Source organism: Fringilla coelebs (assembly GCF_963513975.1).
Source record: "Fringilla coelebs genome assembly, chromosome: 9".
Lineage (NCBI taxonomy): Eukaryota > Metazoa > Chordata > Aves > Passeriformes > Fringillidae > Fringilla > Fringilla coelebs.
In genome coordinates this window covers 24,731,137-24,873,932 of record NC_140067.1, presented here as the reverse complement: position 1 = coordinate 24,873,932, position 142,796 = coordinate 24,731,137, and the positions used below count along the sequence as shown (strand labels likewise).

The following is a 142,796-nucleotide window of genomic DNA, read 5'->3' as shown; positions in this document are numbered from 1 at the left end:
TAGAATTTTAATTATTTTTTAAATTTTTTGTCCTCTTCACTTAGAGACCAGGAACCAGAAGAGAGAAGGAAGAATGATTTCATAATAGTTTGTCTGAGAAAAAAAATACATTGAGAGAAGGATGTGCTGTTCCCCATCACATTAAATCTGTTTGCTCATCCTCAGTAACTACAAAATTTACTGGGGCAACTGGAAGTCAGGTAAATCATCTTGAGTGACTAATAAAATTTTTATTTATTTGCCTCTAGCCCCATTTTCACAGGAAGATCCATCCTTTAAAAAAGAAGCTACATTACTCATGAACAGCACCTGAATGGGTAGGCAACATGGGAGGTTATGATTAAGGTTCTTTATTACTAAAGGGCCATAAATGCACACACTTTGACAGAGCAATCCATCATTGCCTGACTTGCACAAAGCCAACCCCACCTTCCAGTTCACAGCCAGGCTCAATTCTCCTCAAATCAAGTTCTTCTTACTCCACTGGTGATGTTTAATCAAAAATAATGACTGCGCACTTTGAGTCCCATATCAAGCCCCTTCCTCATTTCCCATCCCTGCTTCTCATAACCCTCACAGGGCACAGACTCCAAGGTGATAAGTGCATTTACTTGTAAAACAAGTTCATGCAAGTCAAATTTTCTGCAAATTTTGCTTTGTAATTTTATTGAGCTAATTTTCACCAATCTAAAATCTATCTAAAAGATTGAAAATGTGAAAATTTGGACTTGGAGCCTCTCCTTTTTTTTTTTTTTTTTTTTTTTCCAGACAATACTTTTCCAGTTCTATCATCAGGTCTATTTTTAAAGGAGGAATATGGGGACCATTCCCAGGGGAAAGGGAGAGCTGCTTTGTGTTTATTGCTTTTTAGGTAAGAGCTGGAGCGTGTCTCCAAATCCAGTATTAAAAGTTATTATAAACATCTTCCAAGTTTTGATCTTCATAATGTAAAATACTCATCTACAGACTAGGATAAAACCTCTTTTAGGCTTCTTGCTTAGTATTTAAACAAGAACATATATTTAGTACTTAAGTAAGAATATTATAAGAAAAATAACTTTTTTTTAATTTAGAATAGACTATAACAGAGATCTTGCAATGAATGAAAGTTAAGTTTGAGGGAAATACAGACCTACTGAGACAAGGAACTGTATGTCAAGCAATAAACAGCTTAAGCCCTACTTCACAATGATATCAGAAATCAGAAGAGGTGCAATGAAACCAATTTTAAAATAAATAAATAAGTACATAAATTATAACAGGGGAACACAATAGGAAAAATCCATGGCAGGGCAGTGCTGAGGTTCCCCTGCCTGAGTGCAGCATTAAGAAAAGCAATGTGGGAAAATTCATTTACTCGCAAATTATTTTTTTCTCTTTTGTAAAAAAATCATTTATGATCTCCTTAAAATGTCCCTGCATGTCTAACCAAAATCTTAATCTTCCATCCCTAAGCACAAAGGCATAGGATCATGGAATGATTTGGATCTTCTTGTTCCACCCCCCTGCACTGTCTGCAGACACAAGGATGGAATTGTTCTGTTCAGATGTTGTGGGCCAGTGCTGAGGAAACTCCTTTGGACTCAAGCTGGGCCCTGGACTTTTCCTGATCTCTAACAAAAGCGTCTTTAAGGTGAAGTTTATTTTGCTCTGTGACATTACACATCTCCAGTGGCCTCAGGATGAGTAAGGAGAGGACGTGTGGAGCTGCATTCACCCAGAGCTGGAATCCCCTTTTGCCCCCACCCCGCCAGAGCAAACAGGAGCTCATTTCCATCTCCTTTGTGTCCTGGGAAGCAAGGAAACCTCTCAGCTTGAGCCCATGGAAGTTTTCAGACAAATCAGACTTTTGTTGGAATGTAATGCTTTGGAGAAAAGCCAAGTTCAACTAAAGTGTCCTTGGGAAGTGTTTCTCAGGTCTAGCAAGGAATGTGTTGGTCAAAAAACAGCTGAGGCTTTCCCCCTCCCCTCCATCTGCCAGAGAGAGCAAAGATTTAACCTCTCTTGGGCCAGTGCTTGTGATGAGCTTTTGTGACACTTCAATTCTCCAGGTATGTACATTAACTCCCAATAAATCACCTTTGTGGGGTCACTCTTTCCCCATCAATTCCTTTGTTTCATTTAAAAACCCCACAACTTTAAGTTTCTATTTCTCTTCCATCATAAAATAGGAATATTTTTGTAGGATGACAGATCTTCTGCTTACCAGTAGTCCTGGAGCAGAGTTCTTTGGCCCAGTTGGCAGGGAGAGCATCACCTGGGCAGTGTATTCCCAGGGCCACGATGCTATAAAAGGAAACAAAATGCCAAAATATGATTGCGCCACTTGGATCATATTTCTTCAATTATCATAGAAAAAAAAGATGTTTAACATGGTATGTATAAGCTGTTTGGGGTTTGAAAGCCTAAGGAAAATTAAGATATTTAATGCTGCCCTCAAATGAACTGGGACAAGGAGAAAGGTTTTAAAATTCCCCCATATGCAAAGTGGAACCATTGTCAAGCACAAAAAGTCATGCTAGAGCACAGCGAAACTGCCTCTGGGAAGCAACCCAAATTAATTTAAATTGAGTAGGGAAAACCCTACTTATTTGTTTGTTCTGACTCTGATGTCAGCCTGTGAAGGCGTGTGAAGATAGAGACACCAACCCGTTCATACTTTCGAGCCCTACGTGGCGCATCTGACGCACTCCAGGAGGGGCAGGATGTGAGGGTAGCAGGCTCTGCTATGGCACCACGGCTTCCTCCTCCCCTCCTTCCCAGAGCCTGGTGCAGAACAGAGCCCTGGAATGCTGGGGGGGATGCAGCCAATCATGGGCCCAGCTCTGAAGTCACCAAGCAGAGCCTGGTCACAGAGTGGTCCCTGCACAGGGAGCGGGGCAGTCTGTGGTCTGACAGGAAAGGGAGACTCGGGCTGCCTGTGGGGTCAGAAAAGATCTCAGAGTTATGAGACCCTTGGGAATATTAACCAAACCCAGCCCTTTGTGTGATGCCATGGTTCCTGGGGTTCCCACCACAGGGCAGGGGGTGCTGGGAACAGCACAGTGGGATGGTCACCTCAGCACATCCCAAGTGTGAGGAAACCCCTGCCACCATCTGTGCACCTCTCAAAGGACACCCCTACAGGGCACCAAGTTGAGCACATCACCCAGGGGTTCATGAACAACAGGACAGTAGGGGAGAAGCACAGATAAGAGCCCTGCAGGTGCCTAAAGTCAGCAGGGCTGACTTCGGGTGTCCTGGCAGCAAGACTGGCAGTCCCACTGCTATGGAGCTTTAAATTGAGTTATTTGGGGTTTGACTACTGCTCCAAGAGCCTGGACAAAGGAGGCACCTCCTAGATGAGGGCAGAAGAGCTCCCTGCTCCCTCCTGCCATTTGCAGTGTTTTCTCACTCCCCTCACCTCTAGCAGGGCACTCTGCAGCCACAAAGACCTGGAGATGTTTCCTGGAAAGGCTGTGCTGATCACACACACATTTTAGTGGCCAGCATTCTGCCACTGAAGATGCAAAGGCATTGCTTGGCTCAGTGCCTTTGGAAGAGCTCCATGAGGTCATTTGGTTGAGGTCAAGACCCATCACCACAGTGTGGGGATGAACCCCAGAACTCTGGGGTGGGGATATTCTAGAAGAAGGATATGGGAAAGGGCATTGCATTGAGAACTGCTCCACAACTGCAGGAGAAACATCTCAGCAGCCTTTCCATAAGGGTCTCAAGCATCAGCCCTGTGTCATCAATTCTTCCACCTCTTCCATGAATGCAGTGCTCCATTAATTATCATTGTTCATATTCTCATGGTGCCCAGAGGCCTCCATGGACAGCAGCTCTTGTGGTCCAGAAACAAAAAGTAGCAACACAGACCTTCATGTGAAGGGCTTCCTTTTCAGAAAGACACAACTCAGCAGAGAAACAAAGCATCCAAAGTGTGGTGGCTTCCTTGTATAGGAAAAAAAAAATATCACAAGGAGGCAGAGTTGAATATGAAGCAAAAGAAGAAGAGGAACAGGAGTGATGAAGAGAAAGCATAGGAAGAAGAAAAAAAAGGAGACGCTGAGAGCAAAGGAAGGAGGGCGATGGAGGAAGGGGAAGGCTCAGGAAAGAGATAAACAGCAGAGGCATTTGAGAGTGGGCAAACAGCCACTGAGCAGGAACGGTCAGCAGTGGACATCACACCACATCCACACTGCCATCTGGGCAAGGTCATCAGGAAAGGGGGCAGAAAGGGCTGACAGATGTGACGTGGACATTCAACTGTCCCCCAGGAGCTCCAGCTGTCCCAAGGACAGCCCCCTTGGGCCGGCTCACCCGGCGCATCTGCAGGGCCACTGTGGAGCTTCCCGCCCTCGCTTCACCGCCTCCGCTTTCCAGCTCTTTCTTGCTATTTTCTTTTCCTTTCCCTTTTACGGAAAAGCCCTTGGTTCTGGTGGCTGTCCCAAAGAGATTTGTCTGTCAGAGCCAGCACGGCTCCTTTTGACAAATCCCAGGAATTTCTTCCCCCTGAGGAAGGAGGCAAATCCACGGCCCACCTCCTGTCTGATCCTTCTCCGGCTGATTTGCAAAGACAACTGAGCTGTGACTCAGAAGACAAAAAAAGAGCCTTTTCTCCCCAGTGTAGTCAGTGGACAGAACTGTGCACCTACAGAGGATGATTCAGACCAACTTGGATGTGCAAAACCTTGCAATTTTTGGAAAACTTTCTGAAATCGTCTGAAATCGTAAAGCTCCCTATGGCTGTCTAAATCATCTATGACTTACACTAAAGCAGAGGGAGAAATATGGACCGGGGCACTTGGTAGTGATAGAATACGATGAAAATTTCATGGCTCCTCCTTACATTACATCAAATTATATCAAAGCTGGACTTCTATGAGCTTTTTGGGTCCCTTCCAACTCAGGATATTCTGCGATTCTATGACTCTACATAATGTGGAATTGTAACTTTCCTGGCTTTTAGAGAGATTTGAATGTATAAAATAACCAAAAAAAAGATAAAAGTTATGAAGGCAGAAACTGTTTATGTGCTCTCATGCAGGGAGAAAGTACCCAGAGTGAAATCCTTTATGGTGTGAATAAAGAAGAAGAGCATAATCACCTCAATGCAAGCCAGAAGTACTGAGAGAATCCCAATAAAGAGAAATCACCCCAGTTTGCAGCCAAAACGCTACAAGAGCGAGGTTAGGAGGACCTTGTGAAAGGCTTAAAGAGCCAGGAGTTGTATCACATTGCTTGGAAAGCTTCTCGCAGCCCCATCCCTCTTTGTCCAGCTCCGAAGGAGTGGCGTAACACCACTCTTGTTCCAGCACTTTGGAACAGCACCAATGATTTCTTTTGTTGCTTTTTTTTTTTTAATTCCTGGGCTCTGACATCGCCTGGCGCTGGTTGGTGAAGAAGTGTGAGTTCCTGGGAAAGGCAGGGATGCAGACGGATGGGTTTTCCATGTGCTGTTCTGCTCGTGGTGACGTGGTGCTAGCGCAGCACACCCAGACCCGGCTCGCACTCCACACAAGGATTTTCCTTCCACCCAAGAAAATGAAAGCCTGTAGTGACCCCAGCTGATTGTAGCTGCCTGGCAAAATGTGATTTATCTGCTTTACCTTTACCCATTACCACCCCACCTGAAGTACTCTAAATGAGGAGTGCAGTAACGCTATGTATCATGGAGAGTATGGACATGTTATAAACTCTGTTTAAATCCAAACAAAGGACTGCTAACAACGCCACCTGAAAGGTTTCTGAGAGCAGTGGATTATGTGTATAATGTAATTACACATGTAAATGTCATCCATTGCTCCTGACCTGTTTTGAGTCAATGGATTACGTACATCAATAGCCGGAATTAAGAGAAGCTTCACCTTCACGACTGATTTCTCTGCCTGCTGTGAATCATCAACCCCAAATCTTTCTTTGACCAGAAGCAGACAGCAGGGCTGTCCAGCAGACAGTTTAGGTGTGCGTAAGCAAGTTTAGCACAATGAGGCAGGTCTGGATCCAAAGCCTGAAGCCTGTTCAAACATTCTTTCTCTCATTCCTGACGGAAAACCTTATTTCACTGGTATTAGTGCAGCATCTGTGTGTTCATCTCACAGGCTGAAATGAAATAATCTATAACTGCTTCTCCATGAGCTTAAATCCCTAAAGGAAATACCAAGGACTGGCTAACTTTTGAAACTGATGATAGAGGAGAAAAATGCCTTTCAAGATCATCAGGAGAAGTCATTAGAGACCTGAGGTAATTTACTCCCAGGCACCAGGACGCGTGTGCAGTTCTCCAGGTTCCTTGCCTTCATGAGCACTGTCTACATGAAGAAATGCTCTCGGGACAGAACAATCCTGCAGGGCAAAGTTTTGGCTACAGAATTAATTTTCCTAATCAGTTTTGCCTTGCATGCCTGGCTGGAATATGACAAAAAACTCCAATTGTCCCCTGAGGAGACCCAATATCGATGTTGGCTGCTGGCCAACCTGCAGAGGTAGACAAAGATCTGTGTGGAAGACAAGTACCATGGACAAAGTCAGGCCAGGACCTGAGACACTAGGATATATAGGTTAGATTAGATTAGATTAGATTAGATTAGATTAGATTAGATTAGATTAACTCAATTGGTCAGACCATGGTGTTGATAACACCAAGGTTTTGAAGTAGATCTGTGCAGACATTCATTGAAGAGTTGGACTTGATGATCCTTGTGGGTCCTTTCCAACTCAGAATATTTGTGATAATAAATTCAGTGGGAAATGTGCCATTCTGTGATTATATGTTATATATTGTATTCTTGGAAGAGAGTTGGAGGGAGAAACTGGCTTCTAGGAAAACTCAATCTGGAAGGGACCTCAGGAAGTCCCTGGTCCAACCTGTAGCTCAAAGCAGGTCACCTCTGGGGCCAGCCCAGAGCTTCACCCATGACGCAGACATGAGCAGGTGGCATTTGGAAGGTGACTGGTACTGGAGTAGTCACTGCTTCTCCTGACCCAGCTTGAGGCCTATTCAGCTGACCTGATGCAATTCTAAAACAAAAGGCTGACATTTTCCACACAACTTGTAAAGCTGCACAACATTTTGGTGTAATGGCAAAGCCCAAAGCATGTAATAACCAGTTGGATTAGTGGAAGAAGAGCCATTCATTGATTAGTAACAATAAATAAATGTAAGGCAGTATGGTCACCTTTATGCTATAGGCCTGAGCTGAGGGCACAAGAAAAGCCCTGCACATAAGAATTGCTGCCATAGATAGAGGACCAACAAATTTAAGCGTCTGCAGCCTCAGCTACTCTGGCCTCCTAAAAGCTTTTCCCAAGGCAGTGACCTGAGCACTGACACCAGCAGCACACCAGTGCCATGCAGGGCTTTCCTTCTGCAAGGACACTTCTCTGCCTCTGTCCAAACAGCCCCTCCTTGGATGAGAGCAGCCCCAAGACTATATTCCAAGGAAATTCCATTTATGCCATCATGTTATTGCAGAACCTACATTAGCTCATACAAAACTTTCATAAATCCATGTTTTTAAGGGCTTAGCATCTTCACAAAAGTATTGTTCGTGCTGGTAGGCTATAAAACGGTGCAATAACCTGCTAAGGGAAATTTCAGAAAATTTCTCATCTGAGTCATTTCCATCAAGGGCATGAAATAGAGAAAACCTTTGAAACAAATTACTGGTTCCTGAGTTGGAGAAATGACCAACCTCACCTCACCTCACCACACACACAACGCACACACCCACCAATGAAGTAAGATCTTTCACATCACTTGCTTTTGTTTCTCCGTTGTTGTCTACACTACTGATTCATTCCTGTTGCATGGCCGAGAAGAAAACCTGTCACACTGTCATGGTTTAACATAGCTTGGTTTTTAGTTAAAGAGAAAATCCATCAATTAGGAAGTGATTCTCTGTGAGGGCTACTAACAGCTTCCTCCGGATCCAACAGAACCAATCAGCTGGCTGGTTCTGAATACTGACACATGGTTAAACCACTTAAGAAAGCTGAACACACCTCTGTGAAGAGATATGTAAGAATGAACAAACCCTGGAAAGCTCTCTCTTGCTTCCAGCCTTTGAACAGGTAACTGGGCGCTGGCCGGGCCAGCCCCGCATGGCCTGTGCGGCCTGGTGGGGCTGGGCCGGGCTCTGCTGTGGTGCTGGCCCCTTCCCAGAGAGCCTGCCAGGCCCTGTCCTGGGGAACAGCTGGGACCCCTTCCCAGAGAGCCTGCCAGGCCCTGTCCTGGGGAACAGCTGGGACTCCTTCCCAGAGAGCCTGCCAGGCCCTGTCCTGGGGAACAGCTGGGACCCCTTCCCAGAGAGCCTGCTGGGCCCTGTCCTGGGAGAATAGCTGGGTCCCCTTCCCAGAGAGCCTGCCAGGCCCTGTCCTGGGGAACAGCTGGGACCCCTTCCCAGAGAGCCTGCCGGGCCCGGTCCTGGGGGAACAGCTGGGACCCCTTCCCACAGAGCCTGCCAGGCCCAGTTCTGGGGGAACAGCTGGAACCCCTTCCCAGAGAGACTGCCAGGCCCTGTCCTGGTGGAGAGGCTGGGACCCCTTCCCGGAGAGACTGCCAGGCCCTGTCCTGGTGGAACAGCTGGGACCCCTTCCCAGAGAGCCTGCCGGGCCCGGTCCTGGGGGAACAGCTGGGACCCCTTCCCACAGAGCCTGCCAGGCCCAGTTCTGGTGGAGAGGCTGGGACCAGAGAGCCTGCTTTGCCCTGTCCTGGGGGAACAGCTGGGACCCCTTCCCGGAGAGCCTGCTTTGCCCTGTCCTGGTGGAGAGGCTACGGCCCCTTCCCAGAGAGCCTGCTTTGACCTGTCCTGGTGGAGAGGCTGGGACCCCTTCCCGGAGAGCCTGCCAGGCCCTGTCCTGAGGGAACAGCTGGGACCCCTTCCCAGAGAGACTGCCAGGCCCTGTCCTGGTGGAGAGGCTAGGGCCCCTTCCCACAGAGCCTGCCGGGCCCTGTCCTGGAACCCCTTCCAGCCTGCTGGTCCTTTTTTTTCCAGCAGCATCACCAGGCCATGCCACCTGAGGCCATCCCAATGCCAGGAGCAACCATGTCACCGGGAGCAGCTCCAGGAGTGGCCCCACGGCCGGCGCGGGAGGCGGCCCCGAGGCTGGGAGCGGCCACATGGCCTGGACTTGTTGGCCAAATTTGGCGCAGCCGGGGCAGCGCCGCGTGGCTGTGGCTATCTCGGCATGGCTCACAATGAATTTTGTTTGCTCAGCTGCTTTTAGCCAGACAAGCTGCAGACAGAAGGACAAAAGCAGTGGCAGCAGCTTTTCTTTTTTTTGGCACACTACACAAGGAGAAAGCATGGGGTGGTGCTGGCAGCCAGCACAACTCGCACAGTGTCGGTGCAGACCATGGCGAGTGATTTCCCTGATGCAGAGCCTGGATGAGGTCAACCTTTCAGCAGAACTCTATAAAAACTGTTTCAGTTGATAAAGCTTGAGAACAAATGAACCTATGAACACCAGTTCGCTCCTGAATCAGGAGAAAGGAAAGGGTAAAGACACCTAAAGAAAACGACACTGGGACACTATGTTGTGATGACTGTTGTCTGTAAATAATTCTAATGGGTGCACCGGCATTTGGTCAGTACTAGACCCACTACACACACATGGCACATCAACAACAGCTCTTCAAATTTGCAGGGGATTCCAACATTTTTGGCATGGGTTTGTTGCAATTCAAAGAAAAATAGGCTTTCCAGAGTTCTCATAGGGTAGAAATTCTCTAAAAAGAGCTTTCATAAATGCCAGCATCAGGAATAATGAAATAAGTGCAGCTGGGATGGATTTCAGCAGCTGCTGATGGATTTCATCATCTTCTTGCTTTGGTCATGTACCAGTGATGCAGCTCTACACTCTCTCATAACAAGACTTGTTACAAAAAAAATGACTCAATTTAAATTCCTATTCACACTCATGTGCTCACTCACAAATCACAGAATCTCAGACTGGCTTGAGTTGGAATTACCTTAAAGCTCTTCTAGTTCTACCCTCTGCCATGGGCAGGAATATCAGGTTGCTCCAAGCCTTTTTCAACCCAGCCATGAACACTTCCAGGGATGGGGCAGCCACAGCTTCTCAATTAATTAATTAACTAACTAATTCAATTTTCTGTACCTGAGGAGCTAATAAATATGTGCCTAGAAGTATATGAAAGCATATGAATCATCTGTCCAAGGGCCACATACTCAAAAACTGTAGGAACTAAAACCAAATATTTATTCCCTCTAGAGAGGGAAGGCAACAAAGCACAGAAAATTCTTTAATCCTTTAATCTGTTCAGTGCTCAAGCACCTCCTTCGTAGCCAGGCTTCATTTCAATACAGTGGAAATCAAGTGTTGCTTCCTGAGAAGGAGCTCAGCAAAGCCATGGACCAATATCTTGTGCTCTCCTCAGGTTTTGGTGTTTACCAGGTGGCTCACATAGCAGGTATGTAAACATGGATTAATCCATTAGACGAGAATGTATACAAAGAAATGAGTCTATGTCACTAATTTCCCCTTAAACTTGGCATGTAAATGTCACCATGGTCACAGCAAAAATGTCCAGGGATCTGCCCAGGCCTGCAGAATATCAACAACATCATATAATGAGATCAGAGTTAAACTCTGCTTTTTAGAATAAACACTTTTAAAATTTTTTTTCATGTGTAAGCAAAGTTTCTTAGGCTTCTTCACTTCTATAAACATTTGTGGCAGCTCTAAATACTCTCACCTGGCAATTTCTGATTCAGTAGCACCACTTACAAGAGAACATTCATCCAAATACCATCTTGATTATTTGACAGGGTTAATAGCCTGGTGAGAAGCTGAAGACACAGTAGCTGAAGCTGAAGCAGTAGCTGGAGCTGAAGCTCCCCCAGTACAATGAGAAAGCAGAAATTCAAGTGTCACAATGTGCTTGTAGGTCTAAAGAGAGAAGGAAATCTCTGCCTTGAGACATTTTCTCTGTTCAAAATTGAAAGCAAGTTCTTACAAAAATAGGAAGTCTGATCTGGGGATGTGGAAGTTCATGGCAGCCTGGTCTACACTGAGGTCCAGACTGAGGAGGGAGCACACAGAGCTGGGAGCAGGAACAGTGTGCAAAGAAGGGGACTGGGACACGTGGCCCAGGCATGCTGGGGTGCTGTCAGGAAAGCCACAGCTCAGTGGACTGGGTCAAGGGCAGCAAGAAGAGTTTCTAAACCTACATGGGCAGTATAGCTGGACAAGGAAAATGTGTCTGAGTGGGGCAGAGAATTTAGTGACTGTTGATGCAGGTGGGAATGAGGGACTCTGTCTACTTTGCATCACTGCTCACCAGGAAGGTCCCCAGGCTCCAGAGCTTAGAGATGGGGTTCAAGGAGCAGGGGATTCCCTAGTGCTGGAAGGGAATTGACTCAGGGTCTCTAAAGGAACCGTCTCCCATAAAGCCCTTGGGATCTGATGATTGGCATCCAGTGGTGACCAGAGCGTTGGCTGGTGTCCTTGCAAGACCTGTCCATCACCTCTGAGAGGTCATGGAGATCAGGGAAGAGCCCAGGGGATGGACAAGGCAAATATTGTTCCCAGGGTCTGTTTCCTGCAAAAAGATAAAGGAGGGTGGGGAAAGTAAATCATATCATGGAGTCCCAGAATGGTTTGGGTTGGAAGGGACCTTAAAAAACTCATGCAGTTCTACCCCTGCCATGGGCAGGGACACCTCCCACCATCCCAGGTTGCTCCAAGCCCCATCCAGCCTGGCCTTGGACACTGCCAGGGATCCAGGGGCAGCCACAGCTTCTCTGGGCACCCTGTGCCAGGGCCTGCCCACCCTCACAGGGAACAATTCCTCACAGGGAACAATTCCTTCCACATATTGAACCTAAATTTCCCCTCAGTCTATTTGAACACATTCAAAGATTCAAACAGACCTGAAACTTCTCCCACTATTTCACAATTTTCTTAAGCAATGACAGCCCTGTAAAAAGTTGCAATGAGAAGAATGAATTTTACTTTAATTTCATTGCCTTCAGCAATTGCGTGTTATGTTGCAATTCATTTCACTCTGTAATGCTTCCTGTTACAGTAGCTGGTGTAAATCAACCCCCTTTTGTTTATAACATGCATAAAAACATTCTTCATACATAATAATTCCCCAAGCAGCATTGAAAACAGGTGGATTTCATTTAATCCCTTGACCAGTCACTGACGACAATTAAACTGGCCATAAAAAAAGTAAATAAAAATACTTTGGCCATCCATGGTTTAAGGAATCTGTTTTCTTTTACATCCTGCCTGGGGCAAGGGGAAAAATATTTAATTCAAGTGATTTTCCTTTAAGGCTTTAGCAAGGACAATGGGAATTATGCAATGCAGTCCATGAATGTGCAGCCTCCTTAATACAAACAGAGCAGAGTTTTGAAAAGAAACATAGAGGGGAAAAGGAGTGTTGTCTCAAGAAGGAATAGTTCCTATAATTCCTACTGCCTGGCACAGAGAGGGGAGTCACATCCATAAAGCAGATCCTCTTCTCACCTCAACTCCCAACCATCTGTGAGCTCACCGGGACCTGGCTGGAATTGTCTTTGGGAGTTGCTTGCTATTGCTGGTCAAACACAGAACATGTTAGTGTAGTTTTAGTTTTGTTGGAATCTATTCACTCTGCCTAAGAGACAAGCAGAGTAACAGTGCATTTGAGGCCCAGACCTCAGATGGGTTTGAGGCTCCCCAGGCTGAGCAGGATTATCAGCTCAGGAATTGATTAGGTTTGGGCATGACAGTGGCCATTTGGACACAAGGGCTGACCCTCACTGCTCATTCCAGGCAGGAGGAAGGTACAATGTGCTCCCAGGGCCAGTTCCATCCATGGAGGCTTTCAAGACCTGGCTGCTGCCAGCCCTGAGTGAGCTGGTCTGACCCAGAGCTGACCTGCTTCAAGGGAGGTTGGACAGGGACCTCCTGAGGTCACCTCCAGGCCAAGAGATCCTGTGACCCCATGGCACAGACAGGGTACCCGTGTGCATCCATCACTCAGCCCTCACAGTGTGTCACCAATCCTTGACACAACTGACTTCCTGCACTTGTGCAAAGCCATTTCCCTGCAGGATATATGATCCAGGAGCAGGATCCTCGGGCTGACCACACCAGCAGCTTCCTCACACTTACACAACCGGTGACTTACGAGGAGTTACGCACCGTCCATCCTTTCAGCTTCCACGAATGAAACACCGGTTTTCATGGATTTACAGCCCTTTCCCATGACCAAATGTGGTCACTGGTTGGATGTGTTCATCTCTGCTGCAATACCCAGTGCTGGTCACACAGTTATTAATGGTCTGTTAATTGTGCATCCATTTTCTGTGCAATTGAGGGAAAAAATAGCGTATAAAGGTCAGATCCTGCTTTTCAGCTCTGATCCAAACAGTGACCCACATTTCCATTGTTATAACTAGCTTTGTACATGAACAGGATCTGGGAAATCCTTAAAGCCCATGGAGAAAAAAAGATGCTGAAACTGCAATCCAAAAAGTTCCTCTGGTCTCTAAGAGTAGAAGGAGCAGCCCCATGTTGACCATTTCCAAAGGTCCCATGGCAGGGACATTGCCTGGTCTCAACATGTCCAACAATAACTTCCAGGTTGCTCTGCTCCTTTAGCCCTCATGATTTGCTGACAGACATTGGCTTTGCAATAGCTAAATCCATGGAGAGAAAAGTAAATATTTTGGTTCAATGCTTGAGGAATCCTCATTTTCTGCACACAATGCTAAACTCTGGCACCTGTATGTAGATCCCTGACAGCAGCATAAGAGGGAAAGAATTGCAGTCACTGGATTCCTGCAGCAATATCTGTGTGGAAAGTTCATATGATCCATCTCAGCAGCAAACAGCAGAGGCATTTTTGACCAACAAAAGCAAAAGCCTGAAGAAATCTGCCCCAAAGAGTGACATGAGTGTCTGAGACATCAGGTTGGCTCCAGCAGGTGTTGGAAAAGTGTTTGCACTCGCTGAGCTCCCTCACCTGCTGCAGACACATTTTGTGAAGGGCTGCCCACACTACCCCCACAAGTATTGTGGGGGCCCAGAAATTCTTGCATCCTTTTTCTTTGCTAGGAAAAGCTCCCTTGAGTGAGGTTGTAGGCTCAGAACAGACAGACCAGAAGAACTTGATGAAACTTGATTCCAGCTCCACCACGGCTCACGAGCTCTCATATCAAGCCCACATGGGGTTGTTATCAAGCTCAAGTTACTCAGGAGAACAAGCTATTCACTGAACTGGTTTGTATCACACCCCTCACTTTGCCTTTCCACTCAGATCCTTTATAGAACGTGCTGGAAGTGTTTCCTTGTTGATGAACTCACTGTTCTGAACCCAGCAATTGCACTTATTTGGCTTTTCTGAGACTTTGATAAGATGGAATGATTTCATAAACTCCAACTCTCTCCCTTCATATGACTTAGTAAGGTCAGTGGATAAGGTTGTTCCTAGAGGCATTAAAGGCTCTCCTTCCCTAATATCTGCATTTCAATCAAGTTATTCATATCAAGTGTTGAACTTGCACAGCAAGTTCTACACACCAGTAAGAGTGCAATAAACCCTTTCCTCTAGCTCTGTCCTGAACCAGAGCAGTCAGTGTAGGGAAATGCAAGTGATTTGGATCTTTTGAGCAGTTTTTGTTCCTGTTTGTTGGTGCTTGACAAATACATTAATGTTTGACCAAGGCTGTGTCACTTAAATTTTTCTAATACTTGATATAGAAAGAATCAGAATAGGCTGGTTTTATTATGAAGATTTTCTCTGTTTCTTAATGCAAGTTAGGGCCAGTTTTTAAATATCCACCACTGTGGATCTGGATATAAAGGAGCCAACCAGCCCTCTGAAAGGAAATTGCTAGATGACCAAGAGGGTTTGAAGTCCCCCAGCCCTCCCCCTGTGTCATATACCATTTGTCATTGCACAGAGTTAACATATTCTCTTCATCCAGCAGGTTATGGGAAGCAACAGCAAATATCTGCCCATTTCCTGTGTCTGGGACTGTGGGACAGGCAAGGGAAAGCTTCCCCAAATCACCCAGCTGATGCAAATTTTAGTGGGATTTTAGAAGAAGAGCGGAAGCTCCATTCATCATCCCTGCTCTCTTAAAATAGGAGTTAAAGGTAGTATTTTTATTATTCGGGGAAATATAAACAGTTCCTGGACAGACTGGATGCATGAGAGCAGTGACCAGGAAAAAGGGGAAGCCCTGAGTTTCCTGGAGAGTTTTTTTTTAGCCAGCCAAGGGCTGCTGCAAGATGCCTGAACCTTGCACACACTGCCAGTGCATGATCACTGCTCCACCAAGCCCTGCTCTGTGCCTGCACAGCCACAGGGGCCCTTCCCGGCCTGCCTGGGTGTTCCAAGCTTTCCTGACTCCCAGTGAGGAGAGAAAACGGCTGTTTTCATTCAGCCTTCAACCTGCTGTGTGGGGAGAGGGGTCAGGAGTGTGGGGGCTGTCAGGCTTAGCTGCCCATGGTGAGGCAGAGGGAACAGCACTGACACCAACACCAACCAGCCTGGAGAGGGGAGACAGGGGGCTCACTGGGGGCTGCAGCTCCTCCCTGGGACAGGGACAGGACCCAGGGAATGGCTGCAGCTTGGACAGGGAGGTTTAGGTTGGATCTCAGAGAAAGGTTCTTCCTCAGAGGGTGCTGGGGCACTGCCCAGGCTCCCCAAGGAATGGGCACAGCCCCAAGGCTGCCAGAGCTCCAGGAGCATTTGGACAATGCTCCCAGGGATGCACAAGGTGGGATTGTTGGGGCGTCTGGTCAGGGTCAGGAGCTGGACCCATGATCCTGATGGGTCCCTTCCCTCTCAGGATATTCTGCGATTCCACGACTGTGAATCTGACTTACATATGGTCCATGGCACAATATCCATATCTAACAAACAGAGGCCTCCAGGAGGGCATTCTAGATGGATCCTGGCAGAAAAAGCCACAGAGTAACATGGGACATTGGGAGACTTACCTGGAGAGCTGTTTTTGACACAAATCCCCAGATCAACCTCCTACAGGACCCTTAAAGTTGAAATTATCACATATTTCCTGGAAAAGTGAACACCAAGACATGTTACAAAAGTTATTTGGTGGGTGAGACTTCCCAGGAAAATCTCCTTTACCTTGTGTTTGAGAGATCACCAAGGTAAAGCATGTCCCAAGACAAGCCTGCTGGATACCTCTGGCATGGCTCAGCTGGAGCGGCACTGACCCTATGGCCCAGCTGGCCACAGCAGGAGCTGCTGTGCTGAGACCCTGGATGCACCCTGGAAATTTTCCATGTTTCAGAGAATCGTCCCCCGAAGGCTGACGCAGCTGAAGTGGTGCTTTTTGTGCATCAATCAACATGAAGCCTTTGGCACTGGCTCAGTGGAAGTTACCAAGAGGAGATGAGCTGATCCCCTTCCTCTCCCACCGGGAACGGGAATCTCCGAACTGCTCATCCCCTTGTACGGGCAGCACAGGAACAGCCCTTGCTGGGAACGTGAAGTTCCACCCTTTTCTCCCTAATTTGCAAACGCTTTTCACAGGAGAAAAATTCTTGCATATGACTGTCACCTGAAAACCACATGCAAGATGCTGATGTCACAATCCTTGAGTGGAACCCCAGACTCCTGGAAGTTTGCTGTAAATACCACGGTGGGGGCATGGATACACCTTGGATGACGTGTTGTCAAGGAGAAGGGGAAAACCACTGTCTGCAAGTGGGGGATAATTGTTGGGAGCTGCTGCAGTTCATGCAAATCTTTTCCAATAAGAAGATCCCTTTATAAGAAAGGTCTTTAAAAACCTTCACTGAGGCTGAACTCTGAAACAAAAATGATGCTGTGTGGTGTTTGGGCTGCTGCCCTCTTGATAACTTCAGATTAAAAACTAGATTGAGAACTTTTCAAAATCAAGATGTGATCTGAGGGCTGGAGCCCCTCTGCTCTGGAGCCAGGCTGGAGAACTGGGGTTGTCCAGTGTGAAGAAGAGAAGACTCCAGGGAGACCCTCATGACAGGATAAGGGGGAATGTCTTCCCACTGCCAGAGGGCAGGGTTAGATAGGGAAGGAATTGCTCCCTGTGAGGGTGGGCAGGCCCTGGCACAGGGTGCCCAGAGAAGTGTGGCTGTCCCTGGATCCCTGGCAGTGTCCAAGGCCAGGCAGGATGGGGCTTGGAGCAGCCTGGGCTAGTGGAAGGTGTCCCTGCCCATGGCAGGGGGTGGCACTGGATGAGTTTTTAGATCTTTCCAACTCAAACTAGTCTGGATTCTATGATATGTTGAATCATTGTGGGTTTTTAGAGGTTTTTTGGCTGTGATCTCTGACAAGTAGGATTTTAACCTCCAATCTGAGCATGGAGCACACTCAAATAAACACACATCAACAAGTGACCATTCATTAAACACATTAATGAAGAGTTGGGCTCAAAAATTAACAGCCAAATATGGATTTCAACCATCAACAGCTCCCTGTTTCTGACACTACAGTGCCTGGGGAAGGAAGTTAGTAAACAAATGAATGATCTTTGGGTTCCCTCTTCAGTTTGAAACAGTTTGAAATAGGGAGCTTGAAGGCAAAGTTAGAGAGTATGAACCAGCCAAAGCAAAGGAGCATTTCCATCTTTATGAAGCACAATATGGAAAGGAATTTAACTCTGGAATGGGACCATTGCACTGCCAGTCTTCCACAACAAGAGCAGCACAGGTTTTTACACCTCCTGGACCAGACAGGAGGAGGAAAGGTTCCTTTTCATGACTTTTACTTTCCAAACCCACCAGCAATCTGGGTTGACTGCTTTTATCACTTTACATCTGAAACAGCCTCAGCTCCTCAAGCAGGTGCTCTTACAGTTCAAACCTATTTCTACTAATTTTTACCCTCCCAGAGAAGAGAAAAAACTTCTCTTTTTGGTGCTTCTATAACCAGCAGCTACCAATTAATTTATCTTTCATTGCAATTATTTGCAGAGCAAGGATTTTTATGCACATAGGTCTAGTTGACTATTAGTAATTATTAAAAAAGAATCTTTTCAATTCAGTCCTTCATTGTAAATGTCAAACATGAAAGCATGGACACATATGGAAAAACCCAACTATTTATCATAAAAGTATTTGCAGACCCAGACTGCTCTGAGTGGAATTCATGGTCAATAATTTTCCTTAATGAGACTGAGCAGCTGAAGTCCTGAACTCCTTTGCACAGTGTTGGTTTGGGGGTAGAATGATCAGGTGCAGGGACCACACTCACCCTTGAGATTTACCCTGCAACTCCCATCCTCCAGCTGCAGACACCAGCATCTCCCATTGTGCTTGGAGGAGATACCATAAATATCAGGAGGATGACTCAATTTCTCAGTGGCCAGAGCAATGGAACCCTTCAGACCTGTCTAATTATGTGATTTGATTCACATACTCCATGAGCTGTGTGTGCTGAGGGAAAGACTCCAGTGCTTCTGAGACATCCAGCTGTTAATCCAGACAGGATTGTCCAGCTGTCTCAAGGGCACCTCCTCAGCCCTGCATTGTTCAACCTGTCCCAGATTTACACTGTGACTCAAAGTGGCTTCTGAGATGCTGAAAAGGCAAATGGGGAAAGGTCAAAAGATCCCATCCCTGAGTGGTCCTTCCTGGCTCAGCCTGGAAAAGCCTCAAATCCACAAGATCATCTGGGGAAAGCATGGAAAAGGCTTGTGGAACATGAAACACCTGTCACACCTACATGGCCACACACCTTCCAAATCCATACAAAGCTCTCTGCACTGTCACACCTTCATTGTCAAAATCCATACAAAGCTCCCTGCACCAAAATTTCAGGGGCTGTCTGATCCATGGTCTTGCAAAGCCACAGATGGGAACAAGACCACACAATTATTTTCAGGCACCACCATGAGCTCTCTTCTGGCAGCTGGATACTCTGACTGGCCCAGTTCTGGCTCTCTTCTGAGAATTGGGTGCTGTAACCTGTCCAGGTCTGGCTCTCTTCTGAGAATTGGGTGCTGTAACCTGTCCAGGTCTGGCTCTCTTCTGAGAATTGGATGCTCTAACCTGTCAAGGTCTGGCTCTCTTCTGAGAATTGGATGCTCTAACCTGTCCAGGTCTGGCTCTCTTCTGAGAACTGGGTGCTCTAACCTGTCCAGGTCTGGCTCTCTTCTGAGAACTGGGTGCTCTAACCTGTCCAGTTCTGGCTCTCTTCTGAGAATTGGATGCTCTAACCTGTCCAGTTCTGGCTCTCTTCTGAGAACTGGGTGCTCTAACCTGTCCAGTTCTGGCTCTCTTCTGAGAACTGGGTGCTCTAACCTGTCCAGGTCTGGCTCTCTTCTGAGAACTGGGTGCTCTAACCTGTCCAGGTCTGGCTCTCTTCTGAGAATTGGATGCTCTAACCTGTCCAGTTCTGGCTCTCTTCTGAGATTTAAACACCCAGCTGGTAAGACTGGAAGGCAGGATGGTTCCCAGCCTCCCAGTCATCGCCAAGACAGCTTTCCCAAAACCTGCTCTGGTCACTGGGATTCCCAGTGGCTCCCAAGGGCAGGTAACCAGGTTATATACCAAAACCCTGGCTACTTTAGCCATGAGTCCCTCAGAACTGACATATTTTCCTGAATTCTTTTGGATATGAGGAGCTCAACATCATGTCTCCTCCATTATGGATGCCTTTGGTTGGGATCATCCTGGATGCTTTCCTTCTTTCTTCAGCTGCAGTCTTCAAAAATTTTCTAGCTTTTCTTCCAAATCTGAAAATGAACACATCAATTCTGAAGATCTAGATCAAAGGGTTTGTTTCCACAGCTGCCCTGTGCTGAATGAATGTGCAGAATCAGAGAGGAGGGAGCTGCATGCCCTGCGATAGGAAATCTGTGTTGAACAGCTCTGCAGAATCCAAGAAGCAGCTGGGAACAGCCCAACTTGTATTTCTGATGGATAAGAAAGAAGAGAAAACAGGATGTGGTTTCTTCTCAAATCAACTCAGAAGATACAAACTTTTTAAAACACAACCCAGAACTCTGACACTAAGGAAAACATGCAAAGCCCCAGGAAATCTAAAGAAAACCCCAAAGAAACAATCAGACAAAAGATTAACTTTTTTCTTAATTAAACAATTGATTAGAAAGCTGTGTGTAACATTCCTGCTGTATCTAACTATGCCTGACTCACAGGCACTAAAATTTATGGAGCATTAAGATCTGCCTGCCCTCAGAAAAGTGAAAGAGAGAGATTTGCTTCACTGTTCATCATGTATTTGAATAAAAAATACATATATGAAATAATTCTAGGTGCCAGCAGGTGCTAAAATGCTCCTTAATATGACCTCTAATCTGTCATGGGAAAGCAGCAAACCAATGTGAACTATAACCTCCTTTATTTACCTGCCACCTTTCCTTCTGTAACTCAGGGCAGGGTTAAGCTTCTCACCTGTATTTATTTAACAAGCTGGATGGATGCAAATCTGACCAAAAAGTGATGTAAGCCAGGTCAAAAAATATTTGTACTGATAGATGATCTTACATTTTACACCCACAACCATAACTTCAATCCAGTACAGCTAAACCATGCCAAAAGCCAACATCAAAACCCAATTTTGCAGCCTGGGCAGTGCTGTATTTCTACTTTTCTCCTCCTGGGATTTTAGAGAGTTCTGGAAACAAGTAATTATAAAATTATGTAGAAATTAAAGTCTTATTCCACTTCAAAGTGACAATAAGAAAACAGCAGAGAGAAAAATTACAGGTCATCTCCTTCTAGAAATCTTCCATCACATGTAACAGTTTTAGGATTGTCTTGTTGCAAAATAGAAGTTTGGGTCTTTTCTTAATGAAACCACCTTTTTCTACCATAGTGCTGGCATATTCTGTTTCCTGAGAGTGATTCTACCAATTAAAACAAGGGGTAAAATAAAGGGGGATAGAGGAGCAAGAAAGATGCTGAAACTGGCCCAAGGAACATGAGAAATTTCCAATTATTTAATATAATTGGAAGAGGATTTTTTTTTAAATCCACAATTTCTCCTTAAATATTTCCAGCTAGCCTAATAATAACTTCAGACAAATAAATCAGCTTCCTCTCCTATAAAAATCTGAGGTCAAGCACCATTTGTCATTTTATATTTCCCTGACATCCCTACCTTTACACAGAAAAGTTCAGACAAAAGAAAAATGAAAGTTCATGAAATATGCAGCACACAGAAGGAGGAAATTATTTTGCAATGCTCATCAAATTAAGTACCTTAATATCATATGCAGAAGAGGAAATTTGGGAGCTGGAAATGCACTTTAGTGTTTCAAACTGTTATACTTTAGGTTTCTGTTTTACTTGGGGGATTGTACCCCCCCTCCCCCTAGCTGAAGGTAGAAGTTATGGAGTCTGCTTTATTTGTGGTTTTGGGTTAATTTTAAAGCGAGTACTTAAATATAATTATGGACCAAAACAAGCTGGTGCAAGAGCAGCTGATTTGGGTAGATCCAGAAATAGATTTTACTTTTATTTTCTATAGCTGCCAGGCAGAGGAATACAACCCACTCAACATGACTTTAAAAAAAACACACAAAGGAAAAGAAAAAAAAACAAAAAGCTTCAAACTGTTCAGGCTGCCTCAATGTGATCTAGAGCAGGACTATGGAAACAAGCTGTTCTCCTTGTACAGGTGCAGAAGCTTTGGGGTCTGAGAACACAGGAAAACCTGTCCAAACCCTATAAAAAATACAATCACTATAGAAACCCAAGCTGTACCAACCTTACAAAGTTCAGATTTACTGATTTGGTGGTAATATGGTGGCTTTGCTTCCCAGCTACCAGGGGAACACATAGTTTGCAGAGTCACATGAGACAGTCCCTGCATCCCTGTCAGATTGAAAAAGGACCTGCCTCACTCCCACAGCCCCACAAAAAGCACCTGAAACTTCATATTTTTCCCCATAAAAACTCATTCCATTTTTATTTCTAGCCTGTGATTGCAGGCTCCACCTACAGCACACATCCAGGGAGCTACCAGAGGTGTGATCCACACACTGGGAATGCAGAGCCACAGAATGGGACAGAGCTGGGGGCATGAGCTGCATGTGGGGCTTCCCACAGGAACATCATCCCAGACTGGTGGAGGGACACTCTCCACTGGCCACAGCTGGCATGAGGAAGGGTCAGAGCAGCAGGAAATCATTAATTAGTTTTTAATTCATTATTAATAATTAATAATTAATTTATGTGTCTGCACTTTAAACCATTAAACACAAAGCACCTTGGGCTAGCTGTGTGCCTTGAGCAGCGTTTCCTGCTGAGAAAGTTAATTAAAAAGCAACTTAAGTGGTAGGGAGAAGAGAGAGTTCATTTAAACCACCACAGAGTCACCCTGAGCCCACAGAAGAGGAAGGGCTCAGAGTCAGATGTTGAGCCTGACTCGGAGTTCCAGCCCACATGTGAAATGAGAAAAGTCTGTCTCCCTGTTTCCCAGGCACATGGGCAATGCATTCTCAGCATCTCCCTGGATATTCAACATGTGCCTTCCCTACTGTCCCTTTCCCCTTTTTTCCTGCACTTTCAAACAGAACCATCCCAAGCCAGCTGCTCCCCTGAATGTCCCCTGGCCAGAGAGGCAAAAAGCACAGGGCTTCCACCAGTCTGGAATTAAAAGCACTGAGCTCCTCGCCTGGAGGAGCCCCACAGACAGGGAGAGGGATTCCTGCAGGGAGAAAGAGGAGAGGTTCAAGCCCTGGTCAAAACAGATGTTTTTGTTCCAGTGAGCCAAGTTTAGTTATTCCAGGCTGCCTTAAATCAATAGAAGTACAGCTCTGTAACCACTGCCTGAGAGAGGCTTTGCAGAGACCTCAGATCAACTCCCCGGCAGCAGAAGCGGCACCTGGAGATACCAAACACGTGGAAGAAATGTACTCAGCAAATGATGTGGGTGTGAGTGAGCTCCCCAAACTTTACCAGTGCCAAAGTTCACCAGTTTGGTCAGCCAGGCTCCATCCCTGGGCTGGAGATGAGGGATGGATGTGCTCCCAGGTGAGTCACCCCACACACTAACAGATGTTCGTGATGTGTGGTACCAGCCCCGTTTAGACAAGACTCTCAGATGGCTAAATATAGACTAAATTCATTCTCTCCAACCATGATCTCACCCCAAACCTGTGAAGTCTTGCCCCTCTTAGGGCTGCAGTAGATGTGCTGTACAGATATTGGCATTCCAGCATCACTGAATAGCCTGTTCAAAATCCAGGGTTAATTCCATTTGGGCCACATGCTGGTTACCAGAGGTGGATTAATCATCCTCAAGACTTCTGAGGCAAATACCAAATGCACAAGCATGCACAAGCTGTGGTTGATTTCCAGAAATATTGGCCATCTTAATGACTCCAGATTAAGATCTCTAGGATGCATAAAATTTACTCAATTCTGCAACTATCACATCTGTTAAAATCACCTAAATATACAAACTGGGCTACACAGGACCCACCATCACCTTCCTCTGATTAGAAAGCTGCTGGAAAAGCAGATCCTTTTCAAGACCTAGGCTGGTTGAATGATTTCCTTTCAATTCCTGGTCCAGTCAACAGTGATAAGGGTTCAGCATTCTCATCACTGTCTCAGCAATCAAAGTATCCTATTTTGAATCCAACTGTAAATGGTTAATTTCAGTGAAGTGCTCTAAAGCCCAGCACAGGGCTCCGAAGGTCCACAACTGAGCATCCCCTTCAAAATGAAAAAGAAGAGGAACAACTTGGAGTGGGAGCACATTTTATTATTTCCTAGTCTATATTTGAAAATAATGTATTTTCCAAAGGGCTCAAGGTTGGCATGGGAGAGAAGGGCTGAGTTTCTAATCTCATGGACACTTAGAGGTGCAAGTGGATGAGGAGCTACAGCTCAGCCAGGCACTCCTGTGGTACCCACTGCTTGAGGAGGTGTGAGGGAACACTTCACTTCATTATGAAATTGAGTTTCTTCAGTGCAATGGATTTAACAGAAGACACCAGAGCTTGTTTTTTGTTTTTGCTGCTGCCTGCTTTAGAGGAGGCCTCCCAGGAGATGAAAGCAAGTCTGCAGTGAGAAGTGACAGAGTTTCTTCTTTCAGTTCCTTTGGGACCCACTGCCAAGTTTCATGACTGTGGTAGGAAATGCTGCTGAGGAGAGTGGTGCCTGTTGAGCACACTGAGCCTGTTCTGCACGCTGACACAAGATGAGGGTGGTTTTCCCCTGTTAAAGGCTGATTCCCAGCAGTGAGGGGATGAACTGCAGCACCACACGCAGAAAACCAGGATTAAAGTTTTTCTTGCATGTCTTACACCTATCCCTTCCCTCCTGAGCTATCCAGCAGGATTTTTGGATGTGAGGACACCTGCGTCACCGGGAAGCAGCAGCTGAGAGCTGAGCCAGGCCATGACACCGAGAAAGGCAGAGGCATGTATGGGATCCAGGATGGATCCCGCTGGGCATTGCAAGGAGAGCACTGGCAGCTCCTGCCCCTCCCTGGGTGCAGCTGGGGCAAAAACACAGCTCCACATGGAGATCAAAGCCGTTGCAGTTGGTTTTGTCTGTATTTAGCACATCAGCTCCCAAAGTGCTGCTGACTCAGGTGCTCAGCCCGTGCCAGCTTGAATCTGCCCAGTGGCCAAGGCTGAGATTTCACATCTGAGCATGTACAAAGCTCTGGCTGGTAACTGAGAAATTGTGTCACTGAACAGACAGCAAAGTCATGTTCTAACTTTGCTCTGAATAATTTACTATATGTGTTAATTGTGTAAAATTAATTGCTAGCACCTGGATCATCACAATCGATGTTGGGATCATCAGCTAAGAGCTGTGTTGTATTTCACAGCCTTTCACTGCTTCCCTCTCCAGGGAAAGAAAGGAAATTAAAGTATGATACAAAGAGCCAAAAAAGAGAAATTATCCATGGCCAGAAAAACTCTATTCCAGCACTGTTTGGGAGGAAAGTCAGCTGAGGAAAGTCAGCTTGTCTTGGGTCCACTTTGACAATAAGAATAAGCAGTCACAGGAAGGTGCTGCTCTTCCAAACTTCAGGGTTAGTCCAACTTTCCCAACTCTGTTCTTTGCTCAAATTACAGCCCTGCTGAAACCAAAGCACACTTGTGTCAATACTTCCATCTGTACCTCTTCAAAGTAATTTATTTCCTTCTCCCTTTCCCTTTATTTTTCCACAGACTCAGGCTCCAAGAGACACACTTTTGTTTCTGACTTTACTCAGCTCCCTTTCCTTTTCAGCTTTTTTTTTCCCTTAAAAGAATGCATTCAGACTTAAAAATGGATTTTCTAGGATGAGTTTTAGAAAGCCCAGCCTCTCTGCTAAGGGCTAGAGGCTGCCAGCTTTAGAGGAAGTTTCTCCTACTCATTTTGCCCGCAGACACTCACGTGTGACTCCATGACCGAAGCACTCTCAGCCAGAGGAATCCAGGGGAGAGCCCCTATTTTATCACCTCCCTTGTCAACACAACCAACCCAGCACATCATGGGTGAGCTGTAGGGTGGAACTGGCCATCCCCAGATGCTTCCCTCCCAGAACTGCTGCAGTCACAGGGTTCCTGCACAGGCAGCACTGCACGTACAACATTCCTGTTCTGCCTTCCCCAGATGGTTCCTGTTCTGCCTTAGCCAAACCCCACACCAAAGGAATGACAACTTTCTCCTAGGTACATTTCCCCTTAAGAGAACAGTTTTATGCTAAGCTGAAGGTGCTCACATCTACAAAGCTCACCTGAGCACCCAGGTATTTGCTAATTCCCCCAACGCAGATGGGCCCCCAGGCTGGGGGCTCTGAAGTTCACTGCCTCTTCTGTTCTCACAAAGATCCTTAGGGCTTGCCTGGGGTGGGGGAGTCACAGAACCAGAAAATCATTAAGGTTGGAAAAGCCCTCCAGGTCATCGAGTCCAAGCTGTGCCTGACCCCCACCTTGTCACCAGCCCAGACCACTGAGTGCCACATCCAGGTCTTCCTGGGACACCTACAGGGATGGGGACACTCCAACACCTCCCTGGGCAGCCCCTGTCAAGGCCTGACCATCCTTTCCATGAAAAATTTCCCCCCAGTGTCCAACCTGACTGTCACCTGGCACAGTTTGAAGCCCTTTCCTCTCATCCTGTGTCTTTTTCCCTGGGAGATCCCAACCCCCATTTGGCTGCACCCTCCTGTCAGGGAGTTGTGCAGCATGAATTCTCCATGAACTCCATACCCATGAATTCCCACGATTTGGTTCTAGCGTTCAAAAAACTCATTATGCACTTTAAAATTAAAAAAAAAAAATGCATTTAGAAGCCAGGGAGTTTATGCTATTGCATCCATAATCATAGGGAAATGTCCTATTGTAGGGCCTGTGGTTGCTAATAAAAGGGTTTCTGATGAGGGGCAAGAACAGATGAAATAAAATACCCAAGATGGATGGAATCTGCCAAATTTTTATGCATGGAAGAGAGCAAGGAGCTGGCAAGAGCTGCCCTGGTTGGAAGAGAGGAAAGACGCCCAAGGAAAGGGAATGGTGCTTATTCCCTCAGCGGCGCTCAGCTCCAAGGAGTCCCGACGTGCTCCCTCCCACGACCCCAAGCCATGATCAGTTTGACCCAAATAATTTGACAGATGCTGTTCCAACCTATTCATAAAAACCTCAGAGATACCACACCCTCAGAGCCGTGCTTTGCTTCCATCAGAGACCGGCACTGGAGTTTCCTATTGGAAATTAAACCCACAGCTTCTCGCTCTGTTGCCTGTGGCCAGGAAGGAACAGCTCATTCCCTTAATCCCTCCCAGAGACCTTTCCCAGCTAGAGGATGTGCTTCTTTTCTCCAGGATCTAGAAGCCTGTCCCCCATAAAACACAACTTAAACTACAGAGTGAAATCTATAAAATATAGTGTAGAGAAACAGAACTGTAGTTACAGGACTCAGGATCTCTCATATCCATTGAAAACATTCTTGGTTCAAAGAACTGTAAAGCCTGGGCATAAACTCATCTGTTTTTCCATTTTTCTTTGGTGATCAAAGTTCTCCAGACGTTGCTCATTCTTGCCAACTTCCTCTCCACTATAACTGAGCCAGAGCTCGTTAGGATCCCCCAGCCACCACATCCTGAGCACCCCAAACACAAAGGGCCTTTTCCACCAGCCAACTCCCGGGAATCTGCCCAGGAGCCACTTTGGGAGCAACGCAGGAAATCAGCCAGCTGTGCCAGGGAAGGGGTTTGACAGTGCCACAACCGGGCTTCATAATCCTTCTTTCACTCCAGCCATTCCCCAGAAAACCAGGAATGTTTGGATCTCAATCAATTTACAACCCTGGGATCAAACTCAAACTGGGCCTGGAGCTTCATGGCTGAGCCTAAATGGCAGCCTAGGGCCATGGGCAGGGGTGAGGGAGCCCCAGCTGAGGCCACCCCACATTCCCTGTGAACACATTTATTAGTTCTTAAATTTACTTTTTAAAGGCATTTCCATCCCTCTCAGTATCTGGGGTTTATTAACTTAAATACCCATCTGCATTATTTATCACAGCACCTATAAAATCTTTCTTTTCCTGAAAATATCAGCTGCACCCACAAACATACTTTTAATTTTATTTGGTCTGTCTATTAAAATTCATAAATGCTGATAAGCCTAAATCATAAAATAGCAAAGAACTGCACTTCAACTGAGACAAAACTCCCAGGAGACAAAATGTTTCCATTTAAGAAATGTTTAAAAAAAGAGCACCAGGAACAGCAAAATTAATAATATGCTTTGCTGTAGGATTATTTACTGTGCCTTAGTCTCACAGGCATTTTTACCAGATGACTTGCCTTCAAAGCCTGAACTCACCCTGTGCTACTAATGGGCTCATAAAAGTTCAAGGCAGCAGGTTCATAATCAATAAAACCAAGCTGCCTTTGAAGCCCTGCAGGAGCATGTCTTCCTTATCCCCCACCTGCTCATGTCCCGGGCTGGAGGCTGCCATCCTGAGCATCCTGCTGGAACAGGTACTCCAAAAACTCCTCTTGATAAATGGTTTAAATTGAGAGCTGCAGCTCAGGGCAGGAACCTCAGTAAGTCCCATGTGTGCAGTGGATTTCCCTGGAGGAAACATCCAAAGCCATGATCAGGGTTGTTCTCCTTGACTACAGAGGCACAAAGGGACACCCATGGAAACTTCACAGCTGGTGGGACATCCTGAATGAGAAGGAGGCCCTGGTGGGCCCCACTGGGGTGTTTCTGAACACCCCACAGCTGGCTCAGGCTGCTGGGTGTTTGGACTGCTCCCCTTTTCCTGAGGAGCTTGTCCAAACACCCTCTTTCCCATGGCCCTCTGCACCCCTGAGACTCCTCCTGCTCCTGGATGGATGAGGCTCCAGCCACAGCAAAGGTGCAGGACCAAAGTGACTGAGACAAGAGAAATGTGCTGAGCTGCACTGGAACAGACCCTGGCAGCTCTTCCTATGCCCAGACAAAGGGCAATTTCATAGAAAAATAACTAAAAAAACCACCAAAAAACCCCAAAATAAAGCAATGTAAAAAATTAAACAAGGCAGCTTTGCAGAAGAGTGTGAGGTCAATCACACTTGTAACTAAGTTTTCTACATTTACCTTTGTGTTTCTTGTGGCTTCCTGGTTTTGTTACACCTCCTGGACCAGACAGGGCAGGGGGATGCATCCTTTTGGATGTGCAGCACAAGGACAGACTTTGGAGGATGTAAATAGATGTCTGAGCTGGGCTTTGGTGTTTCTGAAGCTCCTCTGAAATAACAGGAGGGGGAAAAAGGCATCTGTCACCTCATTTAGGTCATAAAAGGCTCTTTTCTGGAAAGCGATGGCAGAAGAGTGGAGCAGGTTTGTGTATCAGTATCAGTTTCTTCACTTCCACATATCATAGATGTTTTATACATTGCCCTATTTTGGCCCATTTCCAGTGCTGCCCTGAGCCTACACAGTTCTTCCTGATCAGCCTGAACCAACCAGGAAACCCCATTCAGAAATACCCATCCCCTGCCAGGGTTCAGCATTTCCCATGTTCAGTGGCCAAACATCATCCCACCCAGGTGCTCCAGCAACAAGAGACCCAGGAAAATGCAAATAAGGCCATCAAGAAAGATATTTTGGCTTCAGATCATGTTCTGGGTGAAGTTTGTCATTTAAATCTATCTCATTTCTTCCCCTTTTATGTGCAGAAATTTGGCAATGATTAACGTGCAGTCATTTGTACAGCAGATAGGAAGCACACACAGAGGAGATGCTTTTAGCAATGAAAATGAGACAGAGGCAGAAGAGAAGGTATCCATAAGGGAAAAAAGAAACATCTCAGTGGTTATTTTCAGGGTTGAGATGGTTCCATGCCAGCCCAAGCGGGCACAGGGTGCGGGCAATTCACGAGAAACATTCAGCATGAGAAACAAAGCCTGCACTGTGACTGCTGTGCCCCACTGACAGCACTGGTACCCCCCTGTGCCCAGCACACCATCACCCCCAGGAAGGCACCTTCCTTGGGATCCCTGCGGCCACCCCTGGCTTTGGGAAGGTGGGAATGGGCAGGACAGACGGACGTGCCGTGGTGCCCTGGGCTGAGTGCCCGCGGGTTTCTCCACATGGGGCAGTGGCTGTTCCCTCAAGCCACAGGCTGGACTCTGAGGGGACAGCTGGGAAAACGTTCTGTCATCTGCAGCTCTGCCCCAGGCAGGAATAGCCCACATTCCAGAATACCAAGTGGGTAAGGAAAAACCACATTTTCTCATTCTTAGCAGGGAAAGTGTATTTTCCAAACAGCCTGTTCCCCCTGGCACTCGAGGCTCAGACTGAATAATTCCTGGGATGGTTTACCTCATCCCACCCAGATGGTTTTGACCTCAGGTTGCCTGCAGGACACAGCAGCACCGAGGCAAGCAGACAAACCAGCAGCTGCCATGCATTAACCAGTCTAGAGACCTGGAAAAGCTGGCAACGGGGTGGGAAGTTTTCTACTTTATTTTTTGTTAACTTCTCTGTAGGGCCATTCACACTCTGCCAAGTAGAACAAGCTGGTCAGAGGAGACAGAAATTTCAAGCCAGTTTCCTAGAAATCAGGTGAAGGTGGATCCTTTTTGTACAGTGAATATAGAAGTGCTGTAGACAACTTTTGAGGGAAAAAAAATGCCTCTGACTGCACCAGCCCCATAAGGCTTTGGAGAGAACCTGGGAAGGTGTATTTTTCCACAGACACTACCCAGTTCTGGTTGTCATGTTCCACCTGCCCCCTCTTCTTTCTTCTTGCCCACTCTTCAGAAACCATCATCTTTGCCTCATCTCCTGCCTTTCCCTCACTGAGGACACACCAGCTCTTGGACTGTCTCATATCTACCCCCGGGCAGCCTGAACACACATCCATGAAACCAAGAAAACCAGCCTTGCAACAGGCCAGGAAGCTTCAGAAATCCCTGTTTCTAGATGATTCTAGAATCTGTAGCAAAAGAGGGGCTTGCTGCTTTGGTCTGCATTTGCTCCTCCTTGTGCCTATGGAACAGATTTCCAGGACCAGCTCCAGGGAGGTACTGGAAGTCCACCTGGGCAGGAAATGTGGATGGAGGAAGATCCACGTGTCTCACAGGCCTGTGTAGAAGGTAACTGTGCCCCAGACTCCAGCTGACTCCTCCCTGCATCAATGCTCCTGCTCCCAAATAAACAGGAAAGCACACACAAATACTTTCTGTTTGGAGCTTTCCCTGCTTTCCCTCCTTGCTCCAAAGTGTCTCTGCAGAATCTGGGATCCATTCCCTTGGAAGGCAGGGAGCCTTTGGCTTAGAGCCTCCCAACACTCTGACTGTCAAACACCAGAATGCCAATCATGAATCACTCTGGATGAGGCAAAGCAATCTTGCATAAATGAAGAAAGTCCAGAGCGAGAGCTAGCGTGAGTAGAGAGTAAACTTCCTCGCTGAGCAGCTTGCCACACTCTAGAAAGAAAACCTTTGAAAAAGCAGCAGAATGATCCTATTTCCTGTTGATTTACTCTCTCCAGCCACAGAAGAAATGATGGTGACACAGACCACTCTGGTTTGCAAAGCAGCTCTAGGGAATGGCGTGGCTGGATCATGTCACCAACAGAGGCGTCTCACACATGCATTCAGTCACATACAACTGTGGCAACACCAATTCATCGTGTCACCATTTCACACCTTTCTCTTTCCTCCTCACAGATGATTGAATTACTGCATTTCCTTTGAATCCCAAGCAGGGTGCATTGCTTGCACACCTCTCAGCAAGCCCTGCAGAAGATCCCCTCTCCAGGGCAGCATTGTGTGAGGAGGGAAAGTCTCTTTCCAAAGCTCACTGAGTGCCAGGGCACAGCCAGCCCCCCCACAGCAGGTGCCAAAACCAGACCATGAGCTCAGGGTGAGGGGTTTTCCTCTCAGACCAGGACTTGTGAGGAGCAGGGCTGGGGCAAGCCTGTCCTGCTCCCCGGGTGCTGCCTGTGCAGTGCCTGGGAGCCTCTCCCTGCCTCTGCTGAGTTCCCAGCCACACGTTCAGCTTCTAATTTGGGAAAGGAAAAACCCAGTCTGGCCCAGCACCACCCTGGAAATCCAGCCCACCTATCTGTAAACACCGCCAAAGCTGGTGTTTACAGCTTCCCTCAGAGCAGGTCAGCGGGTTCTCCCCGGCCCTGCATGGGATGTGCACCCACAGGGATGCCAAAACACTCACTGAGCTCTGCACACTGCGTTTCTGCACCTCACTAAACCTGCCCTGAGGCTGTGGATTTCCTCCTTCTCCCATCAGCAGACCAGAGGAGAAACCATCCAAATCTCCTGGGATGTCTTCTACAACCCAGCCACCCAACAGAATCCCTCCCAACAAAGCCACATGAAGCCCTACTGATGAAGTGATTGAATAAAGCTACACAGAGAAAATTTTCTAGCACCACTTCAAGAGGAAAACACCTTCCCTTGTTATTTCAGTACTGCACAACCACAGCTGGAAGCACACAGATTGCAGGCCACAGGCATTGCCAGCTAGCTGAAAAAAAAAACCATTTAATATGAAAACCTTAAAATTTAAAACTGAAAAATTAACAAAAAATTATTTTAGGGGTGAAAATGTCATCAACATTTTGCTAAAACCATTCGAAATTTCAGTTTGGAAAATGCAACTGGCCCTTTGGAGATACTTCTCTTTAAGGCTTTAATCACTCTGCAAAATATTCATCACTGTCATCTTCACTTTTCATCTTTCATGTTTTCACTTTTTTCTTTTTCACTTCACTTTCCTTTCTGCAGCAAGTTAAGGCATAAACACAAGACACAGTGTTCCCCTCCAGCCAGAGAACCTAGAAAGGGCTTTCTCATTCAAATCTTTGGTCCAACCCACTGAGTGAAGTTCTGCCTCAGACCATGTTTTATCATCCATACACCAAATGAGAACTGGCCCTGGACCAGAGAACAGGAATGGGGATAAGACCCCACCTCACTTCCTGCAACATCTGAGCTTTGTTGGGATCATGGTGGAGCTCAGCCTCACATTCCTGAGCTCTTATGGGGACAGAAATGACAAGGTCTGTCTGTGCTGGAGTTTTCCAGATGTTCCCAACTCCTGCAGAGCTTTTCCCCCTCTGTCCCCACGCTGGTCCTTGTGACCAGCCCTACAAGGGTCATTTCCCACCTCACCTTGCCCAGAGTCCCTTTTCACTGTGTTGGGAGGCTTTCTTCAGTCCCTGGCATCAATCAGACCCTTTTTACTTTGAGAGAGGAGACCCAGGGAGGAGAAGGGCTCCCAGGCACAGCTCACCATTTCTGACCATAGTTCTGACTGTTTTCTGGGCTCCTCAGTGCCTCTGGCAGAAAATCTTTGTAATTAAGTGTTAAAAGTTTGATGAGGAAACCTTTCCTCACACTGGAGGCTTTACCAGCCTCCTTTTGACAATGCACAAAAGTCACAAAATAAAAAGCTTTGGAATTTTCCAGCATTTCTTTTTCCTTTAAAGCTTAAAAAAGAGCTTTTCAGGGAATTAAAAAAAAAAAAAAAAAACCACACCAAATTCAGTCCCCAGACATGGAAAACACAGCTGAAGGAAAAATTTTTACAACTTTCCCCTCCCCTGAGCAGCTGGTGCCAATGGCATTTTTGAAGAAGCACAGAAGATCAAAGAGATATTAATGAGATTCAAAAAAATATGGGGTGCTGGAACACAGAAGCTCAGCCTTAGGTTGTTTCTGTTTATCATATTTAGGCCACTGAAGAGAACACTTCCTTCAGCCTCTGACACCTCTGCTATCCTTCAGCTAAAATCTTCCTACAAATTTGGAGGTCCAACGAAAATTCGTCAATCTGCACATGTAAATAACTGGGATGTGTTTAAAATTTCCCAGTAGAAAAGCAACTTATCAAAAGCAGTCTTTTCACCAAAATGTGTGAGTCTTGGAAACAAAAAAACCCCAAAGAGCTCTAAGTTAGTGTTAGTTAGTATTCATGGTCAAAATAGCTTCCCCACAGGGTTATTGCTCCTACTACCAGCTGGCTTCCAGGTATTCTCCTGGCTGACTAATCCAAGTTGGCTGTAGGAGCTGTTCCAAAATGTTTCAATAATTAAACATTTTGTGAAGCAAGAATTTATACTTTCTGTAGAAATTGTAAATGTAAGGACTTTAATTGTCCATGGAACCAAAGGCCCACTCACCCAGCTTTTCTTTAATCCTTCTCCCCCAGCACAAGCAGAGCCACAATAAAAGCAGGAATGACTCAAAATCTAGAGTACATGCTTAGGACACAGATTTGACATTCAAACCTACAGAACACAGGAAAACTCCAAAAACGTTTATTGCATGCTTAGATGGAAGATGAAATTTTTCTCATGCAAATATTTGCAAGAGATTGGGCACAAGGAAGCCTCCCTGCTACATTTTTATGACCTTTTATTTAGAAAGGCTCAGTCACGTCCTGCATCTGAAATCCAACACACAGTACTGAAAAGCCTGAGAGAACAAAACCTGGGTGTTCCCACCCTCAGGTCAGAGCTCAAATTGCTAATTAGCACCGTGGCAGTGCTCAGGGATTCTCCCCATACTGCAGCCCTTTCTGGAGGGATAAATTACCCCATAGGAGTGGCAGCTTCTTTAAGGTCCTTATTTTACTGTGAAATATCTTGTGCCTTTATTTGTGTACTGACTGCAAATTGGGCTGTAATTAATAGCCAGGCAAATATTTGGGTTCAGTGAAATGCAATGAGCTCCCAGCCCCATCGGTGGGTGTGGGAGAGGTGACTTAAGTGACATATAAGAGCTGGCATAAAAGACTGAGAATAGGAAAGAATATGAGAAATGAATTCTGAGAATGGACTAACTCATTAGAAAGGAACAAATTATCAGCTCTGCAATGCTCTCCATAATTCCCCAAAATGAGCAAAATGCTGCCATCAAATAAAATCATGAGAATTGTGGTGTGGTTTGGGGAGGAACAGAGAGGAAAGGAGGCCTTTTGCTTGGGTGTCTGTGGCCAAAGATGCTCCCAAGCCAAGATCTGTCCTGAATTTTAAATCTCCAGGTTTTAGATGTAAAGGGAACATCCCCAGATGAGGGGGAGTGGATCCAGAGAAATTCACAGGAAGGAGAAGGGCACCAGGCTGAACAGGAGTGGCTCCTGCAGGAAATTAGGGAAAAATATACAGAAAAATTCCATCTGGCTCTTCCGCTGATGAAATCAGGAAGCAGCTTGAGTGGAAGTTTTTACAAGAAGCCAAATGTAACACTGAGTTACCTTCAGGTGTTGTTTGCTTGTTCAGATTTTCTCTTTTTTTGAAGCAAAACAGAAACTTTAATGAATATATGGAAAAGAAAGTTTGGAAAGAAAAGGTGCACCCAAACACCTTTTAAAACTGAAAATTCAGAGTTTCTTATGAGCAGATATTTTACTTCTGTTTTACAAAGGTGGAGAACTGGGAACAGAAGCACAAGAGGCATTTTAAGATTTTCCTGAATCCAAAGTGACAAGACAGAGGAATTAAGACAACTAAGTACAAACTGGAAAAGTCCACTGAAATAAATTTGTCCTGTGGAAGGTCTTACATTATATTTAGCCTCAAAATATCCACCTGAAAGCAGCAATTCTGCCCCTGACTTACTGACTTAATTCCGTCCACTTTAGTGCTGCATTTCCAAAGCAGCAGTTCACCCCAATGGAACTCAAAAGTTCTTCAGGGAAAACTCCTGAAAGCAACTTCTCTTTTGCAAAACGACCTGCCCAAGATTTAATCTTTCCCTGAACAATTACTTCTGTTTGATGAGGAAAAAAACCCTCATAAAATTGTTATAATTGGTGTCAGCTTAAACCACACACGAACTAAGAAATTAAAGAACATCTCTATTAATACTGCTTTTGTAATCAGTGTCTGTCTCCCAAAATGAACTGCAAGCACCTAAAAATAGCCACAAAAAAACCTTTGGGGCAATATTACCTCTGAAGAATAAACAGCTCCAGAATTTTATTCAGCACACAAAATTCCAATCCCCTCCTCTTCACAGGCAAGGAGCCAATAAAAAATAGATTTATAATTAAAATCCCTGGAATTTGTGCAGTCAAGTTCTTTATTAACATTATAATTTTTAGATGTTGAGTTAGCACAAGAACACCACTGTTCAAGATTTATCACTGCAGCTTTTGATTCTTCTTTCCACATTTAGCTCTTCCAACCATCTCCAAACTTCTAAGCTAACCAGAGTTGTTTTATTAGTGGGGAATTAAGGTGCCCACACAGATACTTTTTCTTAAAGAGTCTAAATTTTTTCCTGCTCCTGAATACTTTCTTCTTTTCCTTTTCCATTTCTTTTCTGTGTGGCAATTATACGATTGCATGTTCAGTTTATTGTTTCTCTTGGAATTCTTCTAAAAATGACAGCCTTTCTCAGTAATGGCTTTAGTTTACTTTTCCTTTTCAAGAGATTTCCAGCCAATTTGGATTAAATAGAGCAATATATTGTTAAAAAAAGAAGAACCTGTTTCCAGCTGCCAACAGTACCTTGGAATGCACACCAAGAACGTAACTCTGCACAAATGAAAAGAGAAAGTGATCAAATATAAAACTTCTCACATCGGGTAAAAATTCCTTTGAAAGGGAGTTAAAGCTGATATTCCAAAATCATAACTTTGTATGAGAGATCCTACCCCAAAAGTAAGCAACATAAAATAAATATAAACTAAATAAACAAAGTAACATCATTTTCTTGATTTTAAATAAATAAAGAAATTTTAAATAAAGTTCATTTTAACACAAAATGAACACCCAATAAGGTATTAAAAAAAGAATATTTGTGGTCAGCAATTACACTACAGTTTGTGTTTGATGCATAAAAGCTCAGAGTCAAATCTCATAGACACAGACAAGGTATTTTTCCATATTTTCTCCTTTTACAGTCTCCTTCCAAGGCAGCTCTGGATTGTTTTGTGTTCAGACTTCCCTTCCTGGGAACAACACATGAAGAAGATAAGTTCTCTGAGAGTTTCACAGAGCACAGAGAACAGCTGTTGGTTTATGAAGAATCATGGCTAGAAAAGCATAATTTTAAATCTGTTTTTAAGCTGAAGGTAGGGAAAGGGTTGCCATAAATTGAACAGGCAATTTGTATCTTCATTACTCCACAAAAAAACCTTGGCCTGAGATCAGGAACTGAATTTCACAATGAACTTGCTTTTTAATTAGCTGAACAGAGAAAAATGGGCTTTGCTCTGAACGTGTGGCAAACTGAATAAACTGTGAAAGAAGAAATCTGTAATTTTGATCACAATGCTCCCTCTCCCTTAGTGAAAAATGAGTTTTTCACATCCCTGAGCAGAACCAGCATGACCCCAGCACTTGGTCAGGATTAACCTCCTCTGATGAGTAAGGTCAGTGTAAGTCCATCCAAAATACTTAAGCAACCAAATGCAGCACACAAGATGAAAATGAAGAGATAATATCAGTTTCTGCTGAGTGATGAGCACCCTGAGTGCGTGGATGCATTCTCAGAGTGTGAATTCACACATACTCAGCCCAGTGGGATCCCACCAGGGAAAACTTGCCAGATGCTTGATTCAAGAGGAAAGATTCTTCAATTAGCACAGTTAAATACCATTCTCTTCTCTTTCTGGGTAAAATAACGAAATGAAAAGCTTCTTGCAGCAGATTGTGCTAAGAAAGGTCATAATGAATCATGTCAAGAGTCCTCAGACAATTTTAGAACAATTATTGCTAAAGGAAGTTGATTGTTAATTTCTTCCATTAAAACCTTGCAGCCTCAGTCTAATAGTGAAGCACTAATAACCACCCAGCCTTCAAGTGTGCATTTCCAACAAAATTCCATCTGTCTCAATGAAGAACACAGGAACTGTGCTACCAAAGAAGCTAATTTGAAAGTTCCACTTGGTAAATGCCCGAGATGTTAGTGCTACCCTACACAGACACTCTACAAGGATGGAAGAAATTTGTTTAAAAAAGGACAAAACCCTAATATTAAAAATGTTCCACAACTGGATCAGCAGCAGGTGAATCAAAATTGGATTCTCTCTGCTTTCCAAAGGAAGGACAAGTGGCATGAAAGGGTTCACACTGAACCCAAGCAGCTGCAGTGGAACTGCTGCTGTCTGCCCCCAGGAACGGCCCTGGGGCAGGGGCTTGAGAGGAAAATCATCTCATTGCTCTCCAGACTTCCTTCAGAACCAATTTCCGCATGTCTCAGGGAGCACATGAATAATCTGCCTCTGGAATTTTATCAGGAGATTATCCAAACAAATGGGAAATTATCAAAACAAGTGGGATGTTGTTGTCTCCATGGTGTCCCCAGGCAAAGTAAAGATGCTCGAGGTGGCCTCAGCAGCAGCTGCTTCTGGGCTGGGAGGTCTTTACAGGGGCTGTAAGGATGGAAGAAAGTCCTGGAGCAAGGACTGAGGGAACATAGAGCAGCCAGGTTCATTTTAAATTACACTGCCAGGAAACTGAGACAGAATTATGATGGGAGGAGTTCCTTGTTCAGGAGAATTGGTATCTACAGGTCAGACCTTTAGGACATTTCAGATTTGCTGCTTTCCAAGAGGGATCTCCCACATAGAGGTGTCTCAAATACTGAGAAAATAAATAAATACCCACTCCAAAAAGCAGCAAACACAGGACAGTGGCTCTCTTAACATCTGAAAAAAAAAGGTGACCACAATATTAAATACCTATAGCAAGACAGACATTAAAATATTTGGGGCAGCAAGTCTGCAGCCAGGGCAGCATAAATGCACTTTGCAACTTTTTCTCTCTGAAGGAAAAAAAGAAAAGGAGTTATTTACTCTCATACTAAAATGGGATTTGCTACATTTCAGGGAAGAGATCACAGTATAAACCCTTCCAACTCACAGAGAGGAACATTGAATTCCTCACATGTTGTATTCATGTCTTCTCCTGCATTCCCTCTTTCAAGTCCTTCTAATTTGAGTTTCAGATTCAAATAGCTGCAATTATGGAACAATTCAATCACAGGGTAAGGGAAACAAAAAATAAAACCTTCAGCAGTGCACAGTTTGGCAGGGTGTGTTCTGCTTCAAACAAGGATTAAAATTAGAAGGACCGTTCAAAATCAAGTAAATCTGTGCAAATTCCTAGAATATTGGATTATTCCTCCTCAACAGCAATAGGTTAGTCAGAATAGGCATTGCCTTTACTGTGGGTGTTGTTCAAACAACAGACAGACATTGTTCAAATGTGCCAACACGTAGAAAATTCACCAGTTACCAAAGCTGTGTTGGGATTTTAAGAACAATTAAAGCTAAATTCGTTATACTGGCTGAAGGGCTGAGAACAAATCTGTCAACCAGAAAGAAACCTCTTTTACAAGCTCCCTTCTGCAAAGTTGAGCAGAGATCAGAAGAATCTCAACACATGAAATATGATGCAGACTGAAATTATTGGGAGAAGTAAATTTATCTTCATCTTATTGTCATAATAGCAACCAGCCTTTTGGCTGACTATTCAACCCCTATTCTGTTGTAAGGAATTTAGACACACTGTGGAAAATTGTGATTAAATCCAGGTTTCTCATGCGAGTAGGACCCACTCCACCAGCACAGGCATTTCCAGGCATGGCCCACTCAGTGCAGAAATGCTTCCCACTGGATTACACACCTTGGGTAAAATGCCAGGGGGACAATAAGATCTGAGGAGCCCATGCAGAGCTTGCTTCCTGCAGGAGACTCCTGGAGATGCCCCCAGGAGGTTCTCTGCAGGCAGGAAGGGGCAGCAGGGCATTTACACATCACCCACGTATCAACACCAAGGCAAAGTGACAGGTCGTGTCATTTGGGGATTTTCCAGCCTCAGAACAGAAATCTGGAAACTGAAAGAGGGTCATTGCTACAGCTGTGTTTTCTGAGTAGGCACAGACACCCCAGCAGCAATGAAGAATTCTCATTTTGTTTGGTTTCAGATGTATTGTCTTTGATGGAGGCAAGTTTGGGCAGTTAATTATTTGTCTGGAAGAAGTCTGTCGACTTAGCATCAATTTTTTCTCAAAATGCCTAAAATGCATCAATACAGAACAGGCAGCGTTCTGCACAAAAGGGAACCCAAAACCCTGAGTTTATATTTTCTTCTGCTGATGTCGTTCCTGAAGGAGTGACTGAGATCAGGATTCGGGTGAGGAACATGGTGCTGCAAAAGAACCTGCATCATCTCTGTGACCCTCCTGGTCACAGCTGTGCTGTCCAAAATGAAAAGAGATAAATAACCTAAGTTTTATGGATAAATTCACCTTTAGTAAGGTGTAGTTCACTGAGCTGTGCTTAACGCCAAGACAAAAGTTGGACACGGGAGTCCTAAGGGGCCTCGATCTGTCACTGAGCCTTACATTGAAAAGCCAGAAAGGTACTGGGCCACAAGAGACAATCAGAAAGCAAAGACATCCCTGTGTGATCAAGGCATCCCTGTGCCTCTTGAGGCAGTTAGCTGATCATAAAAGCATTAAAAGTGGTTGCATTAACATTTCATGAGAGATTTCCCCCTGCTTCTACCTTAGTTACCCTTCTGCCACCACATATTTAGAAATACTTCTTTGTAATCACATCTCTTGCCAGGTGATTTATAAAGCAGAATGAGCAACAGCCAAACATTTACTAGAACTGTTGCTGAGCAGTGAACAAATTACCTGCTGTGCCACAGCAGGACAAACAAGCTGGGCTGAGTGGTCCATGCATAAACACTAATGATCTCATTAACTTAATCCATTTCATTAATCACTACCAAAGTAAAGGCCACACTTCTACCCTCTACTGTCCCTGGATACACTGCTCCTCTCAAATGAATGAGTTCAAAGTCATCCTCTTAAAACTTATCCGTGGTCACTACCTGGCTTGCTCACACTGAACCCTTGTGAAAATGTGGAGAGGTACTTTGCATATTCCCCTACTAATTCCAAGAATTCAAATAAGTCCCCATTCTCTGAAAGTGAGTCATAAGTTTGAGTCCACCATCATCATTGTTTCCAGTCAAAACATCTCAAAAAAGGAAATTACAGCAGCCAAGATAATCAAGCATTCTGGGAGATATTTTGACACCTTAGATCTTACCATGGAAATTTGCTCAGAAAGTTGAATGAATCAGTAACCTGGAAAAATAACAAAATGAGTAAAACACAAACTACAATAGGTCGTGATTCATTTTTTTTTTCACTGTTAAGGGGCTACGTGCACTCACCCATGCTGAAGGACACGCTGGAGGAGGAGGAGGAGCAGGGCAGTGGGTGAGGAGGAGAAACCCAAGGCAGCATCTGCACCAGTAAATGTCAATGACACATCCCAGGTTCCAGGGCCCCGTGACCGAAGGGGTGCTTTGACACCGGAATGATGAATCCAGTTGGAAAATAAATGGACAAAGGAAGAGAGCTCAGCTGATGGAGTCATCTCCTCACCGCAGGGATCTCTTCTGAGCCGTTGGGCAACGTGTTTTGCTCTTCAGGGTGATGTTGAATGTTAAACCCAGTGAATAACAGGCTCTGTAGTCATTGCCAGCCTCAGCAGGCATTGTAAAAATGGTGAATCCTTTCCTTCCAGGCCTGGAAAAGAGTCAGGTGGGGAATATCACTGAGGGGAAATCTTTTGGTTTTCTTTGCTGGTTATTTCTCCTTGGTGAGGGAAAGGAGGTGGAAGCCATCTGGACAATTTTAAGTGAAAATTCTCAGGCAGGGCTCGTGTGGCTGCCCTGAGATGGCGTTGGCCACGGTGCAGGGGATGGCACCCAACAGCGGCGCTTCACCAGCCCTGGAAAAAGAAACTGTGCGCATGCTGTTTTGACTTTCCTCTTAAATATGCCAGCAACCTCTCTATATTGGGCCATGTCCATCTCCAGAGCCATCAGAGACTGGCTCTGTGGGCCATAGTGGAAGCTTCCAGAAGCTTCTCATAAAAGCTACCCCTGTGCCCGCCCCTACTGCCAAAAATCAGGCTGTGCCAAATCAACACAATGGATCAGAGCGGGGGGTTCCAGTAGGAAAAAAAAGGTGTTTTTTATGATTCAGAAGTTCACAATTGGCCTAATAGAAAGGGGAGATGGATGAGAATTAAATCTGCTCATTTTAAAAAAAGTTATGTACATAACATGTCTTGAAGAATCCATCTAGCATGCCAGACAGCTCCATAGCTGGGACAGATGCAGTAAATTAAACTTTCTGAAGATAATTTTATCTACACTCAGGTAACCTCAGAGAATAAAGTACTTTTTCTTCAAGAAGAAAACAAAAACAAAAGATGTTTTCAGAGCACAAGTGTTTCTTTTATTTCAGGGACTGAAGTCATAGCAGGTCAATGAGAAGAAAAACAAAACCAGAAATATCCATTTTTCCTTGCACTGGATCCCTAAACCCCTCTGCTGAGGCCTCCTGAGCTAGGAAAGCAGGAAGTTTCTTTGGCTGTAAGTATTAAATCATAGATTCCTTATGGTTGGAAAAGACCTCCCAGACCATTTAAAATAAATCAAGTTATGTGACCGCCCTTTATTGATCATTAGCAATATCTGCTGCAGTGTTTGTGTACAGGGACTACAGGTCTGCTTCTAATTTTTTTGGGGAAGCAGCTTTGGAAAGCAGCCCTTTCCAAGAGGGTTTCAATAGTTCAGACACTTTTAGTCCTGGGGAGATGCTGCTGCTGAGTCCGTGGTGCTCCTGCCCTGCGTGGGCTCTGTTCCCACCCTGCGCTGTGCTCCAGGGGACTCCCCACACGTGTGCACAGCTGTGGGGGCTCAGGACAGTGGGAAAACCACTCTGGCATTTCGAGGAGTGGGAGGAAGGAGGGAGGCTGGGTGGCTTTCCTCCCAGCCTCCCACAGTCTGACACCAAGCCTGATTTCCTGCTGTCTGGAGACCAGGGTGGGAGTGCCAGGGTGGGCTGTGATTTTGCCTAGCAATTATCTCCCATCTTTTGGTTACATGCTCTACCCTCCTCCTTTGCAGTCAAGAGATGTCCTGACACAGATGTTCTCTGAAGTGGCTCTGGAGCTGCTCTCCACTTATGTTGGGGATTTCTGTTGTTTTTCTTTAAATATTTATATTGGAGCAACCCACTGAAATATCCAAATGTATACACAAAGAGCCCCAAAGCGGGAGGAGACAGCCAGTCCTACCCCCTTCATCCTCTTGTTTTCTTGCTGAAGCAGAGAGAAGCCAAAATACATGTCTGGAAGGGCCAACACTTAAACCTCTGGAACATGGGAATGAGGTTTTTCCATTACTAGATAGAGCCTTATCTACCACATTGGAAAAGATTCTCAAACTTTACCAGTGAGAGATTAGGGGAAAGTCAGCAAAAATGAGAAAATGTCTCCTTCCAACAACTCCTGCTTCACCTATTTCAGTTTATGAAACTACACAACAAACCCTAAAGGCAGAAAAAATATAGAGAAGATAACAGCCACAACCTTCGGTAACAGCTGGGGGATGTATTTAACTTGGAGAGGGGTTATGATGTTAAGGAAGCTTTAAGCCATCTTTGTGGTCCCCTAAGCCCAGGCCAGATGTGTCTGCTCAGCCATGGAACATAAATTACAGCATCCTGCTGGAATTTAAGCCAGTTATCCATAACCCCAGGGGCTGCTGAAAGCGTGTGTGCAGCAAGTGCTTCTTGCAGGATCACTTTCCACCTGTTGCCAAGGAGGGAAAGGAAGAAGAAGATGATGCCTTTTAAAAATGTTTCATCTATTTTCAATTGCTTGTAAAACTGTGATTATTACACCTGAAAAGACCAAGATACATTCATTTCACCTTGAGCCTTCACTTCCCTCATCCTCCTTTCAGGTACTTGCATCATCCACACAGTTTCCTCATCACCTGCCTATCATTGCTACATAAACGTCCCACTACTTGTAAAGGGGTGCATCTCTGCAGAACAATCCAGTTCCACAGAAATTTGTCTGGAGATAAAAATGAACTCTGTGCCATAAAAACCAAACATTTACACACAGTTTTCACTCTCTCTGCAGATCCTCCATTAAATCATCTGCTGGCCCAGCACACCCAGTCCAAGGTGGTGCTGACACTGCTGTGCAGGCTCTTCAGAAGTCCTTTGACCTTAACTGTGAAAACAGCTGAAATCTCACTTGCCTCTTTCCTCTTGTTCCTGTTACAAGGGCAATAGAGGAAAGAGTGTGACATTAACCCCACACACACTTCCATGGATTTCTCCACTGGGAACACTCCAGCACAGCTGTACAATTGTTTCTCATATTGTCCCTAGAATGGGCAGGGACACCTTCCACTAGCCCAGGGTGCTCCAAGCCCCATCCAACCTGGCCTTGGACACTGCCAGGGATCCAGGAACAGCCACAGCTTCTCTGGGTGCCCCATGCCAGGGCCTTCCTACCCTCATACTCATCTTCTTCTTCCCACACAAAGGTTCATGTGCATGTCCTGGTGAAACTTCCCTGGATGGATTTATTTAATTCAGGACTCCCTGGAGTTCAGCTGCACTCCATGAATCACTGCTGACAATCAGAGATGGTGATGTGATGCATGGAGCACGTTCCTCTCTCAACCAACAGCTGATGACAGTGGAGTTTTAATTCCCCCCCTGGATTCCATGGCCTGGGATTTAGGCTGAGGGGGTTAGGTGGCAAGGCCAGGGGGTTTCAGTGGGCACCCAGCCACAATATTACACACACATCCTATAGCCTCTGGTATGTCCTGACCAGATGCTGGTTTACAAGCAAATTCCTATTGCTCATGTCATGGGCTTCAGTCTCCTGATTTATAAACAACACGGGACAGCTGCAGGGGTCACACACAGCCCAGGAGCTTCAAAAGGCCACTCCTGTTAATATCTAAATATCAAGGTGGGCAGGGCTCCAAGTACTCCTGAGTGAGTTGGTGTCAGATGAAAGACTGCCAGAAGAGACAACGCCATCACACTGGAGGGTTCTACTCCAAGCTAAATGAGAGTCTTGACCATGGAAGTCCTTCTGCCTTTACATTTTTATATTAAACTATTTGGGCAAAAGATCTGGTGAGCTCATTCAACCTGGCAATATCAGATCCATAGAAAGATAAGGAAAAAAATGTAATTACATATGAAAACTAAAGCCCTGCAGACCTTTACCTTCTGCTGGATAGTGATCATCTTCTGTGAAAAAGAACTTGAGGTTTAAATACTCACAGTGATTAGCCAGGCAATCATTCCTGACAAAATGATAAGGACCAAGCAATAATTGTCAGCATTTCCCTGGATGCTTTGTGATGCAGTTGGTAAAGGAAGAAATAGTGCCAAGACTGATTCCTATGTGCATTTCTACAACCTCTTCATGAGCTGAGTTAAAAGGGCCTCCGTTAGATATTGACAGGTCCATTTATAATAATCTGCAAAAGATTCTTTGTTCAAAAATCAGATCATCCTCTTTCCTCAGAGCCAGCCTTTAAACATTCATCTAAATAACCATATTTTGATATATTCTGCAGCTGCACATTTCTGAGCAGAGGAACATGCCCACTCCCAGCATTCCCACTGCTCAGGAAATAAAACTTGTGAGAGATGTTCACAAACATTAATTCTCACATCTACAATGTAACTGCCACAGATTTCCACAGCCAGTGAAAATAAAGTAACTCCTTATGAGTTCTTTTGCAGAAGTTTTAGAACTACAAGATTTTGAGGCATGATTTTGATTAGGCTGCAGTGCTGGTAAAGAAAAGATCCAAACTCTTGGAGGCTTATGGAAAAAGGAAAGAGCCCTCAGCACAGACATGTTAACACATAAATCAGGCAAGAATGGGAGCCAACACAAGTATGATTTAAGAAATGCATTTGTTTAAGTAACAGAGAAAGTAAAAGCCCCAGGAAACAGAGAAAACAATCTCCCTTAAAATCTGGATCTGCCAGATTATAGAGCTGTTGTGCACGGTGCCATTAACACTGTGCCAAGACAAGGCAGGAATCCTCCCCCTCAGGTAGTGACTGGCAGGTTCCACAAAGCAACTCTTTGAAAAGGCAGATGAGGCAACAGAAATGCCCAAGGAAAGCAGAAAGGGCCAAGGGTCTATTCATAGCCTGTTCCTACCTTTTAGAGTTTGGGAATCTGACATGCCAGTGAGACTAGGGAAGCAATCAGCCCATTACTGTAGTGATACCTGAGGAAAGGCAAATACTTGAAAGAGAGCTAAAGACTATGAAAATAGGAACATCCATGAAAAGGACTGGTAAAGAAAGATTCAAGAGCCTTGTGAAGGGTAAAAGCTACAAGAAGGGACAACAGAACTTAAATGTAGGAAACATTTCAAGCTAAAGTAACATGGAACCTCAGGATCTGTCCTTGTCTCTTAAAAAGCAGAGTTAGCACATCATCCCACTCCAGATTTTTACTAAATCACATGCATGAAAAATAAATTTGAATCTCAAATACCCAAGGCAAAGAGCTCACAAAAGACCTAAAATCTCAACAGTTCTTTACAAACTTTATTTAGGATCACACATGGATAAGACAGTCTGTTTGGATAACTCGCTGCACTAAAAGGGCAATTCTTGCTTGGAAAAATAACTTTCAATTAACTAAACTTCTGTAATTTTTCACTTCCTCCAGGGAAGCAGAAGCAACTCAAGAAGTCACACTCTGCCAGGTCTAAATGTGTGTGGAACACAAACATATTCAGATGACATATATATAAATATATATATATATACACACACACACATATGGTTGATGTTGTTCTATGTATAGGACAACATAAACCAGCACGTGCATCTGAGCCCCAGATTCTTTAGCAAAAACTCAGACGGGAAAAGCCCTGAACTTTAGCTCCCAGGGAACGTGCGCCATGACTCCGGCTCAGAAGACAAAATTACAAGTTTACTTCTCCAGTGAAAACACTGGGCTGGAAGTTCCTGGGAAGCAGTAACCATGGAGCCCAAGCAATCCCATTTTTTACTGTCACTTCCCAGAGTTCAACAATGCTATGCTCAATTCTTTTTGTTGTTGTTGTTTTTAAGAGCTGGACAGTGCAGGAGCTGCCAAGAAGCCTCTTTGCTGGCCATAATGACCCCTGGGCCTCCCTGGCACTGTTAAACTCTTCCGTGACGCAAGGGGCTGGACCTGATGACCAACAGAGGGCTCCTTCCAAAGACCTCTCTGTGATTATGTGCTGATTAAATACCTGCGTGTACGGCTGCCTTATTTCCCCATTTTGCTCCAAATTCATCAGGCTTGGCCCTGCATCACTTTGTGACGTGCAGTGTTATATCAGGACCTATGAATAGCTGTCCCTCTCCCCTCTGTGTCTGCCCCAGGAAGTCCTGCTCTTTTTTTTTTTTTTTTTTTAATCCATCCCCTGGTTTTATAATAATTTTCTCCCTGTGTTGTAACCACCGACCTCCCACCAGACCTTGCACACAGAGAACCAGCACAAGCAGCCTGACATTCCCATGGTGGATTCTCCAAAGAACCGCTGAAAAGATGCCCTTGATAAACTGCACAACCCCCATATTAGCACAAGCAGTTAGAGCTTCACTGCTGCCCATGGCTTTCAACTTTAAATAAACTTTGGAGGAGCAGCTGGACATTGAAGAGAAATCTTAGAAGGAGCTTAAGGAGACCAGCAAGGCCTGCACTGCCCTGCTGTTAGAAATGGTTTGTTTGGGTTTGCTTCAAAACAGGCAAATAGGAGAGAGACCAAGAAGGCCCTGCTGGACAGAGGACAGAGCCTGCCAGAGCTCCAGGAGCATTTGGACAATGCTCCCAGGGATGCACAGGGTGGGACTCTTGGGGTGTCTGTACATGGCCAGGGGAGGAAGTTCATGATCCCTGTGGGTTCCTTCCCACTCAGAATACTCTGTGATTCCACAACCGTGCAGAGGTGACAGCACATACAGAGAGGCTCTCCACCACATCACCCACGTGTACTGATCCGTGGAATCATCATCCAAAGCAGGGAGAGCCGGGTGGCCTGGCTCTAGGAAACAGCAGGCTCAGCTCCAAACTCTTTGTATCAGGAACAGTGACATCCACCTACTGCAGGGTGCAGCTACCTGTCATCCTGACAGGGCTCTGTGGGACAAATTAATTAATGTCTACAGGCAATTACCTGGACCCTGTTAGGGGAAAACTTCCCATTTGCTTTTAAAACCTCCACTGAACCATGTGTGGAGCTCTGGTTAATCCTGGGAAGGAAAACAAACACATGAAAGCTGTCCCCACTTGACTATGAAAGCTTTTGGATAATGGGCTGACTGATGGGCCAGCTTACTCTGTTCAGTTTTAAACCTGATGCTCCCTCTGTGAAAATACTTTCATTTTGTTACACATGTTCACAACAGATTTCTGCAATGCATCCTTGACACCTCGCCCATGGCAGTGAGATTCCACATTGCTGACATCCTAGGTGGCACTGTCTGCATGATGCCAAATTGAGACTGAAGTTCAGCAATTCAGGATTTGGGGATACTGCTAGGGTGGCAAATAGGACACCCCTGGCCATGAGTGCTGGCACACAGAAAGACAGTGGCATCCCAGACTGCATTCCCAGGGTGTGGGCAGCAGGAAAGGGGGGATTCTGCCCCTCTGCCCCACTCAGGTGAGACTCCACCTGCAGAGTTGCCCCAGCACAGGAGGACATGGATGTGTTACAGCTGATGCAGAGGGACCACAGAAATTGCCAGAGAGCTGAAACACCTCCACCATAAAGAACAGTTGAGAGAGTTTGGGTTGTTCAACCTGGAGAAGAAAATGCTGTAGGAAGACCTTGCTACAGCCTTTCAGTGCCAAAAGGGGGCTTAAAAGAAAGGTGGAGAGAGGTTTTTACTATGGTCTGTAGTGACAGGGTAAGGAGTAATGGATTTAGAATGAAAGGAGAAATTTAGATTGGATTTTAGGAGGAAATTCTTTGATATGAAGGTGGGGAGGCCCTGGGACAGAGAAGCTGTGGCTGTCCCTGGATCCCTGGAAGTGTCCAAGGCCAGGCTGGATGGGCTTGGAGCAACCTGGGCTAGTGGAAGGTGTCCCTGCCCATGGCAGAGGGTGGAACAGGATGAGCTTTAAGGTCTTTTCCAACATGAAGAACGCTATGACCATATTGAGGAGTGGCAAAATGAAGGTCATACATCACTGCTGTAGAAACACATACATGGCAAACCCCAGGAGAAGACAAAGGGAGAATTGCTTCATCTCACCCCAAGCTGCCATTAATGTTAGTAAGCAGAGGCTATCAGCAGTAGTGAAAGAGGCACAAAAGTCTCATTACGTGGCAAGAAATCGTTATAGAAACTGCATCATTGAACAGCTCCCAGCCTCACCCTTTACCCATTGTTCTGGTGAATGAATTTGCTGCCTAAACACACCAAGCCAGCAGAAACTGAGGTGTAAGGAGAACATTTCAGTGCCTTAGGTAACAGTGCTCCCTTCCAGCTTCAGATTCCAAAGAAAATCTGAAAGAGAGCGATCTTCATTCGCCTAGATGTAAATTGAGAAAGCCATACATCATGCTGCCCTCTGCACTTATTTAAAAATTAGAAAAGAAAATTTTAAAAGTAGGATTGGGAATTTAATTTAATAAAAAGTTAGGGGGAGCACAGCTGGGTGCAAACAGGATTTCAACACTCAGAATCTCTCGGCCACTGCCAAGATGCTTTAGGAGGAGACAGCACCTTTAAGGAGGGAAAATGAATATTACAAATGATGTATAACCACTTTTAGCTGAAGATTTCCACAAATACATTTCCAAAAGCAGTGGGTGTACCACACTTTCCACAATCATTTCGTTGATAACCTACCCTTCACAAAAACTTCTCAATGAATGGAGTCCCAAGAACTATCCAATTAAATCAATTTATTTGATTTTTGTAGAATAACGATCAGTTTTCAAAGAGGGATTAGGCCAATTTAATTACAGGAACACACAGAACTACTCATTAAAATCCTATTAATTCTCACCTCACTTTCCATGTGAAAGCACACAGAAATTAATTTAAAATAACATATTTAAATGTGTTTAGGCACATTACCTGTGGTTCACATAAAGAATGTTTGAGGAGACAATTCCTTACAAAACAACCTGGTTGTTGAGTGATGGCTCTTATACTTTCCTCACTCAAAACCTCTCCACATACTTAATTTCCCCAAATATCTTCCATAATCTCTGGCAGACATTTGGTGTTATTGCTCTCATGCTGTTACTACCCCTGACAAATCACGGGGGGTGGGTGTCAGGATAAAGGGGGAGCACTTCGTTCCACAAGCACATCACTGAAAACATCTCATGTGCTCAGCCAGCAAAAGACTGCATAAAATATATGTAAGATGATAACTACAGACACCGTTATCACTCTGAATTATCCTCTACTCCTCTTTAAGATATGCAAATATTTTACAAAATGTCAAGTTCTCGGGAGTTTTTTTTAAGTACTATGTTTGATCTTGTAAAATCTGTTAAAGGTAGCAAAGCCTACTGCTGTACCAATATACACACCAGCACCTTCCTGCTCAGGGACGTCTTTAGAAGCTCAGAAGAGATGAATGTAATGTTTTTATTGCAGGGAAGAGGGGAAAAGGCACCTCTGAAGCAAAGAGGACGCAAGGACAGAGACAGCAGAGCTCCAGCACCCGGCTCTGCTTTCCCAGGCAAACACCGACCTCTACGGGCAACACGGAAAGGTGCAAAAGGAAGGCCAAAAGTTCGAGAGAAAAAGGAAAATCAAAAGGTTCACCAATCAAAAAAATTGGTGAACCTGTCTGGAAGACAAAGTCATTATCTGAAGCAGGATATGGATAGGGATCACCCCTCTGGATGCCCCAGTGGGCTCCAGAAGCAGCCACACCCCTCCCCAAACGCCTCCGCAGTTTTGCACTGACCCTTGCTGGAACAGATTTTGGTGGCGAGCAGACCCAGCTAAACATACAGAGCATTCCTGAAACCAAGGGGATGACTCCCTAAAGGAACCTTCCAGCGCCTGAGCCCCTCTGGCTCCTGATCTGGCGCAGCTCAGGTGCTCCTGAGCCCACAAGGGAACGCAGACATCTCCACTGCACACCAACATCTGAGCCCAGCCTTGCCAAGGCATCACTCGGGGCACACAGAGGGGGCAGCCAGGATGAGGAGCAGAAGTCCCGTGCCAGAGGATGGCCAGCTGGGAATGTGGCCTCTCCTCATCCCTCTTCAAAGGCAGGAAGGTCACTGCCAGCAGGGATAGAGCCATGGTCCCAGGTGATGGAGACTGGGCTGTGGTGTTGTGAGGTCCCCAGGAGGGGGTGAGAGATGAGAATCTGACTCCATGTTCTCAGAAGGCTGATTTATTATTTTATAATATTATATTGTATTAAAAGAAATGCTATACTAAAACTATACCAAAGAAAGAGAAAGGATACATCAGAAGGCTAAACAAGAATGAAAGCTCCTGACTGACTCCTCAGAGCGTGACACAGCTGGCTGTGATTGGTCATTAATTAAAAACAATTCACATGGAACCAAAGTTGCACCTATTGGTAAATGATCTCCAGACCACATTCCAAAGCAGTCAGATAATTCTTGTTTTCCTTCTTTTCTGAGGCCTCTCAGCTTCCCAGGGGAAGAAATCCTGGTGAAGGGATTTTTCAGAAAATATCACGGTGACACTGGGCCACAGCGGGAGCAAAACCAACACACCAATTATGACACAGACTGCAAAAATACAGCAGGGCAGTGGAAAGGTGTCAGTCTCTCCCTGACAGCAGGAGGCTGCTCTGACCTCTTCAGTGGAAAAGCAACTAAATGGGCCACAATTTTAAGCCTTGTTTTGCCTCAGACCTGCAACAGGGCGGGATGCAGCAGCTCTGTGACAAATTGGGTATGGGAAACACATTGCACCTCTTCCTGCTCTGCATTTTAATCTTCCTTAACTTAATGACAAGGATGCAAACAAATGGAGTTTTCCTAATTGGTTTAGGATCAGTTTCTGTGTCAAGATTTAATCCATCTTTTTGCAACAAAGGGGCTCTTTGAGCCAGTGATGAACAACTGTAATTTTGTAGATATTCCTGCAAGTGCAAATTCTTCATCATTAGATATAAAACTATCACAAAATAACACCAGTAATCAATTTTTTGGGCAGATATTTTGTCTGAAATTGCAGCATGTACAGTGCAGTCACTAGCAGTGAAAATGTAATCTAAATTAAAAACATTAAGGGCATTAGGGGTTTTAACCTAAAGCTGTAGAAGAGATATTTCACCAGAAGCAAGGAGGAAAGAAAAATATATAATAATAATAATAATAATAATAATAATAATAATAATAATAATAATAATAATAATAATAATAATAATAATTTTTTTTTTTAAAAAGAGAGAGAAAACAGGAAAACCCTAAAAATTTAATAAAGCTTACCAGCTGGAGAAGACTAAATCCTTTCAAAATGTCATTTTTAGGCCTGACAAAGCTTTTTCGGAGATGCTAGTTTAAAAGGTTTCCTCCACAGGCACATTGAAAATTTTTAATGTTTTTTTTTTTTTTTTATGTTTCTGTGACTTGCAGCAGGGTGAACCTAGAAGGTGGTGGAATTAAATCATATCAAAGCCTTGCACCGAAATAAGAGAACATCTCACAGTCTGAAGCTGCAAAAATGGACGAAACAGAAAAAAGCAAAAGGTTCAACATTTAGAAACCATGATATTCAATATCCTGCTCAAATAAAAAGCAGTGTCCAATGGAATCCCAGCTTAAATCTTCAAAGAAATGGAAATTTACAAGTTTATACTTAGGAATTCCCTGCCTGGCCCCTCTTCCCTGTCTGTGTCCTTCTGTGGGGCCCTGGAAAAGCTCCATCAGCTATTTTACTGAATTGAATTCTGCCTACACAACTCTATGATTTTATATGTTTTCATAAGGAATGAAATTTCTTGGTTTGCCCTTTGGAAGCGAGCTAAGTGAGCTTCTCAATTTAATGGGACCTGCTATTAAAAATTAACAACTATCTCATAAAAGACATTTAGGTAGTCCATGAGGAAGTGAGAGGAATGAAGAACCTGGAATCTCTGGCAGCTCATGCTTGTCAGGTAGGAAATAACTCTCAGCAAAGAGACACTGAAGTCCCAGAGTGGATTGAGTTGGAAGGGACCTTAAAGCCCATCCAGTGTCACCCCTGCCATGGGCAGGGACACCTTCCACTGTCCCAGGATGCTCCCAGCCCCATCCAGCCTGGCCTTGGACACTGCCAGGGATCCAGGGGCAGCCACAGCTTCTCTGGGCACCCTGTGCCAGAGCTTCCCCAGCCTCACAGAGCATCCAACTACAGCCACAGACATGGGTATTTCCATGCAAGCCTTCCATTTAAAACTGCTTAGAATTTAATGTCCCTTAATGCCACAAAAGACATTTATGGTCTTCCATAAAACAAAATTCGCCCTCACCCTTTTTTCCATTTGTGCCCTGTCAGTGCTTAATGAGTAACTGGGTATAACTGGGTGATTTATTTAAATATTAGCACAATTTCTGTAAATATTTTCTATCCTTTTTATAAGCTGGAGTCTCAGAAAAAATGAAAAGGCCATTATGATTGTAAGGTCAGCTTTCCTGCACCCAGTAATGGGTTCTTACACCACTCCTATAATCCATCAGTACATTTCCAGCATTTTTAATACACCTGACTCTGCAATAGCAAGGTGCCATCTGTGATGGCTCTTGGAGAACAGTTGTTTTTCTCCCTACCCAATTATATTTATGCACCAAATCCTTTAAACCTCTCTCCAGTCTGCAGCTTCATTGGCTCAAACTAATGAAGAGAATTTTCTAATTCCCTCCTGATAATCCTATTACCTGTCCAAAGCTATTTCTGCAAGGGTCATCATTGCAGAGGGATGTAAATCTGGGGCCAGGTCTCACTGTGGTCAGTTGTAATCCAGCTCCTCTCCTGGAAACTCCAAGGACATTGGTCAGCACCTGGGAACAGCAGAGCTGAGTGACTGAGCCTCTCAGGTACCATGATTTGCGTGATTAAACCTTGCCTTTCAAGTTTGATTCCACTAGGGGAAAAAATTATAGTGTTTTGAAGATGTATTAGAGGTGTATGAAATGTTCTAATAAAGAAATGGAAGTGGTGGGTCTCTCAGGAGAGCCTCACGTTTGGCAGCTTGGGTGAGATGGGGCTGGTGACATAACAAGTGCTGCCAGGTTCTCAGCTGTGAATTTGGCAGGCTGCTTTCATTAAGCTGAGGACAATGAGCTGCCAGAGCTGTCATTATTTGTGCTTTGAATGAATGCATGGGCAGTGAGTGCTGCTTCACTCCAGCTGGGGTCATCTGGGGGAAATGGAAATATATTAGAAATCAGATCCTGGACCTGCTGACAGTGTGTGCCCAGACTATTGGAAGCGACACCTGTATCTAATTTAACAAGGCTTTTATATTCCTTGCGTGGAATCCTGTCTCTCTTTATTTGATTTTGGCATTGATTTGATTCAAAAATGGGATTTCTACTCTTTTGTAACCTGCCTTTGAATACTAACCTGTGTATAAGGATCTGCAGGACAATATAAAGACACCATTCCTTCTGCCTCTGCTGGGATGGAGTCGTGTGCTCTGGGGAAGGGTGAATGAAGGACTCAAATCTCTGGGACAATCTCCAGAAAATGTTCATGTCTGGGCCCATTTTGGATCTTCCAAGGAACTCTAAATGCTAACTTTAAAGTGAATCCTTCTTATCCAGCTATCTAATCTCAGCTTGGATTTGCAAGAATCATTTTCTTGCAAAAACATGTTTTGGTGAGCACAAATATTGGTGTGAAACAATAATAACCCAAATGGACCCTAGACAAGACAATTCCCTCAGTAGTTGCTGTGACAGAAGTAGTTTTAGGCAGGTGACAGGTATGTAACTGAAGGTATAAATGATGCATTACATTAAAAGATGGAGAAAAACTCCCATTTTTTGGCCCTGGGAGATTGCTTTGGACAACTGAGATCCCCAGAAAAATTAGCACGTTTTTAATAGGACAGGTCTGAGAGGTCAAGAAACCTTGGGGCAAAATTACACCTTGGATTTTTACTTCCACCCCCTTACACAAACAGTATAATCTGCACAATCAATGGCTTTACATGCTTCCTACAAGTATTTGGCATTTTTTTGACAGGAGGGAATAATTTCAACCTAACCAATTCTTCTGCAGCTGATCTGTACCAGATTGCTAGAATTATATGGAAGTGCCTCATCCTGTTTTGGAGTGGGATTTTAAGCTGATCTTTGTTATAAATATAAAAGTCTAATCCTAGCAATTATAATCACAGCACAGTTAAAAGATGGGGAGATGCATTAGGGCATGACAGATAATCACCAAAATAATACAGCTTGAGAGCAAATAACAGAGTTAAAGATGATTACTATACACCAGGATGTTCAACTGCTGCTTTCCTGTGATAAGGGGAATTTCTCTCTAGCAGCAGTAGGTCTTGAAGCCATCACAGGGTTCCCAGATTCCTCATTTACAAAGTTCAAAAACCCTACAAGTATTTCACACCATCAAAATACTCATGGTCATACCCTCAGCTCCACTGCAAAGGTTTTTCCTGGGTGAATCACAGCACCAAAGGGCATTTCCTGCCCCCTTCCAGCCCTCCAAAGAAAAAAACAGAGCATGACCAATGCAGTCAGAGGAGAAATAATTCTCCAAAAACATTGCACGGGATTCCAGGATTAGGCAGCTCAGTGGGGTGACTACCTGCAGCTCTGGGAGGTTGTGACTCTCACTCAGTACCAGCTCTGCAACTTCAGAAGAATCTTAAATGTAGAACTACAAGAACTTAGTGAAAATCCACATCACCCTTAGCTTCCCACCCCATCTTTTAGACCTATTGTGCTCTTTCACATAGCCTGTGATATGACACCAGATTAACCCCACAAGGCACCTCTGGACAGAAAACCCTCCAGAGACTGTGCTGCCCACTTAGTCAGGCATTGGTGAGCAAGGAGAGGAAAGAAAAGCAGCTTGCCCCCGAGATTTGGTGTGTAAGGTGGCCAAAGGACATGGGGAACTCAGCTGAAGACTCTGGTAACCAGCTTTCAGCCCTATCCCATCTTAAACTCCATAAGAGGCTCACTCTAGGGCACATGGCCAGCCACAGGGAGACTGAATTACACCCTTCATTCTGAACTGCTTGAATGAGCACAGTCTTCAGCCTCAGTCCAAATACAGAGAAACATGCCATGGATTTCAGTGTAAGCTGGAACATGCTATAAACCAACATATTATTGTGTTGAGCAGAATGCATCCCACAGCTCCTTCCTTTAAAGCTCAGTGCCTGCAGAATTCCAGGCAAAGCTGTAGAGCATCTCCACAGTCAGCATCCCAGTCCAGAGAAATTCCTATTTTGCTGCTTACTGGAATGAGGATATCAGAAGGCTATGAGTAGAAGAAAACAAAGTGAAAGTGAGAAATGGGGTCTACCCCAACACCAGGTATGAGCAGAGTTGGCCAAAATTATGGGATTTGCACTTCCTGAAAAAAAACCAGAACAACCCCGCCCCTTTCAACTTCAAGTGAAAGGCTTGGTGAATTCATGTCACCCCATGTAATAATTTTTTTTTTAAGCTAAAATAGAACGTTTCAATTTTTTATTGGCATTTTTGTTACAGACAGACATGGAAAATGAAGGAAACAACATGTAGAGAAAAAATGAGGAGCCTGACAAATAGCTCCATATATTTGCCAGCCAAAACAAGGAACTCTTTTTTTGATGACCCAGAACCCTTTCCCATCTATCAGCCAGAGATCAGACAAATAAGAAACATTCAGGAAGTTGTAGTGAGCAAATACCATAGTTTTTCTTGCTGCATTCTATCAGAGGAAGGGATGGCAGGAGCAGTGATTCCTGCAGACTGAGCTGATCTTCCATAAAAGCAATCTCTTTGTTTTGAAAACATTAAAGGAATGCATTCAAATGGCATCTGGAAATGACATTCGTTTCTATTTGCATAGCCTTGCCATTTTAGCAGTGTAAATCATGCAGGATGTGACATAATTAAAACATTCTTGAATTATTCCATTTGTGCAATACTTTACAGAGTTGCTTTAAATGGAATTAAAGACTTTACTGAAATTCGAGATGAAAACATGTTATAATAAAGGCTTGGCATTCTGGCACAAAGTACCAAATAAAACAACCAGGGTGCTGATTCCTGTCCTGAATTTCTGGGATGCCATGAAAACAGCTACCTCCAGCAGAAGCCAAGGATAGCCATCCATTCCCATTCCCATTCCTCCAGGCTCCTCCTCCCTCCCACGGTCCAGGCTTAAAGCAGTGACAGCACAGTGATCCCATAAGGAAGGTCTTAAAGCAAATGCAGGGTGTTTTTTAAAGGAAGTTATGAGATAAATCCTTGGACCTCACCTCTCTGCAAGCACACAGTGATGAGCCACCTTCCCTGGCAGCTCTGAGTTAACTCCAGGTCCACGGTCACTGTTGGACACCAGTTCAGATGTGGGTCCTGTGAACACTCAATGTCACACACCACCAGCCTTGGGTCAGTTCTGTCCTCAGATCCCAGGCAGCAGCACCTGCCAGCTGCTCACCTTTGCCCCCTTGCACACTGGATGTGCCCAGGTTGATTTATTGTGACGCTCCACATTTGGTCACAGCCAAGAGGCACATTTGGAAATTTGGCCTAGCTAAAAGTAGCTAGGCTAAGCCTTAAGCCAAACAGGATGAAGTAAGTGCTCAGAAAGGGTTAGGAGAAGTCAGGCTCTGCCAGAGGAGGAAACAGGCCAGACATGGATAGAGTGAGATTCCAACATAGTGCCTTCAGACCCTCGGGGCTTCCTCAACACCCACAGCACAGCCCCCTCCAGCCCTTCGCTCCCAGGGACCATCTCACCAAGGAGAGCAAGTTTTGGTCCCTGTTATCCATGCCTGCATCTTCTCAAGATAAGTCCAATTCTCTAGCTCATCCAAAAAGGGTTTCAGGCCACTGAACCAAGTTGTCTCAGCAGTATCAGTTACCCACAGCCCATGGCAAACCTCACAGCAGAATGTGTTTATCCACATCTGCCTTAGGGGACCAGTGGAAGGTGTCCCTGCCCATGCCAGGGGGCCAAGATAACCTTCAACCTTCCTTCCAACCCAAGCCATTCTATGATTCCCTGACTTAATTAATTTTAGGAAGTGTCTGCTTATTTAAAGCAGAGTAACAACTCTTTTAGGACTTTAAAATTTAATTATGTCCTTCTGTTCAGTATAAATACTGACGCATCACCCAAGACTCTCCTACAATGTTTACATTAAAGGGATTAATATAGAATTGCTGCCATATAGCCTAATCTGGTGATGTTAAATAGTTACATGAATTGTGATTTGATTTTTATTTTTAAGAGACCTTGTTGGAACACATCAATAAATGAGGGCTCTCACAAACTGATTCATAGTTGAGCTGCTCCACTGGGACAGCTAATGCTGCAACAGTCATTTAGCAAATAAATCCAAATCTCTGACATCATGGCAATTTGAAAAAACATGGTTTTTCTCTGATGTATGATACTCTCTGGATTTGTATCTGAGTCTGAGTCTCCCAAAGGGAGAGGGAATTCTCTCATTTGCATTCACTTCTTATCATTCAGCACTGGAGAATCCACAAATAGACCCCCATTTAGTGCTGAAGGCACAGCAAAAAAGCTTTTAGGTGCCAAAATCATTAGAAAATTAATCCTAGGAAAAAAAAAATCAGATTTCATTACTTCCAATGCTCATGGAATTCCTCTCCTTTCCCAAGCACAGCACACTGCTGGGGCTGCACCTCCATCCACTTCCCACATCTGCCACAGCCTTCACAGCTGGAGTCAGGCTTGGGCTTGACCAAACATCACAGCCTGCTCCACAAACAAACATGCAGAGAGGAGAAAACCCACCATGAGAACATCTCCAGTGTCTCCTGTCCTGACTCCTGCTGATCCCATGGCCACCTGCTGCCAGCAGGAGGGGTCAGGACCTGGCTTATCTTATCACGTCAGCCCCAGGGGCAGCAGAGCTGGGGCTGCTGCAGAAGGTAACTAAATCAGGAGCACCATGCTCAGGCACCCATGCTGAGCACAGTTCCCACTCACCCTCAAGGCTGTCCCAGGAACCCGAGGAATTGGGGCACTTTTCCCTCTGCTAGAGCTGCAGTATCAGTGAGAGTGCCATTCCTTGGGTTGGCAGGAGCCAACCAGCAGCAATCAGAATGCTGCCCCTGGGCTCAGCTCCTAATCCCCTCCCTGGGAGGGGTAAATTGGCATTGGGGGGCTGCTGTGCACACATGAAGTGGATGAAATGAATCAGAGGGGTTTACAGCAAGCTCTTTTCCAACCAGATCATTCTGTCCCCTTTATTTTCCCATTTCCTTCTATTCCTCTGCAACAAGCTCCTAGTCTCTCCTCCTGCTGGTAACAACATGCTTTGCTGCTGATGCTCTTGCACTCAGTGAATGTCAGAAGCCTCGAAGAATACAGTCAGATGGCTTCTCAGGAGGTGACACAACTATAGCCTGAGCACAGAGAAGGCTAAAATATTTAGAATTAATTTTTGCATAGAGCCATGGCAGTCCCTGTGAAGAAGTCTCAGAACCAACCAAGCGTGCACAGAGTTTCTACATTTGTGCTCCAGTTTCTACATAAATAAAAGCAAGTCCCTGGGAAAGGATTTGCTCTGCTGTTTATCTGAGCTGTGTTTTGGAGCAGGAGAGGGAACACGTGTGTTTTAAGCCATCAGCCTGTGCTTCAAATCATGACATTTATTTACATGCTCAGAGAAATGCATGTACATGCCTCAGCTGCTGCAACCCCAGCTTGCCTCTCTTGGGTTTGAAAAGGGAGCATATTAATTCTAATTTTGTGCAGTTTTACAAGCCACATGTAAAGATATTTACAAATTAGCTGATGAAACCTCACCAATTATAATCACTGGTCAATCCCAGGATGCAAAGGAAAACATGAAGCCTCTGGAATGACGTGAAGGGTATGAAAGCTCTCTGCAGGAAAGGGATAAACTTTTCTGTGAGGGTGACTGAGCACTGAAACAGGCTGCCCAGAGAGGCTGTGCAGTCTCCTCCTCTGGAGATATTCAAACCCACCTGGGTAAGATCCATCTGCTCTAACAGAGGGCTGGACTGGATGATTTCCAGGTCCCTTCTAACCCCAGCCAGGATGTGATTCTGGGATACAGGGAAGTTACAGGCCTGATGTAAACACTCCAGGGCTTTCAGTGTCACACAATCCTGTCTGCTTTGGCTTCCAGCTTCTGATTAATAAAGGTAATGAGAGGAATACGTTCCTATTATCAGTGACTTCATGCAATCATAGGTGCCACAGGGATGTCAGGATCATTCAGTGGACACACTGTTAGCTCTGGTACTGGAAGCAAACAAGCAGCTGGTTGGAGCAGGACCTGGGCAACCATCATTTAATCAATTACATGGTAACTCCATTTTTTGTTAAATGGTCAAGTAAATTAAAAAAAAAACAAACCAAAACCACATCCAGCTGACCACAGCTTTACAGTTCAATAGAGGAATTTTTCTTCTCTTTTGGATATACTGAACCCAACTCCAGACTGGCAGCATCCTCCTGACAGCATCTCCACTGCCTTTGACAAATACAGACAGACCACTTTTACCTCTGGGTCTTCCCATTAAAGAGAGATGAGGAAATTATTCTGTCAGATCTACCAAGATGTGGAGATGCACTCAGGATGCTTTAGCAGAAGAATAAAAATGGGAATGGAGGAAGAGGAAGCAGCTGGCAGCACAAGCCAGCACCACTGCTGGGCTCTGCCAGTCCTACAGGAAGAGTTCCAAGGAAGCAGGCTGGAAAACACAAGAAATTCTTGAGAGCACAAGCTGAATCACAGACTTGAGGTTGGGAAAGATCTCCAAGATCATTAAATCCAACCTTTTACCCAGCACTGCCAAGGCCAAAACATGTCCCCAAGTGCCACATCCAGTGAATGCCTGCAGGGATGGGGTCTCCCCCACTGCCTGACCACCCAAGGTCACCTGTCCTTTCCCTGCCATAGCAGGGTGACTCCTCTGCTGTGACTCACACCCACATCAGCACCACAAGATGTGTAAATCTCATTCAACTGCCACAAAGCCAATAAATATCCCTGGTCAAGGGTGTTTGCCCAGTGCCCAGAGCAGGAGACAGTTCACTCTTCTCCCTCCACACAGGGACTGTCTCTGGGAAGAGGGAGTCCAGCTGCAGAGAAAGGCACAAATTCAGTGAGAGAGGGTCAGAATTACAAGATAATCTAAATTTTTAATGATGGGAAAGCAGCGAGATCATCACACATCTCGGAGGAGGGATGTTAATGCTCAGAGAAAGCCAGGAATAAAAAACACATCAATATGAAAACTCTTGTGAAGAATTTAAATGTTTTTCAAATTGATTAGCTCAAGTTTGAGATGACTGTTTAGACCCTGCTTTAGAGGAAACCTGTTGGCCAAGCCTGCTTTTTCCAAATGATGGTAACAAAGTGTAGCTATCAAAAAAGTAAAAGCAAATATTCCTACTGATTTATATATACAAATACACATTTGAAAAGAACATCAACCAGCTAAGGAGAAAAGAAAAAGGCTAGGAAAAAACCCTACCAGAAATAAATATTATAATTCCAAAAATATATTCTTAACTGTTTATTGTGGCAATTTTTTGCATTTCTAGAGCCTTAGGAGGCATCCTTAGTCAAACCCATCCCAAAAGAGACAGTGGATGCTCTTCCAGCTTCAGAAGTGTTGACTCCTCTCAGCCCTGCTCCACAGGCTTCTTTCAGCTTTTGGTGGAAAGGAGCAGTTAGAGCTGGTCAAAGTCCTCACAGTGTAGCTTCTTCTAGACCTTTAATTAACCTCACAACAAACTCAAGCTCCTTCCCTTTTCCATAAAACACCAGCCATCAGCCTCTCCAAGTGCCTGTCTCCAGTCACTGCCACAGTTACAGCCCTGACACGAGAGATTTTTGAGACATTTCAGGGATTATACACATTGCAAACATCTGTTCAGTTTATGCACAGTCTCTCCCCTGGGCTGCTGCCATCCATCATGACTTTGCTAAATACAGCAATAAACTCCAACCAAGGCTCTGGAGGATGTGCCAACTTCAGCAAATGTGAATGTGGAGTTCAGAAAGAAACACACACTTAAATATCAACTGAAAACTCCCAGAGCACTGTGGGGAACTGTCCAATCCATCTGACAAATCGGGCCAGGCATTGAGGTTAAACATGGATTGAGGTTCATGCCCTTAAATAATCTGCATTTGAAAACGCTGGCTGTTCCCTCTTGCTTCAAATAGGCATTTTCTCAGTATCCACCACCCTCCTCTTCCACCCTGCTTGATACAGACAAGTTTGTCTAAAAAGAAGATAAATCAATAATAGGTTTCCTGGCAGATTAATTTTTTTAAAAGGATTAATTCATCACAATAGTAACAATAATGAAGCGGCTCCAACAAAGGTAACATGCCCCAAAATTTGAATCCCAAGTTTCAAAAGATATTCACCACTTCATATACAAAATTAAGCTTTTCCAAATAAAAGTTTTTGGTTAGTGCTAAATGAAATTGGACTTGGCAACTGCTAGCAATACTAATACTATTGCCACAATAATGACAACTGTGATTTCTCCTCAAAAAATAAAACAAGTCCTGTTTTAAGATATCTGCAGTCTACCTTTGCAGACAAAACTGTGGTGCTCTGGCAGAGTGAATCATAGAACCACAGAATCATGGAATGCCTTGGGTTGGAAGGGACCTCAAAGCCCATCCAGTGCCACCCCTGCCATGGGCAGGGACACCTTCCACCATCCCAGGGTGCTCCAAGCTCCATCCAACCTGACCTGGAACACTGCCAGGGATCCAGGGGCAGCCACAGCTTCTCTGGGCACCCTGTGCCAGGGCCTGCCCACCCTCCCAGGGAAGGATTTCTCCCCAGTGTCCAATCTAAAGCTACTCTCTGGCAGTTTGAAGCCATTCCCTCTTGTCCTGTCACTGACTGCTGTGAAGGCATTGAGCTAATTTCCTGTTTTGGAGTGATATCCAGAAATAACTGTGCAATCCAGAAAAGATGAATAATTCCTGGTGCATAATTATAGGCCACATTTCGAAAGACTGAAATAAAGAGGAAGAGAAAGGGATATTTATTTAATCCTATGATCTTGCAGCACAACACAACATTGAAGACTGGGGTAGTCACATAAAGCATTTCCTAATTGGCAGAGCCTGAAGGATAAATGAAACATTGGACTCATCTATTTAAAATGTTTCGACCTCCCAAATAAAGAGCAGAATAACTCTGCTAAAGCGGATAGAGGCAATAATCCAATCCCATAACCCTCTCATCAGCCCCAGTGACGTGCTCCCTGCATCAGCCCAGCCTGCTTTATGTTTTATTCCCATCATGTGACCTCTTCTCTAGCAAATCAAGTCCTGGCCTGGTGTTTTGAAATTATGTTTTTTCCCAGCCACAGTGACCTGATCACTCCATGATGCACCACGTTTTTATCTTGAGGTGAGCCCAGGATGTTTCCATTTTGCCACACCATCAGCCCGCCTTTGCACCTTGGGATGACACAATTAGTCAAAGCAGCTCTTTAGCCTGTCCTCAGCCACTTTCCTGTGAGGGATCTGACTGCACCAGGGGAGCTGCAGGTGCTCCCTGGTGCAGATCATGGGAGGTGCTGCAGGGACCCCAGCCTCAGCATTGATCTTGATTGCTGCTAATGCCTCCTGCAAACCGCAGAGTGTCCCTGACCAAGGATTCTTGGAAACCTGTCCCTGCTGCAGGCGCAGGGGGATGCTGGCCCTCCCAAGGGTACATGGAGAGCGGAGGACTCACTGCATTTCACTGCCTAGGCAGGGGGAAACGATGCCTTCTCCAGCTCCATGTTATTTTACCCAATTTCCCACAAATTTCAGGAGCCTGAACATTTAAATCCATGCCTGCTCCTTCTCTTGTCTTGCTTGCTTCAGAAGCTGCCCATGTGCCGGGTACACCTGTGACTATTACTTGCCACTTGAGAGAGAGGACAGGAGCAGCCAGGGAGGGAAATTTGCATCTGGGAACCAGGAAAAAGGGGCAGAGAAGCACGATTCAAATCACCCTTGGGAGAGGGAAGTGCTGCTCGAGGTCAAACACTCTTCCCGAGAGCCAAGGGAGCGCTCAGAGCACATCCCAGCGGAGTGCCCACCCACAGGGAGCTCGACACAGACATGTGCAACCACACCTCAGTTCTCACTGTGCCCCCCAAGGGTCCCCAAAATGTCCCCAAAATGTCATGCTTCCCAGCAACATCCCACTGACCACTGGGGACCTGTTCTGCTTACCTAAACCCAGACACAAACAGCATTTTCAGCAGGATTTGAACAGATGGAAAGCAGCAAAGTTGTGCTTAGAACATGTTTATATTTTAAGAAAAATGTCACTTACGTTTACTTACTGGACTAGCAGCAGACTCTTATGCTGGAAAGCAAGTTTTATTTATTGGCTTTGTCATTTGCAGAATGCATCTTGACTTTTACAGTTTGTTTAGGGATATTTTTCTTTTAGTTTCCTTCTCTTCTGTAACTATAACTCACAATTACAAGAGATTATTTTTGTATTTACAGCTGCAATCCTTTTACAAGGATTAAATAAAGCTTCATTAAAGGGGCACAGATACAGTGCTTTCTTCCTGAGCTACCTCAGAAGATAAGACCAGGAGAAAACAGTAAAATTGTAATTTTGGGTAAACAGGGACATCTCTGTGAAGGCCAAAGGCATAAAATGATGCCCCATCCCTGGAAGTGTTCAAGGCCAGGTTGGAATGAGGCTTGGAGGAACCTGGGAGAGGGGAAGGCGTCCCTGCCAGTGGCAGGGAGTGGCTGGATGGGCTTTAAGGTCCTGTCCATCCCAAACCATTCCATGATTCTGTGCTTTGTTACCAAGCAGTAAACCTTCTTCCATATTGGATAAAAAGGAACACTTCATTAAATGGTTATTTCCACCCTGTAGTGAGGCTGGCCCATCCAGTTCAATGAGACCAGAGGAATGAGCAGCAGTAACAGGGATTCTGCTTCTGAGCTACAACACATCCAGAGCTCACAGAGATTAAATGGCAGCATCAGGCCTTTACTTTGCAATTGGGTTTTTTCTTCCCAAAGAAGTTTTTTGGACACAAAAACCTTCTCCATTTCTTCACTCAGAAAATCTGTCAGAAAGACAAGAAAGTGAAGAACTTACAGAACAATCAGTCTCTTAAAATGCATCTGAAAAGCCACTATACATGTGACAAAACAGGGCCTAGTGCATTGATGACCCACAGACCTAATAAGAAGTTGTTACACCCATTTGAACTTTGAGCCCCTTTCAGTCATCAAAACCAATGAGAAAAGCTAATGAAAATACAAAATACTTTCTAAATTAGCAATTTCCCCCTCTGCAGAGACTGCTGTTTGTCTGGAATGACAAAATGGTACAAAGGGAAGGCTTGGGATCAGCACCAATAGCAGTGATGGGCTGGAAGGTCTGTGGATGCTTCCTTAGAACTAGGAGACATAATTAACTCCAGTGATGACATAAATCATCGTGTCACCATCACTGCACCTCTTCCTGCTGTGTGAAGCAACACCCTCTCAGGGGACTCTGTGCTCCTGCCCTGAGCCAGTTATGGATTGGGATTGAGAGACTGCACAGTTACGTGATTGTAAAAAAAGAAAATAGTCAGCTGTAAAGCAGTAAGGAATCTGTAAGAGGAGGTTGGGATGGCCAGGGATGGTCATTCTCCAGTTCACAAGGCCTGCTGAATCAATTCATCCCCATGCAGTGAATCCCCACCTCTGAGTCCTGGGCCTAACAATGCTCTCAGGCCAACTCAGGCTGATGACCTTAAAGGAATCTCTAAAAGACAACACTATCAGTCAACAAAGGGTGACCCACTTGCACCCACATGAGCCTCTCCACGGGGCTGCTGCTCTTGCAAGAGCTGCCATGTGATGCAGAGGAGGGTTCCAGCCATCCCCATGCCAGGCACACCAGGTCCCAGCACACCTGAAGAAACAAGCAGGTGGCACCTTTTCACTCTGTGACACTCTCTGCCATGCTGACTCAGCCTTACACACGGCCATTTCCTCACAGGAGCACTTGCATAACAACAACCTCCACAGCTGGCAGCACCCACACTTCCCCATTTATTGGGAAGCTCATTTTTAACTTTGGAAAATGCCGCTTGCCTGGCACGTAAAAGAACACCTCCTCACCACCCAAAAAAAAAACCACGCCAGCCAGCCACAACAGCTCCACCTCCAGCCTGGATGAGGATGTGGGAGAGCTCCCTGCCCACTTTTTGCCTGACTGATTGCCTGACTTTGCCCACACACGACACGCAAGAGCTTCCGCCGCGCTTTCCTCGAGGAGAGCCAGCTCAGCCTGGAGCACCCTCCCATGGACCACCCTGCCCATGTGCCCTGTCCTCAGCTGCCTGCTTGGGAAATGCCTGGCTCAGCCAGCCTGCTCTCCCGGGGCTGGGATGAGAATGACAAGGATTTACAGCCCCACCGAGCTGAAAGGAAGGGTTTGCACACCTGGCTCCCAGCCCCACTCGGCCACAGGGACAGGACTGAGCTTTAGGAGTCCCCACTCCCAGCCTTGGCACAGCCAGGGTTGTTGCCTCGTGCCACACTGCAGAAGAATGGTGAAACACAGCCTTTATGCTGTTATGATTCATGTAATCTTCACAGATTTACGGGGCACAGGAGATCAGTAACATAAATTTTACAGAGACCTTTCATTTGTTAAGCAATCCCTTCCCACCTCTGGGAAGAGAGATGTTTCACCAAAAGCACAGACAAGTTTTCTGGTTTGAGCATGCAGCTAAGTTCCTTGAATTTCATATCCTGTGCTTTTCAGCTCAAAGCTCTGATACAGCAAAGCACACAGAGAATCAAATGCTCTTGTTCCCCCCAGAACAAAGAAAACCCACAGCAGCAGCCAGAAGAGCTTATTGTAGATGTCCGTGTAAGCCAAGGGAATGACTTAAGGGTTTGACCCAGCCTTTATATCTGTTCATCCCTGACATGGCAAAGATTCTTAGTTTTGCCTAGTGAGAAGGGATTAGTTCAGATTTCTATTTCAGAACTGAGAGAACAGCAAGTGATTTGGTAATCTGGATCTGTGCAGTGACAACAGCCTATCTATAGAGCAACCTAGAGAATCTATACTAATGAAGCTTAATTACCTGCTTTTCTTCCAAGCTTACTTGCAATGTTTCCCACAAGTTTTGATTATTTGTCAGGAGTACATACATGGAACAACTTATTTGTACCTTTGCTAATCAGCTTTAGTCCCAATACGTACAAGAATCAGATACCTTGTGTCCTGTTCAGCTGTTACTCCACATTATCCCTTGATGGATATGGAAAAATGAAAGCACACACATTGCTATTTATCATTCCAGTCTAACACTCCAGCAGCTTTTAAATAAGGCAGTCATGGCATGAGAACATCTTTGCGACTGTGAAGTCAAACAAAGCTTAACTTAGCACCTGAACAGCTGAAACTAATCTAGACTTAATGGGAACACTCAAATCACCTGTCTTTAGGCTTCTTGCTGCTCTGCAGTGCTCTGGCACCACTGGTCTGGGATGTCCTCAGTGGGAACCCTCAAAATAAATGTGGTTCTACATCAAAAACTCCACTGTAAGAGACAAAGGTGAATCACAGTGCCCTGAGAGTGTCATCTGGCTCTTTGGGTTGCCTGGTTTATGGAAAGGGTGGAACAAGAAAGTGATTTTGATTTATAACCACCATCAGTTTGCTGTTTTGCAACAAACATGGCCCAACCAGCTCCAGGATGTTCAAAGGTCTCTTGCCCAACAGGTTCAAATATTTGGCTCCATTTTTTGTGTGTGAAATGAGCAATTTGGGCAACCCTTAAAAATAAATATTTACAGCACTTGGAAAATTAATAGGGTCCAATTCCAAGAGGAATTTAAAAAAAAATAGTAAGAAAATACTCAGTACACATTTCCATTGCAGGAAGTTTTACACCCACTATTTCCCATCACCATGTCCCTGATATTCTCCAGTGACTGGGAAGGAGCCCTCACCTGAGAATCTGGCCAGGCACATCTTTAAGGAGACTGACATCTATCCCAATTGCTTTCTGTGGGTCAGTGACAAGCTCCATAATTACCATGTGCATTTTGATCTTCACTGATACTCACCAGCTACAGGAAATTACACACTGTGCTGTACCTGCTGCAAGCTTAACCCATTGCTATCCTGTTATTAACTGTTCTCCCTTTGGGACTTGCAGCTTCTCCTACTCCAGCCACTGAAATGGAAGAAAATGCAAACACCAGCTTGGAAGAAGACTTTGAAGGACAGGCAACACACACAGGCAAGGAAACTAACTGGGTTTTTTTTTCCCAAAAATAGGTTATACTGTCAGTGTTCACTGGGGAAGCCCAGAATTCCAGTGGCCAAACCTCCTGCACAAAAACCCAGGTTCCAAAGGCAATGAGAAAGTGTTCTGGGGCAAGTGACAGCCCCCATGGAGGGCAGGTAACACCACATAACAAAAATTGTAATTTACAAAATTGCGCTGCTTCTCCTCAAACCTGAAGCAAAGGGCAAACGCAGGGGACACTTGACAAAGCCACCAAGAGCCATGGCCTGACATGGCTCCTGTTGGTTTATTGCCTCACTCCTGTGGTTTATTGCTTCACTCTGCTCTCCAGGGGAGGAGAGAAGACAACAAAAGAGGAACAAAACCCACATTTGAACTAGGTGATAGCACTTCACTAGAAAGGCAAAATGATTTTTTCCTTCTTACAGAAGGAACACTCAGTGCTAAGAACGCCCCTTGTGGCAAACACAGCACAGCGTTTAGAAGCTTTAAAAAGAGACCTCACTCAAAACCATCATTCTTTTTAATCCAGTGCTCAATCACCAAGACTTTTATAAGTACTGACATTGTGTTCAGCTCCACAGCTCCTCCACCCTGCTGCCAGGTAACAGGATGCCAATCATTGCCTCCTTCTGCTCCAAGGGCTTCTTTTCCTTGGAGCTATAATGAATGCAGCTCTTGTAATAACTCCAGGGTTCTTTCCCAACCAGCCTTGCTGCTGTTGGCCAAGATTATGATATATGCACAGGTTGGATGGGGCTCTGAGCAACAGAGATAGTGGAAGGTGTCCCTGCCCATGGCAGGGGGTGGAATGAGATGAGCTTTAAGGTCCCTTCTAACCCAAACCATTCTATGAGAAAAACCTCTCTACATGTATATACAAAACATCTCACTTTCATCACATCTTCCTTGTGAAAATGAGAGCTGCTCACCCAGCCTTTTCTAAATTTTCCATAGGAAACTTCACCTCTGAAAACGCTGAAATATTCTTTGTTTTTCCTTTACAATCTAAGATGCAGATTAAATGTTTTCATTTTGAAAAACAGCACTGGAATTTTAAATTTGTTTTTCACAATCTCAAAACTTAAGCAGTTTAATCAAGCAGCTCCAAAGATCAAGATCTGCATTACAATCAGAATTATCATTTGCTTATGGGTTACTCTCCCAGTGCAACAGGTATTGTTTGGGGTTTTTAAAAATAATCTCAAGTGTCCTGCATTCTTAGTTTTACTCCAAGTCTTTATACACATGTAATGTTTAAATTTTATTAAATATTTAAATTAATATTTAATAACCTGTTTATAAAGAAATCAAATATTTGTCTACAAAACACCACCTTTGGCCAACATGGCAGTTTTATCATGTTTCAGCATCCTCATCCATGTTAACTGCTCATGTAGTTCACCAAAATCCTTCCAAAGTATCCTGATGGGAACCAGATGAGAAAAACCTTTCCTTTCCTTCCTTTCCTTCCTTTCCTTCCCTTTCCTTCCTTCCTTCCTTCCTTCCTTCCTTCCTTCCTTCCTTCCTTCCTTCCTTCCTTCCTTCCTTCCTTCCTTCCTTCCTTCCTTCCTTCCTTCCTTCCTTCCTTCCTTCCTTCCTTCCTTCCTTCCTTCCTTCCTTCCTTCCTTCCTTCCTTCCTTCCTTCCTTCCTTCCTTCCTTCCTTCCTTCCTTCCTTCCTTCCTTCCTTCCTTCCTTCCTTCCTTCCTTCCTTCCTTCCTTCCTTCCTTCCTTCCTTCCTTCCTTCCTTCCTTCCTTCCTTCCTTCCTTCCTTCCTTCCTTCCTTCCTTCCTTCCTTCCTTCCTTCCTTCCTTCCTTCCTTCCTTCCTTCCTTCCTTCCTTCCTTCCTTCCTTCCTTCCTTCCTTCCTTCCTTCCTTCCTTCCTTCCTTCCTTCCTTCCTTCCTTCCTTCCTTCCTTCCTTCCTTCCTTCCTTCCTTCCTTCCTTCCTTCCTTCCTTCCTTCCTTCCTTCCTTCCTTCCTTCCTTCCTTCCTTCCTTCCTTCCTTCCTTCCTTCCTTCCTTCCTTCCTTCCTTCCTTCCTTCCTTCCTTCCTTCCTTCCTTCCTTCCTTCCTTCCTTCCTTCCTTCCTTCCTTCCTCCCTCCCTCCCTCCCTCCCTCCCTCCCTCCCTCCCTCCCTCCCTCCCTCCCTCCCTCCCTCCCTCCCTCCCTCCCTCCCTCCTTCCTTCCTTCCTTCCTTCCTTCCTTCACTCCTTCACTCCTTCACTCCTTCACTCCTTCCTTCACTCCTTCCTTCCTTCACTCCTTCCTTCCTTTTCTCTCTTCTTTCATTGATCCAGGAGCTCTGGTTCTCAGGACTCCTGGAAAGTGCTTTGGAAGGAGTAGGGACAGATAAACTGAGGCACAGAAGGACAAACCAGAACAGAACACAAACTTTCCAGGAAATCTCTTGTTGCAGCCACTTTCTCATCCAACTTCATCTCCCTTAGGGCCCAAAGGTGTGATCAATGACTGGAGGAAGTTCAAATTAGAGAGTGAAGATGGAGACTCCTTACCCCTGAGTAAGAAAGAAATGCTTAGGCAAATGTCTTCACCACACAGATCTTTCAGCAGAGATGACAAAGACACCAGAGAGAGATTCTGCCGTAAGGTAAGATAAACAGGAGGAATTAACTTTGGCTCTATATAAAACATGCCTGTTACAAGGTGGAAAATCTTGAATTTTCCACTCAATTTCCATGTAACTTAGCAGAGCTCTCACAATGCAGACGGAACACATGTGCAAAAACGATGGAGCTGGGGAAGGGGCTGGAGCTCCAGGAGGTGCTGAGGGAGCTGGAAAGGGGCTCAGCCCGCAGAAAAGGAGGCTCAGGGGGGACCTTGTGGCTCTGCACAGCTCCTGACAGGAGGGGACAGCCGGGGGGTCGGGCTCTGCTCCCAGGTAACAGGGACAGGATGAGAGGAAATGGTCACAAGTTCTTCCTGGGGAGGCTTAGGTTGGATATCAGGAAAATTTCTTCCCCATAAGGGTGGTCAAACTTTGGAAGGGGCTGCCCAGGCATTGATGGTAGCGCCATTCCTGAAAGAATCCAAAAGAATAGGAATGTGGTGCTCAGAGACACGGGTTAGAGGTGGATTTGGCAGTGCTGGGTTAATGACTGGACTTGATCTTAATGGGCTTTTCCAACCTTAATTAGTGACTCTGTAATTCTCTTTATCCAGTCCTCTCTCAAGCAAAGGGTGACTTCAGTAAAACAAGCAGTGTATTTCACATCTACCACAGCACAGCTTGACCTTTGCTCATCCCTTCCCTGCCACAATGCTCCATCCTTGGTTAATGCAATGGAAAACTTTTAGCAGGTTTAAAGACCTGTAAGTCAGGACAGAGCTCTGAGCCTGAACATTTACTAATTCTGAAACAGAGGGGAACCAAACCCCCCCAAAACACAGGAATTAAGCCTGCCTCACTACTGGCAAAACTTCCACCAGCTCTTGGTGGAAATTTCAATCAATTTTGATTTCAATCAAAAATTCAATCCATAAATTTTTGCCAGATGTGGCCACCGCCTTCAGTGCCATCATGCTGACAGGCAAGCGTTGAGACAGGATCTTTACCTGGATCCACAGGATCTTGCTGGAGCCACTGCAGGGAGTGATGGCTCTTCTAGCTGAGCTTTTGGTGCTCTCCAGACAGCAGGGGGGTCTGTCCCTGTCCCCATTCCAGCCCCCAGTGCCTCACGCCCCTCTCTGGGTCTCCACAGATGAGCATGCAGGAGTACGAGCTGATCCACGCCGCGCAGGAGGACGAGAGCTGCCTCCAGCAGTACCGCAAGCGCTGCATGCAGGACATGCACCAGCGCCTCAGCTTCGGGCCCAAGTTCGGCTTCCTGTGCGAGCTGCAGAACGGGGAACAGTTCCTGGAGGCCGTGGAGAAGGAGCACAAAACCACCACGGTCATCGTGCACATTTACGAGGACGGCGTCAAGGGCTGCCAGGCCCTCAACAGCAGCCTGGCCTGCCTGGCGGCCGAGTACCCCACCGTCAAGTTCTGCAAGATCAGGGCCTCCAGCACGGGCGCCGGGGATCGCTTCTCCAGCGAGGTGCTCCCCTCCCTGCTGGTCTACAAGGCCGGGGAGCTCCTGAGCAATTTCATTAGCGTGTCGGAACAGTTCGGTGAGGAGTTTTTTGCTGTGGATGTGGAGGCTTTCCTGAATGAGTATGGGCTGCTACCTGAGAGGGAGCTTCCGGCGCTGGGAAATGGCACGGAGGAGCCAGATGTTGAATAATTAGAGCCAGAGGCCTCACTGCCTCCCTCTCCTCTTCAGTCAGCTGTAAATCAATGTCAGTAACACCCATCCCACTTAGAGAAGGCTGACTTACTCGTAACAAATAAAGATAAAAAACTGTTTAACTGTTAGCATGTGAATTCTACTTACAGCACAAACAGCTGGCAGTCCTGCACATACTTCTATGCCAGCCACACGTAATAGGAAGAACAGCAGTGATATTTAAGAAATATAGGAAAAACAAACTAAAAATGGAGGGCCCATGCCTGTCTCCACAAAGCACAAGTCCTTCATCTCAGTGGGGACAGGAGCGGTCCATCCCTCTGTGCACACAAAAAGCCATCTCCATCTTCTGGAGGTACAGCAAGTCCTGGCTCCTGATTCACTTCTACCAACTTTGGCAGGAACAAGCAATTTTAAGGGCAGACAAATAGACCAAAGTCCTTGCATTCCTAAATGGCTCAAGTATCTAGGTCATTATTTCATTCCACATTTAATACTCAATACCGATGCAAAGGGAGAAGTTAGCTCAGTGCTCCTGTAAGTTTCTCACCCAAACAGCTGAAATGGACACAGCATCAGCTGATTGCAGTTCATCAGTGCTCCCTATGCTGAGCAGCATTTAAAATGCCTGTGAGTTTCTGGAAAAGTATGTTATGCTTATGTAATAATTCTGAATAAAGCTTATCAGCTCTCAAAACCTGCCATTGGAAGTGTGGAATATATTGGTAGTACATAACCTTACCCTTAAAAACATGTGAAATATTAGTAAGTATCACCAGATATTTACTAAACTCCAAAGTTTTAAGTTTCATTAAAGGGAAGCTGCTGAGAACTACAATTTAATAATCTAATTGAGAGGAAGATATGGGATAAACTCACTATAGACATTCTCTGATACAAAACAACAGAACATTAGAAACACTTCAGAAACTTCTACACACTGGCAAAGCTAAAGGCTGGATTTCAATGGGGATGGAAGTACTTTTATCTTACTAAAGATCTTAACAGCACAGATTAGTTTATAATATTTGAGATTATCAAAATGTTAAAGGCTATTTCTCTTTTGTTTGTTTTTCTTTTGTTCTATCAAAATGAAATCTCATGTCATGCACACTAAGCAGTGCAAATGAAGTTCCTTATCATCTCTCCTGCAATATTCTCTAACCTGTAAAACAATTAATGACTTTATTACACCAAGAATTCAAATAGCATGTTCTCAAAATGTCATGATTTCCATGCTGTAAATTGCTGTGTGAGAGATTGTCCCAAGTCTTTCTGATGGAACTCCAGGGGGAATAAAGCTTTTCCCCTGGAGCAGCCCTCTCTCCCCTTACTGAAGCATGAAGTTGACCCCTCAGGTAAAGCCACTTTCATCCTAACATTTCATTTGTCTCTTCAGAATATTTGCAGATCTACCATTTGCAGATACACCCAACAGCATGAAAATCCAATGATCTTACAGGAGTTTAGGTTGAAAATACTGAATTATCTTTGTCCATCACAAAAGTAACCAGTTACCTGAGCAGCAGAACAATATTTCTCTTGCATTTAATGACATGTTTTGAAGAAGAGACATGAAAAATTTCTACCCTCTGCACACCAAAAAAATCTCCATGTAAGCTGTGGGAACTCAGCTTCCGTGAGAACTTTCCCTCTTTATCCAACTTGGTTTAAAAGCTATGAGGGTGTACATCAGCAGGCTCATCACATAAGCTTCATTTTTTTGAGAACAAGGCTGAAAGCACAAAATCCCAACAAAAGCAACACAGAAGTTCCACCTACAGCTACTGTACAAGTTGACACTCCAATTTAGGAGACAGATTAAATGTGCTTAAGCAGGATTTTCTTCTACCTGTAATTTAAAAACCAAAAATCAAAGAGCAAACACAAATGTGGCACCAAGCCTCAACAGAAGCTCATGACTAATGAAGTTGCAAATAACACACTGATCACCTCAGTTGTCAGTTTCTGCAGGAAAAAACCCAACCTTAAAACAAAAAGCAAGATTTGATTCAAACATTTATTACTGTATGAAGGTTTTTGAGTAGCAAACAGCAAATGCTTCAACAAGCACATGGGAACAGCCTTCCTGCTACCCTGGGCTGTGGTCACTCTTCCTTTTGACTCAAAGTCACGCTTTATAAACCTCCAAGACCAAGTGACCAAGACCACTGAGGCTTTTAAAACCACATTTTAAACCCCCATGGCACAGAAAATAATGATTCTGTTAAAACTATTTTGTACTATAAATTTTAGAACTATACTTAGACGAGCCTGATTTTCAGACGTGGGAGTCCAAACCATTCCTCTGAACTCTTATATATTAAAATAAATATATATATATCTGCAATCATGGACATAAGTTAACAAAGCCAATATCAGTCACAGTGGAGTTTTCTCAGACTGAAAGCTTTGGAGTATTATACAGGTAGGAAGAGGATAAACCTACAATGAAACCTGAACTACAGTTATGCAGAAGTCAGGAAACAGATTTTTAAAAGGTTGTTTTCCTTTTCTCTTACACACACATTTTAATTTATCTTAAACCCTCATTATCTTACACTGTCAACAGTACAAAATGGTACAAGAAAGGATGGGACAATAAAATCCCCTCTTGGTTAGTCCTGTAATTCTTAGACAAGTGAGAACCTGCTTTCTTCTACATCCACAATTTCCTCATGGCAGGATGACTGGAAGGCTCAATCTGTAGGTACAAGTCAAATTACTCATTTCTTCTTTGACAGGGTTGATTAATTTATTATTGCACAGATGGTACCTTAACTGTCTCTTATATTGTAACTGGAATCTCCACCAGAGCAACTTCTCTCTTTGCCTTCCTCCAAGCCCAAACTGGAAAATTAGATCCCTGATACCAAGTTAGTTCTAAACTGAAGGATTAATTTGACCATGACCACAAAGAAAAGGATCATTTACTAAGCACTGAACAAGCTTGCAGAGAGGAAGAAAAAAGAGAAAGAGTTCTTTGCAAGGGCATCCCTGGAATAATACATCTCAACAAGCTCTGGTTTTGACACCACAAGTACTAAACAAGAACAACTACAGAGTGTTTTGGGACAATTTTCTTCTCTGGTGTCAGAGATGCTGTACTTCACTTCTGTGACTGCCTTTCGTGTTACAGGCAACTAAAGAATAATCATTTTGTATTTTTACCTCCAAAAGCACACCCTGTTCTCCTTAAAAAAAAAAAAAAAATAAAAATCCACTGACTGGCACAGAATACAAAGCAATTCTAGAACCCACAGCACTGAACCCAGTGCCACCATTACAACACTCACCACCTTCCTCCAGGAGGCCCCCCTTGAGCAATGCTGAGCACAGAAGGTCAACACTGTCTTTCAGAAAAGCAGCTCTTTTTTCCAAACATGTAAAAACAGAACACACAAGTGAGGCAACAGTAGTCAACACACCTTTCTCAGAGTTGCCTTTATTAAAGGTATCCCAGTACATACTTGTTTCTGCTTTAGAATCAAAGGGTTTATTTTTTTATTTGTGTTCCACTGCCTTCAAACAAAAAAAAAAGAAATTTGCATTGGTATTAAAATGCTGTTAATTCTTTTCTGTTGTAGCTCAGGTCCAAGTAAACATCACATTTCATATCCAAATTATCTTTATTAGCCTTACTACAGTTCTGTCCACCTTCCTCATGTCGAGTAAACATGTAACTGGCCAACATCCCCAGGAGAATCTCTCATCATGGAAAGCTCTCTGTTTACAACCTAAAAATCCTGATTAGCAATAATTTTTGATAACTTGTCTGTACCTACAAGATAACCCACAAGGCCTGCCTAGGTGTAACTGTTACTGAAATAGTTCAAATTCTAAGATAGCAATGATTGTATTGGAGCTGGACAGAGAAATCCTCATCAGGAGGCACTGAGTCAAAGGCAGCAGCATACACACAGCTCAGCAGTGCCATGCATTTCATCCATTTCTGAGTTCTGCACTCTTGAACCAAGCTATTTACAGGCTGCCTTGGTCTAGTCTCGAAACTTGTAGAAACTATTTGTATGCATTTTATGCTAGCTAGCCAGTTTGATCTAAAGCAATGCCTATGGTGAAATGCTGGCTTTACTAAAACTAATTTTGCCCCAATTAACTGTAATAAAGTAACATTTCTCTTAGGAAACCCTAAAAGCAGGAATTGTCATACATCATGCAGGTTTTACCAATGCCCTGAGAAACACCAGGAGTAGTATTTTACATTAAAGGAGCCTGGAGGAAGAAAATTAAGGTTCTGTATTTGTTTAAGGGACCTCTCCAGAAAATAACATTATCATTTATTTATACAGAGAGACAGGGTTAGTTTCTTGTAAACCTGATTCACCCTCTACTTGATTCTGTAAGTGCATAATTCTATTTAATTTAGGAAGTGTATGATGGAACAAGGTAACTGGATTACACTTTACAGTATTACAGTTTACATTGCACATCTACCTGGTGAGATTTAGACAACAATTCTTAATTGCTAATATATTAACCCCAGCTATTTCCATCTTCTGAATGGCCAACATTTCCCAGGAGCTGTGGTGGCTGGAGTTTAATCACTGGAGATCAATCACTGAAGTAGTTGAAGGAGAAAATCGACGCCAGGACTGCGACAGCAGCTGCTACAACCAGCCCTAAATCCAGAGAGAACACAGGCAGTGAGGGAAGGGCAGAACAACCAGCCCTAAATCCAGAGAGAACACAGGCAGTGAGGGAAGGGCAGAACAACCAGCCCTAAATCCAGAGAGAACACAAGCAGTGAGGGAAGGGCAGAATAACCAGCCCTAAATCCAGAGAGAACACAGGCAGTGAGGGAAGGGCACAATAACCAGCCCTAAATCCAGAGAGAACACAGGCAGTGAGGGAAGGGCAGAACAACCCTAAATCCAGAGAGAACACAGGCAGTGAGGGAAGGGCAGCACAGGCAGCAGCAGGCAGGGAGGGGAGGCTGGGTCAGGGGGAATGAGCACAAGGAGAAACAAAAAGATCTCCCCCAAAAAGAGCTACCCCAAAAACTATTTTTATTAGCATGCTCATTACTGATGCAGCTGAGGAGACACAGAAAACCCCAAAACACCTCAGTGATGATGAAAGGGAAAACATTATTACATTCAAAGCAAACACACATTTACTGCTCCTATTTAACCTTCCAGTTACCATATTCTATTTCTAATAATTAATAGAAACCAGAAGTAACTGCTTTGTTGACTAAAGTGTAACTATTTCAATACAAGCAGCCCACAGCAAAGAGAGCTGTACTAAGTGCAGACAGATCTCTCAGAGCTGGATGAGGCAGCACCAGAGAGAAGTTGCAATGGAAAGGGGAGCTCTGTGGCTGGTGTTCCCTGAATTCCTGAGCTGACAATTAGGATGCTGTGGGAGCTACCAGCCCTGAAAGGACCCACTGCAGCTTCTGGAGTGCCATAGCAAAAATCTGGGAAGGAACATACCCATATTTTGTTGGAGCTTCAACAGCAACGTGGCTTTTGTCAGCTGTGCCTGCTGCATGTCACTCGGGCTGTCAGTCACTGGGCAAATATCAACTGCGTGGAAATCAAGGGAAGAAGGAGAAAATTAACAGTTGTGCTTTACAGTGAATTAATACAAAAGGCCAAGAACTTCACATCAACTTTTATAAAGTGTATTTATGATAGGAAAAAACAGTTTATTGCAGTAGAAGTGGTACAACAGCAATAGCACAGGGCTAAACTATGCTGTATGGCTGGAAGGGTAAAACTCAAGAGACAAAATACATTTCAGGAGGAGCTCCTCTTCCAAAACTCATTTTCCACACCCTGCTTCCAGAGTAACAGTCCCAACCCTCTTTGCATAGCCTGGGGAGAATTTGACTACGTGAGAGGGAACCACCAAAATGTACCATTAAGCACCTTCCAAGATCAAAGGTCCCCTCCAGAGCCATCTGTCCCCAGTTCAGGGTACATGCAAATCCCACACCAGAGAGGATGAGCCTGGCAGCACCTCCCTGCCCAACAGCCAGAGATGCATTTTTTCCAGCCACAGAAATTTCTTTCTGAAGATCCCCTAAAAATACCCTTTCACAGCAGGCATTGAGGACTCATTCCTCCTTGGAAGAATTACTAAATCCTTAGTCTGCCCAGCCAGGATGTGAGAGAGCTTGAGTCTATTTCCAGGCGGATGGGACTCAAACCTGGATCTATTTCCTTTGCCTAGATCTCCCTAATCCCTTGGCTATATCCAGCTTGTTAGAGGGGCAGGAGAGAAAGAAGGGGATTAATCTCCAGTCCTTCAGCCCAGCTTGCTTGAGCCAGCATGGAATACACCACACACCCCCCAGTGACAAGGCTGCTTGCTGGTCATGGGCTATAGGTCTTCAATGTGCAGCATTCCCGTTTTCAGGAGTTTGCTAAGACTTGCCAGACTTAGTACAATTCAGAATGTACAACCACAGGCACCTTCTGCACAAGCAAAGGGTAAGACAAAGTGTTTGTCATGGCAGTGGGAGCTGGATGTGTCTGGGAAGGACAAGCAAGCTCAGATAAGAGAAGGAGTCGAACAGACTGTTCTGGAGACAAGGGAACCCCCAGCAGAACCAGATATCAGGGTTTAGAAGGCCATGGGACACTGATCTGAATAAAAACAGATCTCCATTCCCACAGAGGGGTTGACCATCAGCAATAAATCACAAATGACATGCTTGAGTAATAAGGCACATCCTCTGTGTGATTCATATGCAAATGAAGTACTTTCTCTGTCATTAGTTATGGTGGAAATGGATAATCTAGACGATCAGAAAGGTTGTTTCTGTTGAGTCATATGGATAATTGTCTTCAAAATATCCTTAAATCAAGCTTGCACAAGACTTGTTGCACACAAACACCCAAACTAGCTTTTAAAACCTGTCTTTAGGGTTTTTATCCTTAAACCCACTGCATTGGTACAGGATGTACTGCAGCACAGAAATCACTGCCTGATACGAAACTCAACAGGACAGTGAGATACACAGATATACAGACATTGCTTGGAGATCTCTCTGTAAGCAGCACATCCATGTAAAATCAAGATAACAATATTTCACTGCAAAGTGTGTTTTTTGAAGAGAAATTATCAAATATTCTTGAATCTCACTAGTCCTCAACGAGGCCGTGGCCAGATCACTATTTTCTTTGTGCCAAGAAAAACACTCCCTCAGCTGCCTAAAATGAGCAGAAATCTTCAGCTAGAGGAGTTATTAATTGTTGAAATATAGGTTTTCAGTAAGCAACTTTAACTAGCACAGTAAGAGAACTTCTGTCCAGAGTGTTAAATTCTGTGAAACATCCCACTTTGGGACAATCTGACTGCATTTTTTGAGCCACCTCTGGACTCTAGCTCCAGCAGGTTCCTTTCTGCTGTATATTTGATGAGCAGGTAGGATGGTCTGTGCCCTCTAACTTGAGGTTTCTTTGCGCCTGCCTGTGCTGAGGGGACCTTTGGAAGCTGCACATCAAGGCAGCTGCAGATTCCTTGCCTGTTCAGAGGGGAAAAAATAAAAAGACAAAGGGAAAAAGAAAAAAGAACCACCCTTGAGCTATTTAGTTACCACAGGCCTTTATGCCATCACATTCTGGAAGGTTTGCATGTAGAGCAGCAAAATCACACAAAACAGTTTTCATAGCAGATATCTTCTAGTACCAGTTAGATGAATCCTTAATTCTTCAGTTTCCTAACCAAGATGGGGAAGTGATTACCACTGCTGAAGTCTTATTTCTGTCTATCCACTCAGGGTATTTACCAGCCCACCCCCTGCACCAAGGAGGAGCAGGGATTTAGTAAAGCCAATCAGAAATGCAGAGCTTTCTGTTGCCTGTATTAGAGCACTGAATACCTTGAAATTACAGTGTTAGAGCTATTTAAGGCTTTCACTTATAAATAGCTTGGGGTTTACTTTCTATTTTCCACACAGCAATTTTAAAGCATGACCCACTGGTGTCCCCACTGGGGATCTGTACATGGAGTCAAGACACAAACTGCAGGAGACAGCAGAAGAGCCCCAAGTTCAGTAAACACATAAAAATGACCTCAAAAACTTATGTTTTGACTAAAAGTTGCTTAAAAAAAGAAATCTTTTGCCTATACTGATTAGATCCTCTTCTTCTAAAGTGCATATTTTAAAGAGGAACAAAACCCCAAATTATTTCAAAAGGTTGCTCGTGGTTTTGAGTTTTAGAGAATTCTTTTTATCAGCAAACTTTCCCCAGAACCTCAGTATGAACAGCATATGAACAGTTAATTCGAGGTAGGTGCCTCAGACCACAGGAACTGTGACACAAACAGAAAGGCTGATGACAAAATTCCCTACAAACCAATTACTGAAAAGTGACTATGATTAATAAAGTTAGAGCTAAGCACAGAGAAACAATACATGCTTCCCAAGCCAATATGATGCACTGGAAAAGCCTTTGCACAAGAGAAACCACAAACTCTCATTATAACACAAAAAACATGCTCACAGCAATACTTAGACATTTCATACCAAAGCAACAATAAAAATTAAATCCCATGATTAATGGGGTTTTTTCTAGAATGCAGAACACTTTGTATGCATTTAACAGGACTCTTTCTAAAATGACCTTCCTGGTATGATAAAAGTGTATAAATAACTTGTGATTTTAACAAATCACAAATGATGGATGCCTCAGCTTTAATTATCAGAATGAGCAGTGCTGTGCTGTCAGCATCATTGATACCACTGCAATTAACAGAGCCCATTCCATGGACAAACTTTATGGTGCTCACCAGGACAAGGCCAAGCTTTCCCAAAATCCCCTTGCACGTTTTTTCCTCTCCTCTTCTATGCACTTATTTCAATTTGTGGCTTTGGGGCCGTTTCTTAAAGAAAATACACACCTACTTTAATTTGCTTTTCTTTCAAAGAAAAGGAATATAAATCCCCCCCAGTTAACTCTACACACAGCAGACTACAAGAACACCCCAGCTCCTTTTGTGGCCATCACTTCACACCTATTGCTGGCATCAATCTTTGGGATGCTCTGCTGTAAGTGGAAAGGTGTTTCCTTCCCACCTGCAGCTCACATAGCCTTACATAAGAAATAAAGCTGAACTGAATCATCACCTCTCTCCTCCCACACCTCTCTCCACTGCTACAACAGTACTCATTTGCTTCTCTAAGCTACACTGATTCCTTAAAGCTCAGTAGTAATTAGTTTTAAGAGTATTAAAGTTACTCTAATAATGCCAGAGATTTTTATTGGCTTTCCTGTTTTCCTTGAGGTTCCTGTACACCTCTTACTCTTCAAAAGGATGAGTCAGTTCACAGCTAACAGGTCTAGTTAAAGCCTGGGGGGAGCTGATTCATTTAAAAAGACAAGAATTTATGGTTAACTCTGAAATTAGGAAACTCAAAACCTCCTCCAAGTTAACATGCAAGTCAGGGTGAATATCAATACTCACAGTTCACCTTGCACAGAAAGTCATGGTTACATTGCCCCTAAGTTTTTGTCCCTAAATACCAACATCAAAAAAGTGTTCATAGTTTTAATGTGAGAATTAGTGGTTTTTATTTATTTAAATTATAAAACTGGAACCTGCAGCTCATATGCATGTTGATGGGGGAAAAAAAAGGGGAGCAAAATGTCTTCCATAAGACCACAGGAAATGTTCTTAGGTGCCTTTCAATGTCATATTTGAATTCTGCATTGAAATCAATATTGCGGGGGAAAAAAACCCAACAGGGAATGATATAGGGCAAAAATATTCAGAAAGATTAATCCAGTAACTAGATTATGTGAAAATATCTATATTAAAGGGAATACAGCAGCCTCATAATCAGATCACAAACTTGTAAGACATTCAGTAGAAAATGAAAAGTGCTCTCAATTTTGTTTTCATTCTGGGTGAACCACAAATCTTCAGGTTTGGGCACTGCATTTGGTACATAAATTAAAACACTCTGAATAAAGAAAGGTATTTGGCTTTTTTTAATTTATCAGGTTTAGTGTGAAATCTTCCTGAAACTGTAGTGAAAAACAGTAGATTTGACTAAATCACTCAACGTATTCTAACTTGTCTCAAAACCACTTAGCCCTAAAAAGATGAACTATTGGAAGTGTAAATATATGTATTAATGTAAAAAACAAAGCTTTGCAGGGTGTTTTTTAAGAGTTTATTTATCAATAAAGGATCCCCTCTAATTCAGGAGCACAGTGGCACATACAAACCTTGGTTACCCATCTCTTCATGTTTCTACAGCAGCTCACGGGCTGCAGTCATGGCTGCACTGAAAAACCAAAATATTTGAGAGGAGAAAGAGAAGTCTATTCCAAGAAATACAAAATGTAAGAAACTGGATCATTTTCCACAATATATTTAGGCTGCAATGAATTGTTATGAATCCTTAGAGTTGCATATGAAGTAAGTTGACTTTATCCATACCTGGATAAAACTGGCCTATGCCAGTTTTAATCAGCATTTTCCTAGCCCCTGAGCCAGCCTGCCCTGGCTCTCAGAGATTTACCTGTGCTAATGTCCTCAGCTATGTGCATATCTTCAGCTTGCACAGGCTGATCCAACATCTCCACAAAACGTTCCTGGATTTCTCCAGCAGCCTCATCACCAAACTTATAATCACTGAGCATCACACTGGATCCAGCAACTGGGACAAACAGTCTCTGAGGCAAGACATGATATTCCCTCCCAAAATCTAAAAGGAAAGAGGGAGAAATACCATCCCAATGAAAGCCTTGACAGTTATGATAAGATCCCTCCATAATCTCTGAGCATAAGATGAAGTCATTGCAGAAGAAGAGCTCAAGGTCTCTGTGTAGAAACCCTGCTTTCAGACATGCCTGGCTTAGTGGGCTGCTATTCTATGGATTTATGTCCTTACATTATTGGTCTCTCCAGAAACACCCACAGCAGCTCCAAAACAGACCCTAAAAAGCAAAGCAGAGCTTTTCTCCTGTTCAGAATGACTCGCAGGAGGGCTCTGGGAGAGCCTGCAGGTAAGAGCTCCCCGAGGAGCAGGATTTCAGCAGCACACAGGACTGCAGAGGTGTCACACTCAGAGCCACAAAGCTCGGCTGCCATCTAGAGAGGGGACCCAGAACTACGTGCAATGGAAAAGGCTCTCTCTGCCCAAGACATCCCCATTGATTTTTCAATTAACTCCTTTTTTGTTTAAGACAACGACACCACTGCACTGACTTAAAGAAATTTAAGAGTCCCAGCATGAGCTCAAAGATCTGGTCTCCATCAAGTTTTAACATACATCAATATTAATAGGAACACCATACATGGATTTAAAAAATAAAAATAGAAATGAAAATTTAAAGCGTGCAAGGTACAGTTGGAACTTCAGAGACAAAAGTTTCAACTACAGAAGTTTGAAAAATCACAAAATTTCTGTTTAGTGAGGAAGAAGCTGGGATTGCATTTTGTGGTCACAGGAACTGTGATGCCAAAGGACACAAACTTGACAAAAAATTTCCAAATTTAAGAAAAAGTCATGGCTGACAAGCAGCAATTACACCTTTTCTTCTTTATTCTGCTCTAACCATAGTGGAACTTCACTATAACAGAATTTTCTACAACCACCAAAATTCACTGCAAATATAAGCTGGTGGCTTTGTTTATTTTTTTTAAATTTTTTAATTTCTTACTTTTTTTCTGAGGTCCTTCATTTAAAATCAGATCTTCAAACAGTATTTCACACCGATCACTCAGTGTGTTTATTATGTCTCTTTTCAAAGCCTGCAAGGACACAGTGAAATCATCAGGAATATCAAAACCATTTGCAAAATCAAAACTATTTGCAAAGCTTTTAATCAGGAAGAAATAACCAAAGAAGCCCCATACGTTAAACCCATGATGAAAGAACAGTTTTTTCCCAGAAAATAAAAACTAGTGTGAATTTTCAAACTAATAAATAATAATTTATTAATAAAGAAAAGCTAACATTAAAAGAATTGGTATCAAAAAGGAAAACCACAAAACAAAAATGAAAAGCTGAAGAAAATTTTAGGATTGCTAGGATAAGAACTGACAACTTCTAGATATTTATCAGTAAAACCAAACAAAAATCATGAGGCAATGACTCAGTGAGGGGAAAAAATAAATTACTGAGCAAATAAATCTGAATTTTACCTCTACAAATATAAAAATATAGTCTGCAACCTTTTCTAAAGAGATTTCTTCAAAGCCTAATCCCTTTGACAATTTATGCAAAGACTCCCAAGAGCCCAGCCTTATCTACAGGACACACATCCTCTAGAAGAGAAAAACTAACTAACCTCACATGGATGGTTTCTAAAATAACTTTGACCCCAGTTCTGGCAAAGAAAAACCAGTATGCAAAGTCCCACGTGCTTCAGGAGAATGTTTCTGATGGACTAAGATGTACCTGAATGGCCTCTTTGACCTTGGGCTTGTTGCTGTGGATGTAGGCTCTGCATTTCACAGCTCCCCGCAGGTTGATGGAGCCACTGCACACCTGCACCGTCGCCGTGGACCTGGGGCTGGCACCCTGGCACTGAGGGACAAACACATCCACTTTTAGCCCAGGCCCTTGCAGCACAGTCACTAAAGCCAGAACCAGCAAACCAACAGCAGGTGCTCACACACAAGCTGTTTCCCTTATCACGTATAACTAATTTCATTTTTATTTTATTTTTAGTTATTCCTTTAGTTCTTCTTCTCTTTTCTATTATGGCAAATGTGTTTATCGGTCCAGGTGTTCCAAACACTTGTGTCTGTGAGATGTTAAAACTTTCCAGGCTTGTGGCAAATAACAGCATTGCAACTGTTAAGTCTTTTACAGATTTTTTTTAAAACAATGACGTTTTCATGTTTGCTATAATCAGTGTGACCCAGGGTGTGCTGGGAGTCATCCCATCAGTCAGTACCAAATTATACACATGGTCACACTGAGAGCTGCATCAAACTGTTGCCTAGAAATGCCCTCCCTAATTACCACAACAATGAGTGTGAGCATGAAGCACTCCAGGACAACACCTGGAAACACTGGGGCACAACTTCCTCACCAATTGCACAAACCACTTCTGCCAAAAAAAAGTTTTCCTCTCCCTGCAGGAATTAACCTCAATACAATAGACAGGAACAACAAAAGAAGCTGAGATACTCATGGAGATTTTAAAATGGCATTGGAAACACTTCTAGTTTTGCTGAATGTAACTTTGAGAATCCAGGAACCACCTGACAAAACACAGAAGGCTATGAAACAAGGCCTGGACACATTTGGACTTCAGGACCAAGACTGGGCACTAAATTCATGGTTCTTCACAACTCAGGTAGGGAGGAAGCTCCTGACATAGATCCAGCAGTTCCAGATGATGATTCAGCTCACAGGATCTATGCCTTAATCCAGAGCTGGCAGCTGAGCTTCTGACAAAAGCATCCAAGTGAATGTCCAAGCTAGCCAGGGCAAGCTGTGCATTGAAGTGTGGGGGTGACTGAACTTCAGATGAAAAGTCACTTGAAATCAATGTACACAGGTACCTACAGGCATCCTCCTACCAAAGGAATTAGTCACAGGACTTCTCTTCATAACCTGTTTTCCAGTCTTTCAGCTATCCTATGCAATTCATGGACAACATGGTTATCTCATCACAAGAATTTCTAAAGGCACAAAATATGCAGATCTGTTGACAATCAGTTTCATATTCAATATTTTGGGGGGGGGGGGGATCTTAGGAACAAGTGAGCAATATTTCTAGACAATAATTCAGAACCTTGTTATCTTATTTTTTTGCAGTATTCTATAATTGAAAGGCAAGCTTATATTTTGCAAACCACTAAAAACTTACCAGCTGTGTCAGAACCTTGACATCAGAAAACTGAGTGCCGGGCTGAGTATTTCCTCTGAACTTTTTCTGAGGGGAAAAAAATTATTTGTGTCATGAAACAGGAAAAAAAAGTGCCTGAAGCAATCTCCTCACTATGGCACAGAGGGTTCCCTAGTTTATAGCCTTTGAGAGGGAAAAATAGCACTTAGAAACCAACCAAGAGAATAGAACTACAAAACTAAAAGGAGAGATGAATGAATCAGCACGAGGTGACCCAAGTAGGTCTTTGAAATGTCATCACCCACATTCACACCTCACTCTGTAATAGAAACATTTCAGTCATTTCAGACATAATTACTGCATTCACACTGCCCGGGAGGGAGAGGCAATCTGCAGGAATGGCAGCTCTGTGTGTTGGTTCCCTGGAACAGCCAATCAGACCGACAAACACTGCACAGGAGATGTCCCATTCAACGCTTTGTCACACAGAGGTTCCAACCATGCATCCATTAGAGCTCAATTCCTCCTTGTTTGGTACTCACATGCCCTTCCAGCAGTTCTGTATCCTCATCTTTAACTTGGCCATTGATCAGAAAAACACTGTCTTCTATTTGCTTTGACCATCGGTTTAACCCATTCTTAAAAATAAGTGAAAACAAACAAACAAACAAAAAAACCACAAGAAAGAGGAAAGAATTTCACTGAAGGGTTGGACAGTTCCATGCTGAAACTTATAGAAGTATGTGTTTTAACAATTACTCTGACAGAGTTTTAAAGTCTGTGAAAAACCTATGCTTTCCCAAAGGTAAACCTTAAATGGACCACATTCAGAACAAATTAAGAAACAAACATTGCAAAATACTGAAGTGCCACCCCAGGGATTTGGGGGCTGCAGAGAGGATTAGAGCCCATTGAAAGCCAACTCATGGCAAAAGCACCCAACAGTCCTGCACAAATTGGGTGCAACCTTTCACCAGGTGAGGCACCAGAGAAGTTACCTGAGATACTCACGACAATTATTATATAATTTTGAACAAAGGAAACTTCTCACTGACCAGAAGAGTTACATTTAAAAGGAATAATTGCTAAATATTCTCCACTGATTAGTCCTACTCCTCTCCTGCACTGTTCAACTCTTTCTCTCTTATTTAATTTTCAGCAGAGAACTGAGTGTGGTTCCTGCTGTGTAGGAGCCAGTGCAGGCAGCGAGTTACCTTGGTGTTCTTCTCCAGGTCATGGTTGGGGGAAGTAGCAAGAAGTGGAATGTGGATGTTCACATTTACTGTGCAGCCCAAAGACACCCAGGAGGCAGTCAGAGCACTCTGGTACTTCCAGTCTGCTGGTTTAGCTGAACTCTGAGAGCAGAAAAGAAAAGCCATAAAGCATCTACCCAAAGTACTCTACTGAGGCTTTTTTGGGGTTCAGCATTACTTGCCATGCATTAAAAGCTGGATGAGCTTACCTTTGGGTCCTGCACATCATAGGTTCGGCAAACTACTCTGTGCTACTTAAAGAAAAAGACTCAGTGAAAAGCAAGGGAACAACTAAGAACAATCCACAATTGACTTAGTCCTCTGCTAAACTTCCTTGTCCAGCTAATTTATGCTCTGGAGCAAGTTCTCACCTTTCATTAGTGTAAAAAAGTGGGAAAACATTTGCCTGTAATCTCCTACTACCACAGTGATGCCATCTCTTACAAACAAATGAAGATCAATATGTATTGACAGGAAAAGCACCAAGGCATCAATTTTTAATTTGTCCTCATCTCTCTCTCCCCTCAGAGAAAAATCCTTGCCTTCTCTCCTGGTATTATGTCTTTACCAACAGCTCCTGCATTCTGCTGCAGCTCTAGTATTGATCCCACAGGCCTGCTGCTGCCCCAATTCCATTCACCACTGGTAACAGCAAAAGAAGCCAAACAGTAATTTAGAATTTTTTTTCAGTTTATGCAAGTCAAGACTGACTGGGAAAGGTGTTATTTGATGCTGTCACACAGACAGACCGCATGAGAAATGATGGAAATTTTGCAAGGACAAGATGGTCAATAGTCTTAGCCATGGCTAATCAGAAAACTTCATTATTTCAATTTACATATGTCTAGCTGAACTTAAACAGCCTCCTCCTCCCTAATTCTTATTTATTCAGCAGTAACTGGATAAAAGAGGTTGGGATAGCAGCCTCAATCAATAAACTTTCCTCATAAAGGATACTTTTTTGTAGTAGAACAGATTTGAAGTGCTGCTCTGTCTGAGACCTCCTCCTCAGCAGGTTTCCAGAGCCTTCTTTTACTCAAGGACTTTTCCACTGAGAAGATTAGCTAAAGACCAAAAATACATTGCAAAAAATATGCTCTATAATTCCTGGAAAATAGTCTTGTACTAAAATTTTAAGTCTAAGCAATATCAAAATTATGTATGAGCAGGAAACACAGCTTACACGTCACCTAAATGTCACATTAAAAGAAAATTCTACATGGTTTCAGAGGCACTTTTCCCCAAAGTGAAAGAGGCTTGTTAAATTTTAATTTAGCTCCCTTATAAACCAAATCAAGCAGCACACATTCATATGTCCAGCCTGTATGCTTTTGTCCTTACAGACATATTACAGTTTTGTGCCTATCAGCTGGGTCAGAAAAGCTCTGCAAAATAGTTACTAATTATAAAAAACAAATCACCCTCAATTTTTAATTCAGCAATCACTGGTCACCTGGACACAGCTCACCTTTTTTAGCCAGCTACCAGTTTCATTAAGCACAACTTAGAGGCAATTACACTGAACTGCCAAAATTGACTCTTGGGTCTCAGGCTGCCAAACCTGCTCATGCTTAAATCACTCACCATGATTATGTTAGAAAAATGACAAAATGAACATAACATTTTCAGAACAGAAACCAAATATGGCAGTAGATGCCCCAATACTGTAACAAAAAAGCATTTTAAGTCTACCAGATAGTTCTGAGTATGTTTTAAATTTAATCCCACACTCCTAAGTCAAGTGCACACATTGCAGACAAGATGTTTCTCTTAAAGAAATCAGAATTATAGACCTTTCACTGCTGTAAACACCTCTAAACTAAGTGATTCATTCAGACAAGGAAAGCTAACATGTTAACATCACTAGCACCTCTATGTGGCTTTATATTAAGCAACAAAGATTTAGCTTAATGTAAACCTCAAGGATGTTTTCCCTAAGCCATATTAAGTAAATACAGATAAACCCAGTAAATAGAAACTCAGATTTGCTATTGCAGTGACAAACAGGAGGTTAACAAATAGGGATTTCTGAGCTTCCAGTCTCAAACCCACACATCAAAGCACAACACTTAGGACATAAAGCAACAAAACAACTGTATTTTAGTCAAGCCAGTGAGAGGAAATTCCTCACACACGGAGCCAAGGATGCTGCTGTCCTCCCGGCAGGAACTCTGCTTACCTTGCGCAGAGCATTTTGACCATCTTTAGCCAGCTCTGGAGTTGCAATCATAAACACACCAAGAACCAGCAACCCTCCAGGGAGCATTCTGGACACCTTGAAAATGAAAATGAACATTTATTAACAGAATTGGCAATCTAGAAAGCATGTAACTCCAGGTATCAAAAACTGCTGGTGAGACGAGTCTGCACCGAGAGCAGAAGTGAACTAAGGGAGACTGCTTTTCACTTACAGGAGGACCCTTTCCATGCAGGAACACATCCTGCAAGTGTTTTCCCTTCAGTAAGGGAAAGTGTCCTTTCATCAAAAAACCTGAAAACATTAAGGGTGTTTCTGGTTTAGAACACCTGTGCCCAGCATGGTTAGGAAGGCTCTGTCACTTTGAGATGACACAAGTGCTGAGATCCTTTGTGTCCATCTTATTTCCCTCCTGTCCCTCCCACCCTTTGCCACCTCCCAGGGTGAGCTCTCACCTGACTGGCGTGTGTGGTGATCCACTCCTCATCCAGGGATGCCAGCTTGGGAGGGCCCAGGCTCTCCTCCTGCTGCTGCTCCTTGGGAGGGGTTCGCACAGCCCGGATGACATAGTCCCGTTGGGGAGAGCACTTGCCACAACATCAACAGAAGCAAACACAGCTTGAGACTGCTGAACAGGGGTTTCCCCAGGTCACAGGAATGAATGGAAGGACAATCCCACGCTTACCTGCCCTATCAGCAGGCCAGTGACATATGGCTTCACCTTTGTGCTGAGCTCTGTCAGGTACTGCCCAATACCTTCCTCGACAAGGTAAGTTCTACCCATGGCTCCAGGTTTAAGTGAGGTGTTGTAGGTCCAACCTACAAAAGACACAATGCACTAAGTGGAAGAAGGTACATACACTGCAATGGGTACAGCAGAACAAGTCCCACACAAAGATCCTTTACAACTGTTTGATCGAAAACTCTCTGCAAGGTCATCAAATCCAACCATTCCCCCAAGCACACCACTGACCCATGTCCCCAAATGCTACATCCGCATGGCTTTAAAATCCCTCCCCCGAGCAGCTGTGCCAGGGCTGGACAGCCCCTTCAGCACAGAAACTTTCCCAATGTCCGACCTGAACCAGCCCTGGCCCAGCCTGAGGCCGTTCCCTCTCATCCTGTCCCTGTCCCTGGGAGCAGAGCCTGACCCACCCAGCTGTCCCCTCCTGTCAGGAGTTGTGCAGAGCCACAAGGTCCCCCCTGAGCCTCCTTTTCTCCAGGCTGAACCCCTTTCCCAGCTCCCTCAGCCATGCCTGGTGCTGCAGCCCCTTCCCAGCTCCATTCCCTTCCCTGGACATGCTCCAGCCCCTCCACATCTTTCCTGCCATGAAGGGCCCAAAACTGAACCCAGGATTTGAATTTTGAAATGCCTTCAAGAAAAAGTATTTTGCTGCATGATACTTCTAAAGGATGCACTGTTCCATTCACACAGTGACTTGCTGAATTCCACCCGTGTCCTTGAACATTCCCTACACCACTGCCATTCCAATTCCCAAGCACTCAGAGTACAGCATCTGTGCACATTCCAATGAGCAGCCCTTGCAGAAGGCTGCAAGAACCCAGGACACAGGGGGTTCTGCATCCCCCCCAGAACCCAGGACACAGTGGGTTCTGCATCCCCCCCAGAACCCAGCACACAGTGGGTTCTGCATCCCCCCCCAGAACCCAGGACACAGGGGGTTCTGCATCCCCCCCAGAACCCAGCACACAGTGGGTTCTGCATCCCCCCCAGAACCCAGGACACAGGGGGTTCTGCATCCCCCCCAGAACCCAGGACACAGGGGGTTCTGCATCCCCCCCAGAACCCAGCACACAGTGGGTTCTGCATCCCCCCCCAGAACCCAGGACACAGGGGGTTCTGCATCCCCCCCAGAACCCAGCACACAGTGGGTTCTGCATCCCCCCCCAGAACCCAGGACACAGGGGGTTCTGCATCCCCCCCAGAACCCAGGACACAGGGCTACCACAGACTCCCTTCACCTTCAAGCCTGCAGATCGTTCTCACACAGAATTAAGCATTAAAAAGCTGAAGCCCATGAGCACAGGATGAGGAAGCAAAGAGCATCCTGAACCTCCACAGGGAAGGTGCTCACACACCTCAACTCATGTCCCCACAGCTGGGCTCAGCACTTGCACACCCCCAGGCTCAGCACCTCCACATCCCCAGGGTTCAGCACCTGCACACCCTCCGGATCAGCACCTGCACACCCCCAGGGCTCAGCACCTCCACAAACCCAGTTTCTGCAGCCACCTCCGTCTCAGCCGAGCACCGATGTGGCCGATTGCGTCATAGCTGAGCGCCGCGGCGCAGAGAGATGATGCACACCAATGCCCAGCAGAGCGCGGGAAAAGGGCGCGCGGAGCCCCCCCGCCCCGCCATGCTGGGTGTGGCGGAAGCGGTTGTGCTTCCCCGGCACCTCTCGGGCACACGGGGCACCTCAGAAGCACAGACAGCTCCTGTCATGTAGCAGAAATGAAGCTCCTGTAACCGTCATGGCGACGAGGCCGTGCGGTCTCCTGTCCCGGCGGTGGCGCTGCCGCGGCGCTGCCGCCACTCCCATGATGGCTCGGCCGCGGCGGAAGCGGAAGTGCGGCCGGCGGAGGGCGGTGCTCAGCCGGAGCCATGGCGGCCGTGCTGCAGCAGCTCCTGGAGCGGGCCGAGCTCGCCAAGCTGCCCCGCGCCGTGCAGGGCAAGTTGGAGCGCTTCCTGGGCGACCAGCAGGGCGAGATCGACGGGCTGCGGGCCCGCCATGAGCGCTTCAAGGTGGACAGCGGTGAGCGCGGGCGGCGGGCCCGGGAGCGGCCGCGGTCGCTGTGCTGAGGGAGGCAGCGCGGGCAGAGCGCAGAACGCGGTGCTGTCTTCCAGAGGCTCTCGGGGGGCACCCTGAGGGCTGTGAGGCCGGGAGGGGGCTGGGAACGGGCCTACAGTGGCACCTGAGCGGTGTTTGTCTCGATTTGTCTCCTGGTGTACACATATATATGGGGTTTTTTTTTTCTTTTGCTGGTGGTTGGTTTTTTTTCCCTCTCGCTAAGGGATGTTCAGGGTTAAAACCACGATTGAAGTGGGCTTAAAGAAGAGTTTTTCACCAGGTTTTTAACGACCATTGATACGCACCGGTCTGATGAGGAGTGGCTGAGGGAGCTGGAAAGGGGCTCAGACTGGAGAAAAGGAGGCTCAGGGGGAACCCTGTGGCTCTGCACAGCTCCTGACAGGAGGGGACAGCCGGGGTGGATCGGGCTCTGCTCCCAGGGACAGGGACAGGAGCAGAGGGAATGGCCTCCAGTTGCATCAGAAATGGTTTAGGTTTGATATTGGGAAAAAATCCTTCACTGAAGGGGCTGTCCAGCCCTTGCACAGCTGCCCAGGGCAGGGGTGGAGTCTCCATCCATCGAGGCATTTTAAAGCTGTGTGGATGCAGCATTTGGGGACATGGGCCAGTGGTGGCCTTGGCAGTGCTGGGCCATGGTTGGACTCTGATCTTAGGTGTCTCTTCCAACCCAAACAGTTCTGTGCTTCAGTCTGCTTTGGTCCTCATTGTGGAGGAGAAATACAGCTTTGTACACCCAGCTGTCAAACAGCCTTAGGTTTATACTTTGCTGTTCAATCCCATTCTGTAAAGTGGCCCTGATGGAATCAATAGTTTTATATTGATTTGGAGATGACTTGATCACAGAACAGTAACACCAGCAGAGAGCAGGAGACAAGAGTGTGAGGTTGTGAATATGAGTTAATTTTTAGAGGATGTAGCATACTTCTGATACCTCATACTTCTCATACTTCTTTACTTCCGCCTTTCAGTTTTTCAGTCTCTCTCGTGGTAGAAATCTTGGTAAATATTTTACTGAAGTGTGGGATAAATTAAGGTAACCCACAGATTTTAGCAAGTTACTCTCTTCCACACCCATTCTTTTTGTGTGTAGCAGGAGGAGCAGCATTATTTGAAATTGTAGTGTATGAGAGGAAGAAAATAAACAGGCATCCCTCAGTGCTTCTTTAGAAGCCCATCCTGCCCAAGAGTGGGGTTACTTCTACTTTTACTGAGTATTTTACACTGAAGCTCCATGACACAGTTACTGTTTTAGATCACAAAAATTTAGATTCTTTTTTTTTTTTTTGCTGCTAAGGGAATAGAGCCCAGGAATTCAGTTTAAGAAGTCTTCATTAAAAGTTTCCCCAGATCAAATCCCTTGATACCTGGGTATATGTGGATTTTATTGTGTATGTGTAGAAATACCCCAGAAATAAAAGAAGTTTTAAGCTGATGAGCCCACACTGCATTGGGCTGTTACAACAACTCTGGTTACATAAAAAATGTTAAAGAACTATTCAGATTAATCAGACTCTTATTTGATGGACAATTTCACAGAATCATGGAATGATTTGGGTTGGAAGGGACCTTAAAGCTCATCTCATTCCAACCCCTGCCATCAGCAGGGACACTTTCCACTAGAGCAGGCTGAAACATAGCACTTGTCATGCTAGCAAAGTGTTTTAAACAGCGTTCATTCAATGTGGAAATGCTGGTTTTTGCCTCGAAAAATGTTGCGGGGTTTGTTTTTTTTTTCCCTTCCTTTAAATTCTGTTACAGTCTTAGTATTTTTGTATATTCTTTTTAGAATGCTCCTTGGTAAAGGTGAAAAAGAAAAAAATGTTTGTGATGTGAAACTGAGGTGACTTTGTTATTTTGCAGAGCAACAGTACTTTGAAGTGGAAAAGCGACTGGCTCAGAGCCAGGAAAGACTTGTAAATGAGACCCAGGAATGTCAAACTCTGCGGGAGGAGCTTAAAAAGCTTCGTAAGTGTAACTGTGTAACATCCTTGGGCGTCCAATAAGTGTTGGACAGGACATTCACCCTCCAGCCCAGTGCTGTGGGCACTGCTTCAGGGTTTACACGGGAGCTGCAAACCTCCCATCTGCTGCATTTGGAGAGATGTGATTTGGTGGTGTGTTCAAGTCAGCCTTTTTTAATGGAATCTTTTGTTCTCATGGCAGAAGAGCCCCTTGCTGGGTAGTAGCAGTGCAGTGAGCTGTGTAAGGATCCTCACAAAAGCTGCTTCTGCTCTAAGCATTGCCTTAGTCTGCCTCAGTACCCCTGGTCCATCCAGGGCAGGGTCTGGCATTTTTCTCTTTTGCTAAAAATATTTGTCTGGGAAATTGTGACTCTGCATTTGGAGGGTGAGTTCTGTCACACCCTAGTGGAGATCCCTCACTGCTGTTCCTTCCCCCCTTCAGATGAACAGCTGAAGGTGCTCAATGAGAAGAACAAGGAGCTCGAGGCTGCCCAGGACCGGAATGCGGCCGTGCAGGTACTGCTGGGCCTGGCTCGGGGGCTGACATCCTGGGGCTCCCTGGCCCTTTGCAGCACAGAATGCACTCAGTTCCCAGTGGGGAGTGTCAGGATCAGCACCAGTAGGAGCTCAGGGAGATGTTTACATGTCCATGGGCCGTGCGTGCAGGAAAATTGCAGGAAGTTTTAAAGTAAAAGGTGGCAGTTTAGTAAACTGAATGACAGGTGAGCAGGTGCTTTTGTTTCAGTTTGGATGGATTGTTCCATTCTTGCTGAAACCTGTTGTGAAGTGACTTTAACCCAAACCCCCAAAATTCAGAGGTATAAACAAGAGTTCTGTTTTTCCCCATCCTTTCCCACACTCTGGCACAGTTTTTCTTGTGTTTTGCCCAAAAGTCACAGGGCTGCAGGATGAGTAACTTGAGCTAACTGATCCAGCAGAACAGTAATTTTGAAGCAGGAAGCTAAAACAAGTTTATTAGATTGATTTTTTTCCACAATGAGAGATGGATCTGATTGTTTTCCCAGAGGAGCTTACCTGGGCCTGAGGTGCTTTGTAGTGGTACCTTGAGGGCAGAGACAGTAGCCTGTAAATGATCCAGGATTGTTGGCTTTGTTTTGATTTTTATATTGGTGCATGTAAATTGTATTGTCTTCCTTGTTTACTCTCTTACCCCTTTTATTTAACCAAAGCTGTTTCAGTAAATTCTTGACTATTACAGCTGTCTTTCCAAGAATTTGAAATTGAAATGCAGTTTGAACAGCTCCATTGTGATTTCCATGCCCACTCTAAGCCTCTTATCCCAGTGTTCTGTTGGCTGGGGTAACTCACTGAGGTTTAGCTCACTGCTCTGTGGTTCTGAGTGTAAGCAGAGGCTATAAACAGTTCCAGAGAGCTGATCACATTTCTTCATTGCCCTTCTGCAATCTTTTTCAGAGCCAGTTAATTCGAGAGAAGGAAGAACTGGAAGCTGAGAAGAGAGACTTGGTCCGAACCACTGAAAGGCGATCTCAGGAAGTTGAACATTTAAATGGTACAGCCAGGAGCACAGTCCATAAATACCAGGAAATAACACAGTCATTGCACAAAGACACCACTTGGGTGCTTGTTTTTCTCCATTTAAAAATGTGCCTTATACAATATCTTAGTGCCCAACATACAATTACATACAAAGTATCTTGCCTGTTGTCATTCTTTACAATTTAGTAATTAAAGCTGTTACACAGCAGGTTTTTCTAACACTGATTTCCCTCCTCCAGAGGATGTTAAACGTTTAAATGAAAAGCTCACAGAGGCCAACACAGAAAAGGCAAAACTTCAGCTGAAGTTGGATGAGCTTCAAACATCAGATGTCTCCATGAAGGTGAGTAGGGCTTTATAAGCACAGTGTGTGTTCTGCATTGTTTGTGTGTGATGTAATCACCATTTTGTTATGATTCCTGGGAAAGTAGGTCAAGTGAGTGCCTGTTATTTATAGCAAATTCTTTTATTATAAAATTGGTGGCTGTGACTGCAAGTGAGATCTGTAATCCTGGAAGACAGGGGGTATCAGGCTGGGCAGCCATGTCCAGGCCTTCTTGGTGGCAGTGGAGGGAAGGACTGCTTGGAAGGACTTCAGCTCCATGAAGGGAGGTAGAAAGGAGAAAAATAATGAGCTGTGAACCTGTACCATTACTCTATGGGCAGAATAAACTCCATCAAGAGAGGAGGAAAGGACAAAAACCTCAATATCATAAATAATTTCCTCTAAAAGGCTGCTAATCTTGTTCTTGTTCCCAACTAATGTAAACTTGGAGGAAACTAGCTCAAATGGCAGGAATTTCTCGTTGTTTGATAGTTGTAATAACGAGCACTGCCTGTATTTACCAAATTACAGTACATTTTTGCTGTTCCTTGTCTAATCAGAGTAGTTTAATTGGCTGCTTTATTTTCTGTGAAACCACTACAGTCACACTGCAATTCTCTTTTCAGTACCGGGAGAAAAGGCTGGAGCAAGAGAAGGAGCTGCTGCAGAACCAGAACACATGGCTGAATGCTGAGCTGAAAGCCAAAACAGATGAACTGCTCCATACTGCCAGGGAGAAAGGCAATGAAATCCTGGAGCTCAAATGCAGTCTGGAGAACAAAAAGGAGGAGGTAATGTAGTTACTGAGTTGTCATTTCTTAGAAATTATACTACCTGATTAACTGTTAAACAAAGCCAATACTTTAATGACTGTATTTGAGTGGCCCTGTATGCTCTTTCAGCAACTTTTATGTTTGTTTTTATTTTTAACTTAAAAACAATGAGACAACTATTTTCCAAAATAACTGGACAAGGAGCTAAAAACCTTATATAGTGTCCTTATTTCTTCTCTGAATAGGCTTCCAGAATGGAGGAGCAGGTGAATAGCTTGAAACAGTCCAATGAAAACCTCCAAAAGCATGTTGAAGAACTTTTGAATAAACTGAAAGAGGTAAGACAGCTTGAAATAGGTTAAATGGCATTGTTGTTGCTCCTACAAATCAAACAATAAAATTAGTGAAATAGAAATAGTGGAATGCTCCCCAGCCCTGTCTCCTCTTTTAATTGCCAGGCAAAAGAGCAGCAGACAAGCATGGAAGAGAGATTCCACAATGAACTGAATGCCCACATGAAATTATCCAACTTGTATAAGGTGAGTTTGTTAATTCCATTATAACTGTAGTAGGGTCTGAATCTTACATAATTCAGGCCAATTTGGAGGTTTTTTCCCCACAAAATTTGAATGTGGAAAGGCTAACTTCCATTGCAGGACTTTGTGAAGCATGCAAAACATTGTTTTCTTTGCTGCTGTCTTAGTCAGCATTTAGACTCTTACATTGTTTGGAATATCTTGGAGAATAAGCAACTGGGGTTGAAATAGTAATTTTATGCCAACTATTTTGAGGCTTCATGTTGTAAAAATGTGGTTATCTCTTAGGACCTCTTGGAAGGAAAAGGTTATTTGGAAAGTATGACTATGGAAAAGATTTTTCTGAGGTAGAAGTTCATTTCTGAACGCTGCAAGTATTGGTGACTGGGTAGGACCCAGCTGAATGTCCTGTACCATGTCAAAAACACACCATCTGAACAAATAATATTTGTTCTGTTTGCTCAAAGGGTGAAAAATACCCTGTAACCTTCTTACTAAGTCAGCTGAAATGTCCAACTGCTTGCTCTTTGTTTTGCACAGGTTACTGAGCTCTGCTTTGTGAGCTGTCTTGCACAAACACCAAATAAACATTGTACAGCTTTGCACTTGGGAGATCTCAAGCTGGAACCAAAGAAACATAAATTGTTACTTAATGAGTCCCTAAAAATACCATTTTTTCAGACTGTTTGAAATAGAGTACTGAAAATTCCCAGTTTTCTTTCTTCTTCAGTCAGAAGAAGGAAAGAGCCAGCAGCAGCTATAAACAGCTAAAGGCCATAGATTGTATTGGGAATTGCCACATCAAATCACTGTCTGATGCTTCTTCCTCTCAAGCAGTTTCTATCAAAGTGAGACAACCCACATGGAAAGGATTAGGGGAATCTTTCAGCATTTTTTGCAGAAAACTGTGTGCATGATTTGTGGTCAGTTTAGGCTTTCTTTTAAACATGGGGTGCTGTTGCTGTGTACTAAAGGTGAGCTAAAATGCTTTCTTCAGAGCGCTGCTGATGACTCAGAGGCAAAGAGCAATGAGCTGACAGGAGCAGTGGAAGAGCTGCACAAGCTCCTGAAGGAAGCAGGTGAAGGTAAGCTGGCAAAGGGAGGAGAGCAGTTGGGCTCCTTGGAGTACCCTGATGCTCTGAAAAATGGAGTTTTTGTGTTCCTGAAATGAATTTCATTGGGCTTTGGGGGTGATGGAAATATCAGTCCCTTTGTAACAAAAACTGTACTTAACTAGTTTAATTTACTGATGGCTAGGGAACTATTTTCAAATACACCTGGAATTTTACTATGGATTTTGATAATTTTGCAAGATATGTCTTCACTTTAGCTTTTTAGTTTAGATTCCTTTTGATATTTTTGCCCTTTTCTAAGCAAAGGTGATAGGCAGTGGTTCATGCTTGTCTCACACTGCTGAATTGTCTTATCAGCATGAACTTCTGCAGATCATATAAAGTAAAATTTAAGGTACACAGCTCAGTTCTGATACTTTTAAAATAAAAATCAATCACAACACATAACCTGCTTGTCTGATTGAATTTTAGCTAATAAAGCAGCCCAGGAGCATTTGGCTGAGGTGGAGGAGTCAAAAGCCACCATGGAAAAGGAGCTGAGAGAGAAGATCAGTAAGCTGGAGAAGGAGCTGGAGAACGCCAATGATTTACTGTCGGCTACGAAGCGCAAAGGTGGGATGAGCTGAAATACACCTGAAATACAGAAACCCTTGGGCTTTTATGATCTTTTAAGGATATTGTGCTGAATTTCTCTAAGAACCAGCTGCATTAATCTAATGTCATCTTTGATAATTTTTAATTATTCATTTTAGAAGCTTTTTCATATATATAAATGTGCTTCCCTCAGCAGAAAGTGCGTTTGTCATAGTTTTTTGAAGTTCTTTTATTAATCTGTTATCTTTTCAAAGAAAATGGAGGGGAAACTTTTCTTAAAGGCTGAATAAGACTGCTGCTTTTAGTGATTTTTCTGGAGAGGGAATTGGAGATAGTAAACTAGTCTTATTTTCCTCTTAAAGAAAAAAAGGCAACAGCGAACAAACCTCTTGTCCTTAAATTTCTGTTTAACATTAAATTTTGCTCAGTATTCACTGTTTTAGCTCTTTTTTGTTGTTTGCTACATATGCATAGTTTCTAAAGGATAGAGAGCAGGAAGGAACAGAGGCATGGAGTACATCTGCTCTATCCCTATGTTAATTTAATGAAAATAAACCAGTGATCTGCTACTCCAAGCCTCTGACAGCGTGATAAAAACCCTGACGTTAAGCCTTGCTCCAGCTATTTCAACTGCTCATGATCTGAAATTATTTAAATGTTAGGAGTCCTAATAGAAACAGCTTTTCAGCAATTCAAATAAAGCCAGTCAGATATGATATTGAAGAGTATTCCTGGTGGAGATTATTGCAGCTTTTGAATGGTAATTGTGGGGTTGTGTCTCCAGGAGCCATCCTGTCTGAGGAGGAGCTGGCAGCCATGTCTCCCACTGCTGCAGCAGTGGCCAAAGTGGTCAAGCCTGGAATGAAGTTAACTGAGGTGAGTGAGCACAACCTCTCCAGCAGCAAAGCCCTTTGATGCCATCAGTGGCACTGTGAGAACAGAAAGGGTCAGCCTTGGGGCACTCTTTGGGTTTGGGGTCATGCCTGATGAAGGCAAGGAAGTCTTACTTGAGGCAGATTTCTCTTGATAAGTTAATGAGATGTTTTTCAGTGTGCCTTACATGTTGAATCAAATGTAGATCAAATCAGATCATGTAGATCAAATTCAGAAATAGGTGGGTTTTGTTAATATAAACTTACTTTCTATATGCATTTTTGGCAGGAGCAGCCTTTTTTTGCTTACTTACATAATCTTTTAATCTGTACTCCTGTGCTTGCAAACAATTAACATAACAATAGCTCATACAGGTTCTAGAGGGTTTTAACACTTCTGTTTATGCTATTTGTGTTGTTATTATTTGTTACTGATTGTTTTGTCCAGCCATTAAATTCCTTTATGCTGTGTTACTGGTTTTGATATTTCTGTTGTCTTAAATTTGCTTTAAACTTACACCTTTTATGTAGACTTCTTTTATTGCAGACAGTTGCACTATACAGTTTGCCATTTTAAAATTAATATGTGTGACTTCTTTTCTATGATATGAGTCCTATAACCATTTTTTAAAGTCCACCTTGTTTTTCTGAATTAACTAGTTCAGTTGTATAAAATTGCAGTGCCTTAAGGTATGAACTGTATCATTACCAGTGGTTCTTTTTAAAGAGATCTGTACAAGCATATCAAAACCAAAACTTTTTTGTTGCAGCTGTACAATGCCTACGTAGAAACTCAGGATCAGTTGCATATGGAGAAGCTGGAGAATAGGAGAATCAATAAATATTTGGATGAAATAGTGCAGGAAGTAGAAGCCAAAGCCCCAATCTTAAAACGTCAGCGTGAAGAATTTGAGCGTTCCCAAAAAGCTGTTGCAAGTCTGTCTGCAAAGCTTGAGCAAGCTATGAAGGTTGGTATAAAATAAAAGAGCATTATAAGTTTGGAAAACAAATTAATTTAAAAATCTTGAAACCTAATTGCTGTTGTAAGTGTATGAAATGGATCTTTCAGTCAGCTTTTATTATGGGAAAAGATGTGTTGGACTTTCTGGCTTGCAATTTCTGGAACTGTACAAAGTATTTTACAAAACCAATGTATTTTGTAGTTTGTTATAGTGGTGATTTGTCTCTGATTTTCTGGGAGAGTAGATTCACTGTAAACAAAGTTTAGTGTTTATTTGACATAAAATTGGACTTCAGTGCTGCCTTTCCACTGGTTTTAAAGCATGCCCCAGTATATTAAAAAAGAACGTGGCTTTTGATTCCAGAACACCTGGAGTTTAACCTTGGGAGTGTAACTTTAACGAGCAGTTTGGTTCCCCAGGCATGTCTGCACATGCTGTTATCTCTCTGGAAAGGAATGAGTCCAGTTGAGGTGTGATGTTTACTCCTGTTTGTGTGCTTGCAGGAGATCCATCGCCTGCAGGACAATGCCGACCAGGCCAACAAACACGCCTCCTTCTTTGAGAGGGAGAGCCAGAGACTGGAGGTGCGAGTGAAGGATCTCTCCCAGCAGGTACAGGAAACGTTGCTGTGGTTAAATGTGCTGTTTGAAGTTGTGTTTTCATGTGCTGCTGCGTTTCAGATGTGTACTTGGAAGTTGCATTCAGCCACAATAATGGAGACTTTGGTTGTCCTGAGTACCTTAGTGACATTAAAGCTTCTCCTCAGGACAGCTTTCAAAACTGGAATAAGTTTAGCTGGATAGAAGTGGTGCTGCTTTAGGATAATATTGTTAAGCATCGGACATGGAAAATTCATCTGTATAAATTTTTTGTTAGATTGGACTGTCCTGTGATCTGTTCACAGAACTGAACAGTTCATGTACTTTTGATTTGTTGCCTTTTGTCAAGCTATTTTTTCTGTCATATAATTATCTTACAAGGATTTATTGATTATAATTGTTTGTACATTGTAGGGAAAACCCCTTAATTTCCAAGTCCTTTATTCCTAACATGTTTTTCATAGCAAACTTTTGAGTCTGCAGGCCTTACATGAGGACTATTCTCTTTCAGATCTGTGTGCTGTTAATGGAACTGGAAGAAGCCAGAGGCAACCATGTGATCCGTGATGAAGCAGTGAGCTCTGCTGACATCAGCAGCTCTTCTGAAGTGATCACTCAACACCTTGTCTCCTACAGAAATATCCAAGAGCTTCAGCAGCAGAATCAGCGTCTCCTGGTGGCTCTTCGGGAGCTGGGGGAGGCAAGAGAAAAAGAGGAGCAAGAAACAACATCATCTAAGTAGGTCACCCCTTCCTTTTCATTAATTTTGTACTAATTAGTAGCAAGGATTCATTCAAGCATTTTTCATTTTTTTACTTCTGATTGTTATTAATTGTGTGCAGCAGCTAAATAACTCATAAAAGCAAGTTCTAATTAAGCTATCAGGTTTCTATTAAAAATGGCTTTATAGCTTTATATCTTATAATAGGTCCTGTCATCAAAACCTGAAGTAAAAATAACTGTCAATCTTTTAGTGACTGATTTCACACAACAGAGCTGTTTTTTCAAAAAGATAAGTTTTTATTCCTGTTAGCTGAACAAAAACCTGCATGTATGCAAAATCTAAATCACTACTGTAGAGGCCACAGGTGTGAAAGGTTCTTAGCCTGCCTCTGCTCATGCTACTGACATTTTTTAAGTTAGTCACATGCATAGAATTCTGCTGTTCAGGAAATAAACCTGTTTTCTTTTTCATCTGCAAATGGCAGCCCAAAGGCCTGTCTTCTGGAACTTTGCAGGGTTCTGTCATAGGTTCACATAATCATTAAGTTTGGGAAAGATGTCCAGGATCATGTCCAAGCTATGCCCCAGATGTCACCCGCCCAGAGCACTGAGTGCCACATCCAGGCCTTCCTTGGACACCTTCCAGAATGGGGACTCCACCACCTCCCTGGGCAGCCCCTTCCAATGCTTAACAATCCCTTCTGTGACAGAATGATTCTTGATATCCAACTGGAACCTCCCCCGGCTTAGCTTGAGGCTGTTCCCTCTCCTCCTGTCCCTGGGAGCAGAGCCCAATCCCCCCGGCTGTCCCCTCCTGTCAGGAGCTGTGCAGAGCCACAAGGTCCCCCCTGAGCCTCCTTTTCTCCAGGCTGAGCCCCTTTCCAGCTCCCTCAGCCATTCCTGGTGCTCCAGACCCTTCCCCAGCTCCATTCCTTTCCCTGGACACTCTCCAGCCCTTCACTGTCTTTGTAGAAGGAAGGGGCCCAGAGCACCTGGACGTGTCTGTGTGTGATGTTGAAGGCTGTTGTTGTTGTTGTTTCAGGATCTCTGAGCTGCAGAGCCAGCTGGATGAGGCTCTCAGTGAGCTGCAGCAGCTGCGGGAGTCACGGCAGCACCAGCTGCAGCTCGTGGAGTCCATCATCCGCCAGCGGGACATGTTCCGCATCCTGCTCACCCAGACCACGGGGGCCATCATTCCTCTGCAAGGTACCCAGGCTGCAGGGGCTGTATGATCTGCTGTGGCAAGCAGAAGTGTTGCTTTAAAACTCTCTTTACCTTCCTGTAGCTTCAGGTATGTTACCAGAGGACATCTGTCTTACATCTACTCCAAAGCGCCCGAATTTACCTCAGTCCATGGCAACTCCTGCTCCAGTGTCTATGACTGAGTCCATGGAGACTGTGGAGGCCAAGGCTGCTCTTAAGCAGGTACATTTTTCAGTAGACACTGCACAAAGCTGTCCCTATTTATTTTTACTTGCTGTTGGTACTTACTCACTTTTATGTCTGTTCTTTTCTGCAGTTGCAGGAAGTTTTTGAGAACTATAAAAAAGAAAAAGCAGAGAACGACAAGCTTCTGAATGAACAGAATGAAAAGCTTCAGGAGCAGGTCACAGACTTGAGGTCACAAAATGCCAAGATATCCACACAGCTGGAATTTGCCTCCAAACGGTAATTCAGCTACATAATGTCATTGCCTTACCTGTTCTGTGGCTGCTTGATTTTTGCAGCCTAAACAGTTTGCTCACCTAAACATTGATACTGTCTATTCTGTGTAAGAACATAAAGGAAATAGTGCAGGTGGGCTCAAAAGCAGAAGCTGTAGTTGAGTGAGGCACATATGTGCAAACTGAAGTATAAAACCATGAAACCCACAGCAGAGTACGGTTGAGGTGGGCAGTGCACTGTGGCAGACTTGTTTTGCTGTGTTCCCTGGAAGGTACGAGATGCTGCAGGATAACGTGGAAGGCTATCGCCGGGAAATCACCTCCCTGCACGAGAGAACCCAGAAGCTCACAGCAACCACTCAGAAGCAGGAGCAGATCATTAACACCATGACTCAGGACCTGAGGGGAGCTAATGAAAAACTGGCAGTAGCAGAGGTCAGTAACTGTGTGGCACTGCAGGATATTTCAAGGTAGCACGAGGGTTTTCCTTATGTCTCAAGTGAAGAGTGGAGATGTAAGAACATTCCAAGATGTTTCAGTTCGCAGGGAAAACAGAATGTTCAGTTGTTCTGTCCTTACTATTGGCTTAATTTACGCAGATTTTAAAATAATACTGAATTCAGTGGATGGATTTGGGATTGACAAGAAAGTTTTTATAATTTATTGTCTTAAAGGTGAGAGCAGAAAACTTGAAAAAAGAGAAGGATATCCTCAAGATGTCAGATGTGCGCCTGACTCAGCAACGTGACTCTCTGCTGGTTGAACAAAGAGGACAGAACTTGCTGCTCACCAATTTGAGAACAATTCAGGTATATGGTGCTATTCTTATGCCCAGGTCGGGTCTGTCTGTCAGGCTTTTCAATAAATACCCATGAAAATCAAATAAAAGACTCAAAGGATTTGGTCTTGATGTGGATATTTTTGTGGTTACAAATCAACGCAATATAAAATACTTCAGCAACTTGTTTCAGCAAGTTTGGGATTCCTATCCTACATTATGATACTCTGTTATTTACCTGGGCAAAGTCCTGAAAATCCTGAGAAGGATTTTCACAGTCAAATGGAAACAAAACACATGAAACAAAGTGAAAGGATAAAATTTGTAATGGCAATACTAAAAATGTATTTAAGGGTGCACATTTTATCATGTGACTGAATTCTGTTTCTCTGGTAGATCTTTTGGAGGTGTTTGAGTCCATGACATTAGACAGCATGGATAGTAAATATTCTTCTAATAATATTTATTGTATTAACATCATTAATGAAACCTTTCAAAGCTAAGTCGAATGTTGTAAGCACTACTTTTTAGGATTTGCTTTATCTACCTATTATTTCATTATTCTTGAGGGTGGGAGAAGTGTTGTGACAACTTTGTATGAAGTGCTGCAGTAATTCAGAAGAAAATTATTGAGGTATGTTGTAAACAAAATGCATTGGTCTCTTTTTTCAGGGAATACTCGAAAGATCTGAGACAGAAACAAAGCAGAGACTCAATAATCAGATAGAAAAGCTTGAACGTGAGATATCTCAGCTGAAGAAGAAACTGGAAAGTGAGGTGGAACAAAGACATTCCCTTACCAAGAATCAGGAGGTGAGTGTAAATGTGCTGCACTTGTTTGGAGGAAAATAAAGCCCCAGGTGCTTCTGCCAGAGTGCAGTGTGTTCCTCTCCACGCCTGACATGTAGAGCCACACTTGGCCTCTGTGCCATTTGGGAATAATTGCAAACTGAAGAACCCTGTGCTTGCAGGTTCATATCCTGGACCTGAAGAGGCAGCTGGAGACGGAGACCAACCGTCACATCAACACAAAGGAGCTCCTGAAGAACGCCCAGAAGGAAAGTGCCATGCTGAAACAGCAGCTGAACAACACCGAGGCCCAGCTCACATCCCAGTCCTCACAAAGGCCTCCAGGGAAAGGTAAAATCTTCCTATAAAGTTAATTTCTCTTTATGCTAAGCATTGCCATCTGCAGAATGGTAAAATTCACAGTCCATAATAATTAGAATTGGACCAACAGTACACTAAATAATAGATCACTGTGTTACTGCAATTCAGACAGATGATAACCGGCATGATTTGTTAATGTAAAATTTACATCCAAGCAGTCTTGGACAAAGGGGAAAAATAATGCAAAACTTCTTAAAGGATTCCATTTATTATTTGAAGGAGCTTAAATGTATGTATTAGGCTACATAATTTTAAATAGTCAGCAATAGTTTATTTTGGTGAGGGCTTACAGCTTTATTTAGGGAAGCTTTGTGAAAATAATTGTTTGTATCATATTATTATCCAAAAATTACTTCAGTTTTCAAGAGAACAGTGTTTTTAAGACTAAATTAAGCTTCAGTTAATGAATGTGTTCTAACATTGCAGGTCAGCCTAGTACAAATGAAGATGTGGATGATCTTGTAAGTCGTCTGAGACAAGCCGAGGAGCAAGTCAATGACTTGAGAGAGAGGCTCAAGACTAGTTCTAGTAATGTGGAGCAGTACAGGGCCATGGTTCTTAGCCTGGAGGAATCCCTCAATAAGGAAAAACAAGTAAGTGTTAATTACTTAGTTTTATTTACTTTAATTGTGTTTTAGAGCAAGGCTTCATCGCTGTTTGTGATTTTCCCCATTTTCAGTGTTGTTGTTCTAAATTAGATGCTGAGAATACCTATTCTGGCTTTAAATTGTTAACAAAATTTCAGTTTTATATCAGAATAATGTATTTAAATGGATAAAAAATGGATCTCATGATGGATTTTAATGAAGGTGACAGAGGAAGTTCGTACAACAGTTGAAGCTCGTCTGAAGGAGTCTTCAGAATATCAGGCACAGCTGGAAAAGAAGTTGATGGAGTCAGAAAAAGAAAAACAAGAACTGCAGGAGGAGAAGCGTAAAGCTGTGGAGAACATGGAACAGCAGGTATGCCCTGACCCTGCCTGAGAGTCCCCAGGAATGGGCTTTCACAAAGCTTCCTCAGCTTCACTTGGGTTTCACACTATAGCAGCGCCCTGAACCAGGTCTTTCAGAGTGTACTCAGGGTGCCTGAATTTGTGAGAGGTTTCCAAACATGAGCAGTACATTGACAGTGTCACTTCACAGCAGTGATTCTGTGTTTAAAGCTGTCACTCTCTGCCAGCACTTTGAGCTGGAAAACATAAGTAACAGCCTCTGTGAGAGATTTCGGAAGGAAACAAAATGACTGTAACTGGATTTACTGCAGGCCCAACTCTGAAAGTAAAGAATTATATTTTTACTGGGAAAGACCTCTGTATATTAATAAGTCAAAATACAGAAAGTATTTGTCTATTTTAATACTAGTTTTAATCTATAAGTAATAAAATAATCACCGTTATGAATGACTGTGTTCAGTACTCTGCAAATACTTTGCCTTTTAGTCCTAGGTTTGTTCTTACTTTGTGTTTTTTGTTCCCCTGTCACTGCAGCTTTCAGAACTGAAGAAGAGTCTGTCAGCTGTGCAGTCAGAAGTTCAGGAAGCTCTTCAGAGAGCCAGCACAGCTCTGAATAATGAACAACAGGCCAGGAGGGACTGCCAGGAGCAAGTATGTTTGTGGTGTTTGCCTATTTTAGCCAGGGTCAGCAGAATTCCTGTTAGCTTTCAGCTGAGCTCAAAACTAAACTTGTCACTCAGGGACTGCTGGAGGCAGGAAAAGTGCTGGGAGAGCACATTCTCTATTTTGGGAGCAGCTGCTTATTGAATGCAATAGATTTCTGTTTCTAAGGTCTGTTTCATTATGGGAAAAGATTGGCTTGGGAATGTAATTAACTGATTTTAATGAATTGCTGCCTTCATGCCCTGAGGAGGGGGCTGAAAATGCTCCCAACAGGACAATGGGGAAAGTGTTTTTCTAACCCAAAGATAATTGTCATCTTTTACGACGGTGAGGCACTGTGATATTTACCAGCAGATTATAAGATTGTCTTGTTGCCAACTGTTTTTTAAAGGGAATTTACTTTTCTGTAGATGAAAATTCCAGCAGCACTAATTGTTTTCAAGGATATCAAAAAACTTTTGGCTGTTTAATCCAACCCCAAATTTAGTAGATGGGCATTTCCATGTTTCCTGTGTTTAGATAGCAGAGATTTTGGGCAGTGGTTTTCTTCTTGCTTTGTGGTCACTTGGTTTTGTCTCTTTGTACACATCAAACACACAAAGTAAGGGTAGCAGAGTTCATTTATTCTGGTTTTGTGCAGGCAATGATGGCTTCTGAAGCTCAGAACAAATATGAGCGGGAGTTGATGCTTCATGCTGCTGATGTGGAGGCACTACAGGCCATCAAAGAGCAAGTCGCCAAGAACGCAGCCGTGAGGCAGCAGCTGGAGGAGGCTGCTCAGAAAGCAGAGTCTGAGCTCTTGGAATCCAAAGCCTCCTGGGAAGAGAGAGAGAGAATGATTAAGGTATGATGGGCTTTGTTGTTTCAGTGGGTTTTTTTCAGTTAACAGAAATTCAGCCACAGAAATCACACTCAATGAATGATTTCGTTGTAGGATGAAGCTTCAAAACTTGCATCCCGCTGTGAGGATCTGGAGAAACAAAACAGATTATTACATGAGCAGCTGGAGAGCATGAGCAATAAGATGGTGACTTCCATGAAAGAAGCCATCCCAGCTGCAGCCAATGTTTCTCTTAGTGAGGAAGGCAAATCCCAGGAACAAATCTTAGAAATTCTTAGGTAACCTTAGCTTCGGGTTCCTTCTCCTGGGGGTTATAAATTAGATTTGAACTTAATTAATTCTGTGTTACTTTATACTTGAAGGATAATGTTAAAAATGCAAATGCTTTTTTGCTGATGGGAGGTGGTTGTACTAGTTGAGAACATTTTCCTGGTGTGATGTGGTGTTGAACTCCTCCCTGCAGGTTTATCCGTCGGGAGAAGGAGATTGCGGAGACAAGGTTCGAGGTGGCGCAGGTGGAGAGCCTGCGCTACCGCCAGAGAGTGGAGCACCTGGAGAGGGAGCTCCAGGAGCTGCAGGACAGCCTCAATGCTGAGAGGGAGAAGGTGCAGGTATGGCTGGGGGTTAATGCTTGTGAGAGAGTGTGGCAATTCCCAATATCTTGTCATTTTTTTTCCTCCATCTCCTGCTTCCCAATGTCTTGAAGGTACATGTGAAATAATGAATGCCGTGATAGCTTTCCAGATGGTGGTGTTATACCAGATCTGGGTGGATTATATGTGCACGTGCAAGCAAAGCAAATGATTGAGTTGACTCTTTCCACAGGTAACAGCAAAAACCATTGCACAGCATGAAGAATTAATGAAGAAAACTGAGACAATGAACATACTCATAGAAACCAACAAGATGTTAAGGGAAGAGAAGGAGAGGCTGGAGCAGGAGCTACAGCAGATACAAGCAAAGGTTAGAACTGAGCTTCACATAAACCTTTCAGATGTTCAGTGTATGGGTTAAATGTCAGGATATACCATTGCTGATTACAGTAAATATGTGATTTACATTATAATTATTCCTTTAAGTCATACACTAATGAGGAAACTTTACATTTCCAATTTTAAAAGACTTTGGTCTATCTGCAGTATTGGAAAGCATGAAGTTCAGTTCCATTTAGATGAACCTGGAAGTCAGTGTTTATCCTTAGCTAGAGATATACCAGGAGCAAGGATATTATCAGCAATTACATTACAAATGGCACAAGAATGCATTTAAAACAAACCACAGCTTTATTAAGAGCTTAAAAGTGAGATACGGCTTGTTTTAATGGTAACCAATTGGATTTCAACATTAAAAATCTCTCCTGTACCAAAGTACATCTAAGATTGGGAAGTCGCACCAATATTTTTTTTCTCTGTAGGATCATCCTCTGCTGTTGTCTTTGTCCTTTTCTCTTCTTCCAGCTGGCCACTGGAAGGCAGAGAGTTAGGAAAGAAGCTCTGTCATTACTTTTTCCTGAGGGATTCCTTCAGTCTCCTGAGGTGCAGAGTGTAACTCCTTACTGTGCTTTCTCAGGTACGCAAGCTCGAGGCAGACATCCTGCCCTTGCAAGAGTCGAATGCTGAGCTCAGTGAGAAGAGTGGGATGCTGCAGGCAGAGAAAAAGCTCTTGGAAGAGGATGTTAAACGCTGGAAAGCCCGGACTCAGGTGGGGAAATGTCTCCTTTTGAAGAACGTAATGTGGAAAAAAGGCCCACCAGTCAAACAACTGAAGTGCTAAATTTTCTTACAAAGAATAAAAAATTAAGAAATATGTTTGAATTATGAAGCATTGTTCACGCAGTTTCAAAGGTGGCTATTCCATATCAAAATGCAAAAGCAGTAGCTTTAATCCAAAGAGATTTCTGGCTACAACTGTGTAATTATTTTACAAAAATGCCCCTCCTTGTTTCCCCTTCCAGCATCTACTGAGCCAGCAGAAGGACACCGATCTCGAAGAGTATCGAAAGCTGCTCTCTGAGAAGGAGGCAAATGCCAAGCGTGTCCAACAGATGAGTGAAGAAACAGGCAGGCTTAAAGCAGAAGTTGCCAGGTGTGGTATTGGTCAATTTGTAAAAGGTTTTCTGCAAAGCAAAATATTCTAATTACAGCTGTATCTGAAAGTGTAATTTCCTAAGTGTCTCCATGTAACTGTGAAACTTTTGGTATTCTTCCTGTGGCTTGATAACAAGTAGGGAAGATGAACTGAGAGTTGTTTTGCAAGCTGTCTATTAGCTGAAATTATTCCAAAGTCATGTATTGTAGAATGATTTCTATTCTGTATTGCAAAATCCTAGGAAATATAATCCACTACAGATAATGCCTGTGATGTTACATAAATAAGGGATATTGAAATGTATATATGTTTTCAAGCATCTTATTTGCATCTCCCTCTGATCTCTTCATCATTTAGAACTAATGCATCCTTGACTACAAGCCAGAATCTTGTTCAGAGCCTGAAGGATGAAGTAACTAAAATAAGAACAGAAAAGGACACTTTGCAGAAAGAACTGGATGCTAAAGTGGCTGACATCCAGGAGAAAGTGAAAACTATAACACAGGTCAAGAAAATTGGTCGCAGGTACAAAACTCAGTATGAGGAACTGAAAGCACAGCATGATAAGGTAGGTGGAACTGAAGTGGAACATTCCTTAGTGTTTCTGAGGTTTGCCCAGGACTTTTAAACCAATCACTTGGCACGCAAAAGCATCTTGTGAAAGTAATGACATTGTGATCAGATTGTCCCCTTCAGCCTTGTACCCATTGATGCCTTTCAGATGGTTGCAGAATCATCAACTCTGCCTTTGGCAGAACCACAAGAAGACCAGGTTTCTGCCCAGGAAGTACAAGAGCTAAAAGACACTCTCAGTCAAGCTGAAGTGAAGACAAAGAATTTGGAGACTCAGGTTGAAAGTTTACAAAAGGTAAGAACAGTGAGTAATTTTAGAGTACTGTTCTCCACTGCAGTCCTAAGTGTGTAACAGTGAATAATTGGAGGGTGTTTTAATGTGTGTCACAGAAATATGGGACGTGACCAATTGTGCCTCTGCTTTCTTGGGAAGGGGAGATCTCAAGCCTGGTATAAATCCTGTGTCTAATGTGTCTCACATTATTTCCTGGAATAAGTGGAAAGAGAATGCTCTTCTCCAGCTCTTGCATTCAGAGGGGACTGAACTGTTGTTGATAAGAAGCCTTTTAACCTTAATCCAGTGGCCAGCTAATACTCCTTGAACTTGGGCCCTGTATTTGCCAGTGTAGTTGGTTGTGGCCAACAATTGCAATCTTTCTCCCTCCCTAGACAATAACAGAAAAGGAAACTGAAGTTAGAAATCTCCAGGAGCAGATAATGCAGCTACAGACAGAACTGGCCCGTTTCCATCAAGATCTACAAGAGAAGACTACACAGGAAGAACAGCTCAGGCAACAGATCACGGAGAAGGAGGAGAAAACAAGGAAGACCTTGCTTGCAGCCAAGCAGAAAATTGCACAGTTAGCTGGTACTGTATTTCTTTTTTTTTTCTGTCCTTAGAGATTTTTGATTATTTCTATGGAAAAACCTTTAGACAGGATGCTTGAAAAATATGGCCTGCTTCATATTTTACCAAAAAGCATTTTCTAGATTAAATGCTACAGGGATTTTTCTAAAGTTTAAAATTTAATTCCTCCAGGGGATGATATAAGTACATAAGTAGCTGCATACTGCACATAGAAAAAGTTTTACTTACTTTTGGCCAGTGAACATGATTACATTTTTGATCCTTCTGTTGATTAGAGCAGATTGGCCCTACTAACAACTCAGGTAATTCTCCCCTTCCCTAAATGCAGAGTTGCAAAACACATTGTCTCCACTGTTTTTAAATGTCACTGAGAGGAATGATGGTGTAAGAGCTTGCTGAAAACATTTTGTTCTTTTGGGACTACTTCTTTAAATTTTTATTTATCTATATTTATTACATATTTTTCTATCTTTCGTTTCTTTTTATTTAATTGCAATTGAAAAGAAAAGTGTCTATATTGCCTCCCAGATCTCCTTTTATAGCTTAACATTTTTAGGATTTCAGAATACTTCAGTGACCGGGTAAAACACTCAGGTGTTCAGTGTGCAGATTTAGCAAGGCTGGACCCTTTCCTGTTCCACCAGGTACAAAAGAGCAGCTCACAAAGGAGAATGAGGAGTGGAAGCAGAAGAGCAGCTCCCTGGAGGAGCAGAAAACGGAGCTGGAGGTGCGGATGAGCGCCCTGAAGTCCCAGTACGAGGGGCGGATCTGCCGCCTGGAGAGGGAGCTCCGGGAGCAGCAGGAGCGGCACCACGAGCAGCGGGATGAGCCCCCAGAGTCCACAAACAAGGTACAGCATGTACACACTGCCAGGCAGCCCTGGGACAGCAGCCAGGCCACCACTGCCCAGCCTGGACTCAGGTGCCACCATGCCCTGCTCTTGGAAATACACAGGTTGGCCTCAGTAAGGGTTCAGAACTTAATTTAAATTTCCTGCCCTAATCAGAGTTCCCAGCACCAGCAAGCAGGCAATTCTGCCATTCACAGTCAATCAGTCAAGGAGCTGTTCGTGTTATGCCCTCTATTTTTGTATTTTACTTATGCATTCAGTATAATGGGTTCATGTCTCAAAGCTTCAGAAAATACCTGAGCAGTTACCAAATTGTTTTCCAGCCTTGGTATGGCTGGTATGATTTGGTTCAGGGAATTTGCCATAATTACAGAGTCTGCCCAGGTAAATACCCAACAAGCATTTCTTTCACAGACTGGTTAGCAAAGTGCTGAAGTGTTTTCCATGTTGCTTGCTCTGTTTCACATGTACCTGACATAATATTTCTGGTTTTACCTAATAGGTCCCAGAACAGCAGAGGCAAATCTCACTCAAGTCTACTCCAGCTTCAGGTGAAAGAGGAATGTGAGTTCAAGGGGTTTGCAGAGTTTCTGTGGTTGATACTTCTTGGGTTTATCATTATATAGTTGCTCTTCTTTTTAGCAAATCACCAGCTTTTCCTAATTCTTCATAAACAACTGCAAAGATACTGACTGACATAGTGCATTCCTCCTGTTTTCTCAGCCATGTCTAATCAATAGGGCTTTTAAGCTGCAAGCTGGCATATTAGCCACCAGGAATATGGAATCTGGGAAACATGGAAGGTTTTTAAAAAATATTTTCAGTCTTCAAGGTTTTTGAAGTTGTGTAATTTTGATTGTTCACTTTAACCTTTTTGGTTTTAGGAAGGGTCTTCCTTGTGCAAGAATGAGAAATGGACTGATCAGATAACTCCAAAAGATAAAATAGTCATTTGCCTAAGCTCTGAAATGGGAAATATTGCTGTACTACTGAGCTGGAATAACAAACTCCCTCAGCTATTATGAAATACATCCTTTAGACAGCAAGATGTCCAAAAATTTTTTAAAATTTGGTTGCCCCTTGTCTCAGCCAAGAGATGATGTTACTCTGTATTGAGTAAATTAGTTTTGATGTAAGATGTGTTACTCACTGTAACAAAGTCCCAGACAGCCAACAGTACAAACATTTTGATCTGTTACTAGATTTCCTACTTGATTACCTTGGAAGAAACCTGTCAGTTCTCCAAGCTGGATTAAACACTATTGATGGTATAGTGTGTCTCTCTTTTTCAACTATAAAAAGTTGTGAAGACAATTCCTTAGGCTGTTCTCAGGCTTTTAAATTTAAAAGCTTTTAAAAACAGTGTTTCTCACTATGAAAATATAGTTGTTTGTTATTTTTAAAGTCTGCTTGCTGTACCATGATGAAACCAATCTCCTGTTTTTCAGTGCCAGCACTTCAGATCCCCCAACAGCAAATATTAAACCAACTCCTGTTGTGTCAACTCCCAGTAAAGTGACTGCTGCTGCAATGGCTGGGAATAAGTCTACTCCAAGAGCCAGCATCCGTCCCATGGTGACTCCTGCCACAGTCACCAATCCCACCACGACCCCCACAGCCACTGTTATGCCAACAACACAGGTGGAGACTCAGGAAGGTGAGCTTTTTAGTGTAGTATAAGGATCCTCAGTACTCAGAAGTGCTGCCTTTACCTTGAAATGTTGGTGGCAGTCAGTTTGGAAGGGCCACAGACAGTGTCAGTGTCCCTGCATCTCTTGGCGTTTTGCGCTTCCATGACCATTCTACGTGCAGCAAAATTCATGGTTCCTCAGCTGGAGATGTGCATAACCTGAATTCATCTGCAGAACACTGAATGTGCTTGTTCAGGGCATCCTGAGAGGGAAGATGTGAGCTGTGCTGGATGAATGAAGACCCTGACTGTGCTGCTGTTTGCCTTCCAGCCATGCAGTCGGAAGGACCCGTGGAGCACGTGCCGGTGTTCGGGAGTGCCAGCGGCTCCGTGCGCTCCACCAGCCCCAATGTGCAGACGTCCCTGCCCCAGCCCATCCTGACTGTGCAGCAGCAGACTCAGGCCACTGCCTTCGTGCAGCCCACCCAGCAAAGCCACGCTCAGATCGAGCCTGCAGCTCAGGAGCCAGCCCCTGCCATCGTGGAGGTGGTGCAGAGCTCCCAGATAGAGAGGCCCTCCACCTCCACAGCCGTGTTTGGCACAGGTTGGTGTCATTTTGTAGGCCTGCCTTGCTCAGTAGTTCCTTGTAGGTAGCTCCAGTTGGACCCTTGGCCAACCAGGCCTCACTTCAGTTCGAGCCTTTTCCCCCCTCCCTTATTTTACTGTACATTTTAGTAACTTCTAAAGTTAGGCTTCCTTCTTGAGGTGTCAGAAATGGTGCCTCTGAAATACTGTTGGCACTGAATTCCTTAAAAAAAAAAAGGAAATAAAACTTTGTGTTTGTCTTTTTCAGAGCAGCTTTGCTCTGAAGGTTTAATACATTCAACCTTGCTGGCTCTGTTTCCATGGCACTATGAGCAAGGTTAATTTTAGGAGCCATGAGTAAGCTTGAATTTAAAATATAGGAAGTACTCTAAAGCTACTCACTGTAATACACTCTTGCACGTCTGTTTGTCCTACACAGTGTAAATAGAACATTTGTTCCCAAAAAATCATTTCTGCAGACTGTTGGGGTTCTCTTTTTCCAGCTGATACTCTTAAAGATTTTGGGTGTACTTGTCCAAAGCAAAGATGGTGGAAGAAATATTTGGGTTTTACACTGGGGCTTATGCTTAGGGTCAGTTAAGTTGTGAATAAAGGCCTGAGAGCTTGAGACTTGTAACTAAAGGGGTTGATGTTTTCCTGGCCTAGGAAACAGCTCAGTGCAATTCTGATTGTTTGTTATCATTCAGTGCAGAAATGTAGGTGATCTTCAGAGGAAAATAGCAAAGCTTTTGATTTCTGGTTTGTACATGTGTTGCTCTGAAAATAACTGAGAGGTCTTTGCAGTTTCAGCTACCCCCACTTCCTCACTGTCTAAACGCTCCCGAGAGGAAGAGGAGGACAACACTGTGGAGAACTCAGACCAGATCTCTGAGGAAACAGTGGATGCACCTACTTCAAAGAAACTGAGAATCATGCAGAGAGTTGGGCCTGAGGTTTGCACAAACATAAAGTGCTATCACTTAATCTTTGTAGGATTTGAATGAGAAGAAAAAATGTGTTACTTCAGAGCAAATCAGTGAATTCTTAATTGACTTTCTACTCTGTTGGGGAGGAAGCAATTATATTGAGGTATCTAAAAAGGTAGAGGTTAAACCAATTGGAATGAATGATGTTGATGTTAACCTGTTGAGAGGTTAAGATAAGAGAGGAAGAGAGAGGGCCATATCCTAGGATTGAGGAGGAAGAAGTTCAGACTTCTTTCAGTGTGGTTCACAGTAATTCTGGACAAAAATATAGGGTATTTAGGAGATGGGAAGAATAGATGACTTGCTGGAAAAGCCTACAGAAGATGCAAGTGAATGTTGGTGTGAGGGATTTGGGATGTGCTGTGAAAAAGGGATAAAATTGATGAGACAAACAGCCTCACAGTGTTAAGGAAGCCAAAGGGATTTTCATAAGAGAAAAAGGGCAGGATTGTGTAAGAACATTACCACTTAAGGATCTGAAAGGCTGGAGGTAGAATGGGAAACTTTGATTTGGTGTTGGTTCTGAAAAGATTGAGGTCCAGCATGTTGGGGAAGTTGTATTTCTCAAGGGCAGGGAAGTGAGATTTTTGATAAAAGCATTGCTAAGGAAGCAGGAGAAAATGTTGCCCATAATCTTTGTGGTAAAACATAATTTTTCTTAAAGAAGTAAAACAAAATCTTAAACATGTTTAGGGCTATATGATGTGTTTTAAATGAGAAAAATGTTTGTTCTTCCAGGAGGAAGTGACAGCAGAAGAGAGCACTGATGGAGAGGTGGAGGCACAAACATACAATCAAGACTCACAAGACTCCATTGGAGAAGTAAGCATATTTGAAGAGCAAAAATGTTCAGCAGAAATAGCCATCTGCCCCAGAAACTCTCAGTATGTTTAGAAGTGAAATCTCAAATGGAATCCTGCAGGTTTCCCATGGAAATCATTTAAAATGTTTTAAAGTTTAGACTTCAACTGTTCAGTCACTGACAGTCACCTGTCACATTCTCTTTTGTCCTCTCCTCTGGTCAGTTTTTAAGGAACCAGCAATAGCTGTCCTGTAAGCATCAGAGTCTGGTTCTCTTGCTGTTGTTGGCAGTGCAGTGAATTTGGTTTGTTCTGGTGATTGCCTTTGCTCTTTGGCAGGGTGTGACACAGGGGGAGTACGCGGCCATGGAGGACAGCGAGGAGACTTCCCAGTCTATCCCAATAGATCTGGGGTCCCTTCAGTCAGACCAACAAAACACTTCTTCATCTCAGGATGGCCAGTCCAAGAGAGATGATGTGATTGTAATTGATAGTGATGATGAAGATGATGACGATGAAGAAAATGAAGGGGAACAGGAAGTATGTATATCATGGAATTCCTTTATCATTCTGTCTTTCATCAGATGTAAAACTCTCCAGGCAGGATTAATTTAATCAAAATATTTTTGACTAAGTGGTCTGTATTTATGTTGCCTGAACTTGTAGTGTTTTAAAGCTACCTGCTAATTCACCTTGAATTTTTCTTTTATCTTCCTTTATCTGAACCCTCAGGCTTTTCCATCTTCTTTCCTACCCTTGACCTGTTGAAGAGGGAGAGAGGGAGTGTCTGGGTGGGTGTTGATCTGTGCACCACATCCAGCCTACTCCACTCCCCTTTCTGCATTTCCCTAAGGCTCTTTTATTGTCTCATCACAGGATTATGATGATGAGGAAGAGGAGGACGAGGATGATGATGAAGACACAGGGATGGGAGATGAAGGTGATGACAGCAATGAAGGAACTGGTAGTGCTGATGGTAATGATGGATATGAAGCAGATGATGCTGAGGTGAGATTTGTACCTTTCTTTTGTAGTCTGGTAAATTTTTTGCAACAAATCAGTGCTGTAATGCACAGATGTGAATGCTTGGAAGAGAATATCTTGGTATAAATTCATCCTCAAAAGTTGAAAGATGATACTGGGTCATAGTAATTTCTTACAACTGGTGTTTTCACCAGAAAAATCATCTAGGAATGTTTAAGAGGGCTGAAACCAGAAAAATCAACTAGGAATGTTTAAGAGGGCTGAATGAAAATACAAAGTACAGGAGCCAGCAGCAAATACTGTAGTTGCAAAACTGGTGAGGTTTTTGAAGAGCTGGATGTTTCACAATCTGATGTTATTAAATGTGGGTGGCTACATTGTACAGGTTTGTATATGCACAGGTAATCAAAACTTCTGAAATCTCATACAGTTGAATATATTAACCTAATGCTGTAGATACAAAAATCTTTTAAGATTGTCATATATTTGACTTTTTTTACTTTCTGAATACTTTTGTACTGCTTTTATATTCTCTTTGCAACCTATAATTTGTTTAGTCATACTCTGTTTATGTGGGATTTTAGGGTGCTGATGGTACAGATCCTGGAACAGAGACTGAAGAGAGCATGGGAGGAGCTGAAAGCAACCAGAGGGCAGCAGATTCCCAAAACAGTGGTACAGTTATTCCATGGTTCTTCACAGTCTATGTAGGCAGGGGGTGGGAAATGTAGAAGCTATTTTCCATGTATTAAAATCTGCATTTAAAAGTAAAAATATCAGTGAAATACTAAAGGTCATTTCAACATGCAGTGTGGATTCTTTTGAAATGATCTTTTCTGGATTTGTTCTAAATTCCTTTGAAAATCCTGCAAGCCCTGGTTGTTGTGGAAACTTAATGGCTCACTGAATTAATCGGTCTCTAAATCAGCACCTGAATAATTAACACTTCGTTTCAGCGCTGGAGTTGTAGCTGGCACAAGTCCTCTTTAAGTGATTTTACGTAACAATACTGGGCTGTCCCCAGGCTTGCAAGAGAAAAATGAGTTAATTCGTGGCAGAATTGTTCCTAGGGTTTTCCCCCTGTGTATTTGTGTTGTAGGAGAAGGGAGCACGAGTGCTGCAGAGTCCACGTTTGCCCACGAGAGCCTGCCATCGGCATCGTCCGAGCGCCAGGGCCCGCGGCCCCCACAGTCCCCGCGGAGACCCCCACACCCCCTGCCCCCACGGCTCACCATCCACGCCCCTCCCCAGGAGCTGGGGCCCCCAGTGCAGGTACAAACAGCTCCAGTGCCTCAGGAGACTTGGAAAAAGAAATTGCTGTATGATTTCTTATCAATAAGATCCATTGGGAAAAATGTTGCCAGCTGTTCAGCGTGATAGAAATGGTAGCTGGGCAAAGGGGTTTAGTCATCCTGCAGATGATGGCTGGACAGGGAACATAGAAATCCATCCCCAGTGCCTTACTGCTTTTTGTCTTGGAATTCTTATTATATTATACCAGTACTATGTCAGTCAGTGGCTGATGATATTTCCACTCAAAAAGCTTTTCTTAGCCTGGTTGTAGCTCAGATTTGAAGGGATTTTATGAGTTGCCCCAGTGTAGATGGGGCAAAGGAATGCTGCCATTTATTTTACAAGTTAAACCTTTCACAGTCAGTGCCTGACCCCCAATGACCCTTTAGGTTTTGTAAATTAAACCATTACAACAGGAGTTCTTCAAAAATACCCTGACTGAAATGATCCTTTACCATTAACTTGTGCTGAGGCTTGGGATCATAATATTTTTGTGTGCAAGTTTTCTTTATTCAGTAGAGACTTGAGTAAAAGATTACTGTCACTTGCCCAGAATATACACGTTGTCCCCCAGAGAGTGCTGGGGCATTGAACAGGTTCTCCAGGGAATGGGCACAGCCCCAAGGCTGTCAGAACTCCAAGAGTGTTTGGACAATGCTCTCAGGCTCTTCCTGGGTTTCTTGGGCCTGTCCTTCATGCAGAGGTTGGACTTGATGATCCTCGTGGGTTCCTTCCAGCTCAGGATATTCTGTAATTCCATGATGCTTGCCATATTTACTCATCTAGCTGCTATCCTTGGCTCTGACTGGACACTTATAGGTTGTTAGAATTCCAGAACCACATTCACACAACTTCCCCCATTTCTTTCCCATAAAGAGAATCCAGATGACTCGAAGACAGTCGGTGGGGCGAGGGCTTCAGCTGACCCCTGGGATAGGTGGAATGGTGAGTGTATCAGAATCTGCTACTAATGCCCTGCTTTTATGGAGCATTTCTAACTCCTGGGGTTACTTCGGTTTTTAAAAAAGCCTGGCTGCTGATTTTAGGGGAAGATGGTCTCTGTAGTCTTGCAGAAAATATCCTACTCCTGTTAATTCTTGTATTAATGGAAGGCAAAGATTAGAAAACTCACAGGAAACAAAAGGCTTCAAAAAATGCTCAATTGGTTTTGTCTAAGGTGATTTTATTTACTTATTTTTAGAGTCAAAGTGGCTGTGTTGCTGGAAAAAATAACACTAAGTTCAGCCTCATCCTAAAGGAACAAGGCTAATTTATTCTGTCTCCATCAGCTAATTTTGAACCCTTTATTCAGCTGTATTTGGCAGAACAAATGCAGGTTCAGTGAGAGAAAAGAGACTAAGTACCTCCTGTGAGACCAAAGGCATCAGCTTTAGATGTCTGAAATTAAACAAGAATTTTGTTAGAGCTAAATCTGTCTTTGTTTTGCTGGACTGTGTGGGAAAAAATCAACCTTTAACTCAGCTGGTAAAAACTGGAAATACATTGTAGGCTCTCATATCAGTCTCTTTTTTTCCAGCAGCAGCATTTCTTTGATGATGAGGACAGAACAGTTCCAAGCACACCAACTCTTGTAGTTCCACATCGTACAGATGGATTTGCAGAAGCCATTCAGTAAGTAGATGTGAAAAGAAAAAGAGGAAAAAAAGGCTTTTCTCTATTCTTTATTCTATTCTTTCTGTTTTTCAGTGAAATGAAAAAAAATTTAAATTAAATGAACTTTTGATTGAAGTAACATGGTAGGTAGTAGGATAGATAATTGCATGTGCAGATAAGTAATTATTGTTTGAATTCTGTGTCATATAACTGATCAGATTGGGAATTGAATATTCTCCCATGTATTGTAGCCTGGTGATTTAAGAAGAGATGAAACAAACAAAAAAGTTCTATCCAATTTCCTTCCTTGTTCTTCCTCCCTCCCCATTAATATTGCCAGTGTAAATAGAAAAAGTTGCCTCTGTTTTGGCTTTTGGGATGTTCTGAACATGTCCAGCAATCCACTTAAAATTGTGAGACTTCATAGAATAGATAAGTAAAGAATATTCTCTTCAGGACTATTGTGTTGTACTGATTTTGAATGCATTCCTAATAATTTGAGAGCTAATTGCTGTTTATTTAGCAGTAGCTCATGCTTGATTTGTTCTCTTGGTGAGAAAGTTCTGCCCCCTGGCCTGATCTTTGGGGAAGCTGCAGAATTCCTTAAGTCTGTATTTTCCAGTTCCCCCCAGGTAGCTGGAGTTCCTCGGTTCAGATTTGGGCCCCCTGAAGATATGCCACAAACCAGCTCCAGTCACTCTGATCTTGGGCAGCTGGCATCACAAGGAGGTAAAGCAGTTTTGGGCTCTCTTTTCTGTGGGTCTTTGAGTGAAAAAGGGAGAATTCAGTCAACAAAACACAATTCTTCACACAATGCTTCTGGAAATTGTTGAAGTGTGGAAACCTGCAACTCTTAAATAATTGTCAGCAGTGAGAGAATAACAGAAATTGAGAAGGTTATTTTCAAGCTGTTACATTTACAGTTGTGTTAGGATTTTGAAATTGAATTAAATATTGAAGGAATGGTTTTTAACTTCAGTTTTACTATTGGTTGTAGCTTCCCTGTAGTGAAACAATAGGGGGAAACACCAAATGCAAAGAAATCTTTGGCTATATCCTTATCTGCTCAGAGATGCTCAGGCTGTTGTTTGTTGTTGGCCTGAATCTGTCCCTTTCTCTGGCATCGCTGTCGGCATGGAACACAGGCTGTTCTCTGAAGAAAGCTCACAGCAAAATAATGGCATAATGCAGGGATGAAAGTTAACAAGCAGTAATATTTTCATCAAGGTGTTACCTTCCAGTAAGTTATGATCAGCTCTGGCAGTAAGTCAAAACAAACCAAAAATCTGCTTAAATACAAGTGACTAGATTTTATCAAGTGGCCAGTGGTTAATCCTTTTTATAGCCGCTCATTTGGATGGATTGTCACTGGAACTTTGTGTTGCAGGTTTAGGGATGTATGAAACCCCACTGTTTCTTGCCCACGAGGAGGAATCAGGGGGTCGTAGTGTCCCCACAACACCGTTACAAGTGGCAGCACCGGGTAAGTGGCAGAGGTTTGGAGAGCGAAGCAGGGAATGATTCCCCGTGGTCGGTGCAGTGCTGCCGCTCCTCGGGAGTGCTGGGCAGCCTGTCCCCAAGCTGCCCGTGCTGTCACAGGCTCTGTGGGCAGGGCCTGAGGGTGTCTGTGCTCCGCAGTGACGGTGTTCACGGAGAGCGCCTCGGCCGACGCCTCGGAGCACGCGTCCCAGTCCGTGCCCATGGTCACCACCTCCACCGGCAGCCTGTCCACCACCACCGAGCCCGGCGCCGGCGACGACGCCGACGAGGTCTTCGCAGAGGCAGAGTCTGAGGGGTAAAGCACCACTGGTTTGGTTCGCTAGCACTGCTGACATGTTCACTGTCACCCAGGGGCAGCTCAGACAGCGTTTTGTAGTGCTGTGGGGCTGGACAATCTGACTCTTCATCCAAAACCAATGGTTTTCTGCTGATCTTCTCCTTGGGGTTTAACAAAGTTAACATAAAAGTCACCAAAAAAAATATTATTTTTTAAGAATGCAGAGCAGTCTTAAAATAGTCAAATACTGATGTTAAAGGCATGGGTTGAAGGATTAGTTTGTAGAATAAAGACTAGGGCATTCCTGTGTAATCACTCCTCATGCAAAGCACACTTTTATGATTAAGCCACCCAGTGAAGACAGTGCATGTACAGAAGATAAAGCACGGGGCTGGAAAAAGCAGTTCTTAGTGAATTTTGAAGACAATTTTGTCTTTTGCTTTACAAGTTCAACTTTTAATATATATAATAATTGCTATATTTTGTATTATGATGAAGTAAAGATCTAAAAGGAGACAGTTTATCTTTTTATGCTATATTTTACTTTTGATTTTCATTGAATCTTTGTGTTCCAAGACAAGTTTGTTTTCTGGACCTTTTTGAAACTACACAAATACACTTACATGGTTCTCCTCCCCCTCCTTCCCTTCTAGCATTACTTCAGAAGCAGGTCTAGAAATCGATAGCCAGCAAGAAGAAGAATCTGTTCAAGCATCTGATGAGTCAGATCTTCCTTCAACTAGTCAGGATCCTCCTTCAAGTTCATCTGCAGGTACAGGATTATCACAATAATAGTTTGTACCTTTTCATTAAGAGTGGGAATTCCTTTGTCCAGCATCATGGCTGGTAGCCAGGATACACAAAATAAGATAAAACCCTTAGAATCAAAGACTCATTGAATGGTTTGGGGTGGAAGGGATTTTAAAGCCCATGCAGTGTCACCCCTGCCATGGGCAGGGACACCTTCCACTAGCCCAGGTTGTTTTGAGCTTTGTCCAGTCTGGCCTTGGACACTTCCAAGGATCCAGGAACAGCCACAGCTTCTCTGGGCACCCTGTGCCAGGGCCTCTCCACCTTCACAGAGAACAATTCCTTCCCAACATCCCATCTGCCCCTGCCCTCTGGCAGTGGGAAGCCATTCCCTCTCATCCTGTCCTTACAGGCCATTGTCCCAAGTCCCTCTCAGCTCTTCTGGAGCCCCTTTAGTCACTGGAAGGGGCTCTAAAGTCTCCCCAGATTCTGTAAGAGCAAGGTCATATTTTGATGCTTATAGATTCTTTGGTACTTTGATAAACCATTTTTCCTTGGACTGCAGTAACTGGACTAGGCCACAAAAGAATAACACTTCAAGGAGTAAACGTTACTGATACTTTGGTGGTTTATCCACTAGCATATTTTATGTCAGTTTTAAAATATTTTTAATTAAATTGTGAAAAAAAAAGTTAATCTATTGAGTTATCAATTAACCCCTTGTATAGAGAGCAAGAGAAGTGCAGTTTATTTGCTTTGAAGCTTTTATTTATCCTGGAGGAGAGGTCAATAAAATAAGGAAGGCACTTTTATCATTCTGAAGTAAAGAAAGCATAACCCATATCAAAACATGTAAAGATGAGAAGCTGGCAGGCACAGCCACCCTTTCTTTCTGCCCTGCCTCTCCCCACAGACACGAGCAGCACTCAGCCCAAGTCCCTGCGCCGTGTCCGGCTGCAGCCCCCAACGCTGAGGACGGGCGTGCGTGGCCGGCAGTTCAACAGGCAGAGGGGTAAGTGCTTCTGGCTGCTCCCAGCTGGCCCTGCTGGCAGGCAGGGAGTGAGTGAGTGTCACAGCAGCCCTGCCCTCCAGTTTGGTGTGTGACCCTGAGCTCTAGTTTGGGTTTAATGTGTTAGGCTGAGCAGGTTTCAGACAGGCAAACTTCCTTCTGCAGTGGCACCTGGCTCTTATCAGTAGAGAGAATGTAAAGGGCATTAGATCTTCAAAGTTTTAAAGGAAGGTTCCAGAAGTCTGTTAGGACAGCAGTTTAGAAAATTCTGGTTTTAGCATTAGAGGAATTTCCATTTGGTACGTTAAGGATTCCAGTTATATCAATGTGTACTCATTGAAAAAAAGCTTTATTGGAAGTATTACAGGTTTTCCAGTGTAATAGAGTTAAACCATGGCAAGAAATTATTTTTGAAACTTCTATTATTAATAAAAAGCCCTTGATGGGTTTTTATTCTGTTTTGCATTATTTTAACATTGTAGAAGACTCAATATTAGCATTGAAATATAGATTAGCTGGTATTTTAAGGGGAAAAAAATAAGGAGGTGGGATTATGATTTTCTCCCATCTGTCACCATTTTTTTTAATAACAAGAAGAAGGGACTAACTGATTTCAGATGTGGTAAGAATCATCCTCTGCTCATTGGTTTGGCTCAGGACCACAAGTCACCCCCAGCCTTTTGCATGACACAGGTGACATGTACATGTGTCATTAGGCTTAGGGGGAATTTGAACTGTATCAGAAGGGAACCACTCCACTGCCCTGACAATTCCTTAGGAAATGGTGAAATATCACCTGTGCAATGGTTGATTAGAAGGGTTTATACTAATGCACTTGTTTTCCTTCCCTGCACAGGTGTAACTCATGCCATGGGAGGCAGAGGAGGCCTGAACAGAGGAAACATTAGTTAAATGAAATGTAAAGGACTTCCAGCTGTTTATACAAAATGCCAGTTTGCCTGTTGTTGTTTAGTGTAATGAAGCCAGAGCTTGAAGCAGCATTTTAATACTTAGAGTTGTGTGCACATATTTCAATGTCTTTTATTAATAAAATTAGAAAAAACATTGACATCCAAATGGCATGTTGTTTTTAACTCCTCTGCTGTGCATCACTTGCTGGGACAGTTGTACCAGTCTTTGGTTACAGTCTTTCCTGTGAGAGCAGTTACAGGCCGTGCTATTCTTTTGCCAATATCCAAACTGTAGTACCGATCTGAAAGGAAGAGAGGTCAGGATTAAATTCCAGAAACTACATTTAATTCATGGGAAGAATTCACAAATTCAAGCCTGCATTTTAATGTCACTTAGGCCTGGATAACAGATTTATTGTTCCATGTGCATACAGGGAGCTGAGAGGCTCCAACAATAAATTTCTGTCCTCAGCTTTATTTTTCAGGTGTCCTTGGTTACAGTAAGTTTTATGGCATTGCTAATAATTAAATCTGTCCCAATAGCAGGAGCAGGGAAGAATGTTCTTGTGTTGCTAGAACACAGAAATAGTCTTAAGAATCAAGCTAACTGTGTCCACAACAATCCTGTACTCCCTACAGAAGTGGGAAGTCCATGGTCCCTGACTGTGAATGAGCCTGTGAGGCTGATTCCTCCAAGGTGAGGAATTGGATCTTACTGACAGGGACTTTAATGGCCTGTATTTAGGTATGGCTTGTTCTTAAAGCTATTTAGTTTTTTGAAAACTGAGGAATGCTTATATGGGATCCTGGCTGGGGGAATGAGTCTACCTAATGTAGGATCATAAATACTTTACTTGAGCTTAGTCAAGTGGTTCATCTCCCTCCTTTTTGTGTTTTGTCAGAAACATAGTTCCATAGAAGCAATTGAAAAACTTGCTGTGTTGTGATCCAAAGACTTCAGTCTATCATTAACGTAATCCTTCATTTAAGGTTTATCCCTTTACAAGGCTGAACTCCCTGGCAATGCATTCCCCAATTAGCTGCTTTGAGCCTCTGTATTTCATTGCTGCACGCTGTCCTGATTTTTAATAGAAACATCTCTTGATTATGGGCAACATTTTAATTCTCAGGACTTTTTAGTAGTGCTGAAAGTAGTACCACAAGTGATAACAGGGGCTTCTTTCTTCCCCACCCCCATATCTTTTGAGGTTTATAGTGATCTGCTTTAGTTTTACTTACTGTAAGAGAAGGCATAGTAGTCGTAGCCATCAGGCTTGTTCTGGTTGGGCACGGAGAGAGTTGAGTGGACAACCTTGGGGAGCCCTCTCCAGTACGTTGTCATTTGGATTTCCTTGCGCAGAACTCCTGCAAGCAAAAGGAACCCTCCGTGAGCAGCTGTGTCCTGTACAGCCATTCAAACCTTGCAGACACAATGTTGTGTCAGAGGTGAAAGCATCTGTGTAAGAGAACCTTAGTGCCCCCTTACCAGAGGGGTGGGGGTTGATCCTGATGGTGCGGATGACGGTCGGCATTCGCACAGCACGCTGGAAGCGCCGCCGGATGACAACTCTGGGGACAAAGGCTGGGTATCTGATGGTGACCCGGGCTCTTCTTTGGCACTTCTTGGCTGGTTCTTGTCTGTACACGTACTGCTGCATGTTCCCATCTAAAACACATGTTTTTGTTAGTTTTTAAAAAAATAAATCAAATTCCCGCCCAAAAAAGCACCCAACTTGATCAGGTATGAAAATGTCATTATATTCCTATCACACACAGGAAATCAATAACAACATTCTTGTGGTGGCAGTACAGCATTCATGTAAGATAAGGAAATTACTTTAAAATAGGAAATCAGAAATAGAGATGGAAATTTCCACACATAGTTATGAACTAGCAAGATTAAAGTCTTCCCTTCTTTAATTAAGTTGAGACTAAAATAGCTTTAAGATAAAACTTATTTCAATGTTCAGCCACTACAGTGCTAGATTCCTGGATTCTCACCCTTACAGACCTGGTTTAAAATGCACTGAAGCATCTCCAAGTTCTAGTACAAATTTTTTAGGGCTTCAGGCTATTTTTGAGCACCTGGAACACTGGCATCATTTGTGTTTCTGTGTTTGAAGGAAATAGGTCTTGGGTCAAGAGAAACAATGAATTCCTGACTAAGGCAATTCAAGCACTTTTTGATGTTCCCTGAACTTCAGGGATACCAGACATACCTCTTTTGATAAAATAAACAGATTCTGGTCTGTTGTTGTATCTTGCCACAGGGAGGGTTGCTACTATTCTCCCACTTAACCCTGCAAATCCAGTCGCAAGAGGTTTGGGATAGCCATTATCCATCACACCATTAGTGAAACGCCAGTACAGGGGACCCTGAGCATTTAAGGGGAGAAAACAAAAAAAAAGGTTTAGAAGAAGTTAATTCCTGGTTATTCAATTGCAAAACAAACATGAAGAATAATCCATAAATCAGCACTATCACATTGATAGCTACATTGTAAATCTGACTGGAATCACTCCTACATCCATACAAATGAATGTTCAGCTTCATTAAGTACCTCCTGCAGCCCTTTAACCTTTGAGTAGGGCTAGAGTGTTTTAGAAGCTAGTTTTTAAGTGGGGTTACTGAACAAAGGGGTTTCCTTTCTAAATCTCTTAAATTTTTATAGACATAACAAGCAGCTTGAATTCCAGGACTGAGGGATTTATTGGGAAGTAACTGCATGACAGCTTTAATGAGACCTGGGCATTTCATTAGCATTTTATTTCAGGTTGGGAAACATACTAGGAATAAGTTTAGGCAATCTTTTTCCCCAGTATCCAATCTGAACCTCCCCTGGTGCAACCTAAGGCCCTTTCCTCTCATCCTGGGAGCAGAGCCCGACTCCTCTCGGCTGTCCCATCCTGCCAGGGAGTTGTGCAGAGCCAGAAGTTTCCCCTGAGCCTCCTTTTCCCCCAGCTGAGCCTCCCCAGCTGTTTCTCATCAGCCTCGCCCCATCGTGCCGGCCGGGACCACTCCCACCTTGATGAAGAAGGTTTTTCCATCGCAGTTGCACCTGGAGAAGACGGAGTCGATGGGCGAGGGGATGCCCCAGCCGTCGCTGATCCGGCGGGGGTTGGTGGTCGGCGGGCTCCGGCCGTTCAGCAGCCAGTAATAGTGACCTGGAGGGGGGACAGGCGTGAGGGGCGTGGGGACAGCGAGGGGACATCGCCGTCCTGCCCCGGGAACAGCGAGGGGACAGCGCCGTCCTGCCCCGGGAACAGCGAGGGGACAGCGCCGTCCTGCCCCGGGGGACGAGGCTGAGCAGGCCCCATGAGGGATCTGAGGGGACGGACTCTGGGCTCGGGAGAGTTTCCTGAGGCCTGGGCGAGTGAGGCAGGAAAAAGAGGAGGAAGAGCAACGGGGCAGGTGAAGGAGGAGGAGGTGACGGTGAGGGTGAAGCATTGGGTTCGGGAAAGGTGAGGGAGGAGGAGGAGGAGGAGGCTGGGGCAGGTGAGGGAGGAGCTCCGGCGCTGTGCGGGTGAAGGAGAAGGGCCGGGGCTGGAGCAGGTGAAGGAGGACGGGGCCATGCCGGGGCAGGTGGAGGAGGTTCGGAGCAGGCTCACCTCGGAAGACAGCCAGGGTGCCATTGGGCAGGGCCACCATGCCGTCCGCTGGCTTGCCGCTGCACAGGTCCTTCTCGTCGTTCTTCTCTGCAAAACACAGCCAGGTGGGTTTGTTTAAGGTTCCACAAGAACAGCCTTAGCTTTCCCCTCGGCCCCGCCGGTGGGCCAGGGATTAATTCCTCATAGGGGACGTGTTCTTGGGAAGGGAAGGTCGGCTCTGGTGCTGTGGCCCCGGCAGTGCCGAGTGACCAGGTGTGGGTGTCTTTGCTTATTTCCACCTAAGTACCTGTAATTCAGGAAAACACCTACGAACACATCATGTGCTACATGCTTTAGGATTTTATTGTTCCTTTAAGCTGCTTTAGCAGCTTCTCTTCCCTCTTTTTATTTCTTAAAAAAAAAAAAAAAGCATTTATGCTTTCTTTCAGTTAAATATATATATGCAGTTAAATATAAAGGAAGGATGTATCTCATTTAGACTGAAATTCAAGTATTTTGCCTCTAACCCCCTAGTTTTTCCCCCCAAAATATCTTTCAGTATGTGATTCAAAAATTGCACAAGAACCTGCAGGCTATGTCTGATGAAAATAAAGAGAGGGCATGAAAATGGCTGTGGCAAAAAGCAAGGCAAGAGACTTCTTATCTCTTTTATATGACATTTTTAGTAGGTGGCTACAAAACACCTGATTAAATACCATGGGGGAGGGTAGATACGCAGCCTGACTTCTCGAAATTTTTTGATGGGATGTAGAAATTTGTCATCTTTTTCCTTGACTTTTTGTCTGTTTGCATCTTCTACAATAGCAAACGAGAGGAAAAGAAACTTAGAGTGAACAATTTTCAGTAGGACCAATTACTGAAACCAATTAATTTAGATTGTCTTCTAAACCACCTGGAGGATTTAATTAACTCCCCAGCTGCTGATGCTTTCATTCCTGCTGCATTGCACTTACCTGGTGTTTCTCCAGGGAACATTGGCAGGTCCCCAACTTGTATTAAAGGCTTGTTTATCTCAGGCTCTTCTTTTGTTGGCAGAGTTTCAGGTTCAGTTGGATGAGGCTCTTCTGTGGCTTCAGTGACCTCCTGGAAATGTATTGTTGGCTTGGATGTCCCATTAGACACAAGATACATTTCTTCTATTGTGTCCTTTTTATCCCTTGTTGTGGTTTCTTTGGTAACTGTTGTTACCTCTTCTTTGGCAGTACCAGGGGCCTTTTCAGTGACATCTTCTATTTCTTTTTCAGGTGTGGTGCCCATTTCTTTAATGGTTGTTTCCTCTTTTTTACCAGCTGTTGTCATCTCCACAATAACACAAGCAGCACCTGGGCTCTCTTTCTCTGCTGCTGGCCCAGCCTGCTCAGTGTCTGTAGTTGTCTCTTTTTCATTTGGTGTTACAGCCTCACTGGGCTGAGGAGTTGAATCTTCCTTGATGGTTGTTACCAGCACAGTGGGACTAGGCAAGGGAGCTGTGGCTGCTGTTGTTGCAGTCTTGGTGTCTGTAGAAGTTGTTTCTGATTCAGCTGATGCAGTGACAGGTTCATTGGCCATAGGAGCTGTGTTTGGAATGTCATCCATACCTTTAGGAGAATCACCTGGTTTAGCTGTTGTCACCATAGCTACAGTAACTGTGTCTTTCCCAGTTGCAGCTGTGAAAATGTCTTTAAGCAAAGTAGTTCTGTCTTTCTTTGGTGTTGTTGTCTCCTTGTTCTCCATTGTGGTATCTGAAAGCATCGTGTCTGCCCCAGTTGTGGGGGAGTCTTTCCCAATTGTTGTGGGTGCAGCACTGCTCGGAGAAGCCGTGGTTTTACTGGCCTCAGGCGCTGCAGGAATGGTGGGAGAGTCAGCATCCTCTGCTTTAGGGGTGGTGGGAGAGTCTGCCTCGGTTGTAGGTTCTTCTGGGGTTGTTTCTTCCGGTTTTGGGGTGGTGGGAGAGTCTGCCAAGGTGGTCGGCTCCTCTGGGGTTGTCTCCTCTGGTTTGGAAGTTGTTGGCTTCTCTGGGGTTGTCTCCTCTGGTTTGGGAGTTGTTGGCTCCTCTGGGGTTGTCTCCTCTGGTTTGGGAGTTGTTGGCTCCTCTGGGGTTGTCTCCTCTGGTTTGGGAGTTGTTGGCTCCTCTGGGGTTGTCTCCTCTGGTTTGGGAGTTGTTGGCTCCTCTGGGGTTGTCTCCTCTGGTTTGGGAGTTGTTGGCTCCTCTGGGGTTGTCTCCTCTGGTTTGGGAGTTGTTGGCTCCTCTGGGGTTGTCTCCTCTGGTTTGGGAGTTGTTGGCTCCTCTGGGGTTGTCTCCTCTGGTTTGGGAGTTGTTGGCTCCTCTGGGGTTGTCTCCTCTGGTTTGGGAGTTGTTGGCTCCTCTGGGGTTGTCTCCTCTGGTTTGGGAGTTGTTGGCTCCTCTGGGGTTGTCTCCTCTGGTTTGGGAGTTGTTGGCTCCTCTGGGGTTGTCTCCTCTGGTTTGGGAGGGGTTGGTTCTTCAGGTTTGGGAGTTGTTGGCTCCTCTGGGGTTGTCTCCTCTGGTTTGGGAGTTGTTGGCTCCTCTGGGGTTGTCTCCTCTGGTTTGGGAGTTGTTGGCTCCTCTGGGGTTGTCTCCTCTGGTTTGGGAGGGGTTGGTTCTTCAGGTTTGGGAGTTGTTGGCTCCTCTGGGGTTGTCTCCTCTGGTTTGGGAGTTGTTGGCTCCTCTGGGGTTGTCTCCTCTGGTTTGGGAGTTGTTGGCTCCTCTGGGGTTGTCTCTTCTGGTTTGGGAGTTGTCACCTCCTCTGGGGTCGTCTCCTCTGGTTTGGGAGTGGTGGGCTCCTCTGGTGTTGGTGTTGTTGGTTCCTCTGGGGTTGTCTCTTCTGGTGCTGGAGTTGTTGGTTCCTCTGGCGCTGGTGTTGTTGATTCCTCTGGGGTTGTCTCTTCTGGTGCTGGAGTTGTTGGTTCCTCTGGGGTTGTCTCCTCTGGTTTGGGAGTTGTTGGCTCTTCTGCAGTCGTCTCTTCTGGTGCTGGTGTTGTTGGTTCCTCTAGTGCTGGTGTCGTTGGTTCCTCTGGCGCTGCTGTCGTTGGTTCCTCTGGGGTTTTCTCCTCTGGTGGTGGTGTCGTTGGCTCCTCTGGGGTTGTCTCCTCTGGTGCTGGTGTCGTTGGTTCCTCTGGGGTTGTCTCCTCTGGTGCTGGTGTCGTTGGTTCCTCTGGGGTTGTCTCCTCTGGTGTGGGCGTTGTCTCCTCTGGCGCTGGAGTTGTTGGTTCTTCTGGGGTTGTCTCCTCTGGCGCTGGAGTCGTTGGTTCTTCTGGGGTTGTCTCCTCTGGCGCTGGTGTTGTTGGTTCTTCTGGGGTTGTCTCCTCTGGTGCTGGAGTTGTTGGTTCCTCTGGGGTTGTCTCCTCTGGTGTTGTCTCCTCTGGTGCTGGTGTCGTTGGTTCTTCTGGGGTTGTCTCCTCTGGTGCTGGAGTTGTTGGTTCTTCTGGGGTTGTCTCCTCTGGTGCTGGAGTTGTTGGTTCTTCTGGGGTTGTCTCCTCTGGTGCTGGAGTTGTTGGTTCCTCTGGAGTTGTCTCCTCTGGTGCTGGAGTTGTTGGTTCTTCTGGAGTTGGTTCCTCTGGTTTGGGAGTTGTTGGTTCCTCTGGTGCTGGAGTTGTTGGTTCCTCTGGTGCTGGAGTTGTTGGTTCTTCTGGGGTTGTCTCCTCTGGTGCTGGAGTTGTTGGTTCTTCTGGGGTTGTCTCCTCTGGTGCTGGAGTTGTTGGTTCCTCTGGTGCTGGTGTTGTTGGTTCCTCTGGGGTTGTCTCCTCTGGTGCTGGAGTTGTTGGTTCCTCTGGTGCTGGTGTTGTTGGTTCCTCTGGGGTTGTCTCCTCTGGTGCTGGAGTCGTTGGTTCTTCTGGGGTTGTCTCTTCTGGTGGTGGTGTCGTTGGTTCCTCTGGGGTTGTCTCCTCTGGTGCTGGAGTTGTTGGTTCCTCTGGTGCTGGTGTCGTTGGTTCCTCTGGAGTTGTCTCCTCTGGTGCTGGTGTTGTTGGTTCCTCTGGGGTTGTCTCCTCTGGTGGTGGTGTTGTTGGTTCCTCTGGTGCTGGAGTCGTTGGTTCCTCTGGGGTTGTCTCCTCTGGTGCTGGAGTCGTTGGTTCCTCTGGGGTTGTCTCCTCTGGTGCTGGAGTCGTTGGTTCCTCTGGGGTTGTCTCCTCTGGTGCTGGAGTTGTTGGTTCCTCTGGGGTTGTCTCTTCTTGTGCTGGTGTTGTTGGTTCTTCTGGGGTTGTCTCTTCTGGTGCTGGTGTTGTTGGTTCCTCTGGGGTTGTCTCCTCTGCTGCTGGAGTTGTTGGTTCCTCTGGGGTTGTCTCCTCTGGCGCTGGTGTCGTTGGTTCCTCTGGAGTTGTCTCCTCTGGCGCTGGAGTTGTTGGTTCTTCTGGGGTTGTCTCCTCTGGTGCTGGTGTTGTTGTTTCTTCTGGGGTTGTCTCTTCTGGTGCTGGTGTTGTTGGTTCCTCTGGGGTTGTCTCCTCTGGTGCTGGAGTTGTTGGTTCCTCTGGTGTTGTCTCCTCTGGTGCTGGAGTTGTTGGTTCCTCTGGGGTTGTCTCCTCTGGTGCTGGAGTTGTTGGTTCCTCTGGGGTTGTCTCCTCTGGTGCTGGAGTCGTTGGTTCCTCTGGAGTTGTCTCCTCTGGTGCTGGAGTTGTTGGTTCCTCTGGGGTTGTCTCCTCTGGTGCTGGAGTCGTTGGTTCCTCTGGGGTTGTCTCCTCTGGTGTGGGGCTGGTGGGAGGCTCGGTGTCAGTTGCTGCTGCCTCGGTGGCGTCAGGGGTTGGGTCTTGTGTTGGGGGCAGGTCAGTTGGGTCCATTTCAGTCGGTGGCTCCTCTGTGGCATCAGCGGTCACATCTTCTGCTGTATCTGGTGTGGGTGGCTCGGCTTCGGTCGCTGGCTCCTCTGTGGCCTCGGGGGTTGTGTCTGCCGGTTCTGTGGTTGGGGCAGGAGTGGTCACTTGGATTTCAGCATCTACAGAACAAATACCGATTCAGTTCAGCCATTGGAATTGCCGTGCCGGTAGGTATTGCCTATAATTGTATTGTGCCCATTAGCTATAGGTGCTTCCTTTGGAATAGCAAGTCCTTTTTTAACGGCCAGACTAACCTGGAGCAGGTGAAATGGGAGTTCCTTTTGTCTGCATGGGACTTTGAAGCAGCTCATCTTAGTTTTAGGCTATCCCTTTTGGCCAACCTGGCATTGCCCCATGTTCAGGGTTTAGTTTGGTGCCTGTTCGTGGAGCTGCCTGGGGTTTCCTGCTGTTTTCATGGAAAGGAAGCCACTTTGAAAAATAGTCCTTCTAACAGAACACTTCCCTGTCTGTTATTTTGATTTATTTACTGCCCTACATTATAACTTAGTCTGCACCAACAACCTGGAGTTAGTGGAGAGAGGTAGGGAAGCAGGACAAAAATCATTCCTGGACACAGCCCTGACTGCATCTCCTGCTGTATGTTTGTTCCTTGGGTTGTTTTCCTCATTGTGATGTATGGATTTAAGGCTCTCCTTGTGTTTATAGTTACATTGATATGAGTCAAATTTTTATTCAGCAAGAAGAACAGTAAATGCTTCTGCATTTCAATCTCTCCCTAAGTATTCTCTCTGAGATTTTGCAGGTTAGTTCTGCATTCACAATTGTTGTGTGTTTAGAATGAGCAGAATATTGCAGATTAGGTTTCACTCATGTCATGTATCTGAAATACCATAAGCCAGCTGGGATCCTGTTAATGGTTATTTGAATTTCCTTAATTTTCTTTCATTTAACCCACTATATGGTTTTTAGGTTTTTGGGGGGTTTTTTGTTGGTTTTTGTTTTGTTTTGTTTTGTTTTTTGTAATAGGAAATTGGAAAAGCAGAAAATAAAACCCCAAATCTAAAACAAAAAGAAGAAGAGGGTGGGTGGATTAAAATATTGACTGACTTCTAGTGTCTTTTCAATTGTGCTTCAAGTTCAAACTAGTCTCCTGAGTTATCACTTCAAATGCTGGAACACACTACTAAAGAACACAGGAAAGCAGCATATTTTCCAGTCAGAATGAATAAATAAATAAATGTGTTCTCCGAAGCAGCATAAGGCCTGGCTTGATTGATGCTAGAGGAACCTGCTAGGACATTTTCCTGTGCTGCCAGTTCACCACTGTCACACCCTTCCTGTTCCAGCCATGGATGCTGTCCAAGACTGACAATGGTCTGCACCGTGTTTTTGGAGGATGTGTGTGACAATCCAGTAGAGACACAGGAGACACGTCTCTGCACCATCTGTGCTAAGTGAACTCTCCAAAGTCCTGAGGGCTCAGTGAGGTAATCAGTTTATAAAACAAGTGCTTCCAAGCTTGGTAACTGTCTGGTAATGTCTAGGATCAGCTTTCTATTTCCAGAGCAGGAAAATGGTCTTTAATTTTCCTTCAGGTAACACCCATCCTGGTGCATCCATATACTTGCCTACCTTCCACAGCTTCCTCTGGTGACTCTTCCTCATCTGTGGAGGACCTTTTAGATGTTGATTTGTTTTCTGGGGGAGTCTCCGGTGTTGGCTTTTCTGTGTGTGCTGAAAGAGAGAAGTGCTCCCATTAACAGATTATTTTATCTCTATAGGTGCTTGGTGTCAACTGTATAAGTGATTACAACATTTCAGTGACCATCTTCCACTTAAAACTAAATTTCTTTTCATTTATAGGATTCTTTACACAATTATTTGTGTGAAAAAGAGCAAAAAATACTCTTTTGATCCTGAAGCATTTCATCACAGACGGAAGCAATATTTTTCCCAGAAGTTTGAGGTGAGGCATTATTAGCTAATGGCAATTTTGAGGTGGGAAAAGAGATGAATTCTGAGTGGAGCTCTATGTTCTGAAAATTTGTCTTATTTTTTTCACTACAGATTACTTGACTTTCTTGACTAAACTACTTGACTTTCACTACAGATAACTAACTCTAGTGGAAACAGGAGTGCCGTAACTTTAGCCAAGAATTTACTTTGATAATCTCCTTGCAGTTCTTCAGATGTGATAATTCTACACATGTGATTATTTTGGAGAGATATTTTAAAAGAAATTGTTTCCTTGAGGGAGACAGGAGCTACAAAGCAGGCATGGACCAAGGAAACAACATAGGTATTAAGCTAATTTCTAGCAGGCTGAGTTTTAGGAGAAATAGGAGGTTGGGTTCAGATTTTTCAGCTCTGAAAAGTGAATGGAAATTCAATTGCATCCAGTAAGAGCCAGATAATATTTTGTAATTAATTGTTGGCCAAATTGTACAATTGGAAATGAGCTACTGGCATAGCCTTGTAGAAGGAACCTGTTAATTGTGAAGGAAATGTGATGGAGCTCAGGGAACTGGCCAAATTATTTTGATACAACCAAGGGAGCTGGTAACTGCCAGAGGTGTGTGTAATCAGCTTTTTACAAAAGGAATGGGATTTTTGTCTCCAAGGGATGACCATCATGTCAAAAGATTTGCTTTCACAGTGAGCTAGTGCTCAAAACAAGGACGGTTGGGTATTGTACTATATCCTGAAAGCTTTATTGAGGAAGAGAGAGGAATTGTTGTAGTTGAAGCTGAATGACTCCTTTGAAAGCCAATTGTTGGGGAGGGGAACATTTTAGTTATGTGTGTATATGTATTCAGGGATTAAAGAGCTTCTGGAGAACAGGGAAGATAACAGTGAGCTCTGGATATGCATCGTACATTTGCCTTTACTATACAGAAGAAAATGTTCAGAGAATGCTAAAACAGCAAATTTATTCCAAGAAGTTTAACAGATTTATCAGTTATTCACACATAGCATAAATAGTAAAATACTCAGTACAGTGGTTTGGGGAATTTCTGCTGGATCTTTTGACAAAAATTGATAGCAAAGTTTAGTACAATACAGAAGAATTTCTTTAAGATTAGGAACAGTTGATTAATTCTTCATTCTATTTTAACTGAAGAAGTGAAATGGTTTAACAGTGTTTCATGAGGGTTTGGGTGTGATAAACTCAGCAGAAAGAGGGAAATATTAAGCAGCCTCATAAGCAGCAAATTCACCTCAATATGCTTCCAAGACCCTTCTCTAGACATTCAGTCAAAAATGCTGGATACAGATTCTATTTCAGCCTAAAATTACTGTGCAACTGTGTGGCAAAGCCAAGCCACTATCCCAGCACTTGGGGACCACTTGGGTGAAGAGAACAAAATGATAATTGTGACCTGTGTTGTGTGTCATGCTGCAGGCTTTGGGAATTGGCTGCCTTGGAGGTGGGCTGCTCTGTGATGCAGTGACCCCATGCCAAGCCACGTTTGTCAAGTGTGTTGACAGAAATTAATTTAGGTCTGTAGGTACCAGAAAGTTTAAGGACATGATGAAATTAAACATATTCTGTTGTTTTTTAGAGTTCATTTGCTGGTGTCCTTAAAGCTACATGAGGGTGGGACTGCACCTCCAGATCTGTGGCTTTGTGCTCAGCTGAAACCCCACCAGGCTCTGCAGAAAAGGACAGAACAAAAGAAGTGACTGCAGGTCAGTTTGATTCTGCCCTGGACTGAACTTGAAGCCTAAAGTAAAATGTGTGTTTTCTTAAATTTTTTCTTGCTATGCTGTGAGCATGTGACATCCAATTCCTCCCTTGTGCCCCACAGGATGGGTTTCTGTGTTGTGCTGCTCTTCCCACATTGGATTTGAGATGGGGAGAATCTAGGATGTGCATCTCTAATATGCTGCCAGTGACTGTGGTGACCCCAGGCAAGTGGTCTGGAGGTCCAGATAGAACTATCCCAAGGCACAGAGTAGCCATTCCCCACTTTTGGGTGGGTGGGGATTTTAAGGGAGTTGAACCTTCCACTTTGTTTTTATAAGATGAGCTCAGCTTTTTACTGCAATTCATTTATTCATCTGCCTAGTGGAAAAGGCCCTGGGGGTGCTGGTGACAGTGGCTAAATGGGAGCCAGGTGTGCCCAGGTGGACCAGGGGCCAATGGCTACAGGCCCAGGGCAGTGGCTGTGCCCTGTGCTGGCACTGCTGAGGGACCTAAAGTGCTGTGTCCAGTTCTGGGCCCAGAGAGATCCTGAGGGGCTGGAGCGTGTCCAGGGAAGGGAACTGGGCTGGGAGAAGGTCTGGAGCAGCAGGAGCAGGTGAGGGAGCTGGGGGAGCTCAGCCTGGAGAAAAGGAGGCTCAGGGGAAACCTTCTGGCTCTGCACAACTCCTGACAGGAGGGGGCAGCCAGGGGGATCGGGCTCTGCTCCCGGGAACATGGGATAGGACAAGAGGAAATGACCCCTAGGAGCACCAGGGGAGGTTTGTGTTCCCAGGTTACCCAGGGCAGGGCTGGAGTCCCCATCCCTGGAGGGATTTAAAAGCTGTGTGAATGTGGCACTTGGAGACATGTTTTAGTGGTGGCCTTGGCAGTGCTGGGAGAATGGTTGGATACAATGATCTCAAAAGATCCTTCCCAAACAAATCTGTTCTGATTCCCCAGCTTCTCTCATTGTATTCTATTACTGATGTGCAGACCTTATCCTTACACGTGGTATTCTGAGTAAGGGCTCTGACAGAGCATGGCTAGTACCAAGAGAGCCTATTGTAAAATACGACTTTAACCTCAGAATTCACACCTTGGTGACAGCTTCCAGGATATCTACCTGTATGTTTCCATAAAGTGTTCATGCTTGAGAAGCCGGCTAATTTGTTTGTGAAAATAGGTTTTGTTATGTTTGTTCTGTTTTGTTCTGTTTTCTGTTTTTCAGTTGTCACCAAAGCCCACACAGTCTTGTTTATGGTAAAGCACCTCTGCTTAAATATGTCTTTGAGAAATAGATGGAGAAATGTCTTACCCTCTTTGCAGTGCTTGGCGTAGTCTGGGCAGCATTTTCCGTATCGCTCGCAGTCGGCGTCACAGTCACACTCTCTCCCCCTCTCGAAGGCTTCGAAGCAGCGTCCCTCGCAGGAGGCGGCTGCAGAGGCAGAGAGCACAGTCAGGCTTTGGGCCAGCTCATGTGCAACGCTGGGACCTCTCTACAGTGAAGTTGTTGGCTCGAGCTGGTGCCAAGAGCAGCTCCGTAAAATCAGGCGCTTATCCTGGTTTGATCCAGGCTTTGTCTGTGATGTGGGGTTTGGATCAGGCAGTGCCACCAGAAGGGCACTGTGCCATGGCAGTGACCACCAGATTGACAGCGCGATAAAACCTGACTGCCGCGTTCACTTTAGCCAGGTCCCACCGTAGGAGGCTTCTGCTTCCCCAGCTACAGAGTGGTGATCTCAAGTGATATTTAAATTCTGGGCTGGGTTTGCAGGAAGGTGTTCACCAGGGTATCCCTTTGCAACAAGAACGATGTGTCTACCAAAGAATTTCTGGAAAATAATTCACCTAATTAGGTCACAACAGAGTGTACCTGCTGTGTCCAGGCAAAAACTGCAACCTTATTGTGTGAACAGGTTAGCCAAGTTACCCCAAGAGACTGGTTTGGAACTGTTTAATACAGTTCTTAAATTATTAGTACTAAAGGACTATATACCATGTTTTGACATGATTAATAACCACATGGTTTTAATATTTCATGTTTGGTTAACTTCTGAAACTTCACTGACCAAACTATTTCATGTCAAATAATTACCATGTTGGGTTAGAAAGAGTGTGCACAGCTATTAGACTTCAGAAAAAGCACTTTCTCTACATATGTCTCTATTGAAGTCTCTGTGGCACACAAGGCATAAAATCATATCATACAGCTAAATCAGTATCAAGAAAAATTAGGATTGCTCTATAGGCAGATTCTGAACATCTTTGGATTAGTGTATTTGCAGAATCAGTGTTGATGCCAGTGGATCCATCACACATGCACAGGTGAGAATTATTTTTATTATCTTAGGTAATTTTTTATTTATAAATAATGTCTGGTGTTTCTGTTGTTTAGTCAGTGTTGATTCCACACTAGGTGGACAACAGTCCTTAGGCAGACTGCCTGCATCATTTCAGGATGGCATCTCCTGTGCTTGCCTGGACTCACTGATTTAGAGTAGAACAGGAAGACTTCTTCTAGCCTTAACTTTTGGTTAAATGTTGTGCAGAAGCCAGAATACTTTTAGAATCTGACCCACAATGAATAAATAGCCTCCATAATTGAAATGCCTCACGCTGCATCTTCAGCTGTGAGAAATGCTGATGTCGCCCCACAAAGCTAAATGAGAACAAGGAAGACTGAAGGGCAAAGTATCCCCAGTGTGTGTCAGGGCAGCAGAACTGGAATTTTAGGGAATGCTAGGTCTGCATTTTGATCAACACGCAGTGGTGTAGCTGGTTCTGAGAAGTATTTGTTACTCCTGTAGTCCTACTGGAACCACGGTGTAGTGTAATAAGCTACTGTTATCCAAATCACTGACATTTCTGTCATTGGTGATTCCTAAGAAAATGCTTTTAATGCTCAGTAAAGCAATAATCTGTTTTTATTTACATTGTGCAGTTTTGCCTATAAATAAAGCATAAATTAATACTCATCCAAACACCTTTTCCAGCAGACTCTGGATATGGTTCTGATCCAGGGTCAATTTCTGTCTATGGAAGGACACCCTGGCTTTGGATTAGACCCCACAGCATCCACACGTCTTGAATTTGAGTTGGAATATGTCAGAATTTCTTTCTGCAAAACCCTAAATTGGCTTTTAACTCTTTTTTTCCCTTGTATAACAGACAAACACATACAGTACAAATGCATTAAGGAGTAGAAAACAAACAGTAAACTGTTATTGCCAATCTTGCCTAGTTCTGCTTTTGTAAAAAGCAAAATTCTTTGCTTGGCAATAACCTGTGGATACACAATTTTCTTTGGATTGCAAGAGGTTATCCTGAATATTTGAGGGGAACAACAATGCATGTATGAGAGAGAACAAGAACACAGCAAATCAACAGACATTTAAGCATTCAGAGGAGACAGTGGTGTGGTAGGGAGCTGGGAGGGGAATTTTGAGGAGAGGAACTGGCTGTGTTTGGGAACTTACCCACTGTGCAGACTTTCCTGAAGTCAGGGCAGCACTCCATGTAGTGGTGACAGTTAAAATCACACTGGCAGTCATGCTCTCTAGAATACCCTGACCCACATCTCCCTGTACAGCTCGATACATCTAAAATCACACAACACTGGTGTAAGCATTGCCCAACCACAACAGTGCTTAAGGAAATGCTGAATGGAAAAGGACTAAAGTTTCTCTCTGTTTATCCTACAGATTGTGGTTTCTTCACTCAGTACTGCAGAAGTTGAGGGCCTGGTGTGACCCCTCCTGAAGGTGTGGGGAGCAGAGGTTTGCTCTGAGCCAGCCTGAGGACCAGCAGCAGCACGTGTTCAGGTTAGAGGGGTCTTTCACAGAGCTAACTTAACCCTTTTCTACTGAAAACTAAGGAATCCTTGAGGATTGGTTCTGTAGTATGACCGGAGGCTTCCAAACCATCCCCTTAGACAGTATATCAGCTTTGCTGATTTACTTTCCAATTTGATTCACCCTCTGTATGATAATAGGTGTGCATCTGTACACCCATACCTGACAGACCCCCTAGGTGTCTGATTTTTACTGTTGGTAATGCTGTTCCTAATAACCCATCTAATCAGGCTAGCTTGCAAACTGGAGAGCACTGTCATAAATACAGGTCCCTGAAGCCATTTTTATTGGAAGTTTCAAAATCTGCCTACTGCTGACGCTATATTTTTTTCCCTGATGTCAGGGAAGAATTTGGTATCAGCTCTAAGGTTAAGAACAGTTGGAATTTAGTCCCGTAACTCCTATGAAGTACATTTTGTTAATTAGAAGATGATGTACTAGCAGACTAACAGAAAAGCTCATCCAATAATGGCTTTACTGCCAAACTGCTGGGAAATGCTGTATAACTAGATATGGTGCAGATAACAGGTGGTAAAACAAGACATCAGGAGGTGTCTTGCTTTAACCTGTGAGCATTCCAGCTTGGCAGTGCCTTGCTCCCTTCTGCTGCCAAATCAGATATTCACCCTGCAACCCTCCCCTTCCTCTGTGAAATCTCTGAAAACACAACAGCTAACAGCTTCTTCTGGACATGAAACATGCAGGACCACAAGTGAAGCGTCCCTAAATACAAACAAAGAAGCTGAACAATCAGCAAGCCCAAACAGATAATCAGCTGAAACATTGAGGAACAACAAGGAAATAACATGTAACACAACACAACACCAAAGACAATTGCTAACAACACACACTCCACATGTGTGTGTCTGAAGGAAGAGCATGGGATAACAAATATTATATTTATTACACATACAGTGATTCTCAGACAGTACTTGTAATGCTTGTTACCACTTTTCCACAAATAGAAAAGTAGAACCAAAGGATTACTGGAAATATTAATGGACTTGAGTTACTGGGCTATTAATGCAGCAGTTGAAAAGACAAAAAGGACATCTTCCTTTATGGATATGTGCCCAATATATTGAACCCTTCTTCCTTTATGGAAAGAAAATAAGCCCAGTAGTTATATGGATATTATGTAGTAGTCCAATAGTTGCACCTCTTCATTCATTTGTTTCTTTTCAGTTTATGACTTGTAAGTTATGGAGTTACTTGTAAGGTAAGTACCTGAATGGTCCTGGTTGCTGTTGGCAAAAGTCTTTATTTTTGCTGAAACTGGTGGGAAGGCATCAGCTATCAAGGGGTCAGTGTAAGGTCACATCTGGCATGGGGTGTGCCCTGAGGAACTTCTCGGATACGTGACATTGTGCCTTCTGCTATCAAGTAGTAATAAATAATTTTCTATCAGCAAGTAATACCTAGCCAACCTTTGTGGATATTCTCATGTTAGATTCTTTCTAAATCAAACAATCAAACTGCAAAGCACTAGTGCGAAATACGTCAGTATGAGGGCAAGAGGCTCTGTAGGGTGTCTAAAGAAAAAGTAATAGGTTCATATACATTTTACATTATATTTATATTTTTATGTTACTCCTCAAAAAAAGAGGACCATGCTGCACCAAAATTTATTTATTAAAATATTTAGTGATAATAAAACTGAATCATATTTCCTATCTGAATAAAGTTCTAGAACTTAGTATTTTTATGAAAATGCATTTGAAATATTCTTAATGTGTGTCAGGCACACACTTCTAGACACCCTCCCCTCAGCTTTGTGTGTTACAGTACCTTGAGAAGACACTTCTGGAATCAAGGACAGTGAAAGGACCACCAGGGATAAGCAAAGTATGTTCCATATGATCATAACTTTCAGGTACGACATCATTCCTAAAAAGAAATAATCTCACATCACTATCTACAATTCACTTAATTCATAATTTTTAAAATGCTGTGCATATCTTTATATCTAAGACTAACTTGATAAAAATGTAAAATAATGAAACTGTTCATGGAAAAATCGCTAATTTAGAATTGCTCCATAAGTTCCCTCTTGAGTATTAGTCAATTAGCCATTAAATTCTGTAGTAAAACTATAGAAATTCTTT

General features: G+C 44.0%; 4 protein-coding genes across 13 annotated transcripts; 2 read left to right on the top strand and 2 right to left on the bottom strand.

Moving 5' to 3' along the window:
- Positions 1-67,668: 67,668 nt before the first annotated feature.
- PDC (phosducin) lies at positions 67,669-71,983 on the top strand (the record flags this gene model as incomplete). Its single annotated transcript, XM_084211412.1, has 3 exons — positions 67,669-67,729; positions 70,187-70,347; positions 71,459-71,983. 3 exons carry the CDS (start codon positions 67,669-67,671, stop codon positions 71,981-71,983), a joined length of 747 nt encoding a protein of 248 aa, XP_084067538.1.
- A 3,467-nt stretch (positions 71,984-75,450) lies between these two features.
- ODR4 (odr-4 GPCR localization factor homolog) lies at positions 75,451-91,529 on the bottom strand. Of its 4 annotated transcripts, none has more exons than XM_084211077.1 (14): positions 91,404-91,529; positions 89,909-90,042; positions 89,679-89,810; positions 89,206-89,301; positions 87,984-88,090; positions 87,236-87,272; positions 86,988-87,128; positions 86,316-86,411; positions 85,795-85,860; positions 84,372-84,500; positions 83,632-83,722; positions 82,488-82,673; positions 77,443-77,535; positions 75,451-76,626 (listed from the first exon to the last, which is right to left on the bottom strand). In XM_084211077.1, the coding sequence occupies exons 2-14, from the start codon at positions 90,005-90,007 to the stop codon at positions 76,559-76,561; spliced, it is 1,341 nt and encodes a 446-aa protein (XP_084067203.1). In that variant the 5' UTR covers positions 90,008-90,042; positions 91,404-91,529; the 3' UTR covers positions 75,451-76,558. The 4 variants fall into 4 exon arrangements, with proteins under 4 accessions (XP_084067203.1, XP_084067206.1, XP_084067205.1 ...); XM_084211080.1 differs by having other exon boundaries at positions 91,451-91,507; XM_084211079.1 differs by having other exon boundaries at positions 91,461-91,499.
- A 320-nt stretch (positions 91,530-91,849) lies between these two features.
- On the top strand, positions 91,850-124,939 carry TPR (translocated promoter region, nuclear basket protein; the record flags this gene model as incomplete). 6 transcript variants are annotated; one of them, XM_084211614.1, is made up of 51 exons in its annotated part: positions 91,850-92,000; positions 93,918-94,022; positions 94,461-94,534; positions 95,453-95,549; positions 95,776-95,879; positions 96,488-96,652; positions 96,880-96,972; positions 97,093-97,173; positions 98,168-98,255; positions 98,715-98,855; positions 99,622-99,713; positions 100,480-100,677; positions 101,175-101,282; positions 101,782-102,008; positions 103,036-103,199; positions 103,279-103,418; positions 103,513-103,661; positions 103,930-104,092; positions 104,332-104,466; positions 105,108-105,248; positions 105,407-105,575; positions 106,032-106,198; positions 106,415-106,567; positions 107,092-107,208; positions 107,861-108,064; positions 108,155-108,339; positions 108,525-108,672; positions 108,887-109,024; positions 109,631-109,762; positions 110,016-110,146; positions 110,507-110,717; positions 110,871-111,017; positions 111,392-111,590; positions 112,235-112,440; positions 112,943-113,004; positions 113,889-114,097; positions 114,402-114,674; positions 115,460-115,608; positions 116,380-116,463; positions 116,781-116,981; positions 117,318-117,449; positions 118,010-118,100; positions 118,525-118,697; positions 119,595-119,663; positions 120,259-120,350; positions 120,955-121,061; positions 121,720-121,815; positions 121,971-122,127; positions 122,763-122,881; positions 123,773-123,871; positions 124,725-124,939. In XM_084211614.1, 51 exons carry the CDS (start codon positions 91,850-91,852, stop codon positions 124,778-124,780), a joined length of 7,092 nt encoding a protein of 2,363 aa, XP_084067740.1. In that variant the 3' UTR covers positions 124,781-124,939. The 6 variants fall into 6 exon arrangements, with proteins under 6 accessions (XP_084067740.1, XP_084067739.1, XP_084067738.1 ...); XM_084211613.1 differs by having other exon boundaries at positions 120,256-120,350; XM_084211612.1 differs by having other exon boundaries at positions 120,241-120,350.
- Positions 124,199-142,575, bottom strand: PRG4 (proteoglycan 4). Of its 2 annotated transcripts, XM_084211615.1 has the most exons (11): positions 142,480-142,572; positions 140,317-140,439; positions 138,156-138,275; positions 134,788-134,889; positions 129,342-133,313; positions 128,389-128,475; positions 127,805-127,944; positions 126,999-127,155; positions 126,266-126,445; positions 126,019-126,144; positions 124,199-125,081 (listed from the first exon to the last, which is right to left on the bottom strand). In XM_084211615.1, exons 1-11 carry the CDS (start codon positions 142,553-142,555, stop codon positions 124,978-124,980), a joined length of 5,187 nt encoding a protein of 1,728 aa, XP_084067741.1. In that variant the 5' UTR covers positions 142,556-142,572; the 3' UTR covers positions 124,199-124,977. The 2 variants fall into 2 exon arrangements, with proteins under 2 accessions (XP_084067741.1, XP_084067742.1); XM_084211616.1 differs by lacking the exon at positions 140,317-140,439 and having other exon boundaries at positions 142,480-142,575.
- Positions 142,576-142,796: the final 221 nt, after the last annotated feature.

Excerpts from the sequence above, each read along its gene's own strand:
- PRG4 (XM_084211615.1), bottom strand. The coding sequence starts at position 142,555 with ATGATCATATGGAACATACTTTGCTTATCCCTGGTGGTCCTTTCACTG. Across the intron at positions 127,945-128,388 it reads CACCCTGGCTGTCTTCCGAG|GTCACTATTACTGGCTGCTG; the intron begins GTGAGCCTGCTC and ends TCCCCCCTCCAG. Across the intron at positions 126,446-126,998 it reads TGTTTATTTTATCAAAAGAG|ATGGGAACATGCAGCAGTAC; the intron begins GTATGTCTGGTA and ends CATGTGTTTTAG.
- ODR4 (XM_084211077.1), bottom strand. The coding sequence starts at position 90,007 with ATGGGTAGAACTTACCTTGTCGAGGAAGGTATTGGGCAGTACCTGACA. Across the intron at positions 88,091-89,205 it reads GTCAAAATGCTCTGCGCAAG|CTAATCTTCTCAGTGGAAAA; the intron begins GTAAGCAGAGTT and ends TTTGGTCTTTAG. Across the intron at positions 87,273-87,983 it reads ATCTGTTCTACTACAAAAAA|AGTAGTTTGCCGAACCTATG; the intron begins GTATCCTTTATG and ends TAAGTAGCACAG.